The sequence below is a fragment of the Excalfactoria chinensis genome, chromosome 10, assembly GCF_039878825.1.
Source record: "Excalfactoria chinensis isolate bCotChi1 chromosome 10, bCotChi1.hap2, whole genome shotgun sequence".
NCBI classification, from domain to species: domain Eukaryota; kingdom Metazoa; phylum Chordata; class Aves; order Galliformes; family Phasianidae; genus Excalfactoria; species Excalfactoria chinensis.
Window position 1 is genome coordinate 567,094 of NC_092834.1, and position 140,218 is coordinate 707,311.

The 140,218-nt window shown below is 47.7% G+C and overlaps 5 protein-coding genes and 1 non-coding gene across 8 annotated transcripts in view; 4 read left to right on the forward strand and 2 right to left on the reverse strand.

The window, feature by feature from the left end:
- The first annotated feature begins 646 nt into the window (after window positions 1-646).
- CTDSPL2 (CTD small phosphatase like 2) lies at window positions 647-32,795 on the forward strand. Its single transcript, XM_072345392.1, has 13 exons — window positions 647-1,243; window positions 15,960-16,168; window positions 19,211-19,349; window positions 21,246-21,395; window positions 21,853-22,068; window positions 23,175-23,253; window positions 23,527-23,638; window positions 24,186-24,272; window positions 29,244-29,306; window positions 29,403-29,482; window positions 31,102-31,228; window positions 32,055-32,150; window positions 32,596-32,795. Exons 2-13 carry the CDS (start codon window positions 15,977-15,979, stop codon window positions 32,659-32,661), a joined length of 1,407 nt encoding a protein of 468 aa, XP_072201493.1. The 5' UTR covers window positions 647-1,243; window positions 15,960-15,976; the 3' UTR covers window positions 32,662-32,795.
- A 5,585-nt stretch (window positions 32,796-38,380) lies between these two features.
- On the forward strand, window positions 38,381-45,791 carry EIF3J (eukaryotic translation initiation factor 3 subunit J). Of its 2 annotated transcripts, none has more exons than XM_072345179.1 (8): window positions 38,381-38,487; window positions 38,578-38,681; window positions 41,563-41,620; window positions 41,846-41,937; window positions 42,630-42,744; window positions 43,079-43,237; window positions 44,036-44,109; window positions 44,735-45,791. In XM_072345179.1, the coding sequence occupies exons 1-8, from the start codon at window positions 38,463-38,465 to the stop codon at window positions 44,864-44,866; spliced, it is 759 nt and encodes a 252-aa protein (XP_072201280.1). In that variant the 5' UTR covers window positions 38,381-38,462; the 3' UTR covers window positions 44,867-45,791. The 2 variants fall into 2 exon arrangements, with proteins under 2 accessions (XP_072201280.1, XP_072201281.1); XM_072345180.1 differs by having other exon boundaries at window positions 44,738-45,791.
- Window positions 45,792-46,220: 429 nt separating this feature from the next.
- SPG11 (SPG11 vesicle trafficking associated, spatacsin) lies at window positions 46,221-71,211 on the reverse strand. The gene is made up of 40 exons (XM_072345178.1): window positions 70,890-71,211; window positions 70,611-70,795; window positions 69,883-70,110; window positions 69,389-69,587; window positions 69,143-69,280; window positions 67,933-68,399; window positions 67,570-67,715; window positions 66,719-66,851; window positions 66,257-66,412; window positions 65,479-65,657; window positions 65,127-65,303; window positions 64,795-64,866; window positions 64,255-64,382; window positions 63,405-63,583; window positions 62,769-62,976; window positions 62,023-62,226; window positions 61,025-61,131; window positions 60,165-60,310; window positions 59,514-59,675; window positions 58,690-58,756; window positions 58,032-58,197; window positions 57,118-57,323; window positions 56,451-56,559; window positions 55,827-55,986; window positions 54,950-55,195; window positions 54,522-54,722; window positions 54,091-54,198; window positions 52,887-53,043; window positions 52,283-52,497; window positions 51,424-52,165; window positions 51,071-51,213; window positions 50,262-50,460; window positions 49,827-49,964; window positions 49,435-49,568; window positions 48,909-49,016; window positions 48,461-48,629; window positions 47,893-47,981; window positions 47,335-47,490; window positions 46,958-47,109; window positions 46,221-46,601 (listed from the first exon to the last, which is right to left on the reverse strand). The coding sequence occupies exons 1-40, from the start codon at window positions 71,078-71,080 to the stop codon at window positions 46,421-46,423; spliced, it is 7,251 nt and encodes a 2,416-aa protein (XP_072201279.1). The 5' UTR covers window positions 71,081-71,211; the 3' UTR covers window positions 46,221-46,420.
- A 10,944-nt stretch (window positions 71,212-82,155) lies between these two features.
- Window positions 82,156-126,778, reverse strand: ADAMTS7 (ADAM metallopeptidase with thrombospondin type 1 motif 7). The gene is made up of 24 exons (XM_072345951.1): window positions 126,656-126,778; window positions 125,664-126,016; window positions 122,684-122,855; window positions 119,145-119,341; window positions 117,382-117,465; window positions 116,459-116,583; window positions 115,228-115,377; window positions 114,067-114,210; window positions 109,963-110,107; window positions 109,706-109,798; window positions 109,094-109,239; window positions 106,054-106,223; window positions 105,598-105,731; window positions 104,125-104,245; window positions 103,186-103,430; window positions 100,493-100,634; window positions 98,022-98,148; window positions 97,691-97,904; window positions 93,365-95,110; window positions 92,202-92,354; window positions 91,451-91,624; window positions 90,976-91,122; window positions 90,345-90,504; window positions 82,156-83,446 (listed from the first exon to the last, which is right to left on the reverse strand). Exons 1-24 carry the CDS (start codon window positions 126,735-126,737, stop codon window positions 83,274-83,276), a joined length of 5,397 nt encoding a protein of 1,798 aa, XP_072202052.1. The 5' UTR covers window positions 126,738-126,778; the 3' UTR covers window positions 82,156-83,273.
- Window positions 126,779-128,486: 1,708 nt separating this feature from the next.
- TRNAK-CUU (transfer RNA lysine (anticodon CUU)) lies at window positions 128,487-128,559 on the forward strand. The gene has a single exon. It is a non-coding gene; the product is annotated as a tRNA-Lys (tRNA).
- A 182-nt stretch (window positions 128,560-128,741) lies between these two features.
- The window catches only part of MORF4L1 (mortality factor 4 like 1), a 20,881-nt gene continuing 9,404 nt past the window's right edge, over window positions 128,742-140,218 (forward strand). Inside the window, exons 1-6 of one of the 2 annotated variants that reach the window (XM_072345440.1) lie at window positions 128,742-128,894; window positions 131,968-132,014; window positions 134,109-134,176; window positions 136,361-136,447; window positions 137,164-137,244; window positions 139,700-139,762. In XM_072345440.1, coding sequence (XP_072201541.1) covers window positions 128,855-128,894; window positions 131,968-132,014; window positions 134,109-134,176; window positions 136,361-136,447; window positions 137,164-137,244; window positions 139,700-139,762 — 386 coding nt within the window. In that variant the 5' untranslated portion in view covers window positions 128,742-128,854. The remainder of the gene's footprint in view (window positions 128,895-131,967; window positions 132,015-134,108; window positions 134,177-136,360; window positions 136,448-137,163; window positions 137,245-139,699; window positions 139,763-140,218) is intronic. The other variant, XM_072345441.1, reaches the window with a different exon arrangement.

Below are 140,218 nucleotides of genomic sequence, written 5' to 3' on the forward strand. Positions count from 1 at the left end.
AAGGTCGTACAACGCTGATCTGAGAACCAACGATCCGCGCTTATGGAGCGCTCGTAAACAGAAGGAAAGTGAGGCCGGCAGCTCAGCAGGCTGTAAGCCCCCAGTGAGACCCCAGCACCCCCCGCTGTCCTGGTGGGACGGTCAGGATGCTGAACCCTCAGTGTCTCACACGAGAGGCTGCTACGAATTAAACAACTCAAGATCCTGGCAGCAGACTCCACAGGTGTCCCGAAGCAGCGGCTCAAACCACGAGGCCAGCGCCGCTCTAAGGATCGGGAAGGGCGGCAACGCTCCAGGAGCCGGGCGAGAGGGGAGAGCGAGCGGTCAGCCGGCCGCTTCCTCCCCGGGGAGCGCAGGGAAACGCCGCTCCCGACGCCGCGCTCCCCCCGCCCTCAGCGCGGCGGGACTCGCTCCGTGCCGGCCGCGGGGCTCACGGGCCGAAGGCCTGGGGTCCTGAGCCCGCCGGAGGGAGCGGCCGGAGAACCGAGCGGGGAGCGGCTGTACCTCACAGCGGAACCTGACGGCGATACCTCACGGCGATACCTCACAGCGGAACCTCACAGACCGCCCCTCCCCTCCGCCCCTTCCCTCGCAGGTTCCCCCTCCCCCCGCCCGGACGCCGCTCCGCTCCGCTCGGCTCGCGCCCTTCCCGCCCACCTCAGCCGGCTCCCTCCAGCCCCCCCTCGCTCCCCGCACCTCCCGCTCGCCCCTTCCCGCCTCTCCTCACCTCAGGGCTCGGCGGGCCGGCGCTCGGCTCTCGGGGCGAAGGAGGCGGTCTCCGCCGCATCCGCCTCCTCCACCGCCTCCTCCTCCTCCTCGCGAGGCCCCCTCAGCCCTGCGGCGCTGCCTGCCGCTCCCGGCCTGGGGAAGAGGAGGAGGAGGAGCGGGAGGCGGCGGCGGCCCGGCCCGTCCCTCAGCCCCGCCGCCTCGGGGCGCCGCTCCCCGCGCGAGGCCCCGCTCCCTCCTTCCCGGCCTGCCCTGCCGCCGCCGTGCCCGGGCCCCCCTCCCCCGGCCGGGCTGCGCCTGCGCGGCGGCCCCTCTCCCCATCCGGGTCCCTCCGTGCGGTGTAGCAGGTCGGTAGGCGGGAAATGGCGACTGGCTGCTGAGCGGCCGCGGAGCGCCGAGCCCCGGCGGCGGTGTAAACACAGCGCCGCCCGCACGGCCCGGCCCGGCCCGGCCCGCTCCGCCCGCCCGCCGGGGACTCGGCCACCGGGGCCCGCCCGCCCGGCACCTCGCAGCGCAGGTGAGTGACGCGGCGGCGGCGGCGGCGGAGGGGTCCCAGCCCGGGATCAGGTGGGCGGCGCGGGGCGGCCGCTCCGGAGTGCGCGGCGGAGCCTCCTCCGGGGCCTGCGGGAGGGGACCGCGCGTCCCGCGGCGCTGCGCGTTCCTCCCGGCCCGGCCGCCGAGCGGGATCAGCCCTCAGCCCGCGCCGTGCCGAGCGGGCCCGCGGCTGTCACCCCGCGCCGCCTCCACAACCCGGGCCGAGGCCTGCGGGGCGCCCCGGGCCCTGCCTGCGTGCGGGGGGCGGCGGGGAGGACGCGTCCCGGCCGGGCCGGCTCCGGGGGCGGGCGTCGGTTCCCGCTGCGCTCGGGCCGTGCCCGCCGCTGGGAGCCTGTTGCTGCGCGGAGCCGGGCTCCGGCGTGGGCACGGTGCGGTTCCTCCCGCGGGGGACGGCGGCTCTGTCCCGGCTCGGGGCCCCCGCCGCGGGCTCGGGAGCAACGCGGTGCTCGGCGTGGTGCTCGGCGTGCCGCCCGCCGCATCGCTCCGCTCGGTGCTGCTCGGCGTGATGGTGCGCAGCAGCACGTGAGGATGGGGCTCCGCGCTTCGGCGCTGTTCGGGTGGGTTCTGCCCCGACGTTGCGCTTTGCGGTGGTGGCTGTGGCTCGTGATCCGATCCCGAGCCTGCTGCTTCTGGTCGCGTTCCTTTCGGTCCTCCGGTTGGTTGTGGTGCACTTCTGAAAGTGATTTTGAGGTGGGATGTATTGACTTCGCCTTTCTTGAGAAGTTTCCACGGTTACAATACGACAGCCCTCGATGGGGACCTTTAGGAGTAACCGTTTGCTCTCTTGCCTTGGGAGAGTTGCAGCCTCTTTTGTCGCGTCTCCGTCGGTAAAATGGGGATAATAATACCTCGGAGAGTTGTTACAAGAAGTAGTTAATGTTTGTAGAGGGCTTAAAAGACCTAAGTGTTATTAATTAAGCCCCATGACACATTAAGGTAAGAGTTAGTGAATCAAGTTTACACATGGATGAACTGAGGCAGGAAGAGATTATGATGTAGCCGGAGTAACGTATTGGATCTGTGACAATAACAGAAAACAAGTCATAACTGCTTCATGCTGTAGGCACAAGCAAGCAGTTCCATACAAGAGGTACTAACAAAACCATCTCCCCTCCCTCCACTGCCCCCAGCCGCCCCAAAGCGAAGCTCTTCTGCCTTCCCTTTGCCTGTGGGACTTCCAGGTGAGTGGGTGGCTCCAAGGACACTTGTGGCTTCCCCACTTAAAAGCAATTCAACGGTTCTCATAACAAGATGTATGTTCTAGGCTGCAAGCCAAATCCAGACTTGAATTCCATAAAACATTCTCCACTTTTCCCCTGAAAACATGATGTGGAACTTAGTTAAGACTTGATCGTGTTCCAGTCAGCGGAGTATGCACTGAAGCTGACATTCCTGTTTCATCTGAAAAGCTCCTTCGTGAAAGAAAAGCCCTGTTGTCATTCTGTCCCCCGGAGTTCATGTTAGTGAGCTCACTGTTTTCTGAAGATGTGAACGTTCTGCTTATGTTGGACCTGTACGTGTGTCTTCATCATTGGAAGGTGAATTTCCAGCTTCAGACTTCCACTCCAAGTGCTGATTCCCAGCACACCGACGTGACTCTGCTGCGGGCTGAGCCGTGTTACGTGATACAAAATGTCCTGAGCTCTGAAGGAGAGCTGCTCCATCTTACCAGCTTCTCCACGGCGTATTGCCGTTCACTTTCTTTGATCACTTGTAGTGTTGCCAAAGTTGACACTGACAAAAATACTATTATGCAGAAAACTGAGAATCGCTTTTTCCTCTTCTGACAGTTTTCAATGCAAATATCTCACTCCTGTGCAAGAAACCTTTTCCTAGGTGTAAGTGGAGCAGTAACTTGGAGTTCTTGCACACTTTTGCTAATGCTGAAAGTCGAGCTGTTTTGGCAGGAGCTCCCAAGAAAGGCAGAACAGCATGCATCAGGCAGGACTGGAATTTGGCAGACATTTAAAATGAATGTGCATTTCTAGACATCTGTATGCTCTGACAGCAGCTTGAGTCTTCTTGCCCTCTGGAAAGGATAGCTGGAGGTTCCAGAGCATCTTCAGGATGACTTTAAGCTTGCAGTTCAAAACATTGAAGCTGTGAAACTGAAGATGCCCTTTCCAGTTTAAGAGTTTGTGGCTCCTCGCTGTTCAGCCGCTGTAGAGCTTTTACCTACCCACATGGTTTGAGTTTTTGGGGGAGCCAGTGCCTAGGAAACAGCCTTTGGATGTGGCTGATACCAGCAGATAGTAGCTGGGGTCAGAGGCTGCGCCCTCCCTGCCCAGCTGTGCCTTCATTGCCCGCTGCTCGGGAGCGTTCCTCTAAACAAGTGCTTTTGATTCAGAGCTGTGAGCACATCGGATGCGAGGATTCTTACTCCTGTGAGCCCGCAGAGTAAAGAGCCAAGTCAGAATGAAATTCTTTCCTTAGCAGTTTGCATTCCCACTACAGCGTTGGCACCAATCCCTTGTACATTTTAAGTGGAAGGTTGTTTTTCTTCTATTGTATGTGAAGAGTTTATTTGATGTTTATACATCCCAGACAAGTCTTCAGAAAGTGCAAATACGTGCCGTAAGCACGTTGTTGGTTAATCAAATAGAGAATGGCTTGGCGTTGTCAGGGGGCAGAGTGCTGGGATTGAATGGTGCTGCCCTGATCCTGGAGAGGAGCGGGGAGCTGTGTGGGTTGGCTCACCAGGAGCAGCTGTCCTGCTGGGACCAGGGCAGCATTTTGTGCCCAGGGTGGTTGCTGGCGTGCAGTGCCAGGTGTAGCGCATCACTTCTGGCTGCTCCCAGGAGAACCCCACACGCAGATGCTTGAAAGCAAGCCAGCATAACATGTTGTTTGCACGTTGTGTTGCCGAGATAGCGGTTATTTATTGGTTTAGAAAAATAAATATTTTACATTCATAGATGACATATTCAATAACACTTGAAAAATTAAGCATGAAATCATCCCCATCTGAAGCAATCACAGGCTGGATAGTTGTTTCCCAGTTGGCAGTCTTAACTTTTTGTAAATAGATTTCTTCCTAATCAGATCAGTTTCAATAATTACTTTAATCAAAGTCCTCTTAACTGTGCAAAATAAGTTGTTTCATCTCACCTCGTGATCCAGGGAGAGCAGTCAGCAGGATGGTCTGGTATAGGGGAGCAGTGAGCTGAGTATCAGGAAGCCTGAGGTGTGTTTCCACCTCCAGCGGCACTGCTGGACGCATGGCCAGGCGAGTGACCCCAGCTGCCCCACCTGCTGCCCTCGTGCTGGGGGTGCTGAGGCTGGGACGGGTGGTGGGAAGCAAACATACAGCTGTCATGAACTAACAGGGCAGCCACATTGATCTCTGCTGTATTGTGACCAAAAAGATGCAGCTCCCTATGGGCAAAGTCTGATGAGTGTTCAGCCCCATCTGTTGGATCTGTTGCATCTGGGTGAAAATAACCCCACAGCCGGTGTCTGGAAGGCACCTCCATCCCATCCGCTTCAATGAGCGCTCTGCCCACAACGCGGGGTGGATGCTCAGGTTGCTTGTAAGAGACAACAGAAGGAGAAGTTATCTCAAATGGTCCAAACTCCCTTCTGAATTCAGGTGTTTTTTGTTAGGTGAGCAATCGAGGTAGAGGGCATAAAGCGCTTCGTAGTTTTGAATATAAAATACTGTATCAGTGTAACTTCGAGATAAGGATTATGATGAAAATAGGCTTAACTGAAAGGAGCTGTTAACTTCAGAGTATCGAGAAAGGAAGTTGTGTGCTTACCTACAGTAGTACAAGGCTAAAATAAATATCCTCCCATTCACTGCTGATACACAAGGTGTATGTAGAAAAGTTACACAACTAAAACATTTGGATTGGAATTTACCTACATATGCAAATACATACACCTATATATACAAACATGCAGCAGCAGCACAGCACGTGTGTCATTATCAGCAGAGGAAGGCAAGGAAAGCGATACTGTAGGGCATGTGAGCATTACTGAAGCCTCCCGTGAAAGAAAAGGAGCCCGCCTTGATTTAGGCTGTGTTTAAGGATGGCTAATTGAAGTTAGTAAATTAGCAGGAGCTCGGATCAAATCAGAGCAGTTCTAAGCAATTTGGCTTTAGCTGTGCTGATTCAGTCGAAGTCATAGCTCAGTTTACTTTAGGCCATTCTAAAATATGATCGCTTTCATTCACCCTACATTTTAGGCGGTGCTAATTAGAGGAAGGCAGGTAGTTCAGTCTCAGGATTAGGCTATACCACAAGGGCTGCGCTGGCACAACGGTAGCCGCCTTGTTAGCGGTAAAACCCTGCACAAAGGGGTTCCGTGTGCCAGCACAAGTTGCACTCACACTCATGAGGAGGCTTGTTGCTTTAGCTATGTTTGATTACAGAAAATCACCATCTCCTCGCTTTCCCATTCCTGCTGGCCAGAACAGCCCTGGTTGGACTCTTGGCAGGGCACACTGGGCAGGTATCCTTGGTCTGGCCAGGGCTTTGCAGGTACCCGTGTCTGCAGAGCACCAAATGTCAGCATCTGTACATCTGTACATCTGTACATCTCACTGCATGTGATGGGATCCTGCCTCGCCCCAGCAGTTTCCTCCAGGCTTGCTCTTCTCTAGTCTACCATTCAGAGCCAGTGGTGTTGTATTTGCTGATTCAGGAAGGAGTGGGCTGACGAGGTAACAGGGCTGGTGTGTGGGTTTTCCTTTGTGCTCTCTGTGTTTTCCAATGCCCTGCTCACACTTTTCACCCTTTGCTGACACCTTCTCTCGTTCTGTGCCTGATGAAGCTCCCTGGGGTACAGGAGCTGCCCTGGCTGTGGTTGAACACCTTTGGGTTGCGCTGGGTCTCCTCTGCTCCCATGGCACTGCTGCATCTGCTGCCTGTGCTGCATGGTGAGGAGGTGAGTGGTGCGTGAGGGTGTTAGTAGTTACATGGGCAGCAGTGAGGCTGTATGCTTTTGCCAATGAGAGGTATAGCATGGCCTGCAGCATTAAGGTTTGCTTTCTGAGAAAGAAAGGAGGTCATTCGTAACTAGCAGAAATACACGTGTGAATGTTAACAGTTCTTGCAGGCCTTGTGTAAGCTAGATTCAAATATTCCGTGTTTGATTGAATTGTGTGGCTCAATTTATTTGACACCTTCTTAAACTCCAGACCAAGCGGTTGTAATTAAATCAATTTAAAGATGATTGGGAGGTCTCTTTTATTTTGCAATCAAGACAGAATCTATGAATGTTAAAGAAGAAAAGCAAGTCAGTGGAATCTTTTATGCTCTTTAAAATGCGAATTTGGAAGAAACTTTTGGAGAGTTAAAGGCAGCTGAAGTGATGCTCCTGGACAACAGGAATGACTGTATTTAGAGCTCCTTAGTTGTATGTTGCTTAGGAGCACACTTAAGGAAAGGCCTTTGAGAGCTCAGCTGGAGAATGGGCTGTATGGATACGGTTTCGGGTGAAGAGGTCCCATGCTTAATTGTTGTAATTATTCCATTGGGTTTATTTGAAAGTAATTCTCTCATGATAGTTGGTTGGTTTATTATATATCCAGAATATGTTTGGTAACGTTTGTTCTCAAAGATTAATGGTCTAAAATTATCCTGACTCGGTTGGCACAGTATGATTCCAAATCATGTAACAGTTTAAGATTAGGAAATGAACGTTTGTTGTCTGTGGTCCATGCTGTCAAAGTTGAAAAGGTCGGTGGTGAGGGCAGCTTCAGCAGGGAGGGCTGCAGCCGAGCACCTACACTGCTGTGTCACAGTGCAGTACGGGGCTGGGCACACTGCTTTGGGGAGCTAACACCAGCTCCCAGCTAAAGAGGGGATGCGTTTTAACTTTAAACATCATCTTGTGATACGAGAAAGCAGGAGGTGCTGTGCTGCTTTGGAAGGTCTTGTTTGTGTTGTGATCCTGCGAGAGCAGTGAGACGCAGGGAGTGGCTGATGGAAGGCGAAGCTGGGCAGACCTGATGGGAGGGCAGGAAGCGGAGGAGGCTTGGAGCCTTCCATCAGCTTCACGGAGTAGAAGTGAATCAAGGAAAATCTGAGCAGGGTTTTCTCAGCACCCAAATGGATGCCTTTGCACCGCAGTCTGGGCTCCTTAGCACAGCACTGCTCCTTCCCTGGGGCCAGGTGCTCGCTGCTGGTGTGCTCTGTGCAGCATGCTGAATTGGCTCTGCTTGCAGGAGGTGTGTGTTGGAACTCATCTACCTCGTTGTGTTTACTCTCCTCATTCAAAGGGAGTGTAACAAACTGAGTTTTGTTTTATAAAATATATGGCCGATAAGGATGCGATAGAGTCCCTTTTTTTCCATTTCAAAGCACAGTATTTTCAAATATCACTGTGTAAGAGTTCTGGTCCTTTGCAGTGTTCAAGGACAGAAGATGCTGACCTTTTGTGTGAACGGCATGCCCAGCGTTTTGCCTTTCCAAGCTCTCTTCCTGAGTTATTTTGTTGTCATATCATGTCTGAAATGAGGATTCTTCCTGGAAAGATAATTGCAAGCCAAAATAATCCGTCTGGCCACTCAAACAGCAGAGCACATGAAGCTTGGCTTTCCATGGCCTCACACTGTTGATTTTCAAGGAAGCCTGTAGGATCGTGTTGGAGATTTCTCTCCCTCTGCCAGGTTGGGTTGGTGCTGTGAGCAGTTGTGCAGTGACCAGGGCAGGATGGGCAGACACGGCTGTGTGCAGGGCGATGAGATGGGCCATGTTCTCCATGGAAGCCAGGCTGTAAAAAAAATCAAGTGCATTAGGAAAAGCTCACCAATGATTTTGCTAAATAATACAGCTCTTCAAAGCGTGCAATAAGTAAATGAAATCCTGACATAAAATGCTGTTACTTTATAAATTTATGGCTGAATAATCTCTGTTAAAATAACTTGCCAGCAAATACAAGGACCATTTTAAAACCAAATGGTGCCAGTGACCACACCAACAAACCAGCCTGGCAGCAGGCTGTGGTCCCGAGCAGCTCAGCACAGTCAAGCACTGCTTCAATCCCTGCTGCCCGTGCTCACACCAGGAGCCCCACAGCTGAGCACTGCCCCATGGCAGGGCCCCATTCTGTCCTGCTGCTGGGGACAGCCCTTGCTCCTGTGTTCCCTTAAGCATCCAGAGTGCTGTGCTGCTGCTCCCCTCCGTAGCCATGCTCAGGATTATGCTGCTAGCTGAGCAGCTGTGCTGATCTCTGTGGCTACAGGTGGATGATGGTGGCACACTGCTTTAACCCTGTTTAACCCCGGGCTTACTAGAGTACTGCTGTGGCTGCCCTGTCCCCTGCTGGGAGCTGTGTGTTTTCATTCTGATCCCCATTCATGTGTGGAAGTGTTTCAGTTTAGCAAGCTGGCCTGAAAATACGGCTGGCTGGAGGGATTGTGAGTGCCAGCTCTGTGCTGGGGAGGTGCGGGAGCAGCGAGATGGGCTTGGCATTGTGGAGCTGCAGTGCCGGTGTGAGCTGGGGCTCTGTGCCTGCTGCTCCGCAAAGCACCACCTGCAGCCACATACCAAAGGGCAGCCAGCAGCACAGCTTGTGGGGAACAGATGGGCAGCCCCAGGGAAACGGTGCCTGGCAGCTCTGTGCTGCTGGGGGGGATCCCAGAGATACAGCTGCCCTTACTCCTCAGCCACCTCCGGCTGCAGTGCATGTTGCAGGAGTGTCTCCTGAGCTGGAAGGGATGGGGAGGAAGAAGGTATGGAAATGAGAAAGTGTTCCTTTTGTTTCCACTAAAGCAGTTGTAAAGATGAGGGATATTCTTTGCAGGTTTTGCTGAGTTGTTTCTCCAGGTGACGAGTGTTGTGTGCTGTGTCGTAAATAGACAAGGCACAAGGTAATCTATATTAAATTTGGTGTTAGGTCTTCTTAGCGTCAGAAAAATTCTCTCAAATTATGATGTCGCTCTGGAGCTGCTGCCTTCTTTACAAACATCACCTTTCCAAAGGAAGGGGACAGACAAATAGGATCTTCTCTAACAGCAGAGCAGTGCCCTGGTTGTTTGCAGGACCGTATCTGCTGCTTTACAGCTGTAAGGATGCTATTTCCTCGTGTCTCACACATCTTGAAGTGCCGGAGAGATGTAAGACCAAATGGGGGTAATTAGATTGTGAAATAAATAAGTGAAACGCGGGGTAGAACCAAGGAAGGATGTGAACATTATGGCATGTTTGAAGGTTGGTGTGGCTTACAAAACTTGTGCTGCTGTTGCTAAATTGTAGTTATTATGCTGTGCATAACTGGAATATCGTTTAGAAAGCTCACACACCTTCCCACTGAGCAGCCAGCGATGTTTCCTGTGTGCTTTTCACCCAGAAGGAAAAAAAGAACAAACTTTTAGTGAAAGCAAAAATACAGTTTGTTGTCATGGTGCCAGACACTGGTTGTAAGTAAGCTGCAGTTTGTGTGTGTGTGTATGTGTGTGTGTGTGTGTTTTGTTGTAGCTGGAAAAGTGGTTGGGCAAGGGCGCTACCAGGAGCTGCTGCAGGTTTCTGTGGCGGTCACAGCTTCTGACAACATCCTGGCTGTGCCGCTCAGGAAGTGTTGGCCGACCTGTCGGTCGCAGGCGTGCAACAAGAGGGAGCTGACTTCCAAAAATAGGCTCCTGTGTGCCTGGCAGCGTGGATTAAATGTCCGCAGAGCGCAGCGTGTCCCCGGGCAGCTGCTGTGGCAGGAGCCCCTCCGAGCAGTGCAGCTTCTGCTGGGATTTGTTGCTGCTGCTTCAAGCTCGAGCGCTGCAAACTTTGATTTCAAAACATCCCAGCTATTGGTGAGCTCCACAATATTCAGGGATGACTAATGTAAAATTCTTGTCTTGGCAGCATCAGAGACTGTAAATAATATCTCTCTGCTGCAACAGATTTGGGCTGCGTTCTGAGATTAGCTGTTCTACAATTAACTCGGCTCTCCGTTTCTCTTTGTTGGTTGGTGTCTGACCTGAACTGAAAAGGCTGAATTAATGACAAGTGTGTACCCGCAGTCACAAAGAGAAAAATATCTTGGCCAGGAGGGAATAAACTTTCAGTTCCAAATGCATGCAGTGTAATCAAAACAAAGCCTTGCTAGCGCAGCAGTGGCAAAACAACGGTGCCTGGAAATAGGATTGTGAGAGCAGAAAAATATGGTAACAGAACAATTATTTTCTTTTTCGGGCCAATTCTAAAAAGCCTTCCTCATCCTTGCTTAGCAAAATCTTGATGAGAACAATGATTTTTCTGGGGGGGGACACTGACTTCAGGAGAGCAGAGCCACACAGGTGAGCCCCAGCCTGATACATGGAGGGACTGCATTTAAAGGAGGAGATGGAAGCCCAGGAGCCTCGAGCATGGTGTTCAGAATGAAATGCCTCACTGACCTGAAGGAGGCGGAGGAGAAGAAAAGGTGCTTCCAGGAAATGAGGGCTGTTGGGATGTGCATGGGAACCTTGAGTCAGGCCTGAAGCAGCGACTGAGCGCCTGGTGAAGGGCCGAAGCAGCCCTGGGAGCACAGGTGGAAGCACTTGACCTCTGTCACCAGCAGGGATGCAGCCAGCTCCACGCCTCCCTGGCCTCATGTGAGGGCTGGCTGCTCTGAGGGAGGTGTCTCTGCGTGGAAGTTCTCTCCTTTGGGGAGTTCAGTGAGCCCTGATCCTCGAGAGAGAGGCGGGTATGTGATTCCTTCCTCATTTACCAGATTGCGACCATTATCTTTCTTGGGTAATTTAAGGCTGGTTTGAAGCAGCTGTATCTGCTATTGCCTCTCTACAGGGCGTACTTGCATTGTGCCTTTACTAATTACAATGGCTAACTAGTGTTTTGATGGAACTTGTGTTTTCTCCAGGTCTGTAACCACACACCAGCACTCAGGTGGTACGTTTGGTGTGTTTCACTGCTTTCATAGACTGCTGTCTTCATGTTTTGCTCTCCCCTGCCCTGCTGTGGCACTACTTCAGTCTCCTGACCCATGACCTCCCAGTTGACTGATGGCTGTTTCTCACATTGTGGAAAAACATGCCAGGAGACTGGAGAAGGGGGACAAGCAATATAGTATGTTGCAAAATATGAAGTGCATCAGCTGGAATAAGATGAAATTACTGTAATTTTCCAGGGCAGGAGAATAAACTGGTTAAAGAAAGGCCAAGAATCTTTGACAGGGAGACATCTCAACGCCTTTGAACCAACAAAAAGCATTTCCTCGAAGTTCATGAAGCGCTCTGGGGCTGGTCTGCATGGGAGGCTCTGTGAGTGATTTCCTTGCTGCGCTGTGGCTGTGGGTAGGGCTGCCACTGTGCTCACCTTATCTCTGTCCCGTAGTTCTCCCTCCTCACCAGGCACAGGCTGATGTAATTTCATTTCCTCTGGGTTTCCCATGGTGACTCAGGCTTCTGCTTGCACTGCCATGAGGTCAGACCTTTCTTGACAGGATCCCTAGTGCTATGTGGATGGACTTCAGTCCGCTCAATGAATGTGTTTCCTTGCAGAGTTGTTCCTTCCTACTTGAAATCTGGGTCACATCGCAGTAATGAAATGTGCTGATGAAATACAACTGGTTTTATTTGTTTAAAAGGAGATGGCAGTCAACATTCTTCTCAGTTCCTCTTTCTGTGAACCTGCTTGCTGCAATCCAGCCTGTGTGTCTGGGAATATTTGGATGAAAGATGTGATTTCTCAGCAGAGCTCTGGGTCACTTGAACTGGTGGCTCCGAGGCTTCATGTTATTTCCCCACTCCAAACCCAGTGGCAGAAAGCAGTTATGTTTGATAACAGCTCAGCTTTGTGTGCTCCGATCCCGTGTCTGTCTGTATCTGCAACACAAGCTGCATGAGTTGGCATTCCTGCTTAGAATCTGAGGAGTAAAGCAGTTGTGCTGCCTTCTTGGCTTTGCATCAGGACGTTCTAAGTGATGTTGTGCAAACAGTATGGGAAGAATATTGTGGTTGTTGCAGTCAAATGCATTCCACGCTTTTCAGCATGGTGTGTATTGCAGGGTGAATTTATCATCTTAATGGTCATCATCTCCATGATGGCAAAAATTCTTGTATGGGCACAGTCTCCCAGAGAGGAGAGCAGCTCACTGGCTTCCTTTTGTCACTTGGAATACAGCTGTACTTGGGCATATGAAAAAGTACTCCATCACTCTATGCCGCATCCACAATAGGAGGCTGATGTAATCCATGGCAGCAGAAGTCACTGCAAACACAGCAGGGCAGTCCTGCTCTCCTTGGGAAGCACAGCCCTGGGGCCAGGCAGTGCGTGGTCACTGCTGCTGGTGCTGCACGGCTGCTGGGGTGAGGAGCAGGCAGAGCAAACCTGTGCCTGTGTGCTGCCAGTGCTCACCTGGCTGCAGTCTGAAGGGTCCTGCAGAGCTCTTCCTGTGCTCACAGCTGGAACCCGTTGTTTGCAGTGGTGGCAGCTGGGTGTTACTGCTGAGTGCTGCGGCAAATGCAGAAATGATTTGACGCTGTGATTTTCAATGTTCTTGTCAGTTGTATCTTCCTACTGTTGATCGCTATTGTTCTTTCACCGCCTTAAACCTTCTCCTGCATCAGAAAACCTTAAACCCTGTAATTACGTGTGCCGTACCTGATTTTCTTTCAGTATTTTTTGGAAAAATAGTTAAAACTATCGTACTGGGTGTGGTGGGAAAATAAGTCATCATGAACTCAAGGACATAGGGAGATGGGCTCTGATTTAGAGATCCGAGTCACTCGCAGGGATTTTGTCCCATAGGTGCCCCATTCCTGTGTGTGGGATGACGGCACGATTTATGGGCAGTGAGCCCATGGGTAATGCAGAAAACAACTTGACTCATTCAGTGTTTGGTGTGTTTGCTGTTCATGCATTTGCTTGGCTTCGGGCTCATGATGTTTGGGTAATATTTCAGTATCAGAAATTGATGTAAAGCAATTGCACTGTTACACGGTGAGAACTCTGAGCTGCTGGAAGGGTCCTGAAAGAGGATGAAGGGCCAGGAATTAGTTGGAGTCGGTAAGCAGCGCTCTGCGTACAGTGAACTTCAGAGTTGTTCTGGCTCTGGCTGTAGTGCAGCTCCTGGCACAGCGAGCGGGTCCAGAGCAAGGAGGTCAGGCTGGCACGTTCCCTGCAGCTGTGTGCGCCCATTCCTGGGCTGCAGGGAGGCAAGCAGTGGGTGCGTGGTGTGCAGGGCTGGCTGGCACAGCTGGAAGGAGCCAGGCCTGCTGGTTTGAGGGCAGTCATAGCCGGGCTGGTGGAAGTGTTAGTCTGCTCGCTTCTCTGTGCTGGGGCCTTGCTGGCATCCCTGCTATATGGATGGAAGAACTGCCCATACAACTAACCAAATGAGAGGGTGCTTTCAGGGAAGAGGAAAACAAATATAGAGGGTGCTTTCAGGAAAGAGGAAAACAAATATAAAGGATTCCTGAACAGGTCGATATAGCAGCAAATGAACCTCGCTTTACAAAGCCTGGAAGGACTGGAGCTCCTGGGAGAGCTGTAAGAATGTTTTGAACATGGCAAAGCAGTGTTGTTTTTCTCTAACTTCGTTCCAGCACATTGCTAACTGTTTAGCTTGAACGTTGATATATTTAGACTCCTTGCTTTAAAAGTTTAATGGGCATTTTCTGTCTCAGGCTGTAATCCCTGTTAGGACCGGTCAGTACTTCTTCCAAATCCAGGAATGCTGAGAAATTTTAATGGTACTGGGCATTTTTTTCAGCCACCTGTGGTAATGATTTGGTCAGCTCGTGCTGCTTTAGTCAATGAGAACGTGCTAAAAAACAGTGCGCTTCTGAATGGTTCCCAAGTAAAGATGCTTTCTGTTTTTTGAGGTCTCCAGGGCCCATTCTGATGTTAGGTGATCTCTTCAGCTCAGCGAGGAGTTCCTTCTGGTTGGTGCAGGCATGCAATAGGAGCGTACGTCTGCTGCTGAGGGCTCTTCCCAGCAGAAATTAGATACAAAAAACATCTGGCAGCAACTTGTAAGGAAGCAAAGTTGAGATCCAAGTTTTGATAGCGCGTTCATTTTACTTTTTTTGCATAAGAATGTTGTTGTTAACTTTATTCCCTCGTCATAAGGAGGAACCGAAAACTGGATTTAAATCCTTGTGGATGGTTTTCATTCTTCTGCACGCAGTTGAATCTTTTAAGCTAAATGCAACTTCTGACGCAAGTATTAATACTGAAAGTATACTCATGTGGGCCGTGAGTTTTAATGGCTCTGTTACTGGAGGGCTTAAGATTACAAGTAGCCAATTCTGGTACATTTAGACTGTGGTTTCTGTCTTCACACTCCTGGAACTTCAGGCCACCTCTGCCATAGCTGCAACAGTCACTTTGCTGCCCTGACTTCACTTCATCCAAGCTGTCATTGCTGTTGTGTTCTGTGCTGATGGAAAGCGCTGGCCACGTATGTATGAAAAACCAAGTCCTGTGCTTGTCAGCAGTTAGAACAAATATCACGTGTAACTGAACATTGAACTCCTGGCCATACCCTTCAGCACTCCTGCTTTCTTGTCCTCAGCTGTGGTGTTCTTCCTTAGCTGGAACACCTTTCATTTGAGACTGGGATGTACCTGGCTGCAAACCAGCCCCAGTGACTGCACCGTTCAGGCTGGCTGTGAGCAGCTGTCAGTCTGCTGGCTGAGCTGTACCTGTACCACCACTGCCTTTAACTAAACAAGAAAGCAGTTGTTGCTGCATTACCCATATTTTAGAATTATCAGCTGTTTATCTGTTCAGCAACAAGGTACCTGCTAACAAAGGTAGCTTCTAATTCCTCTTGTGATAAGAAGATGCATTTCTCGAAGAAAAAGGAATAGCTCAGTGTTGTGACTTCAGCTTGGACATTATTCTGAGTGGTGCTTCAGCACATTGCAGCTCAGTTGGGTTTCAGTGCGATGCAACTCAGACGGATTTCTTGCTGCTCCTTTTCTCTGCTCCCTGTCCAGCATGGGAATAATTTTAAGCACACGAGTCCCATTCAGATCATCCTGAGCACAAGCATCAGCCAGCTGGAGCAGGCTTATGAGCAGCCCAGAAAGGCCGTTGTATTTGTGCTCAGGTTTAACTGTACCAGCAGTCCACCTGAAGGCTGGAGATAAACGTGACACGTTTTCTGGAATGGCCTGTTGCTCTGCTCTAATAAATACTGTCTTTGCATGAATCTTCCTGTGGTTTAATCTCATTCCCAAGTACAGCTGTATTGAACATCGATCTCAGGTTCCTTTGGCCAGCTGCCTTATCCTCACCCATCCCTAATGCATAGTCTCACTTATGATTCCTTCTTCTGTGAACTCTTGACGTGAATTTAGATTTATGCTTCATCTCAAATTTAATGTGGAGACTTGAAATGTTGTATTGTGAGGGATGTGGGTCTGGAAAGCGACTGCCCAGGTCGCTGTATCTGGTTGTTGGGTGCCAAAGACAGCGGGCACCATAAAATCCTCTCCATCTTAAACCCAGAATGTTTTGTTCCTGCTACTCAGACTGAAGGGCTATGCAGTACTCTCATTGATCTGATGGTTAGATGCGTTTGCGGCCAGATTATATTCATTTGTTCTTCTGCCAGCGTTGTGCTCCAGCTTAAATAGCTCTTCTTTCATTTAAATGAGGCTGTGTATGTATGGGGGTAGAAGCCCTGTGCATGAGAACGTTGTCAGTGTTACATCATTTCTTCAGTTCATGAGCTGAAGCCTAATACATTTCCTCAATGACTAAATGCACTTGCTTTTTCCTTTGTAGCTTTACATGTGGTACACATGAAAATGAGGCTGAGAACGCGGAAGGCTTCTCAGCAATCAAATCCAATTCACGCGCAGCGTGCTCAGAGGGCAAAGAGGAAACACTCGGAGGTGGAGGAGAGCCTGCCTGTCGGCGGGGGAAAACCACAGAAAAATGAGACGGGCCTCCTGTCTTCAATCAAAAAGTTTATTAAAGGCAGCACACCCAAGGTATGGTGTCAGTGGGTTTCTTCTTTGGTTTGTTAATTGTGTCGGATCCCGGGAATGTTTCTATTAGGAATAAATACAAATAGGTAATTGGAAAGGTAAAGGCAGGGCTAAACCACTTAATCTCATCTGCGTTGGCCCATACAGAAACCTGTGTTTGCTGATCTTCACGTGTTCAAACGTGCTGAAAGGAACTGTTGAGGGAGAACTCTGTATTACTTTGATGGGCTGAACTTAGCCTTGCAACTGCTTTAACAACTGCTTTATTCTGTAAGGAGGAGCCAGCCAGAAAAGGCTCCGTTCAGTCCCAGCAATCCAGTACTGACATTATGTAGCTGTAAATGGAAGAAACAAAACCAACCAACCAAAAAAACTCCAATGTCATAAACCATCAGATACAGTATCACAGACTGTATGGTTTAGAAAAACAAAAAGGATACAAATTCAGGATCGTTGTCTGTTTTTTCAAACCAGGTGTTGGAAGGACAGCTTTGCAACAAGGTGAAGCTGAAATAATTTTAATTAACATAACAGTGTGTTCTTAATTTGTCAGAAACATTGTGCAATTTAATCTTTGCCATGTTAATTAATTACTTATCATGGAAACATAAATGCTTCAAAAATACTTCAGTAAAAAGAAGTAACTGGTTGAAGCCATTTATGTTTCGTTTGTCATTAAATCGGGGCAGCGAATCCATTTTACGTTTAGCATCTACAGAGCAGGACTGTGCAGCGTCTTGGCTGCAAAACCACAAGCTGAAACGTAAGCAAAACATTTTATGTAGGAATTCAAAGATAAAATGTCTTGTTTTCTTTGTCTCTTTCAATTGCTGACTTCTCCCTCCCGTACCTTTGAATTACATTGCATTCTTTTGTTGATAGTATTTTTTAAATATAAAATGTCCACGTTTTCTTCTGTTCCCTTTCATGTCCTCTCCTGTGTCTGTAGCAGAACTTGGAGTGGCTCCAGTGGCATTAGCTCGGCACGATACTGATACTGCCGGGCTATCTTCCAAAGCGCTAATGACTTAACAAAGTAGTCTTGTGGCTGCCATGGAAACATTATGACTCTTGAGATAGTGCATGTGTGCAACTTGCATAGCAGTTCGTTTATGGGTACATGAAAATCTCCATCCCTGTAGAGGTGACGTAGATTTATGGCCACGTCTTCAGAGCTGGTGTATCTTGATGATTTTGCCGATAGTCGTAACTCATGTATCTGGAGTGGTATAGATGGCTCGTTGGGAACATCCCTTGAACAAACAAAACTGAAAGAACAATAATGCCATTCCATTAGAGAAATGAGAGACTGACGTGTGGGTGCTGCTGGCCGTGATATTGGGGTCTTCCAGATCACAGCCCCTGTGGAAGACAGGAATAGTTGTGGAATATGAAATAGTGTTCATTCACAACGTGACAAATCTGATACAGCAGAAAGCCCAATGAGTGCATGTGTACAGGAAGCACTGTTTGTATGTTGAAGTTTTAGAATCTGAAATATTGTGGAATTTGCAGTTGCTCCAAACTTGTTTGGTTTGGGGAGTTGTAGCACTAAATAAATGGTGCTGACTGCTGTGCTGTCAGGACCTTCTGGCCCACTTTAGGCCATTCATTCGTACATACAGACTTCCTGGAAATGTAGCAAAAGTGAATGAATGGCTCATGGAGATGTGACACTGCCACGTCCCTTCTGGCAGTTACCAATTCTAGTTGACTATATTGAATAGATCATGTAATTCATGCAAACAAGCGCTTAATAGGTATATTTAACTATGTATCTGTGCAATGACGTTTTCATTGTATGAACCAAATAGAATTACAACCTTGTATGTAAGTTCATCTTTAAATTCTAGCAACAAACCACTTGAACTCTGACAGTGTTGTTTGTGATAGTGTCAGCTCTCCTTGTCTACTGATTGATGCTCATATTGCATCAGTGTTTATTAGTGCTTCGGGGCTCGTTTCTTGTGTTTTTTTCCCTCTACCCTTCTCCATGGCACAGCCCTGGCCTGTTCTCTGTGGTGGGGTGGTTCCTTTTGCTAGGCATTGTGGGAAGGGCAGTGGATTGCTTTTCAAACTTAATTCATTTCTCCTTTTTCTTTTTCCCCCTTGTTGAATTTACACAAATGACCAAGAAGATGAGATGCTTTGCTGCTCTTTTATCTGTTCAGCGAGCCACTACATGAATTTGTGGTATATACGATTTCATTAATTGTATGAGGTAGTAATTAGACTATTCTCACCGAGGTGTTTTGGTCATGAAGATATTGCCAGTGGGAGCTTTTGGATGCGTGGTGTTTCCACTGCAGGGGTCTGTGCACTTCCATGTCTGCCAGAACTTCTTTTAGGTGCTGCACTCTTAGCGTGGGCTTTAGAGCAGTTTTTCTGAAGGATCAGCTTCATTCTTTTTTGGAGCAAGCAAACTGCTTTTCTCTTTACTTTTTAATGATGTGAAACTGCTGCTCTGAGAAAGGTGGTTTTGTAATTCTAACATGGACATTTTAATTCACTTTTATATGCTCAGTGGCCTTATTTATTTTTGTATTTAATTCCATTCATTTTGCTTTGTCTCACACCTTACCTTTCAGTGCAGTCTGTAGGCCACGCTTTAGGATTTAGATTGCTACTGTGCTAAAGTGCAGTGGGCCCTTTGGGGGAACAAGGAGGAGAAAGTTTACTTCCTTTACACTTGAACTGCTAGAGAAATCAATTTTCTTACCATTTTGTTGTCCTGTTTCTGCATTTCCCTAACTCCACAGCACTGAGATAACTGTAAATTTGCTACCCATTAAAATAGCATTTAAAGGCAATTATTGTACTTGGAATTTCTGCTGTACAGTTTTCTCTCTCAATACTTTGCTGTGTCAGTTTGAATGAGTTTAGAATTCCAGCTGGTCAGATACACGTTGTGTTTTCTGCTTCTGGGTGTAGGACAACCAACACGTCCTCTGTGGAACTTTCCCTCACAGTGAGTGTTCTGTGGTGTTCAGTGGAGAAAAGAGGCACTGCTCAGTATGTTTCTTTTTTCCCCTTTTCTGTTTTAAGGAAGAAAGAGAAAATCCTGCAAAAAGAGGTAGAATTGAACGGGATATAGATCACAACTTGATCACATCCACACCTCAAACAGGAGAAAAGCCTAATAAACAGATCTCTCGAGTAAGACGGAAAGGTCAAGTGAATGGAGGTTTGTAAATGTTCTAATTGTACACTGCTACGTGTGAGTGGTGACTGAGTGATCTTCCAGCTGGTAACTGATACAGGACACTTCTTCATTGCTAAAGGTTGCAAAGCGCTTTGTGATTGACCCCAGCAATAGCAGGGCTGAATTTATGGTAGCAAAATATGATTTCTGTGACTGCAAGTGCTAGTTACAATGAATGTTAGTGATAAGTAGCATGATCTTTGTAAGAGCTGTCAGTGTATGGTAATAATTGGCTGCTTTGGAATTTTTTTATTTTTCCCCCCGAAAGAAGAGCCATTAATAATTACATTATTAAGCTCTTCTTCCATTTTCTCACAAACAGTGAAATATTTCCCAACTGAGGACCTTTGCCATAGTAACCAGGATTCCTTAGAGATAGAAAGCTCTTGTCAAACATGTAGACAGGCTTCTGTTGTGGAACCATATCAAAATGCAGATGGGCTGGGACCTCTGAAGGCTGCTTCTCCCCAGCATGGTCCATCCAACTTGAGGAGAGCCCTGAGTGAAGTTCCAGTGGGTTCCTCAGGGCCTGGTCCCGTCAGTTCCAGGTATATCAAAGGGTGGAGATTCCCCTGTTCCAGTGTTTGATCACCTCATTGTGAAAATTGTCTTTTTAATACCTCTCATACTGACAGGCTGAGACACTTGTGTTAGATAAAATATTCAATGAAAATTGAAGTGTCAGCTGTGGTTCCAGATCCGACTTTAAAAAAAAAAAAAGAAAGAACACATTTTTTAGGCTTCTTTTCCTAAGGAAACAAGTCTTCGTGTGTTTGTGCTGCCTGTCAGTGTTCCAGTAACTTTGGAATCCATTGTCTGGCGTCTGCCAAGTTTCGTATTCCAACAAGGTTTTTAAAATCAGTGGCTTCAAATGAGTGACTTCAGTGATGGGAGGGTTACGGGCTGAGAGAATTACCTGCTTGGTTATTTGTCAGATGTCTGTGTAACATGATTTTGGGAGTATTTACTGTTGCTAATTAAGGTTTTTTTTTTGTCTGGGAGACAATGGGTATGCACTGACTCACAGTGTGATGCATGCAGACTGCTTAAAGGTGAAAGAGGAACTGTTTACTTGAATGCCATAGTATGAGGTATGCACATAGAGTGCACTGAATGCATGTTACTATCGTAACCACACAAAGTTCTCAGTGAAGATATTCAGTAGCGGAGAAGCACCGAGTTGCATCTCACACACCCTACATTTTATGTAAAAATGACAAGAAGTGTGAAGTACTTGTGCAGCTCCATCAGGCTCAGCTGAGTTCTCAGCTCATGTGTACAGCATGCATTTGCTTATGTCCATATGGACAGACATCTCAAAGACTTGTTACTGCTAAGTAAATAACTTGTCTTGTTTTGGGCTCAGAGTGATGTCTTGGATCTCACCCATGAGACAGCAGTTCTTACTCGTAGGGCGTACTTTCCATGCACATTTATAGAAAACCTTAATTGTTATGTGGTATGTTGGTGTAACAGAAAGATTTGTTGAATTCTGTTGTCTTTGTTATCTTTGATAACAGCTAAGAATTATTTTACTTTATAATGGTATTTGTGTTTGTTGTGATGGGTGTGCAGCATTTTAAAACCACCATCATCAAGCACACAGGCAGGATTTGAGTTTCTATTAGTTGTTCATCCATAACATAATTCTTAAGACAAATTACTACTTCCTTATGTGAAACGTGGAGGATCGGATGGCTTTGGAAGATGGCGTTGTGATTTTGTGTGATACTAAATTGCCAACCTTTTTTTTTGTTTGTTTGTTTTTTTGGCCAACCAAGGAGAACCTGTATATGTGGCAATGATAACAGTGTAAGGAAGGCTGTGACTGTGAAGCATGGAAGCGTGGTACTACACTTCATAACTTTTGTTTTACAGAAGCTGGAAGTTACGAAATGACAAACCAACACGTAAAGCAAAATGGGAAATTGGAAGATAACCCTGCCACAGGCAGTCCCCCAAGAACTACCTTACTGGGAACCATATTTTCTCCCGTCTTCAATTTTTTTTCACCAGCAAATAAAAATGGTAAGCATTATTTGAAAGCTGTGGTCTTAAAGCTACGAATGGTTCTTTTATTTTGATTCTTTTAATATGAGAATGTTGCGTTCAGTGGCTGTACGCCTTCATTCTGATTTACAAACCAAAAGTTACTACTTTTGCAGATCTCCTTCCCAATTCTTAGAAGGTTATTATTAATAGAAGAAAGAATGAGCTTGTATTTGTTAGAACATTTCTTCTGTAAGTACCCAGCAGTGTACTTTTTATTGGACAAGTAAAATAAAATACTGGTGTGAAGTTCCTTGTCCAAAACAGACATTTGCTGTGGTACTTTTGGTTCTTACTTTTGGAAAACGAATCAGATAAAGGTACCTTCAGTTACTCTGAAGCGTTTTTTTTTGGTGTTTAGTAGTGCTGATCAGTGTTCTGTTCAGTACCTCAGGGTAAAGGTAATGACTGTGTGTACAATGAAATCTTGATTCAGGAACATCAGGATCAGATTCTCCAGGACAGGCTGTTGAGGCTGAAGAAATAGTCAAACAGCTTGATATGGAGCAGGTAGATGAGATTACTACGAGTACTGCAACGTCAACCAATGGAGCAGCTTACACTAGCCAAGCAGTGCAGGTCAGATCTACTGTCAACAATGGTTTAGAAGAAGTAGAAGAAACAAACGATCGTGACCTGCCACCACTTACAGGTAAGAAATGCATGCTTGTGTTTTACTTGGGTCCTGAAGCTGTAGGTAATTAGCGCCCTTAGGGAAGCCCTAGTTCCAGAATTTTCTATATTTGAATATTGCAATTTGCTTAAAGCACATAAACGGTATTGTCAGCTCCTATGTTCAACAGAGAACATTTTTATGCATCAGAGACACAGCTTTTGCAAACCTCGTGTATTTTCAGCAGAACTTGGTTGACTTCATAACAGTTCTTTGAATGAAAACAGACATTGAAGAAGAAAGACACTTTTATTACTGTTTACTCCTCTTCACACACACATTAAAAATGCATACCCTAGACTTGCTGATCATGAAAGGGAAAATTGTGACATTTTAGTACCTTACACTAGAATGACACGTTGGGATGAATAAGAACATAAAGATCCTACATTAATCATCCATGTTTTCTTCAGAAGACACCTCATAAGTCATTGTGGACAAAAATAGTGTCCATAAAATTCAGGGCCCACCTCAACTACTTTACAGTTACGTAAATCTTTGCTAGATCCTGAAAATGTTGGTAGCTGATGAGTACTGAGATTTATGCGAACTACTTTGAAGAGAGTACATTGTAGTTCTGAGTAAAAGGGCTGATGTGTGATCTAGTATGGACCTGTGGATCAGCTTGCCCTGTCTGCATCTAAAGCTCCTGTTGCCTTGCTCTGATGGGCACTGCAGGCATGGGCTGGGAATGAGCTGCAGACTGAAAGGTTTGTGCTGCCTTCTGAGGGCTGCCTGGCACTGCTGTTCCTCTGTGGCAGAAACTCCCCAACAAATGCTGGGTGTTTGGGATGTGTGCCCAGGTAGTTCACAGTGTATGGATGCTCTGCTTCGTAACATGGACTGTTGCATTTTGCCAGATCCTGAAGTTCTGTAGGTGGCATGACTTCAGCCTCTGAGGAAACGTAAGAAGCTGTACAGGCTGTACAGCTGTATGGATTTTCTCACTGTTACTTGAAGTATTTGTGTGAAGTATTTTATAAAATGCAAATCCTCACTTTTAAAAACTTCACTAATAAGACCAGCTCTTGTGTTATTTTTTTGTTTGTTTTATGTTTGGTTTGGTCATTTTCGTTGAATTTTAGCACCAGTATCTCCAGACAGTGGCTACTCATCAGCTCATGCAGAAGCCACCTATGAAGAAGACTGGGAAGTCTTTGATCCGTAAGTGCTGATATTTGTGCTTGAAGTATAAAAACGATCACATTGGATATTGGATTAATAAACTGTTATTTGAGTTGATACATTTTTTTATTATTGTGGTAATTAAGTCCAAAATCTCTCAACGTGATGCAAGTACACATTGATATAGTAGTGTTTTTTGGTTTAAATTATTTCTCGTGTGGCCCTAAGTATTCTAAATATTTACTTGGGCTAAAGCAGCACCAATTTAATAATGCATAAACATTTCTACAACAAAATCTGTATTCTTTCCAGATACTATTTCATCAAACATGTTCCACCACTAACAGAAGAACAACTTAACAGGAAGCCAGCTCTTCCACTGAAAACAAGAAGCACACCAGAATTTTCATTAGTTTTAGACTTGGTGAGTATCTTTAAAAACACGAGCAAAAGCAGGAGATATGCAGCGTTTGATTTCTGTTTTAGTAAATAGGAAAATTCAGCTTTGTATGCTTTGCATCAAAGTGGACCAGGAATGCGTCTTTTAATTATTACAACATTATTATTTAGCCACTTTTTAAAACATTTATAGAAAATAAATTTCATTCTCCGTTTTGGAGTGTTTTTTCAGACCCCATTAATGATGTCAGGAATATTATTGTGGTGGATATCAGTTGGTGTGTCCTCTAGTGGCCATATCAACAGACAGATGATTCAAAGTGGTAGTTGTGTACGTGAACTGAATAACAGGATAAACTACAAAGTTAGAAGACCTTCTCTAATTATACCACTACCATGCAATTCTAAGTGATTTTGTTTTTTAATTGCAATAATAATGAAAGAACTCTATCAGCACTAACACAGAAATTTTCCAGAGAAAATAAAGTAACCTTGAAAGGAAAACCTAGACAACTTTCAACATTGTTGTCATATTTTTTTCTTACCTACATACCATCTGCTAACTTTTCTAGGATGAAACATTAGTGCACTGTAGTCTAAATGAATTAGAAGATGCTGCACTCACTTTTCCCGTTCTTTTTCAAGATGTCATTTACCAGGTAATTAGCTTACATATGTATGTACCTTCTCGTTTTATTTAACGTGTGAATTCTTGCTGTGTATATTTGTTATGGTCCTGTCTGAAGAGATAAGTGACTGTATGGCATTTAACAACTTGTCTGGGTTATAAACTGCAGGTGTCAAATTCTGCAGGGTGGATTATTCTCTATTAGAAGTACTGTGGAGCTCTGCTCAGTGCCTCAGTGTGGTAATGTCGGTCACTGATTCCAACTGTAAACAATCATTGCTAAGAAAGTGTAAATAATCTTTGTAGCGGCAATCTTCAGCAGCAACATTTCTCCTTGCCAGCAGGTGGAGGCAGGAACACTGAAAGTTTAGCCAGTATTATTTCCTGGGTGCAGCTTCTCATGGACTGTTAATTTCTTCCCTTCATATGGCGAACCAACTCTCATTGGTTGATCATATCTTTTTATAAAGAAGACATCTTCCAAGCCTGATTAACTAGCTTCTGTCTGGATCATTAGTCTTTCTGTACCCTCCACCAGTGCTAGTTCTGCTTCTTTACTCCTGGAGAGTCTGCTTGGTGCATAGAGTGACTTTGATTGTCTTGTGGAGACTGCTAGATTTAGTTCTTTGTTCTGCTTTAGGAGGTATTGTTAGTTACGTGTGTTTTACTTTGACGTACCAGAGGAGCAAGCGTGAGGAGGAACTCTCTTCCAGCAACTACCAGAGATGCTGCACTGACCCAGGCTGTTGTTCTCAGGTCCTTTTGTGTGATGTACCTGGGAGTAGCATCAGCTTCCCCACCATGTAGTTCGCACGATATTGGACCCCACTGTAGTATCTTTGGAGAGTGAGCCAGTCATCAGGCACCTTAAAAGGACACTTGTCCAGGTATTTTTCCTGATTTTAAAAATGTTTTTCTTCACTGTTGCGTATAAAAACTCTTGGAATCTGAAAAGCTGAAATAATTTCTAAACTTGGATTTCTTACCTCTTATCTAGTGACAGCCATGCTTAGTTTACTTCAGACCGAACTTGGGAGGAGCCTTAGAGTTCACTCTTTAGTGGTTCTTGACATTGCTTACAGAATCAGGAAGATTAAAGCTCCATTTTTTTTTTCCTTCCCTCGCTTAAGGGATCTTGGTATGAGTTTGAGTGTTTTCTTTCTAAGCTGCGGTCCTTTAGTGATTGTATGTCTCAATGAGAGCGGCTGAAGTTTAATCAGGATTTTGTCTGTAAGAAATTGAAGTCAATGGAAAGAGTGACTTAATGGTATTTATAAATGCTTACTTAATAGCATTGTATCCAGGGCTGTACAGACATGGGTACAGTAAAGTTGCTGTGCGGGTCCTAGATAAGTTTTGTCTGAGCTTTCTCTAGAGCCAAGCTTGGAATTACAAAGGAACAGAAGCTTCTTGTGGGCCTGAGAAAGTCAGAAAGTCAGCCATTAGCTGCGGGCACGCTCCTGGTCATTACATTCTGGTCACCTGGTTTTATGTCACTCCGGACAACTTAGAAAACATTCACCTCTTACTGTGTAACATGATAAGCAAGACAGATATTTTAAAGATGCAATTAAATTCATGTTTAACTGGAGTATAATACACAAAAAGACAAATGATCTTCTGTAGCACAGCTTGAGGGTTGTAGGTATCACAGACCCTTTTGTCAGAACCCAGGCACTGTCTCACATCTGACTGTAAGAAGTGAATGTTCATCTCTTCAACTGGAAACGAGTTGTTTTTTTTTAACTATTTGCATTATTGTAGCACTTTACAATACGCAGTTTATCGGTGTAAGACATGTGTCGGCTTGTTGGGTTTTTCCCTTCTTGGTCAGGAGGTTTCTGTCATATTCTGTTCCTGTTGTTGGGGCGCCAGGTGCCAGCCAGGAGCTCACATCAGCACTGCTGGGTGCGTGCCTTCCATGTGCTGTGCCCAGAGCAAAGGGCAGATGGTTTCAGTTCTTTGATTGAAGTATCTTCACTGGTCTGTCACAAAGTAATTCGCTTTGATCCTTGCGGAGGTATGCAGGCAAGTTGCAGGTTACTGAATACAGTGTTATGTGCGTTCCATCTCGCTGTTACTAAAGGTTACTTAGTTGCTTTGTTACTGTGGTGGAATGAGGCAAATGGTGCCGGTGAATTCTGGCTCTCCTTCCTAATGAACTCTCCGCTCTGTTTCTTTGAAATATCTGAAAGCCTTTGGTGTCTCAGCAGCATCCACAAAGCAGTCTGCTCTTAGGTAGGAATGTTTCATTTTAGTTCCACAGAACCTCTGGAGTCATACTTGGTGGGAAGACGTGGGGAATATGCAAAAAGGAAAGGAAGCTGAGGGAGGAAAGGGAAAATGCTGGCGTCGTGTTCTGCTTTAGTTACTTGGTTCTGCTCAGATTACCTGGCATTCTCTCAGCTTGTCCTGGCTGGAGGTGGTGATGTGATTGCCTTCTGCTCTGCCTGAGTGCCACAATCCACTAAAACGAGAGCAATGAATTTGCCATCCCTGTCATTACCTGTGTGTACAAACTATAACTAGAAATGCATCATCAAAAAGGAAATGCCTTTCCTAGGATTTCTTGTTTATGTTCATACCTGAACTTCCTAGATATCAAGACAGCTTTTGTATTAAGATAGATAAATGCTTACAGGGATGTGTCAGTAATCTGACCACACTGACAGATGCTGTAATAATCCGCAGACTAAACAACCTGAAAAAGAGAAAGCTTGCACTTGAGGAGCCCAAGCAATAATAACTGCTCTTTGATGTAATTGAATGATTTTTAAAATCACTCAGCTGGCCATTGTTACTATTGGAACTCAGTCCAGACTTAAAATGAACAAGGAGTTAGATACTGAATGCTTTTATAGTAGAGACAGTTGAAATACTGGCACATAGCTTCCTGCTGCCGTTGCTAGGAGAGTTTGTAGAAGAGATGGTGAAGAGTCTGTTTCTGAAACGACATCTGTGTTTCTTCCATCAAAGGGAACAGGCTTGTCAGTTTGAAATCGAGCTCTTGGAGCAAGCTTTGTACCAAATATCATCCTCCTTGCCTACCATTATTTGCAACTGCTGCCCCATGTGCAGTGAAGACATCAGTGTCGTGTGACTCACTTTCAGTTTGCAAGAGTAAGGTTTGGGTACCAGTATAGAAAATATTTGCTCAAGAAAATCACACGAGTAGAACAATCCCTTTGCATCTGCAACAGAATACTTACTGTCCCTGAACCTCAAGATTACAGCTGTAGAAGTTGCTGGCTGTGCTATTTGCTCATTGTATATATGAAGAATGTTCAGAACAAACAACTTGCACTGCAAATTTGAATGCATGGACAATTTGAATGTTATTTAGCATTGGTTCACCTGGAGTGTCTGAGTTATTTGATTACATGTGTTTTTGTGGTAAGAGAAATCACTCATCCAGTCTTTGAGCAAAACCTCACTGCTTTAGCAGAGCTGAATGAGATATCATTTTGGGAAGGATTGCAGTCAGGAGACATATGGCGTGAAGACACGCTTGTCATCTCTGCGTGCAGACAGTTGGCTGTTCAGGAGCGCCTTGGCTGGGTGGAGCCCAGAAATGCATCGAGCACAGGCTGTGTCCAACCGTTCTCACTGGGCAGGATGGGGATACCTGACAGTGAGCTGCCCAGAGGGAGAAGGGAAGCAGATGCTGGTTGCACCATCAGTGAACGTATCTCTGTACACTAGACCTGGCGATGCTGTGAGCAGATGTGACGGGATGGCATGCTCCTAGTGTAGGAAAAAATACAGATTTTGTTACCACAGTAACTTGTCACGCTGCAAGCTTAAATCAGAGCTTTAGATGCTTCAAGAAAGTAATAAAAGCCTTATTTAATGTTAAGCTAAATAATGAAACTATCACTGGTTTAGAAATACAAGCTTTCTTTAAAGGACTAAGATCTGTGCTAATGATATGAAACTGAATTTATTAAAACCACTCCTCTTTCCTTCTGTCTGCATAGAAATTTGACACAATCCAGTTCATATAATGCAGGTCCTTACTGGAGATTTACTTCTGAAAGCAAATCTAAGCAAATTCCTAACTGGTTGTTAAAAAATAATTGATAAAGCTGAAGGTAGCTTGGTTTAAATGCAAGTCCAGTACTCTCCCTTTTCTTTCTGGATACATTAATGAAACATTTCTCAAAACCATGTAAATCTGTACGTGGGCAATCAGTGAATCAAGAAGACAGGTAAGGCGATAATAAGGTTATTGTTTTCACCCCTCAGTGCGTGTCCTCACTGCTGTGCTCCATACATGCTCTCACGTGTGCCGTGGTGTTGGGCTGTTACCCTGCAGCCGTAGGTCCATGCAGGTGCCTCCACACAGCCTAGGTCTTGTTCTGTGGGTTCAGTAACAGCAGGAAGAGATGCCAGCATCGCCCGTCGTTCTGTCTCTTATCCGGGGTCTGTTTTGTCACAGGGAATAATTTAAGTGTATGTGCAGTTCTTTTGTGGTGTGTGAGCTGAGCTTTGGAAGTAGCTGAAGCCAGTTGTTTGGATTAGTTCTGCCGCTTCTGACACCCCCATATTCAACGTGCAACTCTTAGTAGAAGGAGGTTATTGGGAAGATGACTGATATGCTGGCATACAGTATCTAGTCATGGAACTGATGCTGCCCAGCTGCTGAAGGCTGATTTAAAAGGTTGGGTCAAAGCAGCTGGCTTCAGCATTCTCGAGAAGTTACATAACTTTTATGTTTAAGATAATTAATTATTTTGAAATAGAGTTGAAATAATTTCTATCACGTTCTTTACTGAAGTTGTTATGCCTGATTTTGCCATGTTGTCCTTTCTTTTTTAGCTGCTCAGACCTCAGGCTGATCTGAATTTGTTTTGATTAAATTATTGTTCTGTAGGAAATTAGTATTTGCTTTTTCCCGAATTCATGGTGCTTACCTTGACGTAATCTTTGCAAATCGATGCTTAGTGGTGCGCGTGATGGCTGCAGTGTGTTCATCTGTTCATAAAGTCCATCTCTGCTTCAGGTCTATGTCCGGTTAAGGCCGTTCTTCCGAGAATTCCTGGAACGTATGTCTCAGATTTATGAGGTAAAACTAATTCAGTGCTGCCCTTGAATCGTACCTCTAAATTATGTTCATGTGTTTATGTCTGAAATAATGATTGTTTTCTTCTCTTGTCCGTAGATCATTCTCTTTACTGCTTCTAAGAAGGTGTATGCAGACAAGTTACTGAATATCCTAGACCCTAAAAAGCAACTAGTCAGGTAACAAATGGCGAGCGTACCTGTTGTGGGCAAACAAGCCCTTCTCTCCTAAGTGATGTGAGGAAGTTCTCTTTGCAGTTCCCTTTATAAATGCTGTTTCTTATTCAATCGCAAAATAATCCGCGAGTTTTGTAGTGCAGGTATTTTGGTTCTTCATTTGTTTTGCTAATGCTGAGCTTCGTTTGGAAGAGATTAACGTTTCTCAGGAGCAGGCCTTAAAACGTGACAAATCCTATTGGATGAATTTCTGTTCCCCTCATCTGCAAGGCAGTCTGCTACGTGGGAAAGTTGAAAGTGGAGAGGGGATTTCTCAGGGATTCATTCTAAATAGGGTATTCTAATTAGGGGCATGAAGAACTGCACTGGGCTGTAGTTAGGACTGTAAGTCAATACTGGGATGTCATATTGCTGGAATAGCTGAGCCGGCCTGAAGCGCACAGCCAGACAGGATGTACCAACAAGTACAGGGTCGGTGCATACAGAAAATGAGTCCGTGTGCATCCGTAACGTGATGTCTTTCCCTCCAAGGATCTGATACTTGGACTGAGGGCTGCAGTTTTATCTGTGCTGTGAACAGCAGAGGTAACAAAGCTTGCAGGCAGGCAGTATGCTGAGAAGGTTCAGAAATTCTCTGAAATCTGTGTGGTGTGTGAATGTAGCTGTGAGTCATGTGCCTCTGAGAAGCTGACATCAGGGCACGATGAGTTCTGACACGAGCCTAACTGTGGATTTGTCAGGCACTCCACACGTGTGACTCAGAATCTATATATACATTCATTCGCTGCTGAGGCATCAGCTTATTTTCTTCCTTAGCAACATTAGGAACTCATTCCCTTCATGAAAGTAGTAAGCACGCTGTGTGCAGCTTCTAAAAATCCCGCTGCAATATATCAGCAGCCTTAAAGAAACGGCAGCGTGGTAACATTACGTTGTCAGATCTGAAATCTATCCAGTGCACAGCTGATTTTTAATTACGGTTATACTGATCTTTCATGACATTTGTTTTATTCCTGCTCTTCTTAATGAGTTCTTTTATTCTACCAATCCATTTACTAATTAATTAGTAATAAAAGAGAATATACTAATTGGAAAGGAAGAAGTTGATGGAATGTTTTGGCCTCGAGGCTTTTTTCAAGCTCTAAAAACTGAAAATAGGTTAATTGCCAGCAGAGGTAACGTCAGCAGGAGAACGTTCCGTCCAGCACTTCCCAGCGTGTGCTGTAGTGTTTGGAGCAGAAAGGACAAACCTTGTGAGTTGGTTGGAGCGCAGAACTCATCCCTGAGGTTTGAGCATTGCAAAATCCGTCCAGTATCTTGGGCCCCTCTGTCATTGCATCTGCAAAAAGGGTTAGAAAGTAAGACCACGGTGACAGATGTTTGTTGTGCCTGAGCTGAGCTTTTCTGTTTAGATACGAGACAATTCCCTGCAGAGCTAGGTAACGTAAAGTCAGGTTAGCGGCTTCACCTTGCAGGGAAAAGCTCAAAACATGGGACAGTTTTTAGAAATCTGGTCAGAAGGGAAGAAAGTGGACAACGTTTGGCAGCACTGACTTTCTTTTCCCTGTGCCATGCAGATGGTGCAGTTTCTCTCATTAATGAGTATTCTAATCTAATCACAGGCATCGACTTTTCCGTGAGCATTGTGTCTGTGTGCAAGGAAACTACATAAAGGATTTAAACATTCTTGGTAGAGATCTTTCAAAAACGATCATCATTGACAATTCACCGCAAGCCTTTGCCTATCAGGTAAGCAAGCTGCCATCAGCAAAGCTCTTGGGTGTGGGAACAGCTTTCCGAAGGAAGGCAGTAAAACTGTCTGCATTTTACACCTTGTATTTAAGTTGACAAAACATACTGAAGTTCAGGCTTACCAAACTGAGCACTCAGGTTTCCTTGCTCTTCTTGTATTCTTGTGAAGAGCCAGTCAAGTGTAAACACGGTGCCTTGCAGTGGGAGCTGAGTGGAACCTGGCAGTGTCATTTTGCATTTCAGCTTTTCTCAGGAAACGGCCGGTTCTGCTGAGACTGTCCCTCGGGCACTCCTGCAGGATTGGTTTTTTGATGCTGATGCTCAGGACAGGGGGCGGGTTGGCTTCTCACTTGTGAAAATTGCTTACAATAATGCTGGAAGTTGCACTCTGTGACTCAGATTTTCCCATTTGGTAGTGTAACTGTAACACTGCTAAAGGAGCGCAGGGCTGATCTGTGGTGTCTCAGGAGCCTGAACACCAGAAGCCTGTTTGCACAAACTGCAGCCAGTGCTCAGTCAGTATCTGTGTAGTTTGAACCTAAAACCTGATCAAAGTGCCAACGCTTCTCAGTGCAACAGGACAGCTACAGCCCAAAGTTATCCAGTTCAGCTTTGATGTGGGAATTGTTGTGATGGTTTATGCTAAGGAGGGTCACGTTGCAGAAGTGATTTTTTAGTACAAACTGTAGATGAAAAATACATATTAATAAACTTGATCTTAGCATTTTGGGGAGAAAAGTTTCCATTTCACAAGCCACGTTTTTAGGTAAATTAAGTAGAAGTCACATATTGATGATTTTTTTTATTTTTTTTTTTACTTTAGCTTTCAAATGGAATCCCTATAGAAAGCTGGTTCATGGATAAGAATGACAATGAACTCCTAAAATTGATTCCATTTCTGGAGAAACTTGTAGAGCTGGTAAGTCTGTCTCTCCTTCGCTTGTCGTTCTCACAGCTCCCAGCCCGATGCGTTGGTTTGCTCTTTCAAACTGCACCACATACTTTAAGATCCTGAGTGGCTGAGATTGTGACTGTGGGAGCAGGAGGCAGAATGGCATCAATTCTAACTGTGCTTTCAATCAGAAACTGGAAAATGGTGACATAAGTTGTAATGAAATGGAGAATTTATAGAAGCGTAGGTTAAATACCGCCTGTCGTTGTCTTTGTTCTTCAAATGGAAATAATCGGTTCCTAAATGGTTGTGTATGTTATGTATCTGTTCTTGTGAGCCTCTTGTAATTAGCGACATCCACGGCTTCCGTTTTGTTATATTAATACACAGACGTTGGAGGTTTGGCCCTGCTATGATCCGATCTGTGGAGGTGCTCATTCTTCTAACGCCCACACGTGTGTTTTCCCTGCAGAATGAAGATGTCCGACCTCACATCAGAGACAGATTTCGCTTGCATGACTTGCTACCCCCAGATTAAGCCTTCGGTCTGATTACTGGAGGGGGAGAAAATGCAGGACCCTTTTGGACTGAAACAAAACATTGCCATTACTGTTGAAATTTTGCATTTTTGTACCCCGTCTTGCTTTTCTTATCTTTGGTGCCCAACAATAATCAAGGGTTACAGAAAGAGACTTTCTATATCTGAGATTGAATACAAACAGTACAATACAGTACGACGCGGTAGGTAGGCTAGAACAGAAAAGTCTTTAGAACTAGTGCGACTCCGATGAGTTTTTTTTTATGTACAGGACATCTGCAGTTTATAAAGAGTTCTGTTTCTGCCACCAGCAGTTTGACCTGTAGAAACACAGGATTTTATGATATAACAGAGATTGAAAAAAAAAAAGACTCTTCTTTTCTCTCTGTTCGGTGCTCTAAGTGGGTTTGTAGCCACTTTTCTGTTACTTTGGAGATTCTCATTTCAACAGGAATGGCCAGTAAAAGTTGTTTTTATTTTTCCTGTTAAGGTTTATAACCTTTTTACACCCTTTGACCTGTATTAGATTAGAATTTCATTATGCATTCCTTTTAGTCGAGGCGCTTCATAGTTTTTCTGGGAATAGCCGAATTTTCTTAGTTTTTTATTATACAGTCGATGGCCGTTTTCCTGCTTCGTCTGCCTGCATACTGTATATTTGTTTAAAAATACTCTCTAGTTTTAATCCATGTAAGTTTCATTTAGAAAGAAAAGCCCTGCATTTATTTTTTGTTTCTGTAATATTCTACTGTAGTTGGAATCTTTTCAAAAATCAAGAGACTGGTTAGATAAGAAGAATTCCTAATGTTCAGAATACGTTAAACCATTGCGATGGCGCGTACTCCGACAGACAGTATCTTGCAGTGGCACAAACAGCCGATGGACAAGGAATACCTCAGACTATACCGTGCATGCGAGTCCTTACAGCAGAATTAGGTTGGTCAGCTGGCAGGTTCGACGCGAGCCGAGCACTGCCGCCTCCGGGCTCCTCCACGAGTGAAGCGTTCTGCACAGGGCTCAGCGTTTAAGGTGTTTCTCATGGGCTGGGGGCGCCTCTGTTACGCTGCTCTTCGTTACAATCAGTTTTAAGTGGTGTAGCAGCGAGGGCACCCGGCAGCAGCTGCGCTGGATGGCGTGGCACGGCGCAGTCAGTCTGCTGTCACAGTGGTTTTCTATGTGGAAATAGTCTCTAAGCCTTGGTTCTCTGATGCAGCTACTACAAGAGGTTGATATTTTTATAATGGCGCGTAATCTCCTGTTGAGGAGGCTTTTTATGGAAGGTCTAATTTGTAAAAGTGAGGGTGCTGGCCTCTCGACTGCATGGACACGCCACAGGCTCAGACTGTTGTTGTGTGAAAGATGTCACAGAACGGCACTTTTTCTAAAGAGAAGTTCGATATTTTGTATGCTTGTTAAGAAAGTACAGTATTGGAAATTAAAGGTGGACAACCGAGAATTGAGAAGTATGTCAATTAATTTTTTATGTATATTACCTGTTTACTTGTACAATTTTATTGTACAAATTACATGCAGCTTCATTTTCAAATGAGTCCTTAAAGTAAGGAAAATCTTTTTAGGAAAGCATTTACTTTTTGTATTTTTGATTTTAAAAGGCATGAGTTATGTCAAACTTTTTCCAGTGTATTAATGAAGATTTTAACTTTTCATCAGGTTGAGTGTTTTCTTACTATCTGACCCGTTGTGTAAGTAGCTAGCACATTGTGTCACGGAACTGGTGAACAAGATTAGCATGTAGAGCAAGCCTGCTTTGTGGAGAGTCCTTCTTCATTACAGAAATCATCGTGGCAGAATTTCTGCAAAAGAAGTGAGAACATTTGCGATCCACAAACCTGGGGGGGGGGGGGAGGGGGTTTTGTATTTAAAGAAGGGTATTTTGCTTGCAGGAAAGAAATACTACAGATTCATTTTAATGAGAATCTTTTAAATGTATTTATCTTTAGGGCATCCGGGCATCTTTACACTGTTTGTCTTTATGTCTTTATTGAAATAAAATGTACATAACATGACCTTTATAAATGCTTTTGCGCAGACGTGTGAAGCTGTACCCATCCCCGCCCCCCGTTTTTATGTTGATGAGATGGCTCTGGAAATATTTATACGTTTTGGAAGCGGTCGGCTTGTATTGCAATTGCTACATGGTTTGCCAACTATTTTTTAGCTGTTCGTTAAAATGTAAATCTGAGATTTTTAATGAGTTTTAACGGCGAATCCTTGTTTAACGTGGAGTTCTTCCAGATTTCTTTGGGTAATTTACACCATAGGACTGCTTTACACATCACTACAGAAGGATCCCAGTTCTGTTCGGTAGCTCATGGCTGTTCTCTGACTGTACAAAGAGATGATCGTCTGTTCACGTAACGCCCCCGCACACGTGTGTCCTATCTGTGGCAAAACCCATGATGAAAGTGCTTTCTTTAGTTAAGGAAACCAAAGCATACATTGCACTTTACAGCTGTATCTGTGTTGTGATGATCAGATCAGTGAGGGAAATGGAAATGTAAATTGGAGGATTTAGTTCTGCATAGATGCACAAGGGAAATTACGGCGACTGCTCAGTAAACATATTAAATATGAATATTTTAATGCGCTGCAAGTCTGATATTTATCATTCTGAACTTTCTTTGCAGAATGAGTCCACCTTCAAAATGCAACTTCCTAAAATGTCAAACCTGCCATAACAGCCAAGTCTGTGCGTGAAGCAAAGCTCTGTTGCTTCAGCTTTGGTTTTCGTCGCTGGGTCTCGAGGGTGAGGCCTCACTTTGGCTTCAGCCCGGACCCAGTTGTGCACGCTGGTAACCGAGGGAGGCTCAGCTGCGCCTGTTACCTGGGGCTGAATGTAGAACTGTGCTGCTTAAGCGGTTAATCTTGTAGCTCTGTCGTTTACTCCCGCTTTATGTATGGTTAGGAAACACAACATCCTATTCCCAAAGTTCTTAATGGTTTCATTTTTGTCTACGGCTTCGTTTGTGGTCTTTGACTTGATTATGGCAACTGTTGGCTAACTGTGCGTGCTTGTCTGTGTTCTGTCCTGGGTTTGAGTGTTTTTGTTTGGGCAGCAAAACAACAGTATTTCATACTTTGGTTGCTGGCTGCTTTTCCCACCTTTGGTTCATTTCTCCTTCCATCTCTATAGGAAAATATTTTTGTCGTTATTATTCAGATGTATCTGAAAGCCTGAATGTTTCACGACCCGGTCAGACATCTGCCGAAGGAAGAGTTGTATCAGCTGAATGCGTGCTATAAGGAGGCGCTTCTTTAAGCAGAGCACTAAACCGTGCTGTTCAGATAACCAGGTGTGGGAGTGCAGAGCTGTTTGCTCTCACTCGCTGTTGGAAGCAGGCGTCCTTCTTTAGGCACTGGGCGGATTGGCACAGCTGACAAAGCATTGAGCCCCAGCGAGGAGGGCAGAGTGGGTGCAGCCCTGACCAACCTGCCTCCCAGTATCAGTGTGGTGACGTGGGCCCACGGTCTGCAGCAGTGTGTAAGGGCAGAGCTTGGTGGGTCGGTCAGGAGAGCTGTCCTGAAGCACAGCAGTGTTACTACCAAGTACACAGCCACGTTCCTCCGCTGTTTTTTTTCCTTCTGGTCCTGACTTCCTTATAGCACTGCATTGCAAATCGTTACCTTTATTCTCTGTCTAAATCAGCCTGAATCAGCCACCAGCTGTTAGTGTAGGCATTAAGGTAGACGATGGCATTTGTAACTTCACAAAGGAACCGAGGAAGGTCCCGTCAGTGGTGGGGTGCCCGTGTCCCACCTGCAGGACTCCGTGTGTCGTTCCTGTCTTCTGACTGGGGGCTGGATCAGCGCCGAGCACACCGAGATCGGGGCAACTAGGAAAGTTATCTGTGCCTTCTCAGCCTCCGCTCCATCCCGTGCTCCCATTGCCTTCCCTTGGAAGGACTCGGAGAGCGCACCTTTACAAAGCTAGAATTGCAGTGTAAAATGGATGTTTGCACAGTTGCGATTAATCCGGCCCGTCGGGCTGATGGAATGGATTTCAGGAAGTCGAGGCCAAAAAGTAAACGCTCACAACGTGTCAGTTGAAAGAAAAGACCAGCCACCTCCTGGTGCGGTATCAGCGCGGCTGTTAGGTTCGTTCCAAGAAGTGCAACGAGAAACTGATTGCTCTTACATTCAAATAACGTCTTCCGCTGTAAGTAGAGTTTCAAGTCGAGTGTTGCTTCTTTTTATGGGGAAAGGACTTTGGTGGGGCTGTGCAGCACAGCAGCGGTTCAGCCAACTCCGTGAAGCTCCTGTCATCTCATTGTCGACACCCGATACAAAGGGGAAAGGAAAAGATGAGGGTCAGGTGGGCCCTCGGCTGCACAGCAGGTGTCGGGCAGCAGCTCAGAGCTGACGGCTGGTTCTGAAGGCTGGTTCTGAAGGCTGGTTCTGAAGGCTGGTTCTGAAGGCTGCCCCTTTTCTCTCCCCGGGGATGTCGTTTCCCACTGCAGGGCTGAGCGGGACCGGCTCCGTGGGGACCAGGAGTGTGACGGCCTGTGCTGGAGAGCAGAGCTGTGTGCTGCAGGACACCAGGACTGTGCTCATAGGGCTGAGTGGGCCGGAACCGCGTAACTGCAGATCCACAGCTTGGAGTTTGGATGCTTAAAGAGAATGGTGACCAAGTTGATAAATGGCTGATGAGAAGTAGCATAGGTGCGTTGTTTTCTTAGCTAGGAGTCAGAATTTTGTACAAAAAGATCTATATAAATTAAAAAAAGAAAAGACGGCAACTTCTTTGTTTGGAAGCAAGCGAGGAAGGCTCGGCGAGGATCGACATGTACAGTTCTGTTAAGCACATCACTATTTTGGTTGTCCTGACTGTGTAATGTAATACTGGTTTGCTTTATTTTTTTTATACTTGCACAAATGTCGTTGTACCGATAGGCTGAACCTTGTAAAATACAAATGGAAGAGAACCAACGTTCTACAGAGCTGTGGTTTTTTCTGCTGTCAGTTCAGGATATCATCATAAAGATTTATATTAAATATTTATACTCCGGTTCAGGCTGTTCTGATTTGTAGCCGTTATCAGAGCGGGAGAGACTCCGTTCTCTGACGAGAGTCGTTTCTCACGTCAGTTTTCAGCCTTTGAAAGTGAAGGGGAATAAAAGCGGTGTTGGTGCTTGTGGAGGACGGGATCGTTCCCTGCAGGTTCCCGGGCCCGGTCCTGCCTCGGCCCGGCTCTCAGCGCGCGGTTCGCACCGAGCGAGCGTGGGCTGCCGGCTCCGGTCAGCCTCCGTGCTGCAGCAGGACAGCGGCCTGGCGTCCATCGGGCAGCAGAGCGCGCAGCTCAGCACAGCCCGCAGCTCAGCCCGCTGTTTTAAGCCCGATGCTCCAGTTCCAAGGCGCTGTATGAGCCGTGTGAGCACGCGGCCTCTTCAGACCGCACGTCCCACCGTCGTGCAGCTGCGGTCGGTTCCAGGCGGCGCTGGGGCTGCCGGGCCGTGCGGGCGCAGCGCGCAGCTCCCAGCCTGCTCCGGCCCGAAGCGCAGCCGGGCGCGGCCGCTCGGGCAGCCATTGGCCGAACGCGCCGCCGCCCATCGCGCCCCACGACCCGCCCGGCCCAGCCCCGCCGTGGGGTCGCGCGGAGGCGGAGCGGCCTCCCGGCCCTCCCAAGATGGCGGCCGTGCGTCACCTCGGCCCTCTCAAGATGGCGGGAAGGGGCGGCCCGGAGGGGCGTGGCGCGCTCCCACAGTGCCCCGCGCGGCGCGCGCCGTGCCCGCGAGCTGCGGCTGACTCAGAGCGGCGCGCCGGGTGCGCGCTCCCGCGGGAAGATGGCGGCCGAGGCGGATTCCTGGGGTAGGTGTCGGCCCGCGCCGGCCTTCCCTCGTGCCGCCCTTCCTTCCCTCGTGCCGCGCTCACCCGCTCCCTTCTGTCCTGTCCCCGCAGACGCCGACACGTTCGAGGTGGTGGAGCCGGTGGCGAAGCGCTTGGTGCCGCCGGGGGTGGCCGGCGACCGCTGGGCCGGCGAGGACGAGGACGACGACGTGAAGGTGCGCGGGGCCGCCACGCTGCCGCTCGGCCCGCTCCGGGGCTGCGCTGCGGCGGGACTCGGGGGTTCCCCGCCGAGCTTCGGAGCGCGGCCGGCCCGAAACACGCGCGGCGCGGGCCGGTAGCGGTAGGCCACGGCGCGGCGACGGGCCAGGAGCGGGCAGAGCTGGGTCGGGCGGGGAGGAGCCGGCGCTGCGCACGGAGCTGCGGGTGTCCGGGCTGGGGGCGATGCCCTTTGGGAGCCTTTTGGGAGCTCATTGGGAGCCTTTTGGGAGCCCTTTGGAGCCCTTTGGAGCCCTTTGGGAGCCCCGCCGGCCCCTCCGCGCCGCGATCTGTGCGTGTTTGCGGCGCTGCAGCACGTGGAGGCGGCTGGAGCCGGCAGCCGGCCTGACAAGCAACGAGTCTCCGCGTGGCCGCGGCTGCGCTTCGCCGTGCTGGGATCGGGAGCGGAGTGAGCGGGATGGACGGAGCTGAAGCACGGAGCAGCTTTTGCTCCAGGTCAGGCAGCTGGTGGCTGTCAGATACAGCGGGTCTGCAGCTCGGGGTGTCACCTGGGCACCACTCGGTGCTCACAGCGTGCAGCCCTGCGCAGTGCTGGGCGCTGCTGAGGGCTCCTGCTCTGCTGGGTCGGGCTGTGCCTGTTTGGAGGATCCTGGGAGGCAGCAGCACCACTGCCCATAGAGCTCAGGGTGAGAAAGCGTCCCTTTATGAATCAATGCGTGTGTGAGTTAGAAGCTGCCTGTTCTGCCTCTGAGACGCAATAACACCCCACCCTGTGGTTATCACTGCTGTGGCATTACAAGTGGAGGTATCTCTGTATGCAGGGGGTCATCTGTAAGCAGCGTGGTTACAGCATCACTGGGCGCAGTCTGTGTGTACCTGTGTGTGTTATACACGTATGTATGTGTGTTATACACGTGTGTACGTGTGTGTTATACAGAGCATGCATGAAGTTTGCTTTTCTGCCTTCCTTTGGAAGTGAGAAACCTTTCTGGTATGATGCAGCGTGTCCAGGAGAACTGGTCTGTGGAGCTGCTCATAAAGACACCTCTGCTCTCCGTGGCTGCTGTCATAAAGGAGCTCAGCTCCCACGTGTGCCAGCAGTTTGGCCTCTTCCCTCTGCCTCAGGGGTTACACTCAGTACCGGAGCTGCATCTGGCGAGGAGGCCTGGCTGGCCAACAGGAGCGTTTCACTTGGATTTGCTCCTTGTTTAAATGCTGAAGATCTCTGGGCTGGGAGATGGTCACTGCAGCTCCAGGTACCTTGTGTGCCAGGGTCAGCCTTGAAGTACGGATATAAGAAGGTGTGAGCGCAGCGTTTTGTGTGTTCACGTTGTTTTCTGCACACTCGGCTCCTGTAGTTTTGCAGTTGTTTTGATAACGATCTTAAAGTAACCCCAGAGCTCAGGAAACACCGACTTCCCCAGGTTTCAGACCATCATCTCCATGGGTGACACAGCTGCTCTCAGCTGTTACCAGGCCCAGCTTTCCCAGCAGGCAGCTGGTGCCAGCGGCTTTGCTCTATTTATCCCTGGGCAGTTCTTGGCTGGCAGGTTGTGGCCTGGCTCAGTGCTCGGTGCTTGAGGAGCATTGGGGCTCAGCTGGGACTCTGCTGCCATTCCCTGCGTGTGCCCTCTGCTCTGGGCCGGTGTGTTGGTGTGTTGTGTCGTGCTGTGCTCAGGTGGGTGTGATGCAGGCAGGGCTGCTCTGCTCAGCAGTCTCAGGGCAGCAGGAGGTGATTCCAGTAGCCTTGTTTCAGTGTGAAGAAGAGCTGTGGGACACTGCCAGCTGTGCAGCTCCTCTTTGGATGCGTTGTGCAGCTAAAGGTGTCCTGCTGTGTTCCTGGGTGTGCAGCGCAGAGCTGTACTGCCGTGGGTCTCTGGGACTGTACTGACATGTATGAAAGCAGCTCCTGCTCCTCCTGCTGTGCTGGCAGGTGCCTGGGAGCAGCAGGTGTGGGAGGAGGCAGCGCTTCCTTCAGCCCCATTGGAGCGCACTGCCCTCCTGCCTTGCGTGCTCTGTGCCACACAGCACTGGATTCGAACCCCCGTCTGTGCAGGCCGGGGCAGCGAGCACAGCAGTGGTGAAAATGGCAGCTTAAGAAATGGGTGTAACAGGCTTAATTAGATACGAGCTCAATGAGCGCTGCTGCACATTCAAGTCAACCTCTTGGAATGTGGAAGGGAAGGCGGCTCTCCCACAGGGGAGCTGGGGATGGCAACGCCGCGTCCCTCCTGCGGGGAATGGCTGGGCCGAGTGCTCGTGTTTCTGCTCTGAGGCCCAGCTGGGGATCCAGGGCTGGTGGTTGTAAAGCTCACCCGTAAGGTGTGCACGGCCTGCGTGGCTTCTGTGCAGCCCAGGCCCTGCCAAAGGTAAGCTCTTGAGCTGCAGGTTCCACTCTGGTAACTAAAAGTAGATTCCTGGGCCATTTCTTGGCTGTACCTTGTGGTGCGAGCACTGCTGGTGGGGGTGGAGGGGCTGAGTGTGTTGGGGGCAGAGCTGCCCCACAGCCGGGATGGTTGGGAACACTTGGAACTGTGGGTGCTGCTGGAGAACAGCTCGTGTGGGCACGGCCTTGGGTGCCCCCTTCACTTACAGAGGAGCAGCAGCTGCTGGCTGAGTGCAGGCCGCCGTCCTGGTGCTCCCAGATCAGAGCCCTTATTATTATCAGAGCCCAACGACTCAACTCCCCACTTCCCAGCTCAAATGGATGTGAGAGCATTTAAAAGGGCTGTATGGAAGCTGCTGTATGGAAGCTGCTGTATGGAAGCTGCTGTATGGAAGCTGCTGTATGGAAGCTGCTCTCCTCTGCGTTTGCCCAACAAGTAGAAATACGTAAAAGCATCTTATCAACATTTGTCTTAATCAAGACTTGCTTTGTAGGATAACTGGGATGATGAGGAGGAAGAGGAGGAAGTAAAGGAGACGGAGGTGAAACAAGGTGAGGCTGAGCAGGAGTGCACCTCACTGTGTGCAGCACCTGCTGCTCGTGTCTGTCTGCATGGAGAGCCTGAAAGAGCTGCCCAGGAGGGCTGGTTTGGGGCCGGGCAGAGCGTGGCCTCTGACCCCCATCAGCGCTGCCAGCTCGGCTCTGCCGCTCTCTTTGAGTTCTGTGCTCCTGGTTACTCAAACCCTGGGAGCTGAGGTTCGGTTCCATGTCTTACAGAGCCCAAAGTTTCGGAAAAAAAGAAAATAGCAGAAAAGATAAAAGAAAAAGAAAAGCAACAAAAGAAGAAGCAAGAGGAGCTTAAAAAAAGGGTAATTCCTGTTCCTTTGTGGGCTCGGAAATGTGGAGGTTGAGGGTTGTTTGTTTGTGGGGGCTGAGCAGGAGCTGCGGGGATCCTGGGCTGATGTGCTGAAGCGAATGTGAGCCGTGAATGTGAGCCGTGTGCTTTGCACCTGGGGCTGGGAATAAGGTCTGGGCCGACTGTGGGGACACGGAGGGACACCTGGGTCAGGCCTCAGTGGGGGGTGAGGGGGGGGGGGGTCATTGTCCACCTTGGCTCCCTGGGTAGTGAGCTCTGAGGGGCAGCCTGTGCTCCCAGCGCAGTGCAGAAGTCAAGCAGCATCCTTTCTGTACGCCTGTATCGGAGATGGATGGAGCTGTTCAGGGCCCTGGGCTGCCCCACCTGCTCTGAAATACAGAGGTTGGTGGCCCTGCTGGTGGGGGGGGGTTGGAGCTTCATGATCCTTTTGGTCCCATCCAACCCGAGCCGTTCTGTGGTTCTGTGTGTGCCGAAGGAATGGAGGTTTAATTTCCATAACTTAATGAAATGACAGAGAAATCAAACAGTTGGCGTTGTTATGATTAATTGGGATGGCTGTTGGGTCTGTGCACGCTTAGAGCTCTGGTGACTCAGATGGCACTGGAAAAAACATGGTTTCTTGTAAGAGCTCCCCTCAGTGTGATGTTCCCCTGTTACGGGGTGTTGGTTTTGTTTTAAATGCAGTTAGAGGCTCCGGAGGAACATAAAGAACTTACACCAGAAGAACAGTTAGCAGACAAACTACGGCTAAAGAAATTGCAAGAGGAGTCAGACCTGGAGTTAGCAAAAGAAACGTTTGGTAAGTGAGCTGTGCCGTGGCAGAGCCCTCAGGTGTGTGCAGGCGGCCTGCAGGGCACTGCTGGGGCTGCAAAGAACCAGTGGGGGTTTGCACAGAGGGACTCGCGTTTCGAGCTCTCTGTTAAAGGAAGGGGGGCTCTGCAGCCAGCACTGCCCAGAGCACGGCCAGTCTGCGGCCTGCGGGGTGTTAACGTGGCTGTGATTTGTTTGCAGAGGATGAGGGTTGGAGGAAGTTTGGTGGTGTTTGATGAGACGGGGACAGCTGGATGGATTTTAATTTGGTGTCATCTTTCAGAGCCCGCAGCCAATGTGTTGTAACTGTGCTTTCCTCGCAGGTGTAAATAACACTTGTGGAATAGATGCCATGAATCCCTCTTCAAAAGATGACTTTACGGAATTTGGCAAGCTACTAAAAGAGAAAATCACGCAGTATGAGAAGTCCTTACATTACGCCAGCTTCTTGGAAGCCTTAGTTCGAGACGTTTGTATTTCATGTAAGTACATGGAAGGAGCTCCTCAGCCCACTGCCGGGACTGCAGTGACCTTGGGGGTGTGCTATGAACTGAAACACATCAGTGCGTGCAGCTGGTGCTGACCTGAGTGTCAGTGTGAGGTTCCATCCCAGCCCTTGCTCTGCAGAGCACACGTTGGTGTCTTCCTGCAGTCACTTAAAACAGGCTCTCCAGCACTGCGGGTCCTCATGCTGCTCTCGATCTCACCTGTCTGTCTCGAAGCAGTTTCTGGAACACAAACGTTCCTCTGAGCCAGGAAATGGCAGCAGCTCTGCTGGGAGGGCTGTTCTAAGAGCGACATCTTGTAATTCAGGGACTGTGAGATTAATTGCTCTGGAATTCAGCATGTGACCATACGCAGATAAAGTAACTTGCAGCCCCGTCTCCCCTGCTCTGGTTGGCTGAAGCAGTTGGATTTGTTGTGTGAGCCCTTCTGTGCTCGGTGCAGTGTAAGGCTGTGCACACACAGGGCTGCCTGCAGCAGCGCTGTACGGTCCCAGAGCTGAAGTGAAGGACTCACAGCCTCCTGGGCAGTGCAGTATTGACACTGTGCTGCTCCTTTTGGTGTCTGAAACAGTCACTATTGCACTGTACTGCATAGTCACGTTGCTCCAGTTGTTCAAGTGTCTCCCTGTTAAGACTGTGTGCACCAGCTCTTAGTTTGCACCCTTCCCTTCTGCACCATCCCTCTCATACCTCTACAGCCATGAGAGAACTGTGGTGACAGGAGGGCATGGCAACACAAAGTTGATGAGGAATCTCTTCTTTTCTCTCCTGCAGTGGAAATTGATGATTTGAAGAAGATCACGAATTCATTGACGGTACTATGCAGTGAGAAACAGAAACAGGAGAAGGTGAGACTCGATCCCACAGCTGGCTGCAGCAGAAGCAGTGCCTGCTGGTGGGGCTCCATGCCTGCACAGCACAGCAGGTCCAGCGCTGACCTGAACTGCTGCTGGGGTTGTGTGTGACAGTAGGTGACATCGTAGCCCTGGATACTGATCCAAGATGCCTTTAGATGTGTGAGGTCAGCAGGAGATCACTGAATTCAGAGCACAGGCCAAAGCCTTGGCTGATAGATGTGTGCAGGAGCTGTGTGCAGGAAGGCAGAGCTTTGTCCTGCAATGTTCATTTAAGTTTGTCCAGGACTTCTTGCAGTGTGTTTGCGTATACAGACATAGATATATTCAGCCACAACAGATTTGAGTGTTGGCTTTACAAAGGGGAACTCCAGCCAGGGCTGCTCTACTCACTTAGAGGCTCAGTGATGTAGGATGAATGAGGGAGCTGTGGGGAGCTGTGCAGTGCAGCAGCTGTGCTGTGAGATCGCACTGTGGGTGCTGAGGTGGAAACGAGAGGCAGCACAGCACAATGTGTGGGCAGCAATGCAGGTGTTCGCTCCTCTGGGCTCTGCTCAGATCAGAAGGAAGACGGATTGCTGTGGCTGTGTCAGTAAATACACTCTCCTTCCTTTTCAAGCAGAGTAAAGCCAAAAAGAAGAAAAAAGGTGTCGTGCCTGGAGGTGGTTTAAAGGCTACTATGAAAGATGACCTGGCTGATTATGGAGGATACGATGGAGAATACGTACAAGAGTTTGAAGACTTCATGTGACATTTATCTCCCCTTCTGTTGTCTTTCTGTTGCCCATAACCCCTTAAACATGTAGCACAACTTCTCTTTCTTTAAATTCTGCCAAATGCTGTTATGGAGGTTGCAGTCTCTGTGCTGGTGGCTCAGCGCGGCAGGCGGTGCCCAAGTGCTGCCCTCCCTGTTCTGTGCTCGAGGCGCTGGAAGGAAACAGCTCAAAAGCTCCAAAATTACAGGGAAAAAAAATAAAATAAAGGAACAACCCAAAAACCCACAAACCCAAATCGCCGAATTCTGCTCCCAAATGGCTGCTGTTCGATCTCACAGAGACAGCCACCAGATTGGAAATGAATTGCAAAGAGGCCGAGTATTACCGGCCCTCTTGTACAACACGGCCTTAACTGTACCTCCTTGAATGAGTTGTTTGATGAGCAGACGCCGTTTGCAGCCATGGGTGTGCACTTAGTATTACAGTTGCTTTGTCTTACTTAGAGCTTGAGGTTTTCAGTGTATTGTGAAGGGGAACTGCTAACTTGAGGAGTGGGGCGCTGCACCCAGGGAGTCGCACGGCTGCACAGGCTGATGAACACACAGCAGCGCTGGGACAGAGCAGGGAAGGAGCTCCAGATTGGGGAAAAACAAAACAAAAACTCACGACATGAGGTTGAGTTTCCATTCGTCTGAATTCCTGCCGGTGCAGCTGTCTGGGTTGGGCCCTTTAACAGTTACTGCCTGGTTTCGGTGTAAAAAACCAAACACGACTTTGGTCTCCTGGGCTGCGGTCGCTCTGTCATGACTCGGCTATTTTCTTTCATTTAAAAACAAACAACTTGCTTAGCAAACTGCAGCAGTTACTACAGTGGGGCAAATTGTTACGTTAACAATTACGACATCCGCAATGTTTTATAAAGCAACTAATTTAATAAAAATCACTATTGTGAGGACTTCAGTGCAGCGCTCCTGGGACCTGTTCTTTCAATGTGCTGCTGCCTGCTCTGGGGAGCAGAGCTGCCTCAGCCACCACGTCAGCCCTGAGCACGGCTGGGAAGGCCTCGTCCCCACGGCTGCCCTGCATGAACATGGGAAGGAATTCATAGCCGAGCAGAGCACAGATATTAGGTTCTTATTTCTCTCTATTAGGTTCTGCTCTCTTGGAGCTCGTTAAACAGGAGGTGGGCTTAAACCTCATCACTAAGCTGGAAAACAGAAACAAGCCGATCAGATTGGAACCAAAGACGACAAACAATGGGTTCTCTGTAGCGTGTAGGAGCCAATTAATTCTGCTCGTTTCATTGTCAGGTTCAGGATGTTTTGCTTTGTTTTACTGTTGGTTGAGGTGCAGTTCCTGCGGCGATCCCTGAGACCCACAGCCAGCAGTCGGGTATTTGCACAGGGTGGGATTTATTGTACAGAACACCTTCAGGTTAAGACAGCATCAGCATCCTCAATACTTACAGTGGTGCCCTTCTGGAGCTCCTGTTGCACGGCGGCAGGTCACCATAAGTGTTCTGAAGCGTGGAGGAGCCCGTACCAACCATTCAGGCTGTGGTGCTGCGCGCGGCTCGAGGCGGTTGTGTTCTAGTTGGATAACATATCATTAAGGCAGCATCCGGTCTGGGCGTCCTTCAGGAGCACATTGACCACGTCATAGAACTTGTTCTCATACGCCAGCCTGTAGTGGGTGGAGATGTCCTCGCAGTACGTCAGCAGCTTCTTCAGGTTCCTCAGAGCAGCATCAGTGGGTGGCTGCTGCTTACACCTGCAAACAGTTTCAGCACACCGGGCTTTTTGCCTTGCTGAAAGAAATGCATCTCCCAAAAGGAGGCTGTGCTCATTGTGTACATTTGCTGCTCTGGGCTGCTTGTTTGGCTGCAGTTTGTTTTAAAAAGAGTTGAGCCCCATTTACCTGCTCAGCAGAAACAGCAGCACACCCGCTGCGTTATTTCCACACTACACTAAAGAAGCTGAGCATGAATTCCAGGTTCCCATACACTGCATCTTAGCGCAGAAAGGTCTTTAAACAATATTAGGACTTGCAAGCTATTAATGCGCAGCTTCTTGTTCTGCCCCTGAAAACCAAAGTTCCCAGTGTGACCGCAGAGCGCCTGGACTTACTTCTTGGCGATCTCCTCGAACAAGGCCGGCTTCAGCAGTCTCTGCTGTTTGAATTCTTCTAAGTAACTGAAGTCCCCCTTAGCGATCACCTGCTGGTACAGAACTTCAGCCCAGTCCGGAACAAACTCGTACGCCTCGGCCACAACAGCCGCCTGCAGGGAGAAGAGATGCTGGAGGTACGGGGCAGGAGGAGCTGAGCTGAGCACAGACATCCCCCTGCTTAGCACAGACACTGCCTTCCGCTAGCAGCACTGATGGCTGCACACCCGCAGGCCTCGGGGCCACGTGGCGTTGCTCACAGGAGCAAAGTGCTGCTGCACCTGCTGGTTACAGCTATCAGCCTCCAACAAAGCAGCAGACAAGAAAGCCCAGCTTACTTGATAGAATCGCGGCAAGGACACGATGCACTCCATCAGGTTCTGCCTGTTCCTGTTAATCAGCATCGTGCTCTGACCAGTGCTCAGGAAATGCAGCTGCAGAGTGATCAGCTTCGTGAGGCGGCGGCAGCGCAGGGCCTGGCGGACACAGGAGTCCTGGAAACAGAAACGTTCTGAGGGAGGACAAACTGTGCTGACAGAAACACACAACTCAGAGCCAGCCACCCCTCGGCCTCGCACTGCAGTGCACTGCCAGCACTGCTCATGTTTTTAAATGAAGTCTCGCTTGCTGCGAGGATTCTTTTCATGATCTGATGTCCCTGGTTTTTAAACGCTCTTTGTATCGCTCTCACTGGCCATCAGGGTAAAGCAGTGGTGCTCAGTCACTCCTCGAGGACTGGGGAACCTCACTGCAGTCCTACAGGTCTGAATGGGGAGCAGCGTGCAGCGCTGTGAGTGAAGCTGCTGTGTGCTGCAGGACCAACAAGCCCAGAGCAGCTCCTTGTTCCCGCAGTTCAGCTCACTTCTCAAGTGCCACGCAGCTCTGTGAGGCTTTACCTTAGAGTAACTCTCTGCTGCATCAATGAAGAGGGTCAGAGCTTTCATCAGCAGTTTCTTTAAGTTTGCAACATCCTGAAGAGACTCCTCTGAAATGGGGGAGAAATGGAGGAGAAATGGAACCACAAATTATTTCCACAGGAGACAAAGGAAGATGAGAAATGCTTCTTAGCGCCAGCCCTGCGCGGCTCCTTTCAGAAAGCAGCAGAGAAATCTCCCTCCTATCTCTAAACAGCACAAAAAGCTCTGGGCAATGGTGAAGCTGTTCCAGCTGTTTGGCTGTGAGCCAAAGCTGCTGCAGGAGCTGCCAGCACATCCAGAGCACGCAGCAGGCACAGACACAAGCAGGGACTGTGGGACACAGCAGGGGCGGCTGCAGGAGGGCTGAGTTGCAATGCGTGGATCTCCCTGCTGTGCTGCTCTGAGCTGTAAAGAACTCACTGAACACAGATGGCAGCAGGTATCTCACACACACACACACAGCAGCAGGTATCTCACACACACACACGCATCACACACACATGAAGTGCACATACTCCCGTGTCTTGGTTTTGCAGCTGACACTCACCCCATGGCTGAGATTCAATGAGTTTCAGCTGTATGCAGGCAGCAGCCTCGTGATTCTCTCCGATCTCCCGGCACATGCTGAAGCAAAGGGCAATCATGTTGTGCTTCTCGCTGTCCCCTGGGCGGCAGCGCTTGATATAATCCAGCAGAGCTGTCTTCAGCGTCCCGCTCTGCTCAGACAAAGGGTTACCAAATCAAGACTTAGGAGCTCATTTTTTACTCTCATTGCTGTACTTCAGGCAGCTCTGTCCCAACCCAGTTCTCCACAATGTGATTATTTCTCTCTGGGGTATCTCATAAACCCAGAATGAATTCATTACTTGGAAAAGGAATAACGCTTCCTACACTCCAGCAATTGGGAGCCCCAGATGATTCCACCTCACTGTGTAAATACCAGTTTCTGAAGTAGACACTCTGAAAACGTTCCCCCTTCATTTCCCACCACCTACCGGGTCTAACTTCTTTCTCATGAGCACTTCAAAGTAATGCTTCTCGTGCAGCAGCTCAAATATGTAGGTCATCTCATTGTACCTGCCGATCCCAGTGAGAAGGCGAACCTGTGGAAGCAGCAGTGTGAGCACCCAGCTCACAGTAACAGAACGCAGCAGCGCTGGGGTGGGGGGAAGGCTGTGCTCGCTATGGCTGGATGGCACAGAGCAGCGCAGTGCACCACGCAGACTGATGCTCCCTCAGAGCCAAGAGGTGCTATTTTACAGTCAGCCCACTGCCCTGTTTTTACTGTGATGTGAAAGGGTGCACTTCTACCAAATACAAACACACAGAGGACCCTGTAGGCCTGTCAATACATTCCCTCCTGCAGCACCAGCACTGCACTGAGCACGATGCAGCACCAGCACTGCCACCCACAGGTCAGGGACTCCTCCAGCCCACCTCAGCCCGACCCTCCAGGCGCTGCTCAGAGCAGTTACTTGCTGACCTGCTCAGGGCAATAAACGCGGCAGCAAAGACACGCACCATTAGTCCATACTCATCATTAGGTGCCAAGTGCTCATCTGTGAGGAGCCGTGCTGCCTGCAGGACTCTGGTGATTCCTTCCATGTGGCAAGTCAGGCTAAAGCAATTATGGGCCAAAATCAGCAGTTCTGTAACTGAAGAACACAACAACTCAGGTCTTTCAGCTATCAGCACTCACAGAAAATCACAACTGTGTTTTGCTTGCGGAGTAAATTCACACAGTGCTTCAGCAGTACATTCACTGTCCATGTATTCAGATTTATTACCATCAAATCCGAGATAAATAACAGATGCTTTTGTCAGCACTGCTTTTATCCTTTGTGATGTGATTTTAAGCCAAGCACTGCCACGCTTGGTGATGCACTCACTGCCGCTGTTTGCCATCTACTCACTGCATGACAGCTCCCCACGGGGCACAGAGGAAATTTTCTCCAGCAGCTTCATGCCCACCATGGTGTGGTCCTGGCACAGCTTCGCGAGCTGCAGGAACGCCTGGCTCTCGGCTGCAGGGTTGGAAACCTGCTTCTGTCCTGCACAGAAACAGCCAGTGATGAAACAGCGGCACAAAACCAACACAACCTCATCTGACTGAGCCAGGGCTTGGAACTACAGCTCTCAAGACACTTCAGTGCTGAGATCTGGGAATCAGGTACTACTGCTTTGGAAATCCAGTCCTTCTGGACACCTGCATGGCCGCTGCAGTGACACACATCACTACCATGATAAGCACTCCAGTGTCTTGAGAGCAAGGGCAATTCTTCAGCTGCAAAGATACCACATTTTCAAACAAACAGATGTTCAAAACCAAGACCGAGTGCCATTAGTACCTTTTCCTTCCGAAGAGGCCAGTAACTCCTGCACAACTTCTTTGGCCACCAGCTCTGCCACAGTTTCGGGCTGCAGGCCCTGCGTGGTGATGAATGCCTGAGCCCTCTTGCATCGCTCTGCCTGCTGGGATGACAGAATTGCTCGGAGCACTTTCTCAGGGTCAAGGGCTGACATCTCACTGTAGGAGCAGTTCAGTTCCTAAGAAATGCACACACAGTTGAGAAGGTGCACAACAAAGCATCCAATCACAGAACATACATTGACTTGTGGTATCTCATCTGAATTGGCCAGCGCAAGAGGGAAGTGCTGCAGGAGGAGATGAAACTGCTTCAAAACACATAAACATAACCTTTAGTCACTTCACAATGCCTTCAGCTATGTATGTTCAGTGCCAGTGTTCTCTAGATCAGGGTGGCATGCAAGAGCTCCATCTGAGGTTCATGCAGAACTGTTGCTGACAGACAGAGATGCTTTCCTGAACCAAATAAAACCCTCAGCCCTGAAAACAGCCACCACAAAGGCCTACCTCAAAGTGCCAGGTGAACAACAGATGCTTTAAAGATTATTCAAAATGCACTTCAAAAGAGACTCAGGCTGAGATCTGGCTTACTGGAGTGAGGCAGGGCCTGGGGAGTCAAGGAGCATCTGGCCATGTTTCCACACAAGGGATGGTAGTTTTGCTCTCTGCAACTTGTTTCTGGCACCTAACGAGTACTTTCACTGCTCTTCAATCTCCGCTGCACAAACGCCCATAGCACAGCCCAGTACAAACCACCTGTTTCTTTAAAAAACGTTCCCAGAGCCGTACCTTAGAAAGTTCATACAGACAGAGAACCTGCCTGCAGTAGTTCCTCCCGTGGACGCATTCATCTATGAGAGCCTTCAGACTGACAACAATCGGATCATCCGGCGCTGGATCTGCGATGTGCGTCCAGTCCTCCAAGCTCGATGCTGCAAACAACACCACGATGAATTCCTGCCTCACAAAGACAGATGACAGCAAGCCTCTAACAGCAAGACTCCAGAACACACCAAACCTACACACGACAGGACTTTGAACCAAATAAATCATCTGCAGAAACTTTGGGGGAAAGAGTAACAAAGAAGAGCCCTTAAGGACAGCTGCAGTACTTGTCAGGTGGCTGAATTAGTGTTACTTACAGCTCGGGACTCTGCTCTGCTGCGATGCACTGCTTTCCTGTGTCTTCTCTACTGCTACAAGAGCCTGAATATCTGTGTGTAGTTTGTCCAGGTCAGCCTCCCCTGAGGCCAGGGCTCTGCAGCGCAACACCAGTGAAACATCTCTGCTGTAGAAGTGGAAATAGTGACAAACACGGCTGGCTTCGTGCACGCTTCCTTCATCGAGAAGGCATCCGACCAGAAACCTGAGCGACTCCTCCTCACCATCAGCCAAGGTCTGCTGACACTCTTTAAACTCAAGACCCTCCACGTTCAAGTAGTTCGGTGTGTTCAAAGCAGGCAGCTTTGAGAAAGAAAACTCCTTGGCCAAGCTGTCAAAAGTAAGATCCCCATTCACTGCAGCACGGGAGGTGCATCTCGACCTGCCTGACCCCTCATCTGCAGGTAACGTTTGCTGTGTGATGCGACAAATCCAGACCTGTTTCTCTATTTCTTCTAACTTGTCCAGTGCCACCGAGACATCCTTGGCAAGCCAATGGCCAGCCAGGGTAAGCAGTAAATGTCTCTCTGCAATGCTGTTGATCTTCTCATGAGCTGAGGAGTCACACACCATATTGGCCTGGTTCAAAAAGAAATCCGATGCAGCTTTGCTGGAGATGGAATTCCTCTCGAAGCTGTCATTACACTTTTTCCAGAACGTCGTTCTTGTTTGCTCTCGATCCCACTCTCCCACCTCTCTCAGAAGTTGCACATCTCTCAGAATCTGCAAAATTCACACAGATTTTGCAACGCTTCCAAAACAAACAAACACAAAACTACATTCCAGTGCTGCCAGTAACAAACACCAGGAGCTGACCAGCAGTGCTGCCCCACGCCATACCTCTCGGGTAACCACGCTGTCCACAGGCAGCCCAGCCAGCGCTGCCACCTGCCGAGCCAGAGAGAACAGTCCTCGCTCTTGGAGCTGCTCCAGGATCGACCTGCACTCATCCTGAAACGTTTCTGGGCTGCACCTGGTCAGCACGGAGCGACGGATGGACACGGAGGAATCCTTCAGGATCTCACTGAGCGCACAGAGCTTCTTCACATAAGGGCCTGTTTCAAAGGAACATAAACAATTACAGCAGCTGCTTTCAAACTGCTGCTTATGCCAGCGCACAGCCTGCCAGAGGAGCACAGATCTTATGCTCTGAACCTTACATGGGACTAAAAAGGTATTCTAAACCCAGAAGTGAAATAGTTCTGCAGATAACGTGTGCTCCTCACCAACACACCCGTGCTCACCCATGTCCCCAAACAGACGTGCACGCAATTTTCATCACTGCAATTCACCATAAGAACCAGTTCTGGTTACATCAGTTCCCTCACACGAATGAAATCCCACAACTACACTTCAAGCAACCACATTCAGTCACTCCAGAAACACCGTATGTGGCCTTCAGAGCACAGCCGTAGTATCACCTAACAGCAGCAGCTGTATTTACCATCAAGCAGAAGATTGTCTGTGGCAGCAAACAGCTGTAAGAGCTTTCCCAATTCGTATTCTGTCCTGCACTGCTGCATCATCAATTCAAGAAGAAACAGCGCCTGTGATTCCACCCACTGCACGGGGACTCCTGAAGCTCCATCAGTGGTCTGAAGCTGTGCACACAAAAAGGTCTGATAAGATTCGAACTCATTTCTGGGGAGTATATTCTGCACGTTGCTGAGAGTCACACACTGGTTATCAGAGGTGAACCTCAGCAAACTCCTTCAGCAAACAACCACGTGCCAGCCCCAAGCAGGGGCGCCCCATCACCCACGTATGTTTGACTTCCATTTGAAGGCAGCCAGTTTTATTACAGGGCTCCTGATAACTGAGGAGGAGATAGAACTGCAAGAAGGATGAACAGATGGCTAAAATAAATGGTTAGATCAACAGCTCAGCACACTCCTGTAGGATTTGTAAGCATATTCACTACGTGAGTGGTGCACAGGAAAAGGAAACTGATCAGCATCAGCTTGAATTGCAGGAAGGAAAACAAGGAAGCATTACGGCATGCGGTGCTGATTACAAAGACATCCACGGGTCTAGAAAATCACAACAGAAAGGAAAGTACTGAATTTATTTGTCAGCAAACCTGTATGTGACAAACAAGGAGCACAGAATGAAACTGCTTTGATCCTTTCGGAACTGACTGCTAAGTCAGTGTTCTCAATGGACTTCAGAACAGCAACTCAGATCATGGAGTTACTGGCACAGAGGCATCGTACAACTGCTAACAACTGCCTGAACCAAAGCAAGCTCTCCTCTCAAACAGGCAGTCCCTGTAAGTCACTGGTTTATCAGCACAGCAGAGAACACCACACATTTAGTGAGCACAGATAATTCAGTGTACTGACAAAGGTCCTGTCTGACTCAGTGTCAACCCTCAACCAATGAAGTGCTGATGTGTGAAAGCTACATTTTAGCCTGCTGTGCCATCCCAGGACAAGGCTCAGAAAAACACACTGCAGGTTTGGAACAAACCATCAAATTCTTTCTTCCATCACCTGTAAAAAGAACCTGCTGCAAACCATCCCTCCAAAAAATCAGCTTCTACATCATCCTAAGCACCTCTTCCATTATTCAACGTAAGACATTCAATAGGGATCACAGACCAGCGGGGGGAAATCAATGCAGAGACATTTACAAAATGGAATCCTTACATTTGCGAGGTGTTTCTGAAACTCGTCCAGTTTGGTTTTAGCTTCGCTGTATTTTTTACAGCTCATGCACAGTTCATACATCTCCAGTATATGCAGTAAAGGGGAATCCTTCAAAAGACACAAAAGTAGATTATAACTCTTTCGTAAAAGTACTTCAGGAAAGGAAGAATTTGTGCTCCTCAGCACCAGCACAATGACATCCTTGGTTATTAACACTGCATGCAAGCTTGATGTGTGATCTTCAAGCTTGTAATGGCTGGAAGAACTTCCATTCAAAGATTTTCTTACTTGGCTGTGTTTTTCAGTATATCACATCCAGCCTATCTGGGGCACAAAGGGCAAGACAAGAGGGGAAGCTACAGGCATTCTTCCCTCTGAGAAGATCTGAGATGCACTCAAGCACTTCTGCTCACTCAGTGATGTGACCCTACCTTTAAAAAGAGCTGGAATCCCCTTATAAGCGTTTGACATTTCTGCTCTCTTAAAAGCACTTTCCAGATAACTGCCAGGTCATGAAGATCCCACTTGTGATTTTCTACTGAGCTCTGAATATGTTTTGTTGCTTCCGATCTGGTAACATTATCCACACTGGTAATTATCCAGACACAGAGGCAGTGAATAACGTCGGCCTCCTGTCAAATAAAAATGACGGGTTTGTAATGACTGGACAAAAAAATGCCACTTGATGACAAACAAGTTGCCCAAATGCATCGCACAGATCACAGCAATTACCACAAAAATTGAGAAACAAATTGATGATTGCAACCTACGTATCTACTGAGTACAGTAACTGCACAGTAAAAACAGCTGAATCGCTTGCTATTGATTCCTCTAAAAGACAAACTCGAGCAGTACTCACCGGGAAACACGCCGCTAAAACACTCAGAACGGGAGCGTGCTCTCTCAGTCCCTCAGCCAAAAGGTGACACGAAGCACTGGGGCTCTCCTGACAGCGGAACAGGATTTGGAAGAGACCGTCTGCACGTCTGCTCCCAGTGCTGCCCTCAGGACACCCCGCAGCAGCACACAGAAACGGCGACTTCTCCAGAGCCAGCATCAGGTGATGCTGTACGACGGGAGCAAAGCCTTCAAGGACAGACGCGACCTAGGAAAACGACAGCAGCATGCAGAGCGAGCCCCATGGGGGACGAGGGGGAAGGCTGACAGGCACTGCACGCGCACCGAAGATGAACACCTTCCACATCTGATTTTTCATATCCCTTCTGGAGAGCTGAGAAGGAAACGTGTTTGCAGATGTGGATTGTTCCACCGAAGTACTAAAACTTCCCCTTTTATGTGAAGCTACGACTCCCAGAGAGCCCATTTTTCTCATCTCTCTTGCACTGCCACCAGTGTGCAATGACACACAACTCCAGTGACTGTCAGTTGTGGAGTTATGCATTTTTCTTCTGGGGAACGCAAGAGAAGGATTCAAGTTAACAACACAGAGGGCTGCTAAGCATCTCATAAGCTGGAACTGCCCAGTGAGCTTCTTCCCATTATCTCTTCTAAACTGCATTGAAGTTTTACCTACTGGTAATGTTTTATTAAATTTAAATTACACTTAAAACCAAAAGAAGTTGGAGCGTAACATCAATTGGACACATGGGAAGCATCTCCTCAATAAGAAAGGAACAGTACCAAAATTCCTCTCTTTTTCTTTTCCTTTTTTTTTTCCACAGTGAGCATTCATGAAGATTCCTGTCTTCATTTAAGACCATACACAGACAGCTCACCTCATCTGGCTTGTAGCTGTACAGCTGGGCCTGGATGATGAACTGCAGCCAGTCGTTGGATTTAGCACACTCCTTTAGGTACGAGGTGCTCATTTTCATGTTGTGGAGTTTGCAGAACTGCATCACCACAGACCACCGCTGCCTGGAGTCCTTGGATGTCCTGCACGGAATTAAAATAAGAATACAAAAAGGAAAATCACATAAGAACAAACCTTTAAGCTTCCGCTGCAGCAAACTGTTGTGCCTATCGGATGTTACCAAAGTATAAGCTCATTGCATGGAGCAAGATCCACTGCCTGCAGATGGCAACACCAGCACATCCCACTGACCTCACCACAGCTACACCACCTCTGTGGGAGCTCCACAACAGAGGCTTTGAGAATAAACCCTTCCCTCCCAGGTGTGCTCTGTGGAGCACTAAGTCAAATGTGCTGACAGAACTCTGTTATTCTTGCCAGCACAGCCCTATTGCCTCTGTTACTTGAACTTGGAACTTTATGCTATATTGAAATATTGTTGTACAGTGTCTACAATAGAACACACCCAGTGTCTGAATACACAAATGACAAAATTCAATGCACAATTTCAATTTGCCATCATAATCCTTTAGGTCATTTTCCTTACTTCTTTATTCCTTGATGCTCAATTGAATCCCAAAAGGCTTCTTCTAAGGAGATAAGAACTTCTTCTGTTGCTGCTTTTTCACCATCAGCCAACCTCATTAACTGTTCAACTGTTCAGAAAGAATACAGTACTACTGCTGAGATTAGAGCAACATTATTGGGATTAACAAGAAGCTCAAATCCTATTAATGCAAACACTTCAATAACAGACAGCAGTTAGGACAGAAGACAGCTGCAGGTGTGCAGTCAGAAATACAACTTTCCAAAGTTATTCCTAGGATAGATTTGATTTCTTTACAGCTTTGAACAGCTGATTCCACTGTGACTGCAAGACAACTTTCCAAGCACAAGAGAGAAAACCTTTGTTTAGTCTTCCAGTTGTATTACAATGTTAGGTGGGACCTTATGGAGGTGTTTAATGGAGTCTTAGGCAGCTGTCTGATAGCATCTGTCAGATACTCCTGCCATTCTGCCTGCGTGTCACCTTACAGCCCTCCTGCCTCGTTTGGAATCGGTAGGAAGCAGGAGCACAAGAACAGCAAGACTTTTAACTCTTCAAACTCTCATTGTGTTCCTAAGACTGTAAGCGCCAATTTCCAGCCGATTGCTGCTTCTCTTTCTCTTTTGAATACAAAACATGCTAAGCTAAGAATGAAAAACAAACGTACCCAAAGATTCCCTTATTTGATTGTGCTGAGTTTCTTCATTTCTGGTTTTGTAACTGAATATCATGTTTGCAACCTTAATATCAACTCTCAGTTTGAGGCTGCTGAGCCCAAGCAGTTCCAGAAAGCACACGCAGGCAGCTGCTACTGAAGGCGTATTGAAGAAAGAAAGGCCCAGAAGATAGGCTTCATTTCCTGCTTGCTGAATCCTGAAACAAAAAGAGCACCACCATTCAATAAACACGATTTTTACCTAATTTTCAACCACAGACCTCACAAGTTTGCTAAATGCGTGGACTTCATCGGCATGAGAAACGTTTCTAAACCAAGTTTTGCATTTAGAAAAAGATCGAGGTCTGAGCATAAAGTCCCACGTGTGATGAGTGGTCAAAAAACGCTCACAGAGATACTGATCTGAACAGGAACGATGGCAAGGAACACACGGTGACCAACGTACAAACAAGACATTTTAGAAACAAGTGGCAATTTCTCCTGATGCCACTCCTACAGTAATTCTCAATCTGCTTAGTTTTAAGCTTAATATATTTGTGGAGGAAGTGAAATCCAACTGTGCTCTTTTGCATAAGCGACTCTGAAAGGAATGTTAACTCCTCCCAGTATATTATTTGTATTGTTTAACTGCAGAAATGTCATCCTGAGGATCTCTCAATACAAGGGGACACCTTTTTTCTGCAAAGTGACCACAGGTTTATTCAGATGACTCAAAACAAAGCTCACCATCCCACAGATAACCATTTCACCCCACGTTACACTGGAAAGATTTCCAGCTCATCTGCAGCTTTAAGTGAAACAATGCACACCAGCTGGCTCTGCTGCTGGGGAGGACTGACTTTATTCCTTGTGCTCGATGGTAACTTGTGCAGAGCCACCACATTACCATTTCTGAGATAACTTACAACTGTTTGGGGCTTTTGCTCTTGACCAACTGCTGGGCCAAAAATGTACCAAAGGCAAACGATGGACGCCCATGGCGCAGGTAGTACAAGAAGTCCAGTCGTTCCATTACAGCATATTTGTTCACCAGTTCAGGGGATGAAAAATGAGGAAGGTCACTTGATGCATCTGGAAAGAGCATTGTTACTTTTATGAGCTGATCAGCAGTTGAATTAAACACAGAAAACGCCTTTCAACAACTGAACACACAACGACAATCCCACACCTCCAACTCCTGCCCTCATCCAAATTTCAGCATGCCCAAATCCCACTGAGATCCCAGTTCTGATCAAAACACCAGAACTCCAGCAGTAACATTTTCCAACAGCTGAGACTGATGGCTTTTTCGGAGACTCTCAACTTGTTTTTAAAGCAAAACACTGCTCATCTATTTCATAAAGCATTCAGGAAAAAAAATACGTCTATGAAGAGCTTAGCAGAAAAAAGGTAACCCAGCCAGACATCATTTCACTCCAAAACGAGAATTCAGTGAAATACGTCACTTTGTTGTAAAAGGAATGGTCTGTACATGAAGTTTTCTGTCCAATCATCCCACAGGAAGGCGATCTTATAATAATCATAGTCCAAAAAAAAGCCATAAAAAACATTAAATTAACTTACCTGATGCAGCAAGGGTATTTGTTGACTGCCAGCCAAATAATTTACTGGGATCAAAGGGCACTAACGACTAAAAGATGAGACACAGGACATTAAGACAGTTGAACATTTTCTCATCTATTCAGATTAGAGAACATTTCAGGAACCCACAGCAGCAGATACTCAAGAATTGCCTGTGCTGCCATCAAGCAAGGACAAATCCTGTGTAATTCTCTCTCAAAGGTACGTATTTATCCACTTTGTAGAGGAGGATGCAAACAAGTGCAGGGAAATGCTTTGATTTTAGTTTAAGGAAATAAATAAACACACATTTAAGAATTTTGCTGTAGTGTGATTTCAGCAAAGCTACCGTTTTCCTAATAAAAAATCTTTTGTGGCATTTCTTCCAGCTTGCACTTTTGTTCCTATCACAGATATGAAATAAAATGTGAAATAAAAGGTATTTGCCCAGAATTACAGCATGACACTCCAGGAGACACTTGGCTGTAATTCCTAATTTCTATAATACTATTCAGCCTATCTGCTGAATGCAGCAGGAAAAGTTCTCCTCTGACATCCCAGAACTGCCACAAAACCTCTGCTGAATACAAACACTGCAGCAAAAAAAAAGAGGGTAGAAACGAGCCAGATTCAATACGTCCAACACCATATTAAGAAGTTCTGAAGAGAAGCTATGAACTTCAGCTCCCAGTCATTAAGGATTTAAAAAACCAACCAATCCAAAAGCCCAGCAACACACGGTTCCTGTCCTTCAGGCTCAAAGTGAAAACCTGTCTTAGTTTACTTTTGTTCTACCAAACAGCTCTAACAAGAATCATTCTGCATACCTGAACGAGATGGTAAAGGGAGATGTCAGGTGGCAAAATCCCATGAGAGGTGCATGGGGGAAAAAGAGCAGCTCTGAGTTTGGGGTAAGGACTCAACGCCATTTTTAAGAGCTGAGGATCAACTTTCTTTAGTGGTTTCTCTGTATCTTCATTCTGAAGAACCTGCATTGAAAGGAAGCAAAATTATTTAATTAGGAAGAAGAAACTGTATCAAGATTACAATAAAACAACCTCTGAATGCCCCAAACAGTCTGAGTCATGGGAATCCAACAGCTGGTAGCAACACAGAAAGCTGCACCTTTTCCCTGGAAGAATTCTGCAGGTCGTATGAGGAACACGACACTGTGGGTTCTCTGCTACGTGGCACAGCTCCCTGCACTAGTAAAACATCACGCCATAGATACAGCTTCCAACCTCTGTAGCAGAACGCCATGGCTTCACACTACGCAGCCAGTAAGCTTTAGTTTCTGTCATGCCCTGATCCTGAATTTGGTCAATGAAGTGAGACACGCAACACCAAAAACAGGTTTTTATATGGTGAGACCCACGATGGCGTTACTGTGCTTATCTTCATCAGTTCTTTCCTTTGAGTTTTCAGCACCTCGTGAGAATTCCTCCCAAAACGAACCAGCAATGTGATGCACACAGTACCTGATCAACGCCTCCAGGTGCATACATGGTGGTAGCAAGTGCTAACAGTGTACGTCCCTCCAGCAGCATGCTGCTCACACTGGCTTGATTACTAGGAATCAAGATCTGAGCATTTGCTAGACTTGCCTGAAAAATCATCTTTGGATCTAGGAAAAGAGACGTAATTTAATGTAAAACCAGTTTTGTGTAAAAACAATTATTAAATTGTGCATTATAACTATTCTACAAGCATGAAAGAAGGTAACAGTGACTTTTTCACAGCTTACTTGTGAGAATAAGACCTAATTTTCACCAAATCATCCCTGATTTTATACTTCAGTTTTACCTGCACTCATTTATTTGGATGGAGTCACACACCTTTGCATTCTATTGCTTCAATTCTTTATCTTATCTTTCTGAACAAAGCTTCCCCTGAGCCCTATTTTTATTGTTTCTTCATGTGTGTCTCCACGAAAGACGAGAGGTTACAAAAGTAAAATGAGTTAAGGACACAAACTCTACTGACTTTCAATGACAATAGGTAAGAAAATCCTGGCCCAGGAAAGCACATAACCCAAAGGACAGAGAAATCGGAATGCCCCACACAAAGCTTTAATTTTAATGCTGTATGTGCTTTCTTACCTATTCTGCTCAAACTTCTAGGAATGTAAGCAAATCAAATGCAATGATGACCACATACAGACCAATATGTGCATTTTAAATAGCAATTATAATCCACATTCTGGAGCTGGCACGTGCAAATGATTTGCTATGGCCAAGAAAAGTCTTCAGCAGAGCAGAGAATTAAACCCAGCTGTCCCAATTAAATCTGCCTATCAGCCTCACCTCAGAGCAGCTGCTGAGTGAGGCCAAGCTCCTACCTCGTGGGTTACTGGCAACCCCGCGGCACTGCACGAGGAATTCAAACCAGGGGTGTGCTTCATGCAGCTCCTTGTCATCCAGAATAGGGCAGTTGGAAGGAGTTAAACTGGAAATAACAACAGCAGCACAGTGAAGGTTATGGTATTTGTAAGCATCCTCTGCCCCAACATAAAACTGCATAAGAACTGAGAGCAGCTGATTAGGTGTCAGAGCGCTCTATGCCATCTGTGATCACAGCAGCCACATCACACCCCTGCTGACAAGACACACACTTGGAGCTGAAAGGACTTTTCTAGCAGCTCCCTTCCTTAAGATTCCATGTAACTGCTTCTGCCAATCAAAACAGCAGCTCCCAGAACTGACAACCCCAAACACTTTCCAAAGAAGGGACCTGATTCACAAATGCCATTCTCCATAGTCTGAGTGTTTGAAGTGATTCACATGGATTACACAGAGTGAAAAAAATGCTTCTTAGCTTTCCTCCACTCCACTCCACCTTCTTAATAACACTGTTAGACAAGAGTCGCACCTCCGAAATCCTAATCACAAAGTATTCATATGTAGGAATGTGTTTATAGTTCCTACAGTCAGTATTTCTTTCTCTTTTGAATCCCAACTAGTACTAAATAAGAAATAAACAATTCCTTTATTTCTCAAAGTAAAAAAGAACAAACCTGTAGCTGCACTCAGGTGACACAGTTCCTAACAAGTTATTTTGGCTCATTTAAGATTGCTTTGCTTCTGTTATTGAGCTAATTCTGACCATAATTGTTTCATTAGCTGAGTGACAGACAAATAATCAGGGCACTGCAACGTGAATAAGGCCTCAAAATGCAGCATGAAACCCAACTCACTGCCTCACACTTTTATCTTCAAATGGTGCTGCTGTGACACAGCAAATAGCAAGAGCCTGGCAAAACTCTTACTGTCAACCATTGAAGCTGTCTTTCATTACTTAAATCCACATGTAAGTCAATGAACAAAAGCACATCCATACCTGTAGTAATCTAGGTACGTGTATAACATATATTGCAAATTGTGTTCTAAGCAGTGCAGGACGAAACGAGCATGGAAGTCCAAACCACTGGCAGCGCTGTACTTTGGAACAGGGTGAGGGTTTTGCAGCACTCCACCGAGGGAAACCAATCTTTGGAGCAGAAGTTCAAAATCTTCCAGTTCAGAAAGGACAAAAATCCCATTTCTTTAAAAATAAATAGGAAAAAAAGAGAGAAAAGAAAGGAAAGGTGCCCAGGTTACACAGCTGTGCCTCTAACAAGCCTGGAGGGTGGTTCCAAAATCACAAACCAGAACTTCCCTTCTAAGGATTATTTTATTCACAAAGCAAAGACAACATGCCAAAATGCTGCTGAGAATGCTTTAACAGTATTGTAGTTGCTGCAGCTCAGTGCAGCACCCCTTATTCTTATAAGGGATGGCATGGGATGTTTACAATTTTCTCCCCTGCAGTAAAACAGGCAGCAGGAGTGCAACCGTTCCGGAAGACCCAAAGCCTGGCAGAGCACTTCTGCTCTCCCATGTTTCTTCCTGCTCTCAAGCACTGACAGTGCCAGAACGAGACTAAAAGCAAACGTTCCAATGGACATGTGCTGTTTTAAACAGTGGTACCGAACACCATATAAAAACAAACATGCAGCAAAGATCTGAGTAACAGGTACTTCTCCAACTATCTGATCTAGGCTTCAGAAAGACAGAAAGTTAGTGTCACACATTAAAGGCACACACCTGGCCAGCTTGTTCAGTATATCATTTCTCATGTAACCACTACACAACATGCTTTGGTCAATGATGCCTGCAGTCAGGGGTGGCCATTTATTTTGTCCACATAAACTGTGGTTGGGCTCAAATTCTTCAATCCATGAACTGATATTAAGCCAGTCGTGCTGGGCTGTCAGGTGCATCCAAAGAGCCTCAGGGTTACATGAGGTACGTCCTGAGGTTAAAAACCAAAAGACAAAGCAAGTAAGCCAACAAAATCAAAGACTGTCAAGCAAAATACTGACATATTCATGTGTCTGAGTTTTTAATGAACAGATATCTCTTTCTGCAAACACAATGCTGAGGTAACTATGTTACAGTATAATAAGCTTGGCAGACCATAGCAAAGTACAGCATTTACAACAACTGGCAATCAATGAGTTCAGCTTGCTCCAAACTCCAAACACAGCTCCCTGTCATAACACAACAACACAGATCCTAACACAATACAACATTTTCATTGTGAAAATTAAGAGGCCTGCTATGGTCACACTCAGCTTTGGTTGTACCAATGCCACAACCACACAACTGCATTCACTACATGAAAGACGGTCAGATTTTAAACTCCAAACTTCTCTTAAATCTCAGTTGCAGAACGCTTACCTTGGCCTTGTTTTCTGGGGAGAAGAATCATGTCCTGATGGAGCTCATCCCACCACTGAGCCCAGTTCAGCATCACCCTGACCTCCCTGCTGGGAACCCGGCATCCATCGTGATTCATCAGCGACTCCAGAGTGGCCAAATGTCTGGAAGAGTCTTGATCCTGCCTCCAGTTCTTTACACTGCAATGAAGTTTTGCATTAGGGCATCATGTAGGACGCTCCCACAAAACAGAACACAATCTGACAAAGAGGGGATGATGAAAGGATCAAAAACAAGCAGAGATTTTGCTAGTTGATTTTTGCAGACAGCAGGACTTACGTAGCTAAAAGCCTGAGGAGTGATAGGCAAAGAATTGACCAGTTCTTCCAAACCTGGCATGGCAAGTAATGAGTACTTCAACATTTTACAATTATTTAATTCTAAGATGTTTTTTTTCGTAGGCTATTTTGTTTGTGATATTATGGATAATATATCAAAAATACAGCAAATGTTCCATCTGAACATGTTTTGCTTGATTAATGACTCCACTAATATCCTTCTTAAATACTGCTTCATTTATGGTGTCAGCATGAACAGAGCACCTCCCCCGCACTGCCAGCAGTGTCACAACTTAGCTGGGAAAGAACACGACAGCAGCTGTTAAACTGATGCAAAAATAACCAGTTCCCCCCTGATCCTTACTATTAACTCATGGTGACCAGTGTGAGATCAATTAAATTACAGATGATCATATTATTAGTGCATTAAATCATATGGGATGCAGAAGACAGTATATATATTATACACATACACACAAAAATCCTATGAAGAATATTAATTAATAATAATTAAAACTGATAACCCACATTACCTGGAAAGAGATTGCATCTCTTTATTCTCTTGGAAGGACTCCGAGTACAAGCTTTCAACCTGATGCACAAAGTCTATCATTTTCTTCTCTTTTTCAGAAAAATAATTTTCTTCTTGTAAAACTTTGACCTTTAATTCAAATTAAAGTATTACCTCCAATTATAATTTTTCTCTACTTATTATATGTCTACGTTGTAAGTGATCCTGCAAGTGTTAAGGAGTCTAAACCAGCTGTAGGAAAAAGCCCTGACTGCACTGAGATAAATGGAGCTCATGCTGTGTGCACACAGATGAAAAGTGAACCGATATCAGAACAAAGAAATCACATTTTAATCAATTTTTACTTTAGCTGCAGGTGCAAAAGACCACAGGCACATCAAAGACATTTTCAGTAACCACACTGCAAAGGTGCGGGGACAAAACCAGTTCCCATTCTGAAAGTGTGCTCAGTAGTACAATGCTTTGTCTCAGCATCAACACATCTCAGCCTTTAGAGCTGGGAACATCAGCCAGACCCCCACAGATCCCGTCCTGCACTTACCAGCAAATCTCGTACGTCTTTATCAACCGTGTGGAAACATATCTTATGCAATTGCTGCTTCACATCAAAACCCTAAAAAAGCCAAAAGATACTCATTGTATGCAACCTGTACAAACACAAACGGACACTGAGCTCCCTCAGCGTTCTGAAGGCACACCAGTGATCATAGCAGTTCTTTTGAACACATTTATTTAACTGTATGAAATGCACGTGGTAGAACCACTGCCTCCACATGACAGGTAAGCTCCTCCTTGTACGTGCAGGGTTCATTAATTTCATTAGTCACAAAGAAGAGTTCAAAACGGTCAGCACACTTATTGAACACCACTCACCATGTTCTTCAGAAGTGCTGAGGCCTCTCCGGTATTGCCCTTCAGAAGATGGCCATAGACCAGATCCAGACCCGTCCGAATGAGTTCCTGAAGGCTCTGAGCAGGATGCCGGTGCATTCGAAAGAAGGTCTGGGCCTCTGGCATTTTGTTGCTTAAGATGGCCTCAGCAATGACTTCCTAAAAGGGAGAAACAACATCTGGAACAAACCAATCCCACTCATCTTCAGTGCTACCAACTTTGTGATTCCTATGTCAGTTTTTTCCCCCCTAACACTTTAAGGACCTTTCCATATTAGTCACTTCCTCGAATATTTTTAATAAGAATAGTCAGAACTCCATTATTTGCTTTTACCTCAGGTGTCAGTTTTTCCCACATCCGGCTTTCCTCTACTGCAGGTAGGTCTTCATCAGAATCACTCCCAACATCTGTGATATTTACTTGCGATCGAGGATAGTTTTTCACAAAGGTCCTAAGCTCAATGATGTAATCAGTTAAAATCTCCGCAGCCTTCTGCAGGTGCCCATCAGGCTCTGCCAACAACAGCCAGAGCAGAATTGAACAGAAATCAACAATTCTGAGTGCTTACAGATGCTGAACACACTCTCCCAACATCAACAGACAAAACACACTTGTTCTCGCTCCTGTACCAGCCCCGGTGTTTATACCAGGATACCTGCTGCTGCGTGGTAAAACAAACTGAAGTTTTCCAGACAGAAGCATTACTTCTACAGCTGCAGTGACTTCTTAAACAAGTCCATTCTACAGCCAGGGGAAGATTAGTGCCAGCATAACTCATGCAGCAGCAATGATAAAAGAATGAGCAGCCGAGGGCTAAAGCCAACCTATTTAACTGCACCGCCATCCAAAACCACCTTAACGCCTGGTTCTGTCACTCCTTCACATGCTGATCCAGCTGGCAGCATCCTATCTGATGTGACAGCCACTGCATTCACACCAATTTCTCAAATTTCCCCTTAAATAACCTTTAATTTACTTAACACTGGTGCAAGCTTTTATTTTGTACTGTTAGTTGTAAGCAAACGTAAGTTTTAATCCAAAACCTGAACAGCTCTCACCTAAACAATGACAAATTACATTACTATGTGTGAGTCAATACAAGTAACCTCACCCTCTGTGTGGACAAAAACTTCTTCAAGCTGCTTGCTAAGAAAAGTCAACGTGAGGTTCAGCAGCTGCTCTGAGAAGTGTTTGCTCTGCGGCTCCATGTCATTCTCTCTGATTGCTGAGCAAAGCAAGTTTAAGGCTGGTCTCAGCTCTTGCAAATCTGCAAAAAATACATAAGTAGTTACATCTGCACTTACTAAACAGCTGATCAGATAAAACATAAGCTAGAACAGAGGTGTGTTGCTAAGTTATTCTGAACTATGCCAAACAATGTAGCTAAGGTGCTTTGCTTTCACACCAAAATGCTTGGAATGCAACCCAAAAAAGCCACGTTATCTATCCATCTTTCTCATATATGAGAATTGGAAAAGCTGCAACATCACCACCCGAGGCAAAGGCAGCACAATGTGCTTCTAGACACGCAACCAGCAACTGAAAGGTAATTCAGTCCAAGCATTTCACTTACTCTTCAGAAAGGAGCAGGAGGCAGCATCAGCACACTGCTGGGCTTCGGAGCGCAGCGCAGAAAGACTGAAAAGGCCTTCCTTGCTTTTTAAAAATAAGTCCACTGTGTCCAGCTGACGATTCTCCAAGCCAGCCTAGGCAGACAGACAGCACCATCGTTATGCACGTGTTCTGAAAACATATGGTACATTACTATTATCAACAGTATTTTTCACTTCATATTCAGTGCCAAATTCTGCATGCAGAAAAATAGAGAAGAAATTAAACCAGACTGAATCAACAAGGTGGTGTGGTGAGCTCCTGCCGTGCCCTTTTAATTGGTCTTGCAGGAACCCTGACCCTCTATGTTTAGAGATAAAATGCTAAATAAGCAATTTATTAAAGTTTAGTTGGGGATATAAAGAAGTACTGTGAGAATCAGGACTTTAAATAAGCTTACAGGAACTGAAAAGTGCTGCCAGCCTCCTCCCTTCCTGGCTCAGTTCCCTTTCTGTCAAACCCTTCAAACACAACCAAAGAACCCCAGCTGAGCTCCCTGCTGCAACCACGACTGAACACACACAGAGCACTGTCAGTGTGCACAGACTGCTGCACTCCCACACCCCCGGATCAACCGCTTCTTTAAACAAGGATCTCTGTTGTCTCTTATAGAGGTAGGAAGAGAGCACTGGAAAACTGAAGATACAAGGAGAGCTGGTGTGTGATCCAGGGTTCAATTCTGAGAGGTTCTGAACACTGCTTGGTAGTAATCAGTTCTTTTAGTCTAGAAATAACGTTAACACTGCTGCATTTCATTCTTTACTCCAAGGCAGTGCTTTTGTTATCTGCAGGACACAAATCAGACCTGTTTACCTCTAGTGCATGTACTGGAATCGAACACCGTCCCCATCCATTGAGATGGCATACAGAATCTACAACTCCAGCGCTGCCATAGATCATCAGTCTATTCAAAAACTCCTCTTGAGTTAAGCCAAACAGAATTAAGGAGAGGCCACGCTCTGAATAAAAGAATCAAATCATAATTAAAAACATATAAACGAGTTGCTACATAGCAAGATTCGTATCTACTGCCTGTCTTCACAAATAACAGCATAAAGCTTGAATCACAGCTCAGCAAGAGTGCATTCAAAGTCAACCAGCAGGGAAGGAGAAGCTACAGACAAAACAATGCTCCTCTTGGAACACTACACCAGAACAGCCACACACTGAGATCACCTGTCAGCAGCAGACATAGCGGCACCTCCTCATTGCAATCCACATAAACGCTATCGTTGCCGAACTGATAATGCGTTACAGCGTGGGACTCGAAATCCCAGAGAGCAACTGTCAATGCCTCGTCATCTGTTAGGATCGCAAACAGTGCTTTGGCTCCAGACACAGATTTACACTCCAGTTTCACCACTTCCTGTGACAACTGAACGGGGAGGATTGGTTTCCACTGCTGCCCTGTATCACCAAGCTCTGTGCCAGCACTCTGCAGCGGGTTGGAAAGGACACGAGGAAAGGCCTTTGGAGCAACGGCCAGTGCCTTCTCAGGGGTTTCATAGATTAAGGGATCGTGATCTTCAAGATGGGTAAAATACTGATACCAAGGTAAGTTCACATCACACAGCAAATGTGGGGAACCAGATCTTCTTTTCCTTATTGTGCTGCACAGGGAGGATAAGTGCGCCTTCCACGACCTGGGACGAAGAAAGCAGTTATTCATAATACAGTATCTTATGGCAGGCACCATGCAGACCAATCAACCTTTAACATTTCCTCAGTCAAACAACAAGCATTTTGGAGTATAGATTCGATCCACCATTTTGCATTTCAGCCCTACCATGCCCTGTTCATTTTCATTTAATACTGCTTGCACCAACCTGCACCACCACAGCTGCACTGGTTGGCAACAGCCACGAAGCTGAGAACTTTTACTGGGAAACTGTTCTCTGTATCACAGAACATACCCTCGTTAATTAAAGAAATCCAGTAGAAGGAAATGAATTCACAGACTCATAATATAATCTCCTGTACACCAAGGCGTAATTTACATATTTCATGAGCGTTAATTATTCCACTACTGAGGGTCACAGGAGAGTTGATTTTTTTATCTGAACACGAAACATTCTCAAGTCCTCATGGACTCTCTTGTATTAAGCAGAAAACAAACAGAAAGGTGCTCAGAATGCAGACATCTGTCAGTGGTGGATCAAACAGAACATAGCTCTACAAGCAGTAATCACTGTTGGAAGCTGCTCAGTGATGGAGTCATCCCGGTCCATTGCCCAACTGCACCCTAACAGCCACGATAGGCTGAGAGCACAATGAGCTTCACAAAGCAGATCTGCCACAACAACAGGTGAAAAAGGCCAGCAGCTCACTGACCTGCGTTCCATAGGAAGACAAATGCAGGCATTTTAGGATTGCTTTCATTACCCACCTGTCTGTGCGGAAAGGCGAGGACAGCAGCTCCATGCTGTAGTCAGAACTAGCGAGGTCATCCTCATCAACTCCCTCAGGCGGCTTCAGCAGAAGGCTTTCAGGATCACTTTTACAAATCAAATGCCCAGGGAACTGTCTGAATGGAAACGTGTATTACGTTTTACCTCCCAGATGGATGATTTACACTTCTTCTAATATCAGTCACGCTCAATACCTTCGTTTGGTAATTCTGCTGCAGACATACCTGAAGTACTTGTTCAGATCCACAGAACAGGCACTGCTGGAAGAATTGATGATCACAGCAACGCTGAGATCGTACGACACCTTGAGTGCAGTCAGCGGGGATGTGACGGTGGGACGGCTGTCCCCATCCTGCACACCTCCCTGGCAGAGCCACACGTTGATACGTGCTAGATTTGCACCATCAAAAGAATCAAACACATCTTTAAAAGGTGTCAAAGAAAACGCCAGGCTTCAGGTTGCCCAACAAACAAGAAATGAGGCAGAAGAGGAAGATGGTGAACTTGTGCTCACCTTGTGGCCCAACTCAATCTCTGCAATGCAAAACAATCAGTACTGCTTGTTTCACTGCAGCTTTCTAAGCCCAGTTAGTATCAGAAGAGAACAGTGCTGTACAAAGAGAGCTCTCAAAAGTTAATTTATACTTAGAAGTCTTATTCTGACAGAAAAGAAAACCTCGTTCTCCCAGATCATCACATGGAGACCTGCAAAGGATACAGATCCAGCCAGAGCTATCCAAGAAAAACAGGATCCCCCTGCAGAAGTTTATATCTGTTATTCTTTCCAAAACTGGTGGAGGCAAATCAAGGGTAAAGCAGTCACAGGTCTCACAGGATGAAGGCTCCCCAGGAAAGGTCAGATGCACAACAATAAAGCTGTTGAGCAGCAGTACGCATTTGTTGTCTTTAAAAGACAGTATCCTCAAAGACGAGATTGAAGACAGACCTGTAAACGTAAAGACATCTGACGGTTACACCAACCTGATCCTTCTGTTTGTAAAGGTACCTCAAGAAAACCACAGCTCAAATACATTGCCTCTGCTACTCCATTAACTGTTAATGGAGTTAATGAGAACATGTGCAACACCAGAGCCAGGGCCTGCAGGTTAAACACGCAGTTCGTTTTTGCAGGGTTGGAGCAGAGCCACTCCTGTATGTTTTCCTTCCATCTGCTCTAACGCTAGAAGGAAAACTGCGATGGCAGCGCTGCTGTTATTGCTGACTTGGTGTCATTGCTGACTTGGTGTCACGCAGCCATCTCCCCGAGCAGGGCAATCCCCTCCAGCAGTACCTGAGCACAAACAGCCCGTCGCTTTTCAGGCCCACCAATGATGGCTTCAATCAGAGTGAAACCCGCCCGCTCTCCCCCAGCGCTCTGCCTACAACTGTTTACAAGCGAATCCCGGCGGTCCCTACAGCCCGGAGCACGCCCTGCAATGCACTCACTGATGCCGTTATCCTGGAGGAGCTTTTTCAGCGCGGTTTCCTCGCAGCTGTGCAGGGGCTGCGGGCCGCACTTCCCATCCTCTCTGCTGACTTCATACACGAACAGCTCGTGACTTTCGCTGACCGCCGCTATTCTCGTCCTGTTCTCCCCCGGGTCTCGCTCTGCCGTGCCGTCCCACACGAAGCTGCGGACGGAACATCGGTACGTTTACGGGCTGTGGCGGCCCGGCCCTTCCCGCAGCACCGGCCCGGCGCTCCCCTCCCGCTCCCGCCGCTCACTCTGCCCACGCTCCCGGCAGGACGCCGCTCCGCTCCCCGCCCGGCCGCAGCGGCCGCAGGCAGATGCCGTGCCGGGGCAGCAGGCTGCCCAGCGCGTCCTGCCCCGCGCTCAGCCGAACCCGCACGGCGTCCCGCGCCCTTCCCGAGCGGGCCGCCAGCAGCACGCGCAGCTCCCGGTTCGGCCCCGCCATCCCCCTCAGCGGCGGCGGCGACCCGCGCCCCGAGCCGCCATCTTGGAGGGGCCGCCCTCGCTTCCGGTCTGCGGACGGTGTCCGCGCGGGGCCGTTTCGCGCTCTCCCATGGCGGAGCGGGAGGATGTCGCTGGTGCTGGGGCTGCTGTCGCACACGCTGAGCAGGGTGCTGCGCTACTCCGGGCTGCGTAGGGACTGCCATGAGCCGCGCCGCGCCGCCATGGAGCACGACAAGGCGCTCGAGGTTTACGGTGACTGTGGCGGAGCTGCGCGGGGCGGGACGCGGGCGGGCCTGGAAGCGGCGCTGCCACGGCGGTGCGGGAGGGCGCGGGGCGCACCGAGAGACGGGCAGGTGCTCGGAGATTAACGGGCTATAGAATAGGCCGGCCGGGATCCGGAATGTGCCGCCTTGGAGCCCGCGCTCAGGAGGGCAGGAGGTGGAGGATCGACCTGCCTCGGTCCGGAGTCGGACGCTGAAACACGTGAAGGGCGAGCAGCCTTTTGTGCGACGCTGCGGCGGTGCTTTGCGCTGGGACGGGCTGACCTGAAACTGCTCGCGGTTCCCAACGTGTCGTGTATCCGGTAACGGGCGTGTTTCCATTCCTGCCCATCAAAACGGGACCGCGAAAGTAACAGCAAACCCGCCCCGGGCTGCGGAAGGTGCGATGTGCAGCTGCGCCTCCTGTGAACTGCTGGGAGACGGCTCTGAACGAGGGGTTACGGTTCGGAAAGTGACCGTGTTGTTGCTGGCTTATCTTCTGCTTTAGATATAATCCGAACCATCCGGGACCCGGAGAAACCCAACACTTTAGAAGAGCTGGAAGTGGTGACGGAAAGCTGCGTCAAAGTGAACGAGATCGGCGAGGAAGAGTATCTGGTTGTCATCAGGTTCACACCAACTGTACCTCACTGCTCCCTGGCTACTCTCATCGGTAACGCTTCTGTTTCGTTCAATCTTCAGCAATGGACGCGAGGTTAAGTTTACATTGTCTGACTAATATTGCTATGAGTTAAAGTTCAGCCAGCAGTTCGGCTGTGAATCTTGAGAGCCCTCCTGGCCATACAAACAAAGATCAGAAGGAACGGGGAGCTGTTGAAGGTCACGTCATAGAATCACAGAACGGCCTGGGTTGCAAAGGCCCGCAGTGCTCTGCAGTTCCACCCCCTGCTGTGTGCAGCAGCTTGTTTTCTGTTAGACTTATTTGGCTGCAAGAGGGAACTGTGTGCTATTCTCAGTTATTTTCCACTTCTGCATGTTAGCCATCTGAAATAGTGGAGTTTGAAGCTTGAGTTCCATATTGTTGCAAGCAGGCCGGTGTTCTTCCAACACTTTGTTTTGGGCGGTGGGTTTCATTGTTAAATGTGTTCTCAAATGCTCCTCAAACCTTGAATTTGACAGGAATGTCTCTCAATGTGTTTTGTTTAACAGGCCTTTGTTTAAGAATAAAACTCCAGAGATGCTTGCCTTTTAGACATAAGGTAAGACAGCGGTTCCGAATCTTGCTTTAAGCTACAAGAGTAAGTGCTTAATGCTGAGTTCTCCTTAAGGAAGGATATGCTGTGGGATTAAGCGACTTGCAAACCGTGATAAAGGAGTTTTAAAAAGCCTGTTGTTCACTTATGGAGGGAACGAACGTTGCAGAGCAGGGGAGTACAGGATGGAATCTCTGCATAAATGTGTTGATTCCTTTTCCAGCTGTAGTTTGTTATACGCTGTTGCTTTTTGAATCTCGTTTTGTTTTTACACTTGCTTCATCTGTCCGGTAACACGGTGTAAAGCAAGGCTTGTATTTCTAGATAATTGGGTCGATGGTGATCAGTTGCGCTGGACACGTGCTAACAAGTAGGCTTTGCTTCAGTGAGATAAGATAAGGTGCACTGGACTTGTTTACTGCCTTTCCCTTCGGTGCAGCAGTTCCATGACATGTCCTTGCAGTTCTGTTTGTGAGAAGCTGTTGGTGGGTTTGTTTGTTTCCCCAGGTCTGTTCAGTGAAATGCATGGAGTCAGTTTGGGTCTGTTCAGAATTTAGTCTTACAGTCTCTCCCCAGGCAGAAACCAGCTAATGTACCATACTACCATTTCAGATAGAACGTGTGTTTATTGAGTAGGACTTGAAAGCAGTGTCCTTTTACAGATCTGTTCCCAAGGATGCCTTCCCAAGAGTTCTTAGCTTGTGCAAGTGACACTTGCAATTCTGGTGGCTTTCAAACAAATGGTCCTTGAGCTGTGACCAGCAGAGAACTTCTTAGGAAGGAAGTGCCAATTCTGTGCTCTGTTCCCAGTCGCTCAGTTGCAATGGACTTTTCACATTAGCCATTGATATTAGTGAGATATGAATGCTGCCATGATATGGGAGGAGTACTGAGGCCTCCTTGAATAGAGACAGACCTATTGCAACACAGTCACAAGGCTCAGAGCACTTACTGCCATTGGTTCCCTTCCATTGTCTAGGAACACTTTGAAAGGGATGGATTACATGTGTTGTATGAATGTAAATATAGTTTACAGTTCATGTACACATCTAACACTGATGATCTCTCCTCCAGCTGGAAATCTACATATCTGAAGGTACACATTCCACTGAAGAAGACAGTAAGTACAACTTTAGATGCGGTGTTCTTTGAGAAGCTGCTGTTGTGCTGCTCAGTTATTAGCGGGAAGAACTTCCTGCCTGGTTGATGATCTTAACATCATGAAGTTTCTCTGTGTATGTTTAAGATAAAACCTGTAGGACACAGAAATTTTTCCAGAGCTGCATTTAATCCCCATCTCAAACAGCTGCTGAAGCCCCTGTTGAGGCGATGCCCCAGCCTCTGTTCATAACCAGCAGGAATCTTTGTACAGGGGAAAACCAGCCATTAAATGACAAGATATTGAGCCTGGAGGACGTGGACTACTGATCTGTCATAAACTTCATGCTCCAGCTGAAGACCTTTAATCAGCATGCTTTGTACTCTTTTCCTGAACAAGAAAAGCAGAAAACTTTTGGGTTTTGATGGGTGTTTTTTGTGACTGAGCGCTCGCTTGCTCCTTTTTACTGTTTCCTACTGACCTCTCCTTTCCACTCCCTGGCTCCTGTGCTCTGTTGTATGACTAGAGGTCTGCCTGCACGCTGCTTCACCCAATTTCACTTTGGGTCATTATGCAAATCTCAGTCCTCTGCCTGGATAGAAATTTGCAGTGAAAACGGACAGGATGGCCTGTCAGTGTAATGCAGCATTTTCTCCCTCTTTGAGTTGGCCATTCCCTGGGCTCGGTGAAACCTCACCTTGCATTTGTCACGGTGCAGCACGCGCGAAGTACCGCTGGGAACGGCTCCTGACTTGACTTCTCCTATGTTTTGCAGTCAACAAGCAAATCAACGATAAGGAGAGAGTCGCGGCTGCGATGGAGAACCCAAACCTGCGTGAAATCGTGGAGCAGTGTGTGATGGAGCCCGACTAGGAGCTGCGATGCACACAGTTACCATTTTGATACACTTGTTAAGATATCTTTGTTTAAAAAAGAGGAATCGAAGCCTTGAGTTTAATACTTGAGTTCTTTTTATCTTCCGGATGTTTTTTAAAAAAATGGTTTATAAGATAGATTTAAATTATGGAAAAATCAGCCTCTAAAATAAAAGGAAGAATATAGTGTTAAGAGTTTGTAATATCTGGTGTCCAGAGAAGTATTTTATCTCATTACAAAGTGAAACAGCACCGTATGTGTTGCCTTCTGATTGACATTGTGATACAAATGCAGTTTTGCAGGTTACGTTTCTATTGTTTCAATCACTGCACTGTAAAAATAAAAGAGATTCTTGTACTGAAATGCTGCTTTTAGTTCAGCGACTTTTTCTTTCCTTCTTCAGCTTAGGTTGAGATTTCTGTTAGAGAAGTGCACGTTTATCCAACCTCTTTGTTTCCGTTGAACACAGTAAGATTGAAATGAATTCAGACAGTGAATTGGGAACCAAGCGATCAGATTAGAGCAAGGCAGATCTTTACTGAGATGCCATTTCTGCTGAATATTTGTAGTTTTCATTTCCACAAATCCATGTAAACCAGAGCTGCCAGAAGCAGTGCGAAGCAGCTGTGCCCAGCACTAGTTGGAGGGAGGCTCAGGGAGCCTCTCCCAAGTGGAGCTGTGCTCACTGTAGCAGGCTCCTGTTTGGTTAAACAGCGAGAAATCCTCAGAGTTCTGTGCAGCATCTGTTGAGATTTCAGGGATTTGTAACCATTCTAATAATAAGCCCCACAAAGCTCTCCTGAAGGCATGAATGACTGAATGGGTTCCAGCCAGGCTGCGTGTTACGAACGGTGGAGAAAACATTCTCTTTGTAGAACTGCGCTCTGACAAACATCACAGCTGTGCCAGCGAGGGCCCGTCATCTCCCTGCTTCCACTGCCAAAGTCCCACTTGGGTCAAAACGAACAATCTGTGTATTTAGATTTCAGCTGGAATGGTTGACCACAGTACATCCTAAAAGATGCTTTTAGAAAGGTTTTGTGTCAGTTTCTTTCCAGCAGGCTCACGAAATGGCAACAGCTCCTGCCAGCTAAGTTTACAGGAGAGCAGGGGAAGATGCTTTCCTGTGACAGAATTACATTCATGGTGTGTGCTGGGATTCTGAGGCTTCCTCTGATGCACCGATGCGCTGAGATGGTGCAATGCTGCACCAGCAAATGGCCATAAAGTAAAGGCACTTCATTCCACAAGTACTTGAGTGCCATGAGAACGTATTTCGTTTCCTCTGGGAGCATTTTTGGAAATCAGGTGTTTATTCACTGAGAATTTCTGCATCACAGTGCTGGAGTTAATTGATAAGACTGCAAAGGCAATCTTAGACCAGACAATAGCCTCCAATAAGCTCGTTATGAGGCACTGCGACTGTTCTGAGTGCAGTGACTTTCAGCAGCGAGCTTGCTTTGAGAATCTCTGGTAATAGCAGACAAGGGAAGCTTGTTTGGGAATCATTTGAGCACGGTGGTGCCCGAAGGCTCCCGCTAAGCCTGGGCTCTGCTTTTTTACGCTCTTCAGAAAAGGACAGCAGGGGGCAATCTGCCACTCCAAAACTCTCCCGAACCACTCAGGATGCCTCAGGATGAGCAGCACCACGGCACTGTAAGCACGTAAAGCGTGTTGCAAACAGAAAATAATAAGGTAGTTAACAGTGTTTAATTAATACAGGATGTATTCTGCTGAGTTAATGCAGCACTTCGTCCAGGAATTTCGGAGCGGTTCAACTGGCGGGTGCTGGTTGTAGGGGGCCTTGCACCTTTTGTTCTCGCTGATGGCTCGGTAAGACTTGCTGTCACACATCGTATCTGAAATGGCTTCAAGGCAATGTCTGCAGGCCTGCAGTCAGCTGAGCGGAGCAGAACCTCACACAGAAATTGCCCTTTTAAAATTGAAGCAATGCTGGCTCAATGCACTGGAAGGAATCTCTCGTGTTGCTCTTCAGCAAAAGGAGAAAAACAAAAGCAAAGGATTGTTTTTTTCTACCTACGAACGGTTCCCAGGGAGAAGAGGCAGCAGCGTCCTGGGAGCGTTTCCCCACGAGGGGGAGCACTGAGAAAGGCTCTCGGGGACGGGGAGCTTTGCAAAACCCCGTGCAGGTGTTGCCTCCGGTTTGCATTTTCCCCTCTTTGTTCCTTAAGGTCAGTTCTCCCCAAGCAGGGCAGCCCAGCAGCCGGGGCTGAGCGCACTGCGGAGGGGACATCACAGCTCCATCACAGCTGTTGGCTGCTTGTCCTGGCTTTTGTGGGCCGCTGTATGCAGCCCCAGACTAAGTATGTGAGGTTAAAGATAATATTCTTTATCAGAGTTCCTACATTAAAGCTGCCGTTGGAGACCGGGGGGCTGTCCCTTGGAAACATCTCTTTGCCTTCTAATTGCACATTTTACATGTTTTGCCTTTAAGCAGAAACTTTCTCAGGACAGCTCTGTCCCTGGAGGACGTTTGCTTGTTGCCACCAAGCATCCCAAAATAGCACACACGCGTTTTCTCTCTTTGTTTCCTTCCATACTGAGAGCCCAGCGTCTGATCTCTCCTGCTGATACTCTGGGAGCTCCGTGGAATGGGGCACTTTTCCTTCTGTGACATTCAAGGAGGAAAAACAAAAGACAAAACCCGCCTGAAACCTCTTACATGTTTGTGGTGAGAGACGTACCTGGGAACAGTGAGTTTGAAGACACATCTGGACTTGCGTGACACAAGTTTGGGGTGCTTCTGTCTGTGCTCAGCCTGCCGCAGGGGAGCGGGGCCTTCCCAGGAGTGAATTCTAAGCTCAGAAGTTCAGTTGCTTCCGATGCTGGGAGCTGTTTGGATGTGAGGGGCTCCTTCCACCACTGTTGGCTGGGTAGGTTTGATGGAACCCCTGTTGCAAAGCTGCAGCTGGCACTGCTTTGATGGCTGTTGATGGCTTATTATTCTCTCAGAAGCAATTAACTGCAGACCTGAAACATACAATTGCTTTTCCTGTGCCTTACCCAACTGTGCCACGGCCCAGAGACAGCTGTTTGATAGATCAGCACTGATGTGAATGATGTGCCCCAGAAGCCTCTGCTAAGCAGATCTTCAGTGGGTGAGGAGGGAGAGCTGTGCCTGCACCCTGCACAGTTGGCATTGCACAACAACAGTGCGCACACTCTGGACTATCAGCTGTGAGCAAAGCCCCGTCCAAAGGTCAATGGGCCTCACGGGGTAATTTCTGATACAATTTCACCAGCTTCATGCTGATTTAAATGTAAGTGTATCCATGAGAAAGACCCCAAACGCCCTGGGAAAAGGAAGAGGCTTTTCTCATGGAGGGGAATGGCAACGATTCGCTTTACTTCTCTAGAAATTTAATCCCAGGAGCGTTATCTTACTTCATTTCCTGATCCAATGCAAAAACGCTCCAGGTCATGGTTTCAGAGTCCCAACCTGTTTCAAATAACCCTTAATTTAAATAAACAGCTTCTGGACTGTAATCAGATAAACGTGTGGGATTTGCACATAAATGGCACTGAGAGTCAGAGGGCAACAGGTGATGTTACTGCCCTGCATCTCCCTGTGCACGCACACTTGGCACCCAGCTCCCATACAGCTATTGGGAACAAGGCAAGGAAGGCTACGATAATTCATAACGTAACGCTCCGCCTGCCCTGCTGCTGTGTGTCTCTGGAGGAGTCCAGCAAAGCCTGCTGCTTTCCTGAGCGAGTTAACCTGGGATCAGAGTTACCCACAGAACCAGGAAGCACCTGGAGCTCCAGCTGCGATGGCAAAGCGCTGTGTAGCCTCAGCGATGGATGGGGTTTGGTTGCTGATTTTTTCTGAATCCTCTGTTTCAGGGGAGGACAAAATTCCTGCCTGGGGAAAGTCCTCAGAGCGGAGCAGCTGTTTCCAAAGCCTTAGCAAGGGAGTTTGTTGGTGTTAACGATGTCCAGCTGGGCCAGCGAGCATATCTATGGCAAAATGTAATTCCAATAGCGTCACTTTTTCTTAGCAGCTCTGCTGTGAGCCTGCAGGATTTTGCCACACACCAGTGCAGAGTCGTGCTGCTGGAGGTGTACGTGTGTTGGGGAGCTGCCCCGAGGGACTGGGAACAAGAATGTGGGCAAGACCTTCTGGTATTGGTAGAAAATAAAGCAGTAAGCTCTTATAAACACAGCCTTAGAAAACTGAAGTAATATACCTTTGCTCAAGTAAAAAATCGCAGCGAACAAGAGTGATAAAAACCAATGCTGAGCTGATCCTGCTCCATCTGGGCCTTGCTGCCTCCTGCTCGGCCTCATCCTGTGCTCAGTCACACACAGCACGGCCTCGCTGGCTGGCAGCTGCCAGGACTGACGACCTCTGGGCTACTTGGGGATTAAAATGCTGCAGCTGAGACCATCTGGTCCAGACAGAAGAACCTGGGTGTGGAATAGAGCCTGCAGAACACAGGTGCACTGACAGCACAATCCAATGCCTTCTTGTGATGCGGAAGTGTTTTAAGTGTTATTGTTAATAAGTGACAAAAATCTTGCTCCGTAGGATTCCTGCTGCTTCTCAATTAATGAGCTTTCGGTTCCTTCCTGTCTCCAGCTCTGGAAATGTCTGGAGGTGACTGGGGGGGACACAAGGTCTGATATCTAATCTGTAGACAAGAACCTCTGGCTTTCCTCAGAGAGGCTTCAGGAGATCCCAAGGAATAAACAGAAGCAACAGCAAAACACGAGCAGAGCAGGGTTTCGGCCTGGCCATCCTCTTTCTCCCAGAGGCTGGAAGGAGGGGGCAGTGTTTTGGGGTGACCTCCCTGGGATGCATCCCACACCCACACCACCACTGCTTCCAAGTGAGGGCACAGCAGCTGTGCAATGCCATGGGGTCAGCCCTCTGCATGCAGTGAGATCAGCTGTTCGTAAGTTCAAGTCTTCATAAGCGGAAAGCCTGCAGAGAAACAGGTTTTGTGCTTAGAACTGGCCCTGAAAAATGCAAGCAAGGTCCCTTGGCATTAAGGACATTCAGTGTTGTGGGTTTCAGAGCAATTTAAAGAGGGACTGCAGTTGCAGATTGGATGGGAAATAGTAAAATCTGGGAGGGAAAATCTCATTTAAGTCAGTATTTCTGCAGTCATAAGGAAAACAGCAGGCGAGGTTTAGCAGTGTCTCTGTGGGAGAAGTGGTCTGCCTGAGCAGCTTCGTGTGAACGTGAGATGAGCTGAGATTCCTGTTTGGGTCTGATGCCCGTGTGACAGTGGTGTACAATAAGGCTGCGCTCCAGGCCTGACTGCCTTCAGGACAGACTCGCTTCTCACTTTCATTTCACCAACAGATTCTCAGGAATGAAGCTGTGTGATGTGATGGTCTTCCCTCGTTCCAAATCCTTCTCTGAGCTCAGGATGCATTATTCCAAAACATGGCAAGTAAATCCTGTGAGCAGTTCTTTCCCTGCTTGGTAATTAGCAGCTGATGTTTACAATAGATGTCAGGAAGCTTTGCTGAAACCCTCTTTAAAAAGTATCTCGTTTGTTCTATTTCCTCTGTGGAAATTCAAGGAAAAAACTACTTACGAGTGTCTGCTCTGAGCCTGCATTGGGTGCATTCAAGCAGCCCAGGGTCAGCACGCTGCTGGTCAGGTCAGCATCCTGCAGCTGTGCAAAGCAGAGAGAAGCCTGCATGTATCTGCGTGTAACTCTATGTCTTTACACACAGGAGTGAATAGGTGCACACATGCAGAGATGGCAGCAGAGTGCAGTCAGTCTGTGCTGCAGGCAGAGGATGGCATCATTTATATCACATACACTGAGATCTTCAATGGCACCAAACATTAAGACCAATTCATTTGGAACAGGAGATACTTCCTAGCTTTGCATGGCTCCGGTACCGGCTGGCGCTGTGGTTAAGCTTGCCCAAATTTGTGTAAACATGCATTCCTGCCCTAACCCCAGCCTGCGGCACCCATTACATTAACGCAGCGTGGGGAGGGGAACTGGCTGCAAGAACAAAATTCCCTGCAGCCCCTGACAGCTTAGCAGAGAAATCCAGTGTTTTTCACATGGGCTGAGTAAAACTGAGCAGACAAAGGTCAGCGAGACTTAAGAGTCCCACATTGGGGAGGTTCACAATTAGTGGGAAACCCGCCTTTACTGTGTGGCAAATGAAGCATACGTGTTTTGCAGAGTTGGTCTTCAATGGGGTCTTTCTGAAGTAATGAACCAAAAGTATCTTACAATGACAAATTGAATGCATCCTGGTAACCACGTATCCCGTATCTGCAACAAAAAGCACTGCTTAGGGCTTCCCTTGTGCACGGGCTATTAATAGCAAGGGCTCTGGGAGGGGAATGCTGCCCGGACCAATGCCTGCATGTGGTCAGCAGCGTGAGCAGCACCCAGCACTGCTGCTGTGCATCGTCCTGGCACAATGCTGGCAGTGTTGACTGCCATGAGCTGTGCCTGCAGTGATGGATGGCACCCAGCTAGCCACCAAGCTCAGCAAGCACGGTGACAGAAACAAAGAGGCCCCACCTTTCCTGGTGGCACTGGGGCACAAACAGTGCTAGGAAAATGAGTAAGCATTGTCAGATGTGCTAAGGAGGAAAAGAGAATCGTGACTCCGGAAAACTGAGGTGAGTTATGGGAAGAAATGACACCCAGCGCAGCCGCAGCCCCCAGAACAGCACAGTGTTGGGTGACAGAAAGGGCGGCTCAGTGACTGCATCGCAGCACTGTCAGACCATCTTTCTTACATGTAAATGCTTCACCTCCAGTGTATGAAATGCATATAAGCCAGGCAGAATTTACATCATTCTTTTAACAAGCACATGAATTCCAGTGTGTGCTGCCTGGACTGGCTGTGGTGTCACACACAGAACACCAGAATCTACAGAGCTCAGATTGTAATCACACAAATCCCAGTTTCTGCGGGCAGCCTTAAATGATTTAGAGATGCAAACTGACTGCTCCTCTCTGCTGCAGCTGAGATGAGAGCAATCAAACCCCTGCTGCTGCAAGGACCTGAACTGCCCTCGCTTAACTGAGTTTTCAGTGAAAAGCCCTTTAGAACTCCCCAAGGGGAAGAGAAAATATGAAACCCTTCAATTTCCTTCAATAACTGTTTAATTTAACACACTTGTGGGCGGTAGCCATTAAAACCCAACACGTTTAGAGCTATTCCTTAGCAAAACCTCAGAGTGCTGACAGAAGCAAGGGATGGACGGTGCCAACCAGAAAGAAAACAGGAATGAACACAGGCTCATAAAATGCAAAAATGTACACCACATTGGAAAGGAATACAGCACAAATGGTGAAGTCGTGGCTTGTGTTTTACATGCAAGTCATAGACAGGAACTCCCCTTGTTACGTGACACGGTACTGCACAGTTGTTCAGACAGCACAACTTAAGAAAGCATCCATCTGCGTAGCACTGTGTGACCACACTGCTCAGCGCAATGCAGCGATGCTGGGCTCTGTCCTTTTTCCACTGAGCTCAACACGAGCAGTGCTGCATTCACGGTCTCCCAGTTTCTCAGCCTGCAGAGTAATACAAAAAGGACGTGCCACCAAAATGCACCCGCCCTCCTCCACGAGCCAACCTCACAGCAAATCCTCCCTAAGGCCCCAGCACTGTCAGACCGGCTGCTGGGGTGCCTCTCATACAGTAGCACATACTATAGTTAAAAGAACCAACTAACTTTAACAGAAGTGCATCTAGGAAAGCAGAAAGGTTTCTAGCTTGGTAAGAGCACAGAAAAACACCTTAACCAACCATTAAAGATCTACATCGTAACTGCATACTAAAATCCAGTTGTGTAAGTACAATTCACTTTGCCATTTGGGCTTTCACAAGGAAGGATGTGGCCAAATAAGAGCAGTGTTTGCCATGCACGTGCATTGCTCACAGCTGGGGCTAGAACAGCTCTCCATCTCTTTCACTGATCCATGCAAGGGCCTACACTGTTTGACTCCAAAGCAATCTCTCATTTCACTCACGCCTTGTGTCCCCAGCCAGCCCCTCTGCTCCACACACAGGTGGGGGCTTTTGCAGATGAAGCCATCAGCACAAAGAGGGCAGAGCGCCCGCATGCACAGCGAGCCCGGGGCTTCTGGCGGTATCTAAAGCTGAAAGCTTTCTTCCTCTGACCTCTCTCCATTTCTTAAATTACAGTTATTTAGCTTCAGTGCATAAACAATCCAATGGAAATTACAGAAATGGGTTGCCAACTTCCAGTCCTTTAAAGGGGGAAAAAAAATCCAAATGGTCAGCTGTACTAGTGGAATGATACTCATTTTACGCATATAAAAATAACAATAGAAATCAAGAGTTCTGTGCTGGCCTGCCAACACCATCAAGAGGCTGGAAATGTCAGATGATAGCACCATTAGCATTATTGCTGCATGAAGTCTCCCTTCCCTAACAAGCTCTCTGTGAATGTTAGTGACGGCTGTGGCCCTAATGGAGAGCCGTGCCCACTCTGGCACAGCACACTCGGTGAGACTGCACCCCCGGCCCAACCAGACACTACTTCTCAGAGGGACCGTTTGAGCACCGTTACAAGTGTAGCACAAATGAAACAAATCATGCCTTCCCTGTGTTTTGCAAGAGCACCGTGTGGATCTTGGGCTGCACCGCCCTGTGCAGTGACAGAGCAGCACAACCAGCTGGTCCCCAGCTCCCTCCTGTGCCGCAGGGCTGCTCCCAGAGCCGCCACAGGTCCTGGTGCTTTCTGGGCTTGGGGTGGTCCTGTCACCTCCTGGAGACCCGCTCGTCCCCGCGGTCCTGGTCAGGAGCCCCGTGGTGCCCGTGCTGGCGGCAGCTTTGGCAGCATTGGATGTGGACTGTTGGGAGGTGGCACCGTCCCAGCACCCGCAGGGTCTGGCAGAAGCTGAACGTCAAGCGGTCACGCTCACAAACGAAGCCTAGAGGATGTGAGAGGACAAGGACAGCGTTACTGCAGTCCCACCGGTACAGCTGGCAGACAACTGATAGGAAAATCAGCATGCACTTGGTAGAGACTCCAAAACATGCAGTCACCTTCACCTCAGCACTGAGCAGCCATCGGCCCTCATTTCTAATCGCCAGCAGAAACAAAATCTGTACTGCTACCTACAGCCTGCAGCACCTTTCCAGAGCAGAGAAACCATTAACAGCGTGCAGGGCTGAGCCTGGGGCTTGTTACTATTGTGTTGCACAGAGCAGCAGCCCTGGAGCCAGGTGAACATCCCATCTGACCCTAAACTCCAGTTCAATCTCAGTTTGTGGCCAGCGAATGCAACAGCGAAACTGCAAATGTCTTCAGTGCCGTGCCAGGGCCTGCTGCTGCCAACTGCAGTGGCTGAATGCGGCTCTGCAAGCTTTCCTGGCCACAAATCTCCCTGCAGGGCTTCATGTCCCACTATGGCCCCGCAAAAGGGTCTTTTTCCACTTTTTGGCAGGGAAATGCCAGCAGTGGGGACAGAGGCAGGCAGCTCTCCCAGCACTGCCCTACGCTGTCTCCCTTTGGTGAACAAAAGGTTTTGTTTAGGGAAAGGCCAACGTCCCCATTCCCACCAGGGACAATCTGGTTCTCGGTGCTGAGAGCAAGGGACACAGCAGATGCAGAACAGCGTTCCCCTGCTTTTGGACTTCAGTCACAGCCTTCAGCCTGCCAGCAAGGTTGTCACTATCCTGTTCTAAAATTAATCTTCTATTTCAGTAGAGGCATTTCCTCTCTTCTCTCTAACAACAGCTACTTCTGCACGGCAGTGATGTCTCTGTGCCCCGAAGAAAATATTAAATGCTGCTGCTGCTGCCTGCTGGTGCTGCCAGTTCCAGCAGCTGCCACCAACCGGTACCAGTACAAGATCTGTCTCTATGCTGTGTTCCCTGCCTGGGGTTTGTGTCCAAACAATAATGCAGGTTTTCAGGCAGAGCAGAGCTGATGAGGAATTGCTGGGAAGCCCCGAGTGGCTCTGCAGGGAGCGGTGCACAACCCCAGCTCCACCTCCATAACAAAACCAAGAGCACTGGAGCTGTTTGGCAGCGGGGAACAGCTTGCTCATGTGATGCTCCCCTGGTGTCAGTCACAAGAATTGGTCACAAGCATCCCTACACCACAGAATCTCTTCCACTGAGACAGCTGGACACACAAAGGGGTCTACAGTCACATCTGCATGTGCTTGAGCAGTGATCCAAATACACCTTCAGGGTTTCTGGTGAAAGATGGTAGCCTCAGTGTGTTTCTGCTTGCAAAAACCCCTCCAGCCCCCAAAGCTTTGTGCTGGAAGTGCGGGCACCTGGCTGCCACCCAAGCTGCAGAGCAGCACACAGCCTCAACGATCTCAGCTGCTGAAACCCCTGCACTAGGGCAGGACTCAGAGGTCACTGACCACCATCTGCGGCATGGCTCTAGCAGCACGGCACAGGCTCCCTGCAGCATTCACAAAGCTGTGGTGTTGGGTTACTAGATTGATAGCAATGCTGACAGGAGAGGTGGAGACAACAGCTATGGCGTAGGCAGGCATGGATGAGATGGCATGCACTGTGCGGTTGGCTACTTGCTGCATCTAACAGAGCAAATGTCGCACCAGTTAAAACTGCAAGGGGTTTACAAGAACTCAGTTACCTCTGCGGGGTTCTGGAGGCACAGCCCTGCAGTGGGAGCGGTGCTGGGCTGGGATGGCCCTGCAGAGCACCGGGAATGTCAGCGGGCAGCTGCGTGCCTTGCTGTGCTTGTTGCTGTTCACGAGCCTTTTGCTCATACAAATAGCCTTCCTAGAAAGTTATTTATGGATCCCAACCAAGTTGCCTCCTGCTTGCCCTTGCACGAGCTGTGAAGGTTTTGCTGCTGGAGCTTTTGGCTGGAGGGCAGCCTCCCAGCGCTGTCGTTTGATCCCTTTCCAACAGGTCAGTGCCCTGGCACGGGAATAGAAATTCCCGACACTGCATCTGTGCACAGACAGAACACCAGCAGCCCCACCAGGCGAGGATTCCCTGGGTAACCTGCAGAGCAGGTCCTGCTGGAAGACACAATCCAGGATGGGCTTGCAGAGGGGGGATGAGCTGCTGTTCCTTCCCTGACCTCCCGTCAGACCCCGCAGCAGGGCTATGGTTGTCAAAAGCATTTGTATAGAATGAAGTTGCGGGGCGTTGCTTAGTGCTGATCGCTCCGGCCCAGCACAGTGTCCCAGCACACAGGGTCAAACTCAGTGTGGAACAAGTTGGCTGAGCCATGATTCCCCTCTTCATTTTTCAGCTCTTCAGAGAAGGCCCCTACAGATTTGACTCCATTTTCATTTAATCCTTCTGCTGTTATTTTTGTCTATTAACAATTCTTTTTAATGATCCTAGCACTTCATCAAAGAACACGCTCCAATCTTCAAGCTGATGCCAAATTTTACTCTGAAGAAATAGCTTAAAGCAGAGCTTTTCAAATCCAGGCCAAGTCAGCACATTAGAAACTGAAAACCCACAAATTTGTGGTTGTTTTTTTAAGTTGATGTGGAAGTCACTTTACATTTCATTTAAGCTTCTGCCACACAGAGCTAAGCACTTACTTTCATAATGGTGAAAAACAAACTTCCTGGTACAGATGTTGTAAAAACAAGGCAAGGTTGGGCTCAGAGCTGAGCCAGCAAGACGAGCACGGAGCCTCTGACCTCTGGCCTATGGGATGCTCTCAGAGCCAGGTCCCAATTTAACAAGCTTTATCCCTGGCTCCTGCTCCCAGCTGGCAGCAAGCTCTGGAGGAGACATTGTGTGCAGCAACTTGAGTGTGGCCAGCATTACAGACTGCTGAGCATTCATGTGCCACGGGTTTGGATGCAGTCTGTCCCACTCACACCTTATTTCCCTGCAACTAACGCTGGCTTGGCACAGTCCCCTCCCTGTTCGAAGCCCCAGTGGGCAGCACGGTGTTTCTGCAGTGCTGGGAATTGCACCAGCGTCAGGAAAACAGGTCACTCACACATGAGATGCAAAGTTAAATCCCTGGTGCTACAGTACGTGCCTGGCCTCTGCTTCCTGCAATATTAATCTGCATTGCTGCCATCATCCACCCTGCAGCCCCACCTGGCTCTGGCCATTCATGTCAAAGCCCATAGAACTTTAAAAGCTTGGAAAACCGGGAGAGGAAAGCAGAAAGCCCCCATTCATCAGGTACTGGTGCTCAGGTTTGGTATCACTGTGCAAGGATCACCAGCACCCAGCCAGATCAGAGGCAGGACTGAGCAAAGGGCCGTGCTCACCAACGGGTGAGGAGCAATGAGCCATTTGTCAGCCTGGATCCGACAAGGAGGAATTCTCATTTCCCAAGAGCTGATATGGAGCCAAGACTGGAGGATTTTCCCTGCACTCATGGAAAACAACTGTGCTGTCTTTCACTTCATTCTCAGCAATAAGGGGAGAAAAGGCCAACTCTACTTAAACACATCTCTGTACATGACCCCTGGCTTCCTCTCCAAAAGCTGAGGCCACTTATAACACGCAATTGGCAAGGCAGGCAGGAACAAGCAGCCATTTTGCATCTACAGACTCACTGATTGCTTTGCTTCTATTTTCTTGCGAGGGGATTAGGCACAATGATGGTGCAGGGCTAATGAAGGATGCAGAAGCAGGGAGTGAGCACAGGGAGCAATTGGGAGAGCCAGTGTAAGGCTGAGCAGTGCTGACCCCGTGGCCATGGGGGAAGCACTCCTTCATTTTAGCCCTCGCTTTCCTTAGTTTTAGCACAGCCCAGAGCCCCTCACTGTCACTGTGCAGCTCCCAGTGCTGGAGATGAGCAGGCACTTTTTACCCTCCTAACTGCTTGCTCTGGACACTGAACCTTCCAACTACTTGGAGACTGCCAAGGAGGAGGGAAGAGAAGCATCTTCCTCTCTGCTGCTCAGCCTGAGGTTATTCATACAGAGTGAGAATCCTTTCCAAAGCTCCACTCTCCACTGACTGCTGCTGTTAATTAGCATTAAATAAAGGGCACTTAATGGCAGCGCCTCCCTCTCTTGCCACCAGAATACAGACTTACATGTGCAAATGACAAAAAATTGGGATTTGCTGCCATTAATTCCAGCATGTATCCCTTGTGGACAAACTCAGCTGTATGCAGAACCATGAATAATTTTGTTTCCCTACTCAAAGCAAGAAGAAATAGGATGTTTAATTGCCAATTAATCTCGAGGTGACTGGAAATACAGCCAAGCACTGGATAACGAGCCTGGAGCACAGGTGACAGCAGGGTGAGAGCAGACACAGGTCTGCCTGTCCCTTGGGCTGCTCCTGGGACACAGGTGGAGCCCATTCCTTCTGCTGGCAGGAAACCTCTTCTACTCCTATAGAACCCACAGCCATGGCTGCCTTGTGCAGCCTTGTTCTTGGGACAGCTGTACTCCTTGCCTTAATCCCCTTCCCTCTTTGGGAGTCATGATTTGAGACACTTCTGGGGAAGAACTGCCTTGCTAATGCGTCTCAGCAGCACAGCCTCTGCATCATCTGTTTCCAGCAAAAGGGCAACGGCCGCTGGGTGAAAGAGGAAACAGTCCCAGCAACACACGGTCCCTAAACATGGTCTTGTGTTTAACGATGTCCTTATGGACAGGGCATGCTAACAGCAAGCTATGCACAGGCCAGGAGTGGGGACACATCCCAAGTGTGGCTCCCCACCCTGCTGTCTGCTGCCCTTCCCTCCTGATGCTCTTTGCAAAGGCAGTCACTGTGTTTTTTTCCCTGTTTTCTGAGCTGCAAGAAATGATTGAAATGATCTGCTAACAGGCGTGGCTGATGTGGGTGTAAAAGCTTGGGGTCAGAGTGTAGGCATGGATGGAAATCAGAGTGCAAGAAGCTTTCCTGAGACAAACGCTGCTCTTATCTCGCTGGCAGCTGCGTCCGCAGCCCCAGCCAATCTGCTCCTTATCTTCTGGAGAGTGCTGCCAGCTGCAGAGAGGCATCCTCCAGAACAAGGGGCAGCAGGGCTTTCCTGGCTGCCACGTGCAGAAGCAAAGCAGCAGCAGATCCCATGCAGCCCCCACTCCCACTCACCTCTGGTGGCTCTCCTATAGGGTCCCTATCCTGCTTCCCCAGGCTGTCTCTCAGACATGGGAACTGCCCATGGTTTCTGTTCCTCCTCAAGACCATGACGCCCCATGCTCAGTTCTGACAGGGATTCTCCTGCTGTGGCATCACAAGCGTTTGAGTTCCTTGTCTCTGTATGAGGTAAGAAGGCTGTCACCAGCTTTGCTAGGACATGGAGGGGACAGACTTGAGGGCCTGGCAGGCTCAGATGCCGCTTGGGAGCCATCTGAGGACACGGCCAACCTTATCTTCTGCACTCACAGCTGGAAGCAGCTGTAAAACTGCAGGAACATTTTAAAATAACTTCTGTGTAATCAGCAATTAATTTATAACCCGGTGACAAAACGAGATTCTGGTTTTAATTAATTCCAACCTCCTTTAATTGAAGAGAGAAGATTGCTGGTGAGATGTTTGCTTATGTCTAATCTGATCCATCTCCTTTAAAAATTCATCTGATTATGCTCTTAACATTTAAATTCTGCTGGGGTTATTCACATCTTTTAACGAGAACATAACTGTTCCCAAAGATGAGTGCACGATCTTGCTGGTACCAGTGCACTCCATGTTACAGGAGACAGAGGCTCCTCGTCCTTCTAACATAAACACATGAATCACCGCAGCCTCCATTTGTCTTGTGCAGTAAAGATCCTCTAAAGCTCAGGAAAGGGCCAGAGTTTACGTTCATGCCTCTTCTGGGAGCCTCTGCCTGTGGATTTACACATCTGTGATTTCCTGCCATGTGAAAGTTTTGTTCCTCCTCATAGTTTGGCAGGAAATGTTTGTATTTCCAAGAGGCGTTTCCTGCCCTGGGCCACAGCCAGAGCATTTATGTCATTTTCAATCCAGAATTGTAACATTTATTTGTGTGCTTCCTATACATCTAAGCGGTTTTTCTGGTACAGCCTTGAATACGCCGAGCATCTACACAGCTCTCATCACCAGCCCAAGTGATGGGAATTTTCCCTTGACGGGAAAAATAGCCGGAACTACACATCATTTATTGACCAAACCTAACAGCTAAGGGCTGCCTGGATGCTGGACAGAGCTGCAAGCATCACTGCCTGCCCTGCCCTGCAAGACTGCTCAGCACCTCTAATGTTTCTTGCTGGGCAGACGAAAGCTTTTCTCTCCAGACAAATTCAAAAGAGAAGGCTGATTAATGATTAACACACTAATATCAGTGACATTTAATCCCCCCATTGCACTGCTTTTCCTTTTAAGAGCTCTTAACTCCCATGGTACACAGGTATTTCCTGTAACTCTCTTGTCTTTCTCCATTATACTTTCTAACAGTCCTATGTGAAGTAAAACATCAACCCCAGCCTCAACCCTGGGCACTGAGGTACCACAGCCCAACCCAGGTGCACGCTGAGGTGTGGTATGAAGGCAGTTACACTGCTTGACTCAAGTGGGACTATCTGTTGAAGATTGCCTGGAAGGCAGACTGGCACTGGCTGTGTGTCTGACTGGTGTTAGGTAATTAACATCAACTAGCATACACTGCTGGAGCCAGAGAAACTCCATAAAGAGAGGGTCTGATTCTTATTCTATTAAAGCTGGTGGGATGTTTCACCTTGAAACAGGCAGGGACCAGTGACAGGAGGACTCAAGGTGCTGCATCATGTTCACCTGCTGGTGCAGGTTTATACTACGCTTACAGCCAGGCTCCCAGGGCAAAGCACTTGCACCAGACAGCTCAACAAGCTCTTGGGAGCACCACCACATTTGGTAACCAGGAAGGGCAGAAAGCCCCACGGGGCACTGCTCACTCACCAGCCTCGGTGCCCTCGCAGTTCTGCAGGTTGCACTTCTGAGTGCTCTCAGGCCATGGCTCGTGGTCACAGAGGCTGCTGTCCTCCTGCGCCTGCCCAGTCTGTGTGTCGATGCACTTCACCTGGCGCCGCTGGATGCCTCCTCCACAGGGCACCGAGCACTGCAGGAGCAGGAAGCTGTCAGCCCTGGGGAGTTTCTGTGTTTTTATTGTAGCAGTCCCCAGTGTGGGGAGATTATTTATGTTTTTATTGCAGCAATCCCTGGTTTAGTTTGGAGAGTTGGGATTCTGCCCGAGGCCCGGGCACTGCTGCCCAGAGAAGCTGTGATGCCCCTGGAGGCGCCCAGGGCTGGGCTGGATGGGGCCCTGGGCAGCCTGAACTGGTGGGTGGCAACCAGCCCATGGCAGGGTGTGGGGCTGGAAGTGCTTTAAGAGCCCTTCCAATCCAACCACGTTATGATTCAGCACTAGGGTGTTTTCATAGATTGCTTTTGTAAGGAAACCACGCCATGCAAGGGGCACAAAGCATCTGCTCAGCCCAGGGCTCCGCTGAGGAGCTGCATCTGCATAGCCAGGAGGATGCTGACTGCAGAACCCACAAGAGAACCGTCTGTCCCCACTCCAAGTGCTCACCTGTCCCCAGGAGCCCACCACCCATTTGGTGCAGGGGTGGGTGTTGCAGGGCCGGGTGTTGTTGGGCCGCAGTGTCTCATCACAATGGCCCAGTTCTGGGCACGTCACCAGGCGCTCCTGCTCCCCTCCACCACAGGGCTCTGAGCACTGCAGAGACACAAGTCATCAAATGGTGTAACAGAACCACAGACACACTCACTGCATGGGTTTCTTAAGGAAAAGAACTGCAAAATGCCCCTACCAATACATAAGCAAACACAAATCCTGCTTCCAGTGTCAAATAACAGCTTTGCAACTAGAGCTGATATCAGCAGGTCGTTTCCTTCTTGGCAATGGGTGCTCTAAAGTGTGAAGTTTTCCAGAGCCTGGAGGATGCAGGAGCTTTGCTGCAAGCACCTACTCCTGCACTGCAGACCTTTAATAGACAGCCTGACCCACTGCCTCCCTGCCCACTCAGCCCAGCCAGCAGCCCTACCTCTCTCCACGAGGACGTGTACCAGTCCAGGCACGGTGTGTTCTGGCAGGGCAGCTGTGCCGGTGGTTTGTAGAGGACAGCCTGGCAGTGGAAGGGCCGCAGCAGCCGCTGCTCTCTGGTGTCGACGCAGTGCACATCCCGAACCTTCGTGCCTCTGCCACAGTTCTTGGAGCACTGGGTGAACAAAAGGCACATCACAAGGGGGCAAAGGCTGGGGCAGTCCTCCTGGAAAAGGGACTGAAGACATACTCCATCTTGGGCTGCCTTTAGTTAATACTCCTTTTCATCTCTTTCTCTAGCCCAAGCTAGAGAACAATCCACGGAGCTCCAAATCCATCACTACCTTCCTCGTGAACTGGCTTCCAGTTGTAACAGCAACGAAGTCTTAAGGCAATAGATACCCAGTGAGCTCCCATCCACACATCTCAGAGACTGAGGGTTATTCCTCACTGTTTGATTTAGGAGATTCCTCCAATCTAACTGCAAACATGTCCTGCTACTGCAGGTTCTCAACAGCATTTTCCAGGTACTTTCAAACCTTTCTTCAATTAGTTTTTATGGTCCTGGCTTTTTAGCCACCCCAAAAGCAGAACAAACACAAAGACCATTGAGAGGTAAAGTAGCAAAAGCACACACCAGCAGCATGCAACTCTCTACCCACAGAGCAGGTACCAGCCACCTTCCTTCTCTGTGCATCACCAAGGGAAACACTGTGGAAGGAGAGACTTGGACTGGGTGCATGCCTGCTTACCTTGCTCCAGTTCCCCACGCGCCAGGATGAGCAGGGCCTCAGGGAGCACCTCCGAGCAGGGACAGGTTTGCTGGCAGCAGCGCAGTGCTGCTCAGTGCCGGTGCTGCAGCGCACGCTGCGCCAGATTGCACCCACGCCACAGGTGGCCGAGCACTGCAAGACATGGGCAGCCACTAACACACCTGGGGCTGACACCAGAGTGCTCAGCTCTCAGACGCTGGTAAAATTGGACCACAGCACAATAAGACATGGCCATGGGACTGAAGGAGCTTCACAGTCTGTGGCCAGCACCACCAGGGCTAAAACCCCACAGCAGGAGGCAGGCAGACCTCTGTCTGGGAGGAGGAAAACCCTCTCCTACACCTTTCCTAGTTGTTTCTGGTTTGAGATTGTCCCTTCTCTCCCCGTGGGGGGAATCCCTGGGTGGTGGGGGTGCCCCTAGCTTTTTCATTGCAAGAACACTGTTAACCAGCACTAATTGTTCAGCAGTTTGAGTGCTCTCTTAAAAGACGTTTTATGCCCCCCATGCCTCTCTTTTACAAGCACTGTTAGTCCTCTGCTTTTTTACTGCTACAAACTCCAGTGAAGTTTCGCCTTCTGTTCACCCCACCCGAAAGGTACTGCCTTCACCTCCTCTTTCAGATTCACCCCTCACTTTTTGGACTGCTTGGGGATGGTACGTGCCATCTCATGAAGCCCACATGTGCGATTGTATCTTACTGACAGCAAGTATTGTCCTCAAAGTTACTGGGTCCTTTGTGCAGCTTCCTTAACTGAGTCCCTCAGTGCTCAGCCCAGTCATTCGTGCCACTGAAGGCCTCTTTTTTTGTTGCTGTTGTGCTTTTTGATAAAAGCCTATTAACATGAATTGCAGAAGCCATCTGTCTGTCACTGCGTTATGCAGACAGCTACGCAGTAAAATGATAGCTGATAATTACTTATAATTCCCCATTCACTACATTCAGCACAGCTCCATCCCTTTGGTAATTTGCAACCTTACTGCTCCTTAACTTTGACATTTAAACCTTTGCTGTTTTGTGGAACATTTTAAGATAACTCTGCTATGGCAGCAGCTTGCTCCTGTGCCTGGCTCCTGGGAAAGGCATGGGTCTCCTATTCCTACAAACAGCCCCATTATGCTTCTAGTGGGACCCGACACATACCTCACTCCAGTTGCCAACCTCCCAGCTGGGCACTGCAGTGGCTGCTATGGTGGCAGGAGGCAGCAGCAAGGCCTCCTCTTCCTCCAAGAGTGGCACGGGTGTGGGGGTGGGCTGGGGCCCCTCATGCTCCCCAGCACCATAAGCAAGTGTCCTTGGGGCTGCTGGTGGCGAGTGCTCTTTGGGAGCAGTGTGGCCAATTGGGGCCATGCTGGAGTGCTGCTGGGTGCCAGAGGATGCTGGTACTGTGTGGTATGGCACCTGTGTTGCCCTTGGTTCCCATTCAGCCCCCCGCACTGTTGAGGGCCTGGAGGGTGATGCTCCCGTGGGAGGGCTGTGAGCTGGGGCTGCTGGCATGGCTGGCATCAAGGCACCTTGTGGAGTGAGGCCACCGGCAGTGAGCTGGGTGGGCAGTCCCAGTGTGGTGGGGGACACAGGCACTGGTGGCAGGGATGTTGTGGTGGCCACTAAGGGGCCAAACGTCAGAGACAGGGGGCTGTGGTTCCCTTGGTGCTGCCCTGCCTCCCCTCCAGGGCCCATGGTAGCATCTGCAGGATGGGGGCTCTCAATGGGACCTTCCGTATGCCTCTCTTTCTCCTGCAGCTGCTCTTCAGTCACCGGTACTGCATGTGTGTGTGCAGCCCCCTCCAGTACTGGTATTTCTGCCCACTCTTCCTGCTCCTTGGTCTTGGAGGCAGTGTCGTTATTATCACTGGTGATGACAAACCCCTTTTCCCTTGAGTTTTCATGGCCCTTCTTAGTGCCGCCTGCACTATCAGGAGCTGCTGTGCTCACAGAGCCCTGGACTCTGTTTGCAGACTCCCCCACAAGTTGCAGACTGTCAGGTGTGCTGCCTGCACCAGCACTGTCCTTGTCATTGGGCAGCAGTGTAGAAGGACTCGTTGGGGCCCAGGAACTGAAGCTGTGAGCTGGAGCATCCCATGCAGGACTGGTGCCCAATAGTGCAGCACCCAGGGATAGCCTGGGGAGCAGCAGGCTGCTGGTGGAGCCATGACTCTCCGTGGGACGGGTGGGCAGTGGATCCTTGGAATAGGGCACAGGCACTTCTTCCCCCTCATCCCCTGTAAGAGCAGGAGCAGCAGCACTAGGAGTGGCTGTCCCCATTTCTTCACGCTCAGGGAACACACCAAATACGTTGTTGAAGACCAAACCTCCTGACTCCGTCTCTTCTTTGCCATGCACAGAAGAAGCATTTGCTTTGTCCTGCTTCACCAGATCTTCCTCGCGTGCTTGTCCTCCCAGCTTCGCGCTGTGCAGGACATCCACGGGCATCTCAGGAGACTCCTCCACATCATTGCTGCTCTGCTCTGGCTTAGGGCCCTCGCTTTTGGTCTCCTTCTCAGTGAAGGGGTAGTACGACAGATCCTCATGAAAGTTGATAAAATTGTAATCATAGTAAAAATCATCAACAAAGAAATGTCCCTTTCTGGTTGAGAAGTCATCCTCAGTTATGATATTGACATCGTTGGACTCTGGGATATTTGGAATCACGGGGTTAAACTGGGGGATATGGTTATCTGGAATGTAATGTATTTCATTAAAAATCTCTCTGCTGGAAGAGCCACTGCCAGACCAGTCAGTGTTGGCATTGTCTAATTTCTTCTGGCACTGTGGCAAGGAGCAAATAGTTTCCGAGCTGGGTCTTTGTGCGGGGTCACAAGTTGTTCGAGTATTATTGCTGCAGTGAACAGGGCGTCTTTGTGTTCCATCCCCACATGTCACTGAGCACTAGGAAAGGAAAAGGAACAAACATTTCAGAGACAGGAGCACAGGAGATGTAGGATGGTGAGAGAAAAGTGAAGTGCTGGCAGAGGGCGAGGGGCTCTACCTCCATCACCACACACCCAGGTACACTGACTCCTGCTGTGGCCCTGCATTCTGCACATCCCACTGTGGTGTGGGGTCATCAGCATGGCTGTTGCCTGAGTCAAGCACGGTGGCTGTCTCCCCACTACAGACTGTCTCAGGAAGGCACACATGGCAGGGCATTTTGCACAGGGTGATCCTTGACCTGCACTTCAGTTAGAAATGATTTTCCCTGGAGATAGACACTGTGAAGGGCTTTGGGTTAGATGATCTAATAGTTCTTTTCTATGTGACCTATCGCCATGAATTACATCTCTTTTGGAAAAGAATTTTTTAAAGAAGGGAATAATAACATGGGTGTTGTCCCAGTAAGTGAAAGAAGAAAGCAAGGGTCAATAAGCAGCTTTGTGGAGGACACCCCCTCCACCACCATAATAGTCCCTTTGAGACTGTTCAGTATAAAAGAACCCACAACTGCAAAGAGAGACAGCAATATTTTCTGTGAGAGAAGTAAACCGTAGCACTGCTAACATCACATGTGGGCTGCACAAACCACGGGCTGCTGCAGTTTGCTACAGCAGATGCACAGAGCATTAGTCACATACATCAGCGTGCCTCGCACAATGCAGCCAGCAAGAACTAATCATCTCCAAGTCAAACAAATCCAACAGAGGGGATTTCTGCAAAAGTTGCTGTTCTCAGGATGAAAACAGATGGGCTGAGGTGGAGGTCTGATGCACAGCCACCAGCACTGGAAGCTGAGTGCAAGGTGGGCAGAGATCCCTCAGGGTACCCGCAGAGCCTCAGGGCTGGGCTGGCCTGGAGATGCGGCTCTTAAATAACACATACTTGTCTATTTTGAGCCTTTCTTGTGTTTGCTCAGCCTTTGCAAGGGCCCAGTGCCCAGATGGGACCTACAGCACTCCCTGTGCTGGTGCTGGTGGACTCCCAGAGGGTGCCCCTCAGTGGGACGTGTCCCCCTCGACTGGGTGTGTGTCACCCTGCAGGCCGTGTCCCTTGGCTGCCCTGAGAGGTGCTGCTCCTGTACTGGACACTCTCCCCTACTTATGACTCCTGGGAAATGCTGAGGAGTGGAATTGGCCCTAAGGAACGTGCCTGGCACAAGGCAGGCTTCATAAAACTGCATGGCCATCACGGGGCACTTCCACCTGCCACACAATGTCACTGAAATGCAGCATTGCCACTTGTCTGATTCTGCAGTGGGGTGCAAACAAGCTGCCTCACCCCAGCAGGACAGCACTGCTAAATCAGGGGAAGCACAGGTCACCTCAGAGCTAAAATTTCTTAGCAAATGGCTCCAGCACCATCCAGGAGATAAGCTCCAGGAATCATGGCTCTCAAAGGGGAAAGAAAGAGGGTTATTTGCCAAGCCTCAGTTATCAAGAGAGCCCCTGAGGCACAGATAAGAAACCACTGCTGTTAGTAGCTGCACGTGGGGAACAAGCAGTGCTGGTAGGAAAGTTCATCCCCTAGCACAGGACTGCAGGAGGCATCACTGTGCCAAGCTGCTGAGTGGGACGTGCTTCTGCAAGCGTGCACCAGGGTCTGCAAATACACAAATGCACTGAACCCCCTCTTATTATCCCTTTCTATGGGTAGATGAACCATGTCTCTGGAAAGTCTCCCAGCCCCTCACATTTCTCTGCCTATTGGTGGTGGTGGCAATGTAGAAGAAAGAGAACTCTCACTTTAAGTGAAAGAAGAACAGAAAAAGTTGCAGACATTAAAACCTCAAGCACGTTTTCATAGTTTCACAGATTCATAGATGGGAAACCCAAAGAGAAGCACTGTGACAGCCTGTGCTCCATACATAGCACAGACCTCAGGGCAACTTGGAATTCAAGATTTTCCCTTTAAACTACTGCAGCCTTCTTTCTCAACTGTGCTATTGTGGCTTTCGTGGGCCTCTAGAAAAATATTTCTAAATAGCTCTCATTTAGCCTTCAAATTTTCTGTTCACATTTTTATTCTGTTTGTTTCTTAGCAACAGGCTCTGTTCCCAGGCTCTGATTTGTCTCCTGATACTGTTCTTCACACTGAACAGATTTTGAGACCACTGCACGAATTAGGAGTTATGCTTCTTTGGTTAAAAACCTCAACCACAAAAATACAAAAATAAGGCTGCACAGGGTGCCCGCTGAACACAGGTTTTATACTCCTCTCCCTTCTTAAGTATATTGCTGTAAAATTCCCCAGGGCAGCCTGGCAGCAGAGACAAGGCAGCCACAGAGCCAACATATGTGGATGCAGAGCAGATGTCCATCCACCAACAGACACGTGCATGGCACAGCTGGACCCCTGGCTGGCCTGCAGTACCTTGTCCCTGCAAGCAAGAAATGTTTCGAAGGCTTCTGCCAAAATAAAGGAGAAAGGTTTGTGGGGAAAGATTTGCACACTGAAGGCTTCAGTATCTCCTGTTCTGCCCTTCTTGCTCCTGCCAGCTTTGCAGGAAACTGCAACCACTCTTGTGATGTGTCTCACCTCTGACCAGTTCCCCACTGCCCACTGAGAGGGACAGGGGACATCCCGGTGGCAGGGAGCGGTGGCTTCTGGTTTGGAGAGGTGCTGGCAGTCTGCTTGCTGCAAGGCTCTCTGCTCGTCCAGTCCCACGCTCTGGATGCAGAGCACCGTCCTCTTCATCAATCCCGATGTCCCACATGTGGCCGAGCACTTTTGCCACTCACCAACCCACCACCTGGGGGAAGTTAAGAGGAAAACACTGCAACCAGTGCACAGCAGGCAGGATCTGCCCCCTGGGATTGCTTGGGCAACAAGGATGCAGTAAGAAAGAGCAATACAAAAGACAACAGACCTTGCTGGGCAGGGCTCTTCATTGCATGTCCTTTGCTGGTCATCGGGCCTTGTCAGTGTGTCACAGTACCGCTCCTCCACAATGCCAGCCAGCTTTTCCACACAGTGCACAATCTGCCTCTGCACCCCTGGGGACACAGACAAGGCTTGGCTCTACACAGAACTTGATTCAGAGCACTGAGCATCCTCTATCAGCAAGTGGCAGGAGGCCCTGCCTTTGCCCTCAGACACCAAAACCAGAAGAATAGGAAACCTTCACTGAAACAGATCCTGAAACTTGAGAGCCCACTTCTCATGGCCCCCACATGCTGCCATTCACACCAGCACTCCCGCTGTACTCAGCTGGGAAAAGGGCAGCGAGACACCAGATCCACGACACATATATTAGAGCTAGAAAACTTAACTGTGCTGGAAAATGAATCTGAATGTGGAGCTGCACAAGCTGGGACAGTCCAGTCTGGAATGGAAGTTACCGCCACTGGTGCAGCCAGCACAGAGGCCCCAGGGCAACAGAAGCAGAGGACAGCAGCCAAAGCACCTCCCAGGGCTGGACGAGATGTGATCTGCCTGTCCGGCACGAGGCAAACCACCGATCCTGCCCTGGGATCGAGGCCAGGGCTGCTCAAGTAGAAAGCTTGAAACAGATGGCAGAAAAGTTTGGCAAATCTTGTGCTTACTTAAAAGAAGGTGTCAGATTCTACCTGCTCCTTCAGGGCATAAAGATGTCAGGAAATACCCAAGAAATGCCAAGAATTTCCATGGGTCTTCCCCAGTCCCACTCCTAGCCTCTGTACCCTGACACCCCCTGCCCCTATTCTGCAGCACTGACAGGTGACATTTTTCAGGATGACCTCACTTCCACCATGCTGCTTTGCTATCGGTTTTGTCCTGCTTTTTGCAATGCATACTTGACCCCGTGACTTGAGGCAGCTGTAAATAACGATGACCAGCTGAGTGGTGACGGGCCCGCCGAGTTCTGCTGGGGGAGCTCCCAGTGCTGTGCCTTCAGTGCTCAGAGGCTTCTGAATGTGTATGGGGCTTGCAGGGCTCTCCCAAATCTCAAATATCAGCTCTGGGAATGACTCCAATGGAGTGAGCATCCTCATCAGCCAACTCCTGCCTCATTTACTCCTGTATTTCCATTCTGTTTGGGAAGCTATCAACCAAGCCATGCAATGGAATAATGGTTTTAAATAAAAGAAAGTGACCTTGACTGCTATCCTCTTCTGACAGCACAGGCTGCAGAGCAGCATGTCATGGGCACCCATGCAAATCCCCAGCAAAGAGCTCTTGTAGCAAAAATACATAAAAAGGCCAGCAAATTCATACAGCTCCACATCTCTCCTGCTTCAAGGCAGGAATAAACCCCTATCTTCCAGGGGAAGGCAGGAAATACCTCCTGGCTCTCAGTACTGCCTAAAATGGATGAGTGTTTGTGAAGTCTCTTCACTTTTCACACAAAGGGATCCTTCTTTTTTCCCCGTAATTCTTATCTGGACCTGCTGTGCAGCTGCTCTCGAGGAAGTGCTTGCTGCTCTCAGCCTTGCTCTGTACCACGTGCAGGACCCATCCCTCCCCATGGGTGCTATGCTCAGCTCTGTACTGCTGCAGGGGAACGTTCAGCCTGGGGAGAAAGCCAAAAGGCTTGAGAGAGAGAGAGAGAGAGAGAGAGAGAGAGACTGGATCCTTCTGATGTCTATTTACAGTGTAAAGTGAAAACACTCACTGCTGTCAGTTCTGTGGAGTGCCGTGAGACCAAATGGCCACACATGCTCACACACACATCCCTCGAAAGCCTCCTGTCTCATGGGAGCCTGGGACACTTGGGACATGGCGGGGAGGAGGGGACATCAGGATGCGGTATCCCGTTCACTCTGGGGCTGGGGGCTGCAGCCAGGACTCTGAAGTGCCCTTCGAGTTGCTCTCCATAAAGCTCCTGAAACAGTTTCCCCTCCAGAGGCCTGGCCAGACTGCAGACCAGCCATCTGACACTCTTGATTTCTCTAAAGCTCTTTTGTCTCAACCAACTCAGCAGCCCAGGAACCCCCAGCACAGTAACAGGACACCGAGATGAGGAAAGTGCTGATAAAGAGCTGGCTCCCAGTGGCAGAGTGCACTGGGGGCCATCGAGGAATTACAACCTCAGCAGATGCTGCCCTTTTTTTCTCTCTCCAAGACCTACTGAAACCAAAGACCCAGGAATTTCTACTGCAAATGCAAGCAGTGTGCTCTGGTGTGGCTGTGATAGGGAATGTGGCCCAGGGCATGTGCAGTTCTTGCACCAACTGCTTCTCAAACATCTGCCGTAATGCATGGTGCGGCATGAGGACAGGGGTCCCTTTGGCTCCCTGTACCACAAAATCCTGCCAGCATTTGCACTGTCTACAATGAAAAGGAGATCAAAGATGATAGAAAAGGCAGCAGTGACTGATGGGCCATGCCCTGCAATAGGGGGTGCTTTGCCGGACTCACCAGTGCCACACGTGGCAGTGCACGTGGTCCAGGAGCCGAAGCGCCAGAGGAACTGGGCCTGCTCGATCTCATTCTCACTGTCAGCTGGTCGCTGGATGGTGTACTGGTAGCGCACACCAGGGTTGGTTTCCTGGAACAACAGCTGTGGGGAGACAACAGGAGGTGAGAGACATGGTTGGTGCAGTGTCTGACTGCTGCACTGCAGGGGTTTTCAAGGAGGCAGGAAGCCCCAGCACAGCCATGCAGGTGTCACTCTGTCCAGCTCTGTACCAGTGCAGCGTTTGGCCCCTCACTGTTGGCCATGGACAGTGATGGTCTGGCTGCTGCACTCTAACAGCAGCACGCAACCATTCCAGAAAACATACTTAGTGTGTAGTCAGAGTGTGTAAGAGAAGAGGAAATGCCCCAGCTGACCCCACTGAGAGTATTGGGCTTGTGGAAACGTTAGGTAATAATAAAAAGTAACAGCAGGAGCACTGAGAACTGCCACAGCTTCAGATTTATGTCTCTGCCAAAGAGTCTGGAAGCATCCTCCCGTTAATCCTCACTGGTCTCACTGCCAAATGCAGCTGCATCCAAAGACCTCCTCAAGGCTCAGCACGGCTTGGACCTTCCCTGCGAAGGGCCCTGCTGTCACCCATCCCAGGCAGAGCTGGGTGAGGAAGTTTTGCACGCCAGCACTGAGCCCACCATGGCACACGGTGCACCAGCACCTCCTCCCTGCAAGCACTGCACTGCTGCTTGCTCCCATCAATGGCAGCACACTGCAGCAGCCCTCAGCACAACTTGAAATCATGGGTACCCAGCCCAGCCCCTGTTCAGATCTCCAGCCTGCTGCTAATGTCAGTGATTTGACCATGTCAGGGATGCAGACTGGTAGGCACCATGAACACCATGCAGAGTGGCTGCATGTTGCACCCTCCCCTTAGTGCAACACCCCAACTGCTGTGGTGTGAGAAGGGCAGAAGGTAATAGTGAAGAACCAACGGGCAGCAAACACTCAGTGGCTGGCTGCTAACAGGCGCTGGAAAGAATGTCATTAATTTCTCCCCACTTGAAACGTGGCTCTCACTGCTCTCCAAATGAACGCGTCTGCTCCTACGGTTATGCAAACCCTGCCCAACACGCCTCCAGCAGCAGTCAGCACTCACGAAAGGCTGTGAGTTTAAATGTGTTTTTTTTAGCCTAAGTGCTCCCATTATTGCCAAAGCTTTGTTGTTCTTGGAGCTTTGGCAGGAGCAAGGGCATCTTTCCAAAACCTCTTCATGAATATTGAAACATTTCTGTCAAAAGGTTTTAATTAGGTTATGAATCCCAGAAAGCGTCCCAGCAATTTGCTGGCACTGAACATGCCAGCGTTCACACTAGCAGAGCAAAGCAACGCTTGGAGGCAAAAACACAAATGCAAAACGCAAAGAGTTTTGGCCATGCATGGCTGCACTGCGAGCCAGGGACTGCAGGGTCACACCTCCAGGGCCATCCCCGCCTCTGCCCCCGGAAAGCCACCGAGGAGGAGAATGCACATATAGGGGGAAATAAGCCATGAAGCTGGCTCTGCAAAGTGCTGAGCCCCATGCTCCTCTTCCCTGCCCAGCTCTGCAAGCCCGGGCTGCAGCACGCAGTGAGAACCCCTTATTTCCTCCGGCTGCTGCACTAATTAAGGCAGTGCACTCAGGAGATACCTCTTCCTTCATTTATCAGAAGGTGGTTAAAAGGGAAAAAAAAAGGTTAAACCACGATCACAAAGCAAACCTCCAGGGTTGAAGCTTTGTTCATTCTTATGCCCTGTTCAGCGTGATTTCAAAAAAACCATTTTCTTTACACTGTAGATTGTTTAACCCTCCCCTCGGCAGCTCTTCAGTGCAAATAAGGCAAAAGTTAATAGAATAGGATGTGTTTGCAAAACAAGACCATGTTAAGCTAAGCACCAGAGCTGCTGCTGCTTAGGCAAGTTGTGGGCAGCACCTGGCTTTTGTAAGAAGGGTTCCCAAGATACAACAAGTGTGAACTGGGAGCAGAAATTCACACATGATAAAAAGAATGAAGTTTGAAATTTCTTGTTGTTGCAGAAGATTTCAAAGGTTCCTCTTGGATTTTTACCTTTACCCTCCAGTGCTTTATTGAGGAAGCAGAGCCTGACCAGCAACAACCACGAAGGCATCGCTCAGGCTTTGGACCTGTCTGTGCACCCCCCGAGGAGCATGAGCCCTTGCCCAGACCCTAGCTGGTGCATGGGGGCCCAATGCTGGCAGGAATGTGGCAGCTCTAGCTCTCAGCTCCCTGATGCATCCACTGCCACTGCTCAGACTCATGGGCTGCTCCAGCCCTGACAGAAACACCGCGGGCGCTCCTCTTGCTCTTGATAAGATATGGAAAAGGCTCCGGAAACCAGCTAATTCTTTTTACGCTCTCTCTCCTCTGTAAATATTTTGAGGAATGCTGCAAGCTGGATGAGGCTCAGCTGGAAGCAGCAGACCCACCCCAAGTTCAGAACCGTGCTTCCTGGGCCAGCAGCACACATTTGGCTGCAGAAGATGGAGGGAGAAACATGCTAAGGGAGGAGACACCCAACCTCATCCTGTGGATGGCCATGAAGTCACCTCAGCAGCACAAGGGAAAGCTGCAGAGCTCCTGGCTCCACCCCGTCATCTTTCCCAGCTGCGAATCCCAACTGCCCAGAACCCAGAGCATACCTGAATCCACACAGGTTCCACAGTGGGCCCTGGAGAGGTCAGATTCTCCCAGTTTCCCGTCCTCTCATAGGTGAAGGTGGTCCCTGCCACCCTGTAATCCCCATTCCACTGGATGGTCCAGCCACCGTTCAGGAAATACTTCTCTGGGTCTTCACTCCTCAGCGCCAGAAAATTTCCAGCTTCTGCAACTTCTTCAATCCGGATCTCTCGGGCTCCAACAGGGATAATCCCAATATCAACATAACCTGGGAATGCAACCAAGCATTTGTTCCAGGGGAGTCAAGGACATGATCTGCTCCCTAGGGTGTGGAGATAGTGCCACAGCCATTTGTTTTGAGGCCATTAGACACAAAGAACAGTAAGGGAATATTTTTCTTCCAAGAGGCAAGAAATGAAAAGACAACTCCTCATCTCCTTTGTTACTTCTTAGACCTTATAAAAATCAACAAGTCTGGATTAGTGAAAGACTGCAAATGAGCAGCGTGAGTGAGCCAGGCAATTAGTGCCACTCTAGCTGAACAGACAGAAATGAAGCCCTGTGTCCCCTGGTTTCCACACAGCACTTTCCAGCCTGCAGCAGCAATGGCACTTGCAGAGCCATCCCCCTTCTCTGAGTGCTGCCTCCCATGAAGTCCCTGCAGCCATAGGGTCTTGTCTGCAAACCACCCCGTCACCCCGCTCTGCTGATCAAGGGAAAAATGAGCCCTGCAGACCAGGGTGGGATGTTTTAAGGAAGCCATTTAAAACAACAACCCATTTTTCTTGTTCCCAGTGGCTGGAAGCTGAGGGTTGGCTCTAAGCCTGCTCTGCTCACCCCACCACTTCACAACAAAATGTTTGGTCCCTGGGGAGGCTGCAACTACTGAAAGCCAGGAGCATGCTGCTCATCCTTCTCCCTGAGGTGTGTCTTGCTCTAAGGAGAATGCCACATGTTCTTACCCAACCCCTCGCTGTCCTCAAATGTCTTCTTGACAGTGTGGCAGGTGGAGCCGTCCCCGTGGCAGACACCGCACCGGTCTTCCACTGCATTGGAGTCGATCTCATAGTCGCAGCCCACGTTCTGCAACACAGCCCCATCAGCTCTGGCCCCATGCCTGCACCCATTTACACCCACCCAGGGTTTCACTGTGACACGAGTAGTTGAAAGTGGAAAACAACCACAGTAATGAGGGCCATTGTCAGTGGACAGATGATGGTCCTGAATGGCAAGAATTAAGGACCACAGATGAGGGAGTGGAGTGAGTGATGGTGATGCATCCCAGTCAGCTGTTAAAACAGATTTCTTGCCTGCAGCCCTGCCATCCTGTTTGTACCACTATGAAGTCAGATCCACATCTTGCTATCAGCTTTCCCTGCCTTGTTCTGCAGCCTGTGCCTAGCCAGGCAAACCTCTTGGTCCTTGGTCCTGCCAGTCCTGTTGCAAACACTTCCCCCAAACCTTTCCTAAGTTCTGCTGGAGCTTTCCACACTTCAGACCCAGGCAGCTGCCATAACACTTGACCAAACTGAGATTCTATCTGACACTGCACAATAAAAGCTGCAGCCAACTCCCCAGAGGCCCCACTGGGTCCTGTGCCAATGAAGAGTACTTAGTCTTAGCTCCACGAGGACTTACCCAGGGAATCACTTGCATATATATGCTAGAAAAGGAGCCCCATTTTTGCTACTGCAATGTTTTGTAGAGAGCCATGCCTAACTCTGGTGCTGGAGCCAACAGCAAGCTTGCAGTCAGCAAGTATTTCATGTGTGCAGTTAACTTTGAGTGAATATGCTGTCATCCATGGAGAACTGCTGGATCTCACTCTTTTCTATGTGCCAAGTAAAAACCACGACCTCTGAGCTCCCTGAGCCTGTGCATGTGTCTGCTGGAGCTCCATGGAAGAGGCAGGGAGATGAGCATTCTGCTTCCTGGTCCTTCTGGTTCCTTGCGGGGAAGATACTCTCCCTGGCCCACAGTTCATTTACACAGAGCTTCCAAAAAACAACAGCCCAGGAGGAAGAGCAAACCCCAACAATGGGAGAGGGTGCCATGGCTGGGGGAGACACCTCCATTGCAGCAGGCTGTGGGTCAGAGCAGCATCTGCAAGAACTGCAGGGCTGGGATGGGTGTTCTCTCCACCTTCCCTTTCTATCTCCACAACCTTATTTGCAAGTGAAACTTTTCTTCTTGTATTTCCTTAGTTTGGTTCTCTACTTCCTTGAAAATACCCAAGAGGCTTAAATACTGCTCCATCATCTATCTTGTGAATATTGAGAGCTCTCCCTCATTTCCATACCGAAAAATAGTAGCAAAATGGATCAGATAATATTTGCTTGAGGACATCAGGCAGAGCCCTGATAACTGCCCCTGCCTCAGCCTGCAGCTGCCGGCGCACAGGGCTGTTCCCAGCCCACTCTCAGCAGGGGATGTACCTTGCAGATGCCGTTGATGCACATGTCCCGGCTGGAGTTCATTTCATAGCACGGGGTCCCATCGATGACGGCATCTCTCAGCTTCTCTGCAAAGTATTCGTCCTCTGGCCGGCAGTGCAGCTCGCAGGGGTTAACTGGGAAGCCGAAGAGACAGAAACTGAACCCGAGAAGCTGGGGTGTGCATGCCTCCATTCGCCTGCTTTCTGCAGCAGTGTTGCCCTGGGCTCACATGGACACAGGTCACCTTCTCTCCTTGTAACCATCTCCGACAACACAAATTAATCCTGCAAACCCAGCCATAATTTAAATATGGCATAAATACACCACATGTGTGGCAGAAAGGGAAGGCAAAACTTTTACAGGCAGCTCCAGCAAGATCAAGCCATTGCAAGAATCTGTCTCAGGCTCTCTGCGAGGGCTGCAGGAGAAGTCTGGCAGCAGACTGTGCACACTCACTGTTGTTGGGCACTGGCGTCCACTTGTAGAGCTTCCCTTTGTAGAGCATGGGGTTGAACTGGCTGCACTGGACCTGGCGGAAGGACGGCTTGTTGGGAGGACAGGGCTTGATGTTGCAGATCCGGAATCGTTTCCGTTCTCCCAGGCAGTACCTGCCCCCATACTTCGGCCTGTTTGCAGGAGGGAGAAGAGGAAATAAACACATAGAGCAAAGGAGAGGAAACTCCCATATAATAATAATAAACCCTAACCTACACAGCAAGCTTCTGAAATGCACAGAGAGCATCATCCACGTCCTTGCTCCTCAGTTTCCTCCTGGTCAGAGGACACATGCTCTGCACAAAGGCCTTGGAGGCTGCAGCAAAGATATGGCTGCAATGCACAACAAAGACACGGTACCAGTAGCTCCCCAGATGGTGTAGGATGACAGAATTCCACGTACAGATGACTTTGGTCCAGCTGCTATCTTATGTTTTTCCATTTCACTTCTCCTGGACAAGGAGGGGTGCCTAACCCAGTCTGAATTTGCTTCTGACCAGATTTGATTTCTTGCTTTCAGCCATTAGCACAACACTGTGGTGGTCAGGATAAGGCACTGCAAGAAGGGGGCTTGGATCTGTTGCTACCAGGGCACTTATCTGTTTCAGGAAGGATTAACCCAAGTGAAAAAGAGACATACAAAGCAGTCATTTTTGTAAATCTCTTGTAAAGGTGCTGGAGGTCCACAGACACCTTTTAGCATCTTGTCACTTCTGACAGTCCTTCGTTAATGCTGCAAATATGGCCAACTCTATAGGCCTGGTTTATGGAGCTGCAAAAACTAGTGCAAACAGTAGTGTTTGTGTCCAAAGCCATTCTCCTGCTGGGCACTCCTACACTCTGGGCAATGGAACAAGCATTGCCCCCACTCTACTTGTCTGCAGTGTGAAGGCAGCTGCTGCTATGGGAGATGAAACAGGCTGGAGCCTTCTCCAGGGGCTTAAAACATCACTTTCAACTCTAAAATTACATGACTTGGAAGGTATTGCTTACCACTCCTCCAAAAACCTCTCTCCAAAAAACATCACTGGGAAGTATCTCCTACACACAAGAACCAGCTTTTCACTATCAGACTTCGTTTTTCTCTTGAATGAGATGCAGCTGTATTAAGGTAGCACTTGAGAGGCTTTTGGTGGGGGGATGCTCTGATGGTGCTTTCCAAACACATCTCCAAACCACTTTCCAGACGTCTTCTCCCTTAGTCCACCACCTCCCAGCTAACCTCAGTCTCATCTCAGTCTCAACTGCAACTCAGACTGATTGTGACTTTGTCAGCTATCTGAGCAGGAATGCCAGGGCTGAATGGCCAACAAGGCAGAGCTCCTGATCAAATGGCAAGTGGCCACAATTCCAGGACTTCTGACAACCTCCCCTGGCCCACTCAGTCTTGCTTTCTGTGCTGGATGACCTCACAACTGTTTCTACAGTGTAATGCAACATGGCAAGAGCCGTGGGACTGGTGGAGGGGTCTAACATGAACTCTTGTTCAGAAAGAGGAAATCTCACAAGGCATCTCTTGAGAGGAAACACGTTTCTTCAGGCTTTAGATTTTTCATTCTGGTGATTTCTTAATGATAGAAGCAGCCAGAAACATCGTATACACAAGGTGATAAATTCTTACTTACTTTGGAAAGTAGTTTTAAAAATATATCATTCTTTCCAACATTTTTAAAGTGAGAGGGACTTAAAAAGCAACAACAGGCTTTTCTCGGATGCCAGCGGACTCTCAAGATACTGCCACTGGTTCTTAACACTTGCCATTTCACCAGGTTGCTTTGGTTGCTTGCAATTTCTGCGTCCCACATCCCCATGACCTTACTAAAATTACTTTTCCCCTGATTAGTTAAGAGTGGCACAACTTCCTGAAAGGAGTATAATTAATTACTATTTTACAGTTGTGTTTACACACCTTTCCCTTAGGAGACGCCTGAGGGAGGAAGGACTACCCAGTGCACGCATTTGTTCCCTTCATCCAAAAGGCGAAGCTGAAGATTTACCTACCGTGGCCAAAGCAAACAACTGCCCAGGGAAATTCTGCTGCTTTTACAATGTTTGCTCTCCCACATGCCTGCAGCTGTGTTTGGAACACTCCATAAACTACAATTGCACTTCTGTCACAAAACTCATGTCAAACACAAACCTAGCTCTTGACCTAGGACTGGGATTACACAGCTATTCTTTACACAGTTCAACAGTATGTGTTAAAAACAATGCACCCAAAGAAGTTAGGCAGAAAGAACATCTGGGCTCATTAGAGAGATTCCCTCTTAGTTTTCAAATCTTCTTAAGCCATTGAAAAATGACTGCCACTGGAAAATTGCTCACAAAGCCCCTTTCTCTCCCTGTTACAAGGCACTGTGACACTTGGATGAGTTGGGGGCCTTTGTGTGAATCCAATACAATAGCCATTGGGTAAGGAGGGAGGCATCTGGAGGACAGATGGGTCAGCATAGCCGTCAGTGCATGGCTAGTGCTGCTCCTTGGTTGGTCCTTGGGCTGGGGAGCAGCAAGTGTCCCCACTACCGCAGCTCATTCAGCCTGCTTAGAAATCACTCACAGGGAGAAAACAGTTGATAAGCAGCAGTGAGAGTTTTCAAAATGAGAGTGAGTCAGAACCACAAAAAGTCTATTTTTCTTTTCGGTCATTAAAAGACACCGGATATGTTTAACAGCTACAAGCACACAGTCTTTACTCTTTGTTGAATTCATGTTCCAGTGCTCTCTGCTTGCCTGGTAAAGGAGCAGTTGTGCCCCTCCAAAGCCTGCCATCACCCAGATGGCTGGATAACCCCATGAAAGGAATCGTCTGTTGTGTTTCAAAGGCATGTTGTTCAGAAAGATAACCGCATAATGGCACCAGCCCTCTGCTGTCCAGCGCTGACATGGGTAGGCCCAGACCAGCCAGGTGATGGTTCCTGCTTTCAGGGGCCACCAGAAAGCCCTGGGTTCCTCTCCTTCACAAATGAGCTTAACAAACCCAGGAGAGCACACGAGCACTTACGTGGGGTTGCTGCATTGCCTCTCAGCACTCTGCACACCTGCACCGCAGCTCCGTGAGCAGGCAGCCCACGAGCTCCAGGGCCCCCAGCTGCCATCAATGGCATCAGGACGGTAACCCACAGGCACGCACTCGCCATTGAAGCACCACTGCAAAGGGACAGGCCAGAAGAAGAGAAATGATTACTTAGAGAGCTCTACCCTGGGGGAGCACTAAAAGTCCAGCACTCATACTGTCCTATGCAAACCCATGCTACACTCACTTCAGGGTGCCTGGGTGTCAGCTGAGCTCTGATAGAGCCAAGTTCACCTCTGTGCAATGAGAAATTCAGAGATATTGGGCTGTCTGAAGACTTGTATGAGGAAACAGACCTCCAGACGTGACCCTGCAAGCCTTCTGCTTCCATTTAAACTGCAGATTTCGTAGTTCTAGGGACATCTTGATTTCCCTGAATTCAATCTCTCCCCACCAGTATTTGGCTGGAGAACAGGCACAATTCATGACCATGTGCTAGAGTTTGCAAAATACCAAGTTTTGCACTTTTCAGGCAAAAATCATCTCTTATATGCAGGACAAATTATCTCCACACATGCAAATGAGGCTGCCACCTCTTACCTTGTTCTCCCCACATGTTGTCCCATCAACAGCAGCATCCAGCTTGGAATGGCATGTGGTCCCCACTGTGCACCACAGCGTGTTGCAGACACTCTGCAGAAAAAACATTTACACAGGACGTGGTTACTTCAGGGGCCAACCCATTGGTAGAGATTTTACTCACAGGGAGAGGATCACCCCATGCAAAGCCCCCACCCCAAAAAACCCTCAGAGCTGTTTGAGTCCATGCTACGCTGGGAAGGGAGACTCTGGCTTACATCCATGTCATCACAGAAGGTGGAGTAGGCACCATACTGCAGACGGCACTGGTGACTCACATCATAGAGGACGCCCGGGGGCACCAGGGGGAAGTCCAGCACCTCCCGAGCAGGGGGGTCATCCAGGCACAGCCCCCAGCCCCGGCTGAAAGAGAGGTGACAGGGCAGTGTCACTGCCTGGCCAGTGCAGGTAGGTCCCATGCACCGCTCCAGCAGCTGCTAGCAGAGGAAACAAACACCTCATCAGTGTCTCATCCTGAAATCCTGACATTCATTCTAGAGCTGACATGACCATGGCTCTTCAATAAACCCTGCACCCAATCTGCCACGTGGATCTCTCCATGCACTTATCCAATTTCTGAGTTGGGCAATCTGGTGTCTGCAACTGCAGCCCACCTACCCCCGATGCACCCTCTGACACTCCAACACGTCCTGGCACTCCATGACAAAAAGCCAGAAATGTTTCTTTGCCTGGGACCAATCCCCTGCATTATAGCTTTGCAACCAAGTCATCGGCAAAGTCTTCAGCCCGGGGTCCAGTCCTCAGTTTCACTACTCAAGGTGAGGGTTTCACTGAACAAACATTGCACTGCTGAGAAACAGATGTTGTCCTTGCGTTCATACACCAAGCCAACTCCAAAACGTCCCTGTGGACACTCCAGCTCTAGTGTCAATGTCCTGCTAATAAAAACAGAGTAGACTGTCAGCAGCAAAACTTACTCACTCCCATATCTGCTGCTACAAACAGTGCTCAGACTGTGCTGGACAGCATGTTTTTAGAAAGAGATATTAAAACTGAGCATGAAGCTCTGCCAAGACAGCCTGTGGCCCACTGCCAGGCTGCTGGGAAGCCAAGATGGATGATCCTGGCTGGCTTGCTCTGCTGTGAGTGGTTTTGCTATGATACTTCCCAAACACACAAGAAATTGTCACTAGTTTAGCTTACAGTGTTGATTTAAACTAATGTGTTTCCAGCAAAGCAAAGTCTCCAACGTGGGTTTCTGAGCAGATTAGATTACTGAAGCTTGTTGTGATTGGGAACAGGTCTAAATTAAGGTGAAACAGGATTCCTTTCTAACCCAAGCTGGCAACACAGCTCAGCTTAGGAGCAGCAGTGAATGTGGCTGCGAGTCACAGCGAGCACTCCTCTCACATCCTGCATTGGAGAGGTCCGCTCCAGGCACCTGCCAGCCCCTTGCTTGGCTAGAAACAGCCCAGTGGGAACTCAGATCCTTAATATACCACACATAGCTTTTATAAGCAATTTCCCCACTGAAAAAAATAATAATAATCAGTAAACACATTGCTTTCAGCAGGCCATGAGCTGGAAAGTCTCACTTTCCAAGTCCACCAGCAGTGAGAGCATCCTGCCTCCCCTCCAACCCACTGGAGAGAAGGACTGCTGTGGGTGATTCAGGCCTGAGCTGGGCTGAATTAGGTGTGAATTGTACAGCTGGATGCAGTATCATGTCTGGCCTCAAGCTACATATATATTAGGCATACTGCAAAGTCACTGCATTGCAACTCCAGCGGTTTTAATTTGCACACTGACGAGAGACACTTAAGAAGCATTATGTTCTCTAAAATTAGAAATGATTACATCTTTACTGGGAAAGTCAAAGCTTAAGCGCTGGACTCCTGCTCTAGCTGCATGAAAGAAACTGCTACTCCTTTGAATTAATCCACAATCACCTATTCTGGCAACAGCATATGGGGCCTGACACCACCCCAAAAATGCCCCGAGCCCTGCTTGCCCTCTGTTCTGCTGAAGGCTCTTCTTGTCTTGCCTCAATCTGCAGTAGATTTCTGCAGTCCCTGTATGGGGATAGCTTAAATTTCTAGAGTTCTGTTCAAAATCTAGTTCTTCATTAACCATTTGACATCTGTCCTACTGCTGTCTTCAACTGGCCTCCAGATTTTGCAAAAAAAAAACCAACCTTTACTGAGCCAGCAAGAATTGGCATGAGTTTAATCTGGCTTTGAAGGGATATACAGTGACCCACACAGCAGTAAAAATTCACAGGGGTCTGGCTCTGCATTTGCCTATTTCAGTCTGTTCATTAAAGAGCTGCATGATGGAATAGATGGTATGATGATTAAATCCCCATATGCGAGTAGGCTGGGAGGATCTGCAAATACGCTTGCAAGCAGGATTAAAATTCCAAAAGCTCTTGCAGAACTGGAAGAAAGATCCAAATAGCCAGGACTGAATTCAATAAAAACAAAGGAGAGGATTTAAACTTGGGAGGAATCAGCTGCACAAACAGAGGAGTTGGAATAACTAGAGAAGCAGTGCGGTAGGAGGACCTGGGTGTCAGTGGCTGAGCAGGGGCAGCAGTGGGTGCTGCAGGGGCAGGTAAGCCAGGTTTCAGGTGGTGGGGGTCAGACAGAAAGAGCCCATGAGAAGACGATGGAAGAAGACCTTCAGCTCTGCAGAAACAGGTTGAAAAATGAATTGTCTGGTCTAGAGAAGGAAAGACTGAAGGGAAACATGACAATCAGCAGCTGCGGGATGAAGGCAGGCTACTCCACACCACTGCATATTCATGGTCTCTGCAGAGCATTATGAGATACCAGATCCCTTTTTAAACATTTCTTCCACCAGCCAGATTTAAAAGAGCTCACATCAAGGTGAGCGATGCAGAGAAAAGAGGTCCTACAGCTTCTTCCCACCCAAAGCTGCTGCCTTGAAGATCACAGAGCCTTGTGCATGACCACAGCAGAAATCATCTTCTGATTCTTAAACACTCAGCAGCATTCACTCTCTTTTGTAAAACAATAACCACAACCTGAGAGTGCTGTGTTGTTTTTTTCTAACGTGAGGTCTGTTCCAAGCACATCTAGCAATCCCAGGTCAGCTGGGTCCTGTTTTTTGGCTCGTTCCCTCCCATTCTCCTGCCAACACTGTATTAAAATGCACTCATGTCTGCACTCGCAGCAGGCCTCTCCTTCGCCTCTGGGATGTCACAGATGCTGAGAGGTTCCTGCTGAACTCTACTCCACTCCTGAAGGAGGAGATGCCCCTTCTGGGAGTGGAGTGAAGAGATGAAAACACCACTGGACAGACAGCCAGATGGTCTGCTTCTTCCCTGCTGCAGCTTAATGGCATCCCAAGGTTACTGCCAGCAGGAAATGCTACATCTCAAAACAAAGGTTAAAAACAAAAGGCCAAGAACTCTGTGGATGCAAGAAAGACTCATTCCGCTGAAAGCCACAGATCAACAATAATTCACCCCAGCTGGAGCCAAGCCCACGTTTTAGGCCACTGGCTGGGATTTAGAAATGGGAGATCTCAGCACCGCCCAGTATTCCTAACATGCAGCTTCCAGCCCTTCACAAACACACTGGTTACAGCCAGAGTATTTTTTATTGCTGCTTCTCAAAGATGCTCTCACTGTTTCCTAATCTTCTTGTGTCAAGGAAGAAAAACATCCCTCTGGTGCTAGAGACTGGCTGACAAATGTAAGTCTTGGGCCATGTTCCGAGGAATTTAATAACAAACTGGAAAATCAGCCACAGGGCACTAAAAATAAACAAATGCATGTAAGAATTTGGCTTGGTCTTATCTCCTCACATGGTACCTCCCATCTCTAGGCAAGCATCACATGTTCGCCCCAAGCGTAACCTTGCTTCTAGGATGAGTGGAAAGCAAGATCGCGTTCTCTTGTGTGCAGTGAGAGGTACAAATGTCAAGTGCTATGGAAAACTGCTCCTTCTGCTCAGCAGTTTGGACATAGTAATGTGCTTCTAGCTGCACACCTATCTGTTAGGCTGGTGGCTCACACTGGGGCAGAGCAGAGCACAACCAGCTCCAGCATTCTGCTGCTGGGGCAACCATGCCTTGGAAATCCCACCAGCTAAGTCAATTAAGAAAACTGCTCTGGCTTTGTTTATTCAAATAACAACCACTGTGCCACTGCACTCATCCTTCCCAGCAAGGACCAAGCCAACTGAACAAGTCAGAAATACCATCAAGTGCCCTGCGAGTGACTTCTGAGGCCAGAAATATCTTGCGGACCCCAAAGCTCAACCCAGCCACTCATGGCAGCCAGCTCAGCCCTGAGCACCGATGCAAACAAATGAGAAGAGGAAGCAAGGACTTACTCAAGGAATCGTGTGATGTATTCCCGGCTGCAGCGGGACCAGGTGAGTGGGGACGTGTCATACAGGAGCTGTGGAGACATGATGAAAGGTCTTTTCCCAACTGGCTCACAGTCATTGCTGCTTCCATCATGCTGAATCCCAAAACTGTGTAAGAGCACAGTCCCACAAAGGAGAAGTGAGCCACATGCCTGCTACAACCACGCAGCTTCTCTGCTTTCTGACACACTATACCAAACACTACAAACATTTGCAACTTTATGGAGACACATTAATTAAAAGGGAGCACTTAGCTATCTGGGACATTCCTGTGGGACCACAGATGCTGTCACAAGCTTTGTCCCAGATGTTATGGGAAAGGAGAGTCAGACATCCTCTCATTTAGTGTCTTGCAAGGGCTCAGGTGGGATTCTGTTGCTTCACAACTAAGAGAATACCATGCCCTTGTTATGCTACCATGGCCAACAGTGGCAAACAAGAGGCCACTCAGTAAGCTGGGGAAATACAGCTGTGCTCAGGGCTCTGTCCAGTCCCTGTGTTCTGCAACACTACAAGCAAAGGGAACAGCCCCAGGAGATTGTCTGCTTGCACTGGAATAAATAAATTACTATTTGTCACTATTTTGAAGTGCCAAAGCCAATGGACCATACTTCATACAGAGAACATGTGAGGTCAGGATTTAACCAGAAAGATCTATGAATTCAAAACATAATATAACGTGTAATTATTACATGAAATGTTTCCTAATGTACATACTTTATGCAGGAGCTTCACTTTAGATCTCCTACTGACAACTCAGCCAATAATAAAGTAATGAGAATATAGAACAAAACAGCCTGCTGGTTACAGGCTTTTTCTCAAGTTTAGTTGAAATCAGGATCAGAAAAATCCTGTCACTGATGATATACATGGACTCTATTTTAAAACCTCTCAGTGAACAATCCTCTTCTTGAGGACTTTTAGTATCAGCAACACACAGGTGTACATAAATGTGTAGTTTGCAAAGGACTCCTTGAATCTCACTCTGAAACAAATTTCTCAGGGTACATTCCCTGAGATTCAGGGAACTGCTCAGCATCATCCTTCCAACTTTTATGTGTCCCTTGTCAAGTCCTGACTAAGCCGTACAGAGGTCAGAAAGGAGAAGAAGGAAACTGGGAGTACCTGTGTCCAAGCTCGTGGGCTACGGTGAAGGCCAGGGGCAGCCCTGTGTCCTCATTGATGTTGCAGCTCCTGTGGGGCTGGCACATTCCTGCCACGTGGGACAGACCCAGGGTCTCACAGGGTCTGTTCATTGCTGCGCAGATGTCCTTCCTTGGGTGATTGAAAACAACACACACAGAGAGAGCAAAAAGAAGATTGAAGACAGTAAGATCCAAAGCGTGATGTGAAACTGAGTGTGGGCACAGCATGATGTCCAGGAGGGCAGCCCAGGAAAGCTGCCTCAAGCAAGCCCCTCTTGCCCCAGTCTAACGGGAAGCCTTTAAGCCCAGCAGACACTGGCCAAACAGAAGCAAGAATGGAGACATCCAAATGTCTTTCCACACAGAAAGATTTATGACTCTTCCTTTCCCCTTTACTCTCTCAATATCCCCAGCTTATTAGAAAGCCTGAATAATGGGAACTGCAAGCCAGACTGGCTACGTTTATTTTATTGTATAAATAAAGTTGATGCTGGGAAGAATTAAGCAATTACTACATTTCTTGGGGAAGTACATCCCAGTGGTGCTGCGGTCCAGGGCAGGGGAGCTCCAGCCACCCAGGAAGAATAACTCCATTAAAGTACATGGCCTTAAGTGCCTTCTTTCTACTACAAAGCAAATTTTCTAAGGAAGATAAAACTGTTGTGGGTTGTGAATCACTGTGCAAATAACCACGACACTGCCAACATCCAAGCTGCTGCAGCATGAAACCTTCAAACCACTTTCTGACTGCAAGGTATATAAACTTGGCCAGAGACAAGAATTCCACCCAGCTACATGGGAGGTGAGGGCCTGCTCTGAGGCTCCTTTGCAAATCCTGGAATTCATCTACAAGAGAAAATGGAGAGCTAATCCCTGTGTACAGCTGCTGCAAGGACACACCCTTTCTAGGGTTTCCCAATAGGGCCACAATGAAAATCTGGTTTGGAAATCCCAACTGCTGGTAAACTGAAAGCAGTTTCCAGGTTTAAAACTGAGGTCTGACATCAGTTCCAGCCACTAGAGCCAGGCCACTTTCAGATTTAAAGTTATATATGGAGGCTTCCAGGCAGGGCTGAGGTACAGGGAGTGAGATTTAAACAAGCTTCCACTAAAATATGCAACTAGCTGCCTGCGTCCCACCTGCCTGCAGCCACTGGAGGAGTTTCTAGGTGGTGCAGTAACACCTTCAGCACAAAATCAGGACACAATACCTTGTGAGCAGGACTGCAACATCATGATGCAAGGGATGGGAATCTCCTTTCACGTTGATGCTCTTCTGCCATTTGCAAAAGCTTTTCAAGGTGTTGTCTGCATGGTGGGAGATTTTCAGATCCTCCTGCCAACACAACTGAAAGTCAGTTGTTGTTCTGTTACTGATCTGTTTTTTAGGACGCGGTGCGGAAGGATCTGGTCTCTGACCCATCAGAGTAAGATCAGGAGCAACTGCCATCTAGATGGAATTGCTCTGCATTTTGTAAGCTGTAGGCTGGATGGGAATACAATCGTTTCTTTCCACCAATGATTCAACTGAACCATTAAGTCATCTGATACCAGGGGTTTAAAAATGCTGCAGGAAAATACTCCATCCTGGCTGATGTGCTTTAGAGAAGGATGCAGCTGTGCAGCCAGACTGAACAGCGACTGCTGCAGCTGGGAAACACAAACAACCAACAACTCACAGCCTCCGCCAGGGCTACTGGCAGGAAATGCTCCTGTGGGACACAGTGAGCCTCAGCTATTCAGCCACCGTTGGACCATACTTCCCCAGCACTGACTTGGAGCTACGCCTGCACCATGTTTGAAGGGATGCTGCCACAGGCAAATAGTACCAGTGGCACTGGGTACCATCCCACAGATTACAGGATGAGAGGGAAGATGCTATCACAGGGGTTAAATTACAAATCATTATAAGAATCATGATCCACAGCTCCTCTGACATATAATCCTCCTGACTTTACCAGACCTGCAGCCCATGCAGAAGACTAGGAAGTAAAGCCTGGGAATCTGTATTAATCTTACACAATTCATCCATGAAAACTGTGTATGAGAGTTTACAGGCTTTCAAGGCCAGCTCTCTGTGTATCCCAGTTTGGCTGCCAGGATGGAAGTGTGAGTCATTTTGTTTTCTTTTTACCTCTTCATTCTCCAGCAGGATGAGTCGCACTATAGCAATGTTGATGGGGTTCCCAATGCTGGCATGGTGGAACAGCCCTGCCACCTGCAAAGTACAAAGGACTAAATAAAACCCGAAAGAAACATCTTGCCCTGTGACTGTTCTCCTGGTAAGTACATTTGCAAGGCAACATGAGCTTAAAGGGAAGCTACTGAAGGTTGTTGACAACATCTCAACATCTTGGGGAATTCCCAAAAATAAAAGACAAGACCAGATGTAGACCCAGATAAAAGCATTCATAACACAATGGAAACTGATATAATCTATGTAGCATGCTGAAACTCAACCAGAAATGCCTGGGGGACCACCTCCACTTTCACTCACTAACAAATGTGTCAAACACCTCAAAGCCAGGGTTCTCTCAGTGTCTTCACCAACACCAGGAAATCCAGGGATGTTACCCGGAGGTCCTCTACCCAATCCCACTCTCTCTTCCAGCCATCAACCACACCTCTTCTGAAATGCAAACAGATGCTGCCACAACAGCTGAAGAGCAAACAGATTATACCAACTCACACTGACCTACCTGCTTGTTTTATGGTTTTAGCAAAACCTGCCTAGATTTTCAAGACCATCAGTTTCTCTTCACACATGACCCTGGATGTGGCCTTGCTCAACGTGGCCTGGCATGAGCAGGGGCTGGGCAAGGTCACCTCCAGGGGTCCCTTCTCACCTTAAACCAGCCTGATTCTGTGACTTCAGGCAAAATTAAGAGTGGTAGTCTGGATGCGTAAGGTTAGCTCATTAACACATCATACCACACAGTTATAAGTCAATGCCTCCAGAAAAGTCTGAGTTTAAGCAGCAGAATGAAAATCTGAGGAATTTCAATGCAATTATTACAGTCAGCTTTCAAAACCTGCTTCTAAGTCTTACCACTAAATACTCCCATGGTTTAGTGCCAGCAAAGCAGCTCAACTACAGGCTGGATCTATGTTTCACTCCTTCCCTCGGTTGCCCTCAGTGACACCTTCCCAGGAAAGCCATTCACACTTCTGTCAACCAGGCTAGTGCACTCAGCCATTGCTGGCAGGCTGGCACTGGCTCTGCAGCATTTGGGACTGAGACGAAAAACACGATGGCAGCTGCCCTGCAGCACTCTCTTCATGGGTGTCTCTTACTGGCACTGCCAACACTAAGTTCAAGGAAGCCTGAGCCAGAACTCTCACATCCCTGCAGGGCTTTTCCTGTGAGGAGGCTTCCTTATCAAGCAGGGGGCTGTGGGTGGCCCCAGCACAGTGGTTTCAACTTCAGCTGCACCTCCCCACACAAGCAGCCTGATTGCCTGACTGGAGAGAGCAGCAGTGGTGATGCTGTGGTCATGGGCAGCACCTGCCCCCTCTCTGTCCTGAAGCACTAGGTGTGGGAGGAGTCCTGCACTTGCAGTATCTACCTGGCAGGCCATGTTATCCACCCTCAATGAGAAAGGAAAGGGAACAGCCCTTGACCCCCATGGGGAAGGTGAAACCGCTGCAGGCTAAGAGCTGCTCCCATCTGCACCAAGACTTTGGCCTAAGGCTCGCTCACAGCAAACCATCCTCCTGAAGCAGATGGAGGACTGAACAATGCAGCAAAGCAAATGTGAGGGTGGGAGCAGCCTGTTTGGTGAGAGATTTGCTGAGGTCTCACCAGGAATGAGTTCTGGCAAGCCCAGTGGCCCTTATGTCTCATAGCTGCATCTCCAGGGACCTGGCAGCTCTGCAGCTGAGAAAATCAGGACTCACCATGTTCATCACAGTCAGCACGTACTTCTCGATGTTCTCACTCCCATGGTATTCTATCATCTTGGTGTCTGCCACCACTAGTGTTTCCACCCACTTCTCCTTGCTGACGGAACGCTGCTTTATTCTTCTCTTCTTGTATTGTTTCTGTTCCCATCTTTCCCTCCGCTTCTCAGACTTCTCTAGGCTTTCCTGAGATTCTGAGAAATTAAAGGGAGAAAAGAGACTCACTTCTGGTAAAAACTCTGCAGCATTGGTAAAATACCTTCAGGATGCCTTTTTTTTTTTTAATTAAACAGTCTGTTGGTGTTGATCAGGAGGACTCTCACTCAGACCCATAACTTACTTGTGTATTTGCTGTGAGAGATGAAAACTGTGATTTCACAACACTGCACGGCAGCATTAGAGAAGGAAAACAAATCCTCTGAAATAAATTCTAAGACTGAAGCAGGGTCTGAAATATTTCGTGAGGAGCGTGCAGTCTCCCAGGGCAGAGCGCTCACATTTTGTATCAACACATTAATTTATAGGCAAATGTGGAGAGAGGCTTGACCATGCACTGTAGAGAAACAACACCAGCAGCTCAGCTCTTCCCAGTATAATCAAACATCTCTATTTAGCTGGGAAAGACAGTTCCCCAACACCATAAACTCCATGCCCTGGAAACTGGATGTCCTGGGCCAAATCCCAAAGATCACTGCTGTCCTGGATGAGAAATTTCCTTCGCCACATGAAGACTGAACTCTGGGCTTCTGTGCTGCTCATCCTCAGAGAAACAAGGACATTCACTGGGCTGAAAAGACACACAATGCCAAAGGAGGGCTTGGATGCTCCTAATGAACACCAGAAACTGGGAATTCTCATGTCAAGACTTTTCCTGTGACGCTGCTCCAAGATCAAGGTCAGGGTCAGCCCCAAGTTGGGTAAAGGCTTTACAAACCACATGACACGCAGTGGGAAATGCTTTTATGACCAGTTTCTATGGGCTCTGCCTTACTTTATTAACAGTGAACTTTTACATTTTATGGACTATTCTGTGCTTTAGCTGTACTTTATGCCCCAACCTTAAAAAATCCTAAGTATCTGAATAATTTGATGAATTGCTAATACCACTGTGACAGTTTAATCACAATGGCTTCCTTGAAGTTTGTTTTCATTGTGTCCTTTGCTGCTGAGCTTCCATGCGGGACGCAATGCACGGTGCAGACAGCTCCTTGGCTACCGAGCAGGGTTTGTATGGCATTTCCCCTCAAGATCCCCCTCACATGCTTGCCCAGCTGTACATACAGGCTCACAATATGCAGCACAGGGTATTGACAGGAGCTGAATACCAGGCTGATCTAACACCCATCTGGCCGTGTGTGATGATTTGCAAAGAAAACCAGCAATACATCAGGAGATGATGAAAGACTCGAGGTAATACAAATCCTGTAGACTTTCAGCTTCCTTTCCAGGGCATATACATCATGTCCACATTGCCGGTTTGTATTCAAATAGAGATTGAGCTATATTACACGCTAGCCACACCATAGCTAGTGAAATTCATTTACAATCAAAAGGCCTCAAAGTCTAGAAGAAACCATTGTTACGATTATCAGTTTATCCATTTAGATTAAAGGAAGAATGACTAAAGATAATATGATTATAGAATAAAAGGGTGTGGGAAACTCTAGGGAATTAGTAAGACAAGATGCACTGACTAGAAGATGCAACTTCAAATATTCAGACTAGCAAAGTAAAGCATCCAATCTTTCCAACTTCCCTGTCTTGTGTCTGTCTGTCACCACTACACACAGACCTGCTGCTTCACAGCTCAGCACTGAGAGCTGCACAGACCCTAGGCTAGAGCTGCTGGCTTGGTGTGGGAGGCCAGCACTCCCAGCTCCAGGTGCTGCTGAGCTGTGGGGATGCTGCCCCAGCTCCTGAGGCGAGTCATCTCATGTTCAAGACCTGCTCCAGACTGGCAGCTAGAAATGTACCTTTGCTGTTTCTCTTGCCTCCAGGATTTCTTCCTAAGGCAAATACCTCTCTATTACATGATTTTACTGCAGGCAGACATTCAATTTTCAACTAGGCAGAGTTAAAATAGCTCCAAAATAACAAGGGCAACACAGACCTCAGTGTAGCTGTACCAGCCCTCAGGGATGTGGGTTCATGCTCCAGCAGCTAGACTGCCCAAAGCATTGATTGTTCTTCACTGAGAGCAGCGTCAACCAGTTTATGACTAGCCCTGGGATTTTATCATGGAAAAGGCTTTGAACTTCCTTCTCTGAGCCCTCCCAGCGCCAGAACTGCAGTCCATGATCCTCTAGTTGTGCAATGCAGCCTTTGAGTTCTGCTCCAGCAAAAAAGCCCTGCAAGAAGCACAGACTGCTGTACCTCCCAGATCTGCCCTCAGCTGTCAGCACTGTCCATCTGAGCCACCACTGCCTGCCTTTTCCAGGACAGTCATTTTCTGGGGGCCAGCCCTCTCCCTGGAGCTCAGGAGGAAAGCAAAGAGATCACCCTCCAACAGAGCCTCCATACAAGCACCCTGAGGGAGGGGGCGGCTCGTCACAAAAACCTGCTGGTTTTCTACCTCTCCAAAAAGCAGGAAGGAGAGCTGCCTTTGCAGAAATGGACAGTTAGTTCCTTGACACTAGTACAAGCACAGTGCTATGGGTACACCTAATGTGCACTAAAATAATTCTGCTGGGCAGAAGAGCCATGGTGACAATCTGGTATAAATGGGAATTTACTGGCATAAATGGGAATTCTGGTATTTGGCTCATGCAAACCAAGTTTTACTCTCAAAGTCCAAACTTCTGGCAAGTCACAAACTGATGTCTTCAAAGAATCAAAAACAAATATTCAGTCTCCACATCACAGGATGCTTGCAGCAGGCCCAGGAGGAAAAGATGAGAGTGAGAGCCTGAGGATCAGCATGCATGTGAGAAACATAAGCAAATACAGGAAAATTGGCAGGAGAAAAAAAAACTGCTGTAATTCCTGTGAACATCAGAACATTTCTGCCTGCTGCTAAGCAAGCAAGTTTTCCTGACTTGCAATTTGAACCAGTGGTCAGCCTTCCCATAATGAAAATGCTTGTGGAAACCACTGTGTGCCTACGCTTTCAGAAACCTGGCCATCCTGCAACAAGGAGCCCGAGGCCGTTTGGCAGACAGCCACCAAGTGGGCCCGGCACTGCCCACCGCCCACAGAAACCACCACAAACCCACGGGTCAGTTGTGTCTCAGTGTTCTGAGCATTTCCTTTCCAGCCAGATAAGTGGCAAATGGGACCAGCACAGCTACTCCCAAAACTCAAATTAGAGCACTCATGTCCTTCAAGGTAAAAGTTGGGTGCTGAGATGTTATTGCAGGAGCTGAACACTCCCAGATTGTATGACAAGTATGTCTGCCGAGGCACCTTAGAAAACTAAGGATTGGCACTGATTCCTTTATCTTTTCACTGTGTACTTCAAATTACAGAACCCAAATGGTGAATTCTAGGATCGAGCTGCTGTCAGTTCATCGTGAGATGTATGAGAAAGGGGACAATACCTTGCACACCGCAGGCTGCCCATGCTGCTGGCTGCTTCTTGTCTTGCTCTCCCGGGTGCTCAGGAGCATGGCGTTTATATATCCTGTGGGGCTGTGCTGCTGCATCCTCAGGAAAGCTGGTGGCTACTGGTTCAATGAAATAGTCCTCATTCATGAGCCGAAACACACCTTTCTAGCAGGGAGAGACAGAGATGTAATCATGAAGCTGTCTGCACCTAGTATGAATATGAGCAGGGAGAGAATTGCAAAATGTTCCAGGTAGAAACATGTCTTCTCTAAAGAGATTGTTTTTATGGGTATTTTGAGCTCTAAATTCTCAGACAATGGGAAGTGAGCATGGGTTGATGAGTAGCAAAGCAAAAAGTTATAGAGATTCCAGTCACAAGGTGCAGAGGGTGCTGAACTGAAAAGGTATCTGACACTAAGGAATGAGTTCAGGGACGGCAGGGATGCTGAGATAGAGAAATGCCTTCTCCAGAGAACCAGAACACACCAGGAATGTGTGTACACTTGACCTTGGACTGAGCTTCCTCCTCCATGTTCACACCACCTCCCCCTGACCTTCATGGAGAAGCTCTGGAGAGCTGAAAATTTCAGTCCAAAGTATGGCTTTGGTCATAGTTCAGCACGAGTGTTTTGAGTACAAGTGGAGATGTTTTCACAAGCATATCTTCACAAGATGAAGTCAGTCACCTTTGCACTAAGTCCCATCGTTGTGAACCCCCACCACTGCACACAGCACTGACATCCCTGCTCCTGCCTCCCCGACACTCATGCACAACAGGCTATAACAAGAGGAGCAGGCAGCCCTAGAGAAGATGAAACTGAGCCGACAATGTTTCACACAAGAGAGCACAATCCAGACCTTAGAACCGTGTTTCATTTTAGAATCCTTGACAGGAGGAGTTTAAAGTCTTGTAACAGCCTTCTAAGAAAAGTGAAGCCTTACACAAAAACTGATCTCAAAGGCAGGTAAGGTTGTCAAAAAAGGAATAATTATCCCATGCTTCACATCTAATAAGTGCTGGACAAGGAGGAACATGGGAAAACTTGGCTTTTTGAGGTGCTAGTGGGACTTATTTCAACACCTGAGGCTGCCACAAGCAGGAATTTTGTGACAGCCCATCTGTGCTGTATAGCTCAGAAGTGGACAGTGTTTCCAACAGAGCAATGCTGGGCTTGAAATGCAAGGTATTGCCACCGTGTGCAAATGCAATATGCCTCTGTAGCCCACGGAACTAAATAATCTCACACCAGCAACGAGTTCCTTCTTTACGCCCTGTAACACCTAACGCAATTACAAGGTGTGTGTGAGTAATTCACTGTAACAAAACTCAGTGACACGCTTTACTTTCTTTGATAATTATGTGAGACACACAGCACACTGTCAGTGCAGCTTCCTGTGGTTTAGTGCCTAACAAAAAGCCTTGGTTATTTTATGACTGAGCAGGGAAGCTCTAAAGCAACTTAAGCCTGAAGTTTTGTCACCATTCAGTTTATTGGCTGCAGGCAGCATTGTGCATGACACACACCTACAGCATTTATATGATACTGTTCATTTCCAACCCATTTTACAGGCCTTAATTTATGTGATTCTTTATCATAAAAAGGTGTTTCCAAATGACACGTTATGCAGAAAATGAATTACTTAATGAGTATTATTTTTCTTTCCCATCCATAGTTCATTCACAAAGAGATGTTTAATCCTTTTAACCAGTTCCTTTAGCATTCATTATCCTGAAGACAGGAGTTATTACAGACCCAGCTTTTCGGATGGAAAAAAACACTCAAAGCCATGGAAGAAGTTAATGCAAAAACAGCATTAGAGCTCTGACTGTGGGACCCAGCTCTGGGCTAAGCTACCTGCCCTTCTCAAGCCCCTTGGCAGGCTTTCTTCAGACTTCAAACCTCACAGACAGAACCCCAGCTACTGAACTGACAGTGAAAGTGCAAATGAAACCACCAACTCAGTGAGCTATGAAGTGAAAGCTGCTGAACACCATCAGATGCTGTGAAATTTAGTGGGAAAAGAGTGACTTTGACACCTCCCAGGATGTGCACAGCATTTTTCATGACCTTCTCCATGCTATGCTGCCAGAGCCAACTCTTCTGGGCTTCTGGACACACTAAGTATCCCTCCCATGCCTGCTCCATCTGTATCAACCACTTTCTGCTGTTTCCTACTTGCAGCAGCAGCCCTGTACCCCATGTGCATGCCAGCTTTGTGCTGTGGTCACCACATGAAGCAGAACCCCTCACGTGACAACGCTGTTGCCATCCCCCTAGCCCTACTTGAGGAGTGCCCTCACATCATGTGAGTTATGAAGTTACACTGCAATGATTCTGTAAATCTCTATGGTTTTAAACCCTGTGGGGACCCAGTACCTGTGCCAGCCAGACACAAGCTAATGCAGACATGCAAATTTCTGCTAAAGACATGAATTTGCCTTCCTAAGTTCTTACACCACAGTCTTACTAGAGAAAATGACTTTGGCTTTCAGCAAAATGTACCTTCTTAAATACCATTATTGCTTCTGGAAATATCGGCCACAGAATAAAACAGCTGATGCTCACTTTTTGTGAAAAGAGATTTCACTGCACATGAACCACGTTATCATGAAATGGTATTTCATTACCATGAGATATTTCATCATCTCCAAGCTTCGATCAACTACACTTTCAGATGAGTTTCTCATAATCCTATATTTATGTACTAGAAGATGGAGGCCATATGGGAATTGCTCTTTGGGAATTCGTACACAAACACAAGTAAACACAGTCCCAAGAGTTCCCAAACTACTGGAATCCATGGGAAATTTACAGTCAGGTCATCCGAAGCAGCATCAAACCTACACACTGTGACACACTGAGATCCTGACTCTGCTGCTATCAGGAGGAATTTTGCCAGTACCTTCCAAAGAAAAAAGGATTTCACACAGCTTTTGCTCTTTCCCTGTTGGTTAAGAACCTTGGTACTTACCAGCCCATCACATGTACTGAGAGCAGCCAGGCCTCCCTTCAGCGTCCGGCTCTGAACCTCCCCAATCATATGGCAGGAGTTATATGTGTGAGACTGGATCTTGGCATCAGCAATTCCACCATACCGCCTCTCAGTGACAAACCCAGGGGTGAGGAGGTTGATGTTAAGGCTCAGGTTGAATTTCAGGGGTTGTCCTTTGTAATGCAGTTCATAGAAAGCAAGAAACTTGTTCTTGGAGGAAAGAGACCTTCTGTGAAGGGCTCGGTGGGACAAGTCGTAGGACAGGAAGGATCCGCTCTCATCAACCTTGACTGGATGAACGATGTCACTGTCAGAGGACCACAGAGCAGGCTCTGCAAAGAAAGGGTTTCCGAGGTTAGCTTTAGGGTTAAGCATCTTTCCTCCTACCACTTGAGCTGGATGCTAAACTCCCAAGGCAGCTCAACAGGGTCAGTTACCCAGATGCCTGCTGGATCTGGTAGGCTGCGCCTACTGCAGCTGTCAGTTCCCAGTATCTGCAGAGGATGTGCATCACCTGGGCTGCTTCACCTCGCCTCTGTCCTCTGGCAGTGCATCCTTGCCTTCTCCCATGGGCTACTGACAATAGCTGATCCTACAAATACTATTCATGGTGCTCTGCTCTGACCAAGGACCACCACAGCACAACTGGGGGCCAGTCCCGGTTTCCATGCACACATTCCCACTGTTTAATTACAGTTGTTGGAGCAAAGTAAATAAATAAATAATAAATAAATAAATCTGAAATGGTGTCTGGACACCGTGCAGGAGATTTCTGGTGGCAAAGCACCTCCCCGAGCTCAGAGGGTCCCAATGCTCCAACAGCCAGCTGCTGCTGCGCTGCGGTCCGAGGGCATCAAGAGAGCCTGCAGGGAGCTGGGAAACCTGAGGAGCCCCGGGGCCAGCTCTCCAGCTTCAGCTGCCACGGGCGGCTCCGCACCCGCGGCCATCCCCACACGCATCCCCGCGCTCACCTGGCTGCTCGGTGCCGCCGCTCCACTGCACGCCCGCGGCCAGCGCGGCGGCGAGGAGCAGGAGCCGTCCCGGGGCCGGCATGGGTGCGGGCAGGGCCGGGCCGGGCACTGAGTGTCTCCCGGCCCGCGGGGCCGCCCCGCCGCCGCCGCTCTCCCGGCCCGGCCCCGCCGCTGCCCCGCGGCTGCCGGCGCAGCTCGGGAGCGACCCCGCGCGGCCGCCGTGAGCGGGACACCGCGTTCAACACGGGCAATTCACTTCGCAGAGCGCAAAGCAACAGTGTTCTATGGTGAGAGCGCTATTGCTCAGAGAAAAAAACATAAACTTGCCCTAAATCGTCTCTTCCTACCGGGAAAACGCGTCGTTTTGGCTCCTCCGTGAAACCGCTGCCTCTTGTTTCACAGCAAACCTACACAAACGTCAATGAAAGGCACTTTGTTACTGCTTTATTGCAGCTGCCACTTTTCCCAGTAGAAACACAAGGCCCGAGTCTTTCCCTTTTTACATCTCTGTCATTTTGTGGTTGTTTGCTTTATTTTTCTCTCCATGATAAAATACAGCACTTGGATCATTGTGTTCGATTTAAGTACCTCCTTGGCAGAGCACAAAGACTGCAGGAAATTATAGTCCCTTCCTCACTAACTCCAGCACTGTTGCTAACTGAGCATGTCGGATCACTTCCCTTGCCTGTTCCCTGTGCCTGTCCGGACCTCACCGCCCAGCTCTATCTATTTAAGCCAGAAGGCTAAAATGTTGAAAGAACAGCAAAACCACGTGTTTAGTTTCAGATAAGCAGGATTGGAAAGATCACTTGTGAGTGGGGTTTAATGGGTTTATAATGACAGGGTGTTCCAGCTTTGGTCTCTGACATTTTTCAGACGAAGCAATTCCTGTCTGCGTTTCTATGCCTAAATTCAACAGCAGAACACCACAGAAATATTGTATATAGAATATATTTTATAGAGGACAAAACCCAGCTCAGTGGCTGACAGCCTGGGCTCGCTGGATGCTGCCTCCCTCCTGTGTTCTCATGTGGCAACCTGGGCACATGGATACAGTGGATGTAGCACAGTGTTCATGTCTGACCTGCCAAAATCAGGCATTTTGCCTCTTCTGCAAGCAACGGAGAAGAACACTATTAAATTTTAAAGCATCCCATCACTGAAAAAACAATTGCTCTTGAATAGCCCTGGGCAAATTCTACAGTGAAAAACCCAGATGCGTACACCTTCTGTTGGTCTGGGCAGGACTTTGTATTTTCCTGAAGTGACAACGTTAAAACACGAAAACAGAGAAGGGGCAGAATAACCACAAAGGAATATTCTGACAGAAAAACACCAACCAACATTCGGCTCATCTTATCACACGGCTACTCCAATGTGCGGGGCCTGCCAGCCCCACGAAGCCCACAGCCACCCGTGCTGTGGGTACCCGCAGCTCACCCGCGGCTCTGTGAGCGCTGAGGCCGCTCTGCTCCGGATGAGGCTCCGCTGAGGTGCGAGGTGCCGGTAACCTCACCACAGGCCTCGCCTCACTCTGCGGCTGCCACGGGCACTTTCCAGGCCCCCGGGCCGTCCCAATGAGCCCTGGAGGGGCTACGGGCTGCCTCGGTGCCGCTGTGTCAGTAAGGCCCACTCGGAGCCCTCCACATTCAACGAGTCCCTCTTGGTGCCGGGCAGGCGCGAGGCGCTCTGAGGAACGTGCTGCGCGCCAAGCAGCCGTATGGCGCCCCCCGCCGGCGCGTTGGACCTGCAGGGCGGTAAGGAGAGGAGGAGCGCGGGGCGCCGGCTGGAGGTGCTGGTGAGTACAGCATAGAGACACAATCACACCAGAGCCCGGCTAGCTCAGTCGGTAGAGCATGGGACTCTTAATCCCAGGGTCGTGGGTTCGAGCCCCACGTTGGGCGCAGAATTTTTTCTCTGCTTTATATTTTTGTCACGTGTTCCTCAGCAGCGCTCCGCCGACGGACGGAACCGGATGGACGGAACCGGCCGGCGGCAGCGGCGCAGCGCGGCCACGGCGCGGGACTCACCCGGAGGGCCGCCCCGCCCCCCGCACTACCGATCCCGGCATGCTGAGGGGCCGGTGCAGAGCAGTGCGCATGCGCGGTGCGGCGGGGGTTGTGGCCGGCCGCGCAGAATGCGGCGGAGGTGGTGAGGCCCCCGCGGGGAGGGGGCGGGAGGAGGGAGCGGCACTTATAAATGGCGCCCAAGCAGGACCCCAAGCCCAAATTCCAGGAGGGTGAGTGCGGGGGGGGGTCGGCGGGCCGGGCGCGGCGGTGGGGGCTCGAGGGTGAGCGTTGAGGGGGCGGGGGTCGGTTGGGAGCGGGGCCGGGCCGGGCCCTCGCGGGCGGTGGGAGGCCGCAGTGGGGCTGTGGTGGGCGCGGGGCCTTCGTACCGCAGGGCTGCGCGGAGCCCGCCGGCGCTGTTAGCGGCTGTGCGGCGGTGGGCGGGTCGAGGAGGAACAAAGGGAACGGTTTTGAGGGAGTCCTGCTGGAAAGAGACAGCTGCCGTGCTCGGGGACGGGGACCCGCCGTCCGACTGGGGCCCTGCTGTGACCCTGAGGCGCTGCGGGCGGTTTGGGCCTCAGCTTTTGCCCCTCTGCCGCAGCAGAAGGAGAGTGTGTGAGGAAAGATGGGTTCCTCTCTTCTTATTCCTCAGCTTTCCTGCCTGTAAGACCTGGGCGTTCCCTTCTCCCCCGTTATTCTCCATATGCTTGTTTTCCTGCAGGTGTTACAGCCGCTGACATCTCCTAGATCGATTAAATCTGTATCTTGGGATGGAGATAAGCTCGGTGTTCCTCTGCCCTTGCCGGGGAGCTGGGTTAGGGCTCCTTGCACAGGAGGAGTCACAGGGCTCTGCAGCTGATGCTTGTGGTGGAATCCATACCTGTATGAGAGCAGCAGAGATTTTAGGATAAATGGTAGGATTCTGCTGCTTAGGAGGCTTATCTGGTGTATGTCATAGTTTTAAATTAATGGTTTACGCTATTACAGGTAATGAAGGTTTGTTCCCCTTTCCTCTGCCTCGTCTTCACTGTGGCTTCTGTCTTGAGCAGCTGGCTTTGCAGAGGAGTGCCTGGTAGCGGTTGCTCATGGTGGCCTGACACAGCAACTGGATGGCAGCTGATGTCAGAATGCATTTGGTTGTACCACATGTCAGTAGCAGCATTACTAACCTGCAGAGACAATCAGGATTTAATGTGTTCATGTTGTAGTGACAATGCAAAATGGAGTGAACTGGAAGCTCAGTAGAATTCGCTCAGCGCTAGCATTTAATTGAAGAAGTGTCCCATGAATGAAGCTTCTTGAAGTGCTGAAACTGAAGTGTTTTATTGTGGCCATCACAGCATGGCAAATAAAATGACATGTAGCTTGAAAACCTCTCCTTAAAATACTGCCAGTAGTGTTGGATGGGCTTGGCAACTGTTTTGGCACTTGTAAAGGAATGAGTGAGAAGGAGGCTGGATTGCTGTGAAAACAGGTAAAAGCCTGGAGCGCCCGATGTCCAACTGGAAGCAAGGGTACCCCTTAAGGTGAAGGAACTGCCACTTTTTTTCACGTAGGCTTCAGAAATGAGATCAGATTTGGTCAAGTGTGAATGAATGGTTCTTTGGGTGTTCTTGTTTCTGCTCACTGAGAAGAGAGAATGGAGAATATTGAGTCTTTCTCAGATGTCGAGTTCAACCTTTGACTTGCTTAGAGGAGATGTCTCTGATGAGATGTCTTTGCTTTCACATCTGTTCTCAAGATGGCTTTGACATCAAAGGCAAGACTTGTGTCACATCCTTCACACACAACTTGTGAACTTATTGTTTCTATAAATACTCTGCATGTAAAACAATTGTAGGAGGGGGGCAGCTGAACTGAGACTTCCCCATTCGGAGCCTGCTTTGTGTTTGAGCAGGGCGTGCTGGTGTGGGAGCTGTTAGTACACAGCACAAATGCTTCATGTACTTTGGCTTCCTCAAGTGTTAGCAGAGCAGGTCCAGGTATTTTCTACCAGCTATTTTAGCTAAAGAACAGTTTTCTTACGAGTCCTATTTGTGGGATAATGAATAGATGTGGGTGTTACCGCAGCGATGGCAATGAAGGAGAGAAAAGGTCTGCTGATCTTGTTAGGGCCCCTCTGTTTTCATGGTAACCATTCTGCATAGCTAAGGTTTGTGTCCTTAATCTCAGTGCATGTCTTACCTAGGAAGGCCTTGCATTATAGTTATGATAAATATATGTTTTCCAGTAGTGCCAAGTGAGCCGCGTGAAGCATGAGGTTAATGTAACTTTTGATTCTTAGCCCTGATGACGAAGATTCTTGTTTGGAGTATTTTTGTTCTTGCATAAAAGCACTGCAAGTACCAAAAGGGTCACTTGTTGGCAACTCGAAACCCATAGCCTGCAAGTTGGCTGTTCCTGAGCTGTGGGGCTGAGGAGGCATCCTGTCAAGTCCTCCCTTCCAGCCCATGCAGCACCAGTGCTGGTGGCACTGCACTGCCCTGTGTGTCGTGGCTGTGTGCTGCACACTGGAGTGTGTTATGCAGCTTCTCTCTCAACGTGTGATGCATCACAGCTCTCAAGAAGAAAACATCTGCACGCCAATATCCTCTGTTAAGTATGCTCAAATTCCTGCAGTAGAACTGCCCAATAGGAGCTTACCATTTAGAAGCTGGGAAGGAGGCTGAATGGTGAGCTCTGCCTGCTTAAAACCACAAAGTGAGCTATTTTTCTTGCACTTCCTATGAGGAAGGGAGTACTGGTAACACTTGCTTTTGTTTGTCAGCAGCTTAAGATACAGGCACCTCATACCAAGAGCTGATTCCCTTCTCTGAGTCAAAACGCAATGTCATGAAGACTTAGGAGTCTCTTACAGCAAAATGGTTTTACCTGCTGAAGTTTGTTTGTACCAAGCCAGTGCATTTTCATGTCTGTGTCTGTAGTTAGGGCTCTGAAGGAAGTCTGGGTGCCAGTAACTTGAGCTGGCAGTGGCTAGAAATATGGCAGGAGTACAGGCTTGGATGTCAGCTGTTTGCTGAAAAAAACAGCCCTTCTACAGAACGGTGGGCTTGTGTGCAGCTGATGTGCAGCTTTCCTTGTGAGAGTGCTCTATGGGGATGTCCATGGGAACCTTTCCTTCATGGCTTCAGTAATCTGCTTTGGTCCTTTCGTATGACAAAAAGTTCTCAATCACCAGCATGGTTCTCAAATGGTATCTCTGAGTTTCCTGCTAGGTTGCTGTTGGATTTGTTCTGTGCTGTACTTGATAACATGCTGTTGAGGATTGGTTTTATTCTAAGGTGGCTTTCTGTGACTGTCTTTCAGGTGAACGAGTGCTTTGTTTTCATGGACCTCTCCTTTATGAAGCAAAGGTAGGTGTGGTTCCTTTTTACTGCAGGTGGTTCTGACTTGCCCAGGAAAGTAGACAATTGCAGGAGCTTACTCGCTGTGCCTTACCTATCTAGGATTAATGACTGAAGCTAAGATGAAGGGAAGCACACTCATAGGTACACTTCAGTTTTAAGCCCCATGGTTCTTTATTATGAAGAAGCATAAAAACACCAAAAGACCTCAACAAAACCAACTGAAGACCTGCAGCAGTACTCTGCAGCTGTTCGGGTGAATTACTAAGGTTGCATCCTTTGTGTTGAACATCTCTAATGCATGTCTTCTCAGAACACTGGGCAGCAAACTTGGTGCTGGAGCGAGTGCATAAAGCTAGCATTAGAGTAGTGTGAAAGGTTACGGTTTGTCAATCCATATGCAGTAACTGTACAGTGCAAAATGAAATGAGGCCTACTTAGGATGCTTTTGGCTAAAAACTGTTATCTTTTAACAGCTGTAAACTGCCTGGAAGTGCTGTTATGGTTATCCATTAATTCTCTTCCTTCTCTGAGGAAGGAAAGTATTTTGGTGTAGGAAGATATTTATTTGGATATTTATGCTCACTTTGATTCCTCAAAACCAGTAGAGGCTTTTTAAGCCTGCAGTCTGGCTTTAAATCCAGGTCTGTGGCAAGCTAGCAAGTTGAAATGAGTTACCAGCACAGTAGTGTATCAGCAGGGTCAGGACATCCTTACTCCCTGTTTTAAGTCTAGGTGAGGCTGAGTTTGTTCCAGATATGGTGGTGTTGAGAACAGTTGTGGAATTCGTAGTTCCACTTTGTTGACAATTAAGCATTGATGATTTTTTCAGTTGGGAAGGTGTGGGATGGAGTCCTGGTGGTGATGCTGAGAAAATGCTGTACAGCAGAAGGCTGGATTCTCAGGAGTGCTTAGCAGTAACTCAGCATAGCATAAAAATACCCATTCTGACTTGTGTTATTCAGTTTCCCTCTTCAGTAGAGTAAGCCTTGAAGTGAAACCAAAAGTTAGAGCCAAGGAGAGTGTCTGTGTCTTTACAGTGGAGTAAGCTGAGGGTGTTGTGGAGTAGTACAGCGACGTGTACCCCGGCATCTCCAGAATATACCTTTCTGGATGAAGTGCCTTATCCAGCCCTGAGCTGGGGATTTCATTTGGCACAGCTAGGAAGTTTAGAGGTGTAGATGGAAACAAAGATGAACTGTATCGGTCTTCTGGGCTGTGTTCTTGCAGAAAGAAGTATGTCTCTGGCTGTGCTTTCATCCTATACAGGTGTGGTAGTTGAGCTCTTACATGTCAGACTGCAGATGCAGGAGAAAACTGTTATTGAGCAGTGTGCATAGCTGTTCCAGCTCCTTTAAAAGTCTTCCTCTGGATGAGCTGATGTTACATCTCACAGGCTCTTGGGGGGGGGGGGGGAGGGGGGCATTATTAATTTTTAGACACACAAGTTCCTGTGAGGGATGCTTCTGAGTGGTATTGTAGACTAATTGGAGCAACCTTGTCCCATACGTTCCCTTTTCTTATTGGTCTCACTTTAGTCTTGGTCTGTGAGGAAGTTACTGTCTTCAGAGGCCATTCTTGATGGAAATAACTGTTTTTACCTACCATATGTGTGAATTCTCAATCTAGAAAATGCCTGTCCTACAGTTCTTTCTACTGAATACAGTGTGCACTCTGACTGTAGAGATCCATATTATTTACTTTACTTTTGAAGACTCCTCTACTTCAGCCAGCTTACCTGCCTGTGAGGTAGGGACCTGCATGTGAGCAAGTGCTCTGAATGGCTTACAGCTGATCTTGGGCTAGTTAAGTGGCTGTGTGGTTAATCTCCTGGTGCTCCTCAGGGGTTTTAGATCCTTTTTGTGGCTGTAGGTGGCCCTTTGGATAGCTGAGCAGAGTTGCCTTGCTTAGTCCTTCCAGATCTGTGAATAGGCAGCAACTGGTGTTAGACCACTTAGTTTCTGCTGTGAAATTGCTGCCAGGTATTTCTGTTGCATGCATGGAAATTTCTGCATGTTTAGAGTCTGAAAGCTTAGAAAGCAAAATTTGTTCAGAGATCTTTGTCCTCACTGGTACTAACAGAACTCTTTTCCTCTATTCCAGTGTGTAAAGGTTGCCATAAAGGACAAGCAAGTGAAATACTTCATTCATTACAGCGGTTGGAATAAAAAGTAAGTATTTGCATGAAATGGAGTCAGTCCTTTTTTTTCATCAGTTGAAATATTGGCTTGATGAACAAGCTTTACCATCTATGTGTTATTAGAGAATTTTCTAAAATCAACCTAAATATTTTTTATATGTAGGCCCATGACTTGTAGTAACAAAAGATTGCCTAACTAGCAGTTTCCTTCCTGCAGGGCTTTGGTTGTGTAGGCAAAGTAGCTTATGGTGTGCATAGACTAATAGGAAGGCTTGTTTGTTTGACTTTGAAAACAGTTACTAGAATTCCCTCCTGGCAGAGATATCAGTATGGAAACTTCTTTGCTGTGTGTTGGTAGGAGAGAGCTGCAATGGAGCCATTCTCAGAAGGCCAGTGTACTTCAATTTTAAACTGCTTCTGGCAGCAAAAATTTGGTAAACAGTGTCTTTGTGAAGGCTGCCTGCAGAATAGGAAGGGCTGTCTTAGTCCTTCTCAAGAGCAGACTTAGGCTGTCTTTCAGTTCTGGCCTGTCATGCAAAGGTAGCATTAGAGAAACCTGTCCCTTCTGCAAAAATAATAAGATTCTAGGTGAGATTTCTAAAGATGGCTTCATGATACAACGTTCAGCCTGCTAAAGAGTATTTCACAAGGTTACTGCATTCAAGTAGTTTCTTTTTTTCCCCTCAAGTTCTGTGACTGGGTTTTCAGTTTAAGAAAAACGATTTTCTTTCTTAGTAATAATAAGCTTCAGCTCTTCAGGCTCCAGAAATCTTCCTGATTTTGTTTCATTTCAGTGCTATGGACTCTGGAACAAATACTGTCACTAATATCTTGATCTCACTGACTTCACTAAAAGCTGAACTTCACGTCCTATTGCCTACAGTTTTCTTTAAATGCATCTATCCCCCTCCTTGCCAGTGGGCAGATAACTGTCTGTGCCTAATATAAAACATAGACAGGGAGTGTAATTGATTCTTAAGCTGGCTGCTCTGTATTAAAGAGGGAGCAGAGATGTGGTACTTCATTTCTGTGTTTATCTCTGGTGGTGAAGGGTGCTGTAAATGATGTCATAATTCCTGCTTTTCTTTTCATGCTTGCACTGCTTGAAGGTTTTCCTACCTTCAGGCTTCCAGTTAACTACATTAAAAGTGGCAATGCTGCAAGATCTAGGCAAATGGAACAGTGATTGTTTAGCTCTGGTTGACATAATTTTAGTCCTTTGTTATTTGTTAATTGCTCAGTTTAACTTTTTTGCAAATATCGACAGGATGTGAAAGCTTCCTCATGCAATATAATGTGTGCTGCAATTAAATAACATTTCTTTTGAAATTGTCACAGCTGTTCAGCCAGGAGTAAGATAAGTGGCTTACATATTTGACCAAAGCACTAGCCTGAAAATGTAACCTTAGAATACATACAGCTGCGAATCTTTCTCTAACACTTGGTTGCTGAGCTTGGCTTGTCTTAATCCTGAAAGCCTTACACTCCTGTAATAATGTTGCCTTGATCACGCTGATGTTGCTTGAGTAGCAGCTATTGCCATAAAATGGACGTGGGAAATCTATATAGTGAGCTGTAACTTCTGCATTTCAGAATAACGTGGCCACTTTTAATGTGCTTTTATTTGAAATAATTTGTCAGATTGCTCGGATTATCCACTCTTTGTCAAAGTGGAATTATTCTCATAATGGTAATTTCCCCAACACCTGTTCTCTTAAATCGTTCACTTCAGATTCTTCAAATATTCATGCCATCTTGGTTTCCTTCACAGACAGAAATCAGAGCACTTCTTCTTACAGTAAGATCTTATTGCTGAATTTGTTAACCTATAAAATGTTGGAATAGATAAAGGAAACTCACTGAATAATGTAGTTATGGCTACAGATGTCCCATAACTTAGTAAGTGTAGCTTTTTTTTTTTTTTTTTCCTGAAATGATTCTTTAATATTAAAGACAATCCCCACCCTCCCAAATTGCCCATGCTGAGTTTGGGGAGCTCTTCTGAATTTACGAGGGTTACACTTCCCTAGAAAAACTGTTACCACTTCAGGCAGTGGGGAATGTGTTTGGCAATTTACACTCTGTTGTGTCAGTCCCTGACTTGTCACAAAAGCAGACACCAGTCTCAGATTCTGTGAAGCTTTTAATTGATTCTGTTGTGTGGAATGTGATTACATAGTGCCTTTGAATCATTAATTATTGTTCTTTTTTCCAGCTGGGATGAATGGGTTCCGGAAAGCAGAGTGCTCAAATACGTGGATACCAATTTGCAGAAACAAAAAGAACTTCAAAAAGCCAATCAGTAAGTATTTTGTTTTAGAAGTTGTTCTCAGCAGAATCACTTGTTCTTTGGAGCTTCAATCCAACTGCTATATATCAAAGGAGGTTGGTAAGTTCAAAACAGTAAAACTCAACAAACACCTTCAAGGAGTTTGCATTTGTCTTTTTAGTCTTGAGGTGCTTTGACTTAGAAGGGGGGAGGGGGGGTTCTGATCTTTGTGTTCCAGAAGCTTAAAGAGTGAACTGCTCCTTAGTTTTAAAACTGACTTGAGATTTTAATGAAGAGTAGGACAATGAGATAGGCAGGCACAGGGACTAACTGGAATCTGGGAATGAGACTAAAAATGACCCTCCTGCAGTATCCTTAAAATGTACTTTTAAGCATTGAGGACAGTCTTCCTAGGAATCACTTAAGGTCTCTCTGGACTTGGTCCTGAGCAGCCTTTTCTTCAGATTGTATCTTATTTTTTATGGCAGTGGTTTGCTGTTGCTTCCTGGTCACTGAATAACAAGGATTGTGGGAGGAGGTGTAAATGGGAGGTCATACCTTGAAGGGTTTGTTATATGTATAAGCCTAAAATCATCTTGCTATTTAGTAGATTTGTTCCTCCTTTGTCAAATACTGACTCTGAATTATTTGCTAGCGGTTCTCTAAATGTTTGTGTAACTGTTGACCTTTTGAGGGAAAACAAGCTTCTTTTTCAGTTAGACTTATTGCCAAATTTATTCTTTTCAAAGGGAACAATATGCAGAGGGGAAGATGAGAGGTGCTGCTCCAGGCAAGAAGACATCTGGTCTGCAGCAGAAAAATGTTGAAGTGTAAGAGGCTTTTTATTTAAAAAAACCTGTTGCTTATAAGTCATACTACTGATCTTTGAATGGTATTTTCTTACAGTTTAGCCTCCATTTTATTACTCCTGACATGACCTGTACAGAGGTTTACTTTCGTGGTATCTGAAAGGCCTTTGTTGCAGTACTGTATTAAAACCATTTTCTAAGATGGAACAATATTTAATATTGAATCAAGGTACTGAATATGTTAGATGTTAATTTTATAGTTCTTTTGAATACTGTTTCCCTCAAGTTAGTGAACTGACACTCAGATGTGGTAAGTCCTCTTGTTTATCTCGGTGAAATTGAGCAGAATTTTGTAGTTCTTCTAAGGAGCCCAAGCACTGATGCAGAAAGAAGTCCTTAAAATGCCTTGCCCTCTTACTGTGCAATTAAAAAATTGCATTTAGGAAGCCTTTATTTTACTGTCTTTTGCCAAATCTGAACACATACGCTGTTAAAACGTTTTTGCACCTGAAGAGACCAGAAGCAAGCTCAGATGTTCATTAGGAGAAAAAAACACGAAATGTAACTTTCAGTTTTCTTTCATTTCGTCGTTTTTGTTTTTTTTTCCACAATAGGATGTATGGCCTTACACTTAGGTTCTTAAGCAGTCAGTACAGCTCTGCTTTGCTCATGTGCCATGAGACTCTTCTGCTGGAGCAGTACTTATTTAATTATGAAGGTGCTCATTTACCAGTGTGATGTTTTGAACTCCTGACTTCATTTATGATTCCGATCTTTGTGAGGGAGCTGCTGAGATGGCATCATTTCCTAGGAGAATTTGGCTCACATTTCATGCCTCATTTAGGGGCATCTTTGTGTTACAAGATGATTCATTGGTTTGAGAAGTGTGGTGGCAGTGGATGAAGGCCTTGTTGCTGTCGATCCTGAGTGTAGATTTAGCTGTGGAGTTGGCCAAAGCCTACCCAAGGCTGTAAATTATCTTGGTCTTTGGAATGGAGTTTCACATGGATCTGGTCACAGTGCTACTTACAAACTCCCTTGTGTTCTACTGCTGCAGATTGTGAGGTGCCTTAGCTACACTGGTTTTGTGTGCTTTCTCAGCTTGGGATGGGCCTCTACGGAGTTCATAATGAATGTCATTATAAACTAATCAAAGCATCTAAATTCTGACAATTACTAACGGGGCTACTTGAGAGGCTGTTGCACTTCAGTCTATTTGTATTTTAGTCACTGGAAGTAGAATTAATTCTTTAAAATAGGTAGTGATGGCTCAATTGTAAATGTTTTTCATGACTCTACCAAATGCCTTGCAGAGAATGTCTCAACAGTACCTTCAGGACTAGATTCCCTTTACTACCAGCTTTGGTAATGTTAGAGGTGCAGGCTGATTGCAGTGGGTTGGCTTGCTCTTTCCAGCTGAGAAAATGCTAAATGCTAACCTGCCCTAGAACTGCAGTAGAATTCAAAGTTGTCTTAATTCTCTCAACCATGTATAAATAATGCTATATCTAAGGTAGACTGGCACAGCAAAAAGGACTTCATCTTAAACTTCTGTTCAATTCCAAAGATCAAAAGCACGTTACCAGGTCTGTCTTTACTCTTCAATTGAAACCAGTTGGGTGAAGGGAGTGACTTTGCTTTTTGCTATCGTCACTTATAGTAAGCACGAGGGATTGTTTCTTGTGTAGAAAAACATGCAGTAAACTAACTCTGAAACTTTTCATGGTGGTTGGAAAAATTAATTTCTACATGGTGGATTATTAATGTAGTGAGGGGGAGGAAGGAAAACTCTGGTCACTGGCACAGCAGTCTTCCGATGTGAAAGATAACATGGTCTCATGCTTGTTGCACTGATCTTGCTCCTAGTCTCTAGCTATTACCAGCATCCTTCTAAATTAGACCTCTGGTTCTTCCATTATGGTCTCCCTATTTTTCTTCCCGATCTGAAGGCTGAGGGAGAGGCAATGCTTTGATCTAACCTAGCAGTGATGCAAAGTTGTAATGTTGTGTTATTGAACGGGCTACTGCTGCTTGTGTTCTGCTTACAACTAAATGCAAGATGGCTTCTGAAAACCAAAACATCTGCGAATAGTTTGAAACTATCTGGATTATTCTGCTGTAAATCTTAAGGTCTTTGCAGGTACATGAAGTATTGTTGGTGGGGAGGGGGAGCAACCAATTGACCAAGTATTCTAAGAGGGTAATGCTGTCTACCGAATTGGCCTCAAAAGTTACCTTTTGTAGCATTCTTGGAGGATTGAACAGGGGCATAGAACTTGCATCATGTAATTTATTCCTCAGCCAAACGGTAGTGAAAAGGAGATAATAGTGTAAGAACAACTTATCCTCCAGGAATGCTCAGTAAATCTGTAACATACTGCTAAGAAGGTTCATTTTTGAATCTGAACTAGATTCTCGTAAAGGCTGAGCACTGGGTCTGACATTCTTTCCTTAACTCAACCCCCATTGTGCCTAGATTTTTCAGACGAGATGGAGCGCATACTGTTTGCTGTTTGGAGACCCCTACCATATCGACGCGGTGAGTTAAGGATGGATTGTCAAACCAGGATTTTCATCCTGAAATCCAAACCTCCTTGCTTTCATAGATTTCTTTTAGAGACTCTTAAAGTCTTCAGTTGTAATAATGTAAGCTTTGGTAGCAATTGACTTAACAATTCTAAGTGCTGCCCTATGTTGTTCTTTCGTTGTTAAAGCTGGTGTGGACTAATGGTTTTTAGCTTCTCTGAAACGCACACCATCTTCAGTTGGGGAAGGGTATGCCGTGGGTAGTCAAATGTATTCAGCATTTGCTAGTTAAAATTTATGATGTCAGCTTTAAAACTGCCTGGTTCTAGAAGTTTACAGTTGCTCTGCATGCTTACTGTAGCCCGGAGCCATGGAAATCAGTACAAACAGTGCTGTTCTGTAAGTCCAGAGAACCGGGCTGGGGCAACCAACGCTGTTACAAATGTGAGGACTGATCTTGCCTTTTTAA

What these genes read in the sequence shown, in the direction of transcription:
- CTDSPL2 (XM_072345392.1), top strand. Translation starts at nt 15,977, where the DNA reads ATGAAAATGAGGCTGAGAACGCGGAAGGCTTCTCAGCAATCAAATCCA. An exon ending in TTAAAGGCAGCACACCCAAG is followed by an intron (nt 16,169 to 19,210) that starts GTATGGTGTCAG and finishes TTCTGTTTTAAG; the next exon opens with GAAGAAAGAGAAAATCCTGC. An exon ending in TTCACCAGCAAATAAAAATG is followed by an intron (nt 21,396 to 21,852) that starts GTAAGCATTATT and finishes ATCTTGATTCAG; the next exon opens with GAACATCAGGATCAGATTCT.
- EIF3J (XM_072345179.1), top strand. Translation starts at nt 38,463, where the DNA reads ATGGCGGCCGAGGCGGATTCCTGGG. An exon ending in AAGAGGAGCTTAAAAAAAGG is followed by an intron (nt 41,938 to 42,629) that starts GTAATTCCTGTT and finishes TTTTAAATGCAG; the next exon opens with TTAGAGGCTCCGGAGGAACA. An exon ending in GTTAGCAAAAGAAACGTTTG is followed by an intron (nt 42,745 to 43,078) that starts GTAAGTGAGCTG and finishes CTTTCCTCGCAG; the next exon opens with GTGTAAATAACACTTGTGGA.
- SPG11 (XM_072345178.1), bottom strand. Translation starts at nt 71,080, where the DNA reads ATGGCGGGGCCGAACCGGGAGCTGCGCGTGCTGCTGGCGGCCCGCTCG. An exon ending in CCCCAGAAAACAAGGCCAAG is followed by an intron (nt 62,977 to 63,404) that starts GTAAGCGTTCTG and finishes TTTTAACCTCAG; the next exon opens with GACGTACCTCATGTAACCCT. An exon ending in CCGTGGGGAGCTGTCATGCA is followed by an intron (nt 49,569 to 49,826) that starts GTGAGTAGATGG and finishes TGTGTTCTTCAG; the next exon opens with TTACAGAACTGCTGATTTTG.
- ADAMTS7 (XM_072345951.1), bottom strand. Translation starts at nt 126,737, where the DNA reads ATGCCGGCCCCGGGACGGCTCCTGCTCCTCGCCGCCGCGCTGGCCGCG. An exon ending in GTTGCAGTCCTGCTCACAAG is followed by an intron (nt 115,378 to 116,458) that starts GTATTGTGTCCT and finishes CAATCACCCAAG; the next exon opens with GAAGGACATCTGCGCAGCAA. An exon ending in CAGTGGGGAACTGGTCAGAG is followed by an intron (nt 95,111 to 97,690) that starts GTGAGACACATC and finishes TTCCTTTCCTAG; the next exon opens with TGCTCAGTGACATGTGGGGA.